The 144,179-nt window shown below is 42.8% G+C and overlaps 2 protein-coding genes, 1 non-coding gene and 1 pseudogene across 3 annotated transcripts; 3 read left to right on the plus strand and 1 right to left on the minus strand.

Moving 5' to 3' along the window:
• Positions 1-18,467: 18,467 nt before the first annotated feature.
• ASL (argininosuccinate lyase) lies at positions 18,468-27,672 on the minus strand. Its single transcript, XM_049789523.1, has 16 exons — positions 27,650-27,672; positions 24,200-24,394; positions 23,774-23,857; positions 23,476-23,532; positions 23,257-23,354; positions 22,276-22,353; positions 22,128-22,205; positions 21,772-21,824; positions 21,469-21,531; positions 21,258-21,372; positions 21,057-21,141; positions 20,887-20,946; positions 20,565-20,648; positions 19,395-19,475; positions 18,775-18,881; positions 18,468-18,663 (listed from the first exon to the last, which is right to left on the minus strand). Exons 1-16 carry the CDS (start codon positions 27,659-27,661, stop codon positions 18,519-18,521), a joined length of 1,395 nt encoding a protein of 464 aa, XP_049645480.1. The 5' UTR covers positions 27,662-27,672; the 3' UTR covers positions 18,468-18,518.
• A 6,111-nt stretch (positions 27,673-33,783) lies between these two features.
• On the plus strand, positions 33,784-33,974 carry LOC126031483 (U2 spliceosomal RNA). Its single transcript, XR_007503342.1, has one exon. It is a non-coding gene; the product is annotated as a U2 spliceosomal RNA (small nuclear RNA).
• A 2,071-nt stretch (positions 33,975-36,045) lies between these two features.
• On the plus strand, positions 36,046-86,678 carry CRCP (CGRP receptor component). Its single transcript, XM_049789580.1, has 6 exons — positions 36,046-36,112; positions 55,832-55,868; positions 58,956-59,054; positions 62,210-62,304; positions 79,449-79,506; positions 86,485-86,678. Exons 1-6 carry the CDS (start codon positions 36,105-36,107, stop codon positions 86,614-86,616), a joined length of 429 nt encoding a protein of 142 aa, XP_049645537.1. The 5' UTR covers positions 36,046-36,104; the 3' UTR covers positions 86,617-86,678.
• Positions 86,679-119,187: 32,509 nt separating this feature from the next.
• Positions 119,188-121,713, plus strand: LOC126029917 (serine/threonine-protein phosphatase PP1-gamma catalytic subunit B-like; annotated as a pseudogene).
• Positions 121,714-144,179: the final 22,466 nt, after the last annotated feature.

Below are 144,179 nucleotides of genomic sequence, written 5' to 3' on the forward strand. Positions count from 1 at the left end.
AATATTAGGCATATCTAGCACCAATACTATCACTAGTGTCAACTTTTCCCCACCAGTGTTTCTATGCTCCCTCCCACACCCCTTGTCCAGCCTGCCACCTTGCAAGACATATTATAAAGTTCGATTGCTGCAGTTTGTATCTCTTGTATTTAGTGTTTTCGAGTTTGTAGTTTGATGATAGAGGTATACTGCTCATCCACATTACTGTATACCAGTGCTTCTCAATTATTTTCTATCACGCCCACCTAGGAAGAAGAAAACATTTTTCGCGCCCCCCACGTGACTGTAAATGTCTCTTTATTAAAAAAAAACTTTAACCTGCAAAACAAAAATATATCAAATAATTTGAGCTGATTTTTAAATCAGAGGTGATGTCTGGATGAATGGCTACAATAAGCACGTTTTGCAAATGCCTAGCTTTTCGAAGCGGGGTTTGAAGCAGGACACAGCATCTCTCAGCTCCAGAGACACACAGAGACATAAACACGGGGCTTAGCTTGTTATGACAGTGTTTGCCCCCCCTTTACGGAGCCTTGAGCCCTGGGGGGCGCGCCCCACTATTTGAGAAGCACTGCTGTATACCCACAGCTCAAAAAGCCCTATTCGCCATTACTTCCCTTTTTCATCTTCCTCCCCACTGGATTTTTTTTCCTTCTCTTTCTCCTACATATATTCTGGGATCAAGGGTAATCTAAGCACCCTCCTTAAAAACATTGCATCCCCTTGTGCAATCATTCTATATACCTCAGATCATTGAGACCATCCTGTGTTTGTAATTCTCTGACTGACTTTACTCAATATATTTTTAGTTCCATCCAGGTTGCAGAAAATTGCATATTTTCATCATTCCTTGCAGCTGCATAATATTCCAGTGTGTAGATATATTACTTATTCGTAAGCCATTTATCTGGCACTGTCACATAAGCCATTCACAGGACACCTAGGTTGATCTGTATCTTAGCAATTGTATTAAGTTCTGCAATGAAAGTGGTCTGCATATGTTCTGTTGAGTAAATGTTTTAGTGTCCTGGGTGTCATGGCCTGCTAGGTCCGGACACTAAGGGAATTGATGGAGTCCCTGAGGAAGGTTGGTGCAAGAGTCAGCGAATAGACAGATAGATCAGACACTCTGAAATGAAGTGGGATCTGAATCTGTTTATTGATTGTTACAGTGGATATTTAAACAGAATTTTTTGACGTGATTTTTGCGGTGTGTAACAGCTTACATCTGTTTTCCTGTAAGGTTAAAAGATTAGACTTTCTTGTTAGAAAAAACTTATCAGTACAGACTGTTTTATCTATAAATTTCTTCACAATAACAATTCACAGGCCTTTATTGTGGGTTATAAACCTTCTGGAAGATAAGCTCTGATTAAAGAAGACAAGAGTTCTCTGTTTGAGCCAGAGGCTTTCCTAGGATCAAAAGGCAATGAATTGGGGAGCACACCTGGCAGCGCTCAGGGATTACTCCTGGCTCTGCACTCAGAAATTACTCCTAGCAGGCTTGAGGGGATCATATGGGATGCTGGGGATTGAACTCCACTCAGTAGTGTGCAAGGCAAAAGCCCTATTGCTTCATCCTAAAGGGGAAAATGTTAACATCACAAAGTGTTTACTCCCAGGCCAGACTCTGGGTGTAAATACTGAAGTAAATTAGAAGATTAGCAAGTTACCAGGCATTCCTATTAGGATCCCTTTCATTTGAGGAGTAGGCAGTTTAAAGATAGAGAACATCCTTTCAATAACAAACTTCACTATGAGTATTACAAAGTTATTTTTATGTTTCTCTTGATGCTAAGTTTTCCAGTTAAAGAGCTATCTAATCAAGGCCTTATTTTCCTGTACTAATTCTTTTATCTGGAGGTAAATGCTCAGTGGTAGGGCATTTGCCTTGCATGCTGCCTACCTGGGAAGGACCTGGGTTCGATCCCTGGAATCCCATATGGTCCCCTGAGCTTGCTAGGAGCAATTTCTGAGCACAGAGCCAGGAGTAACCCCTGAGCTCAGCCAAATGTGCTTCACCCCCTCCCCCAAATCAAATGCTTAACAACAGCTGAAGGGAGATTTATATTTAGGCCAAATAAATCATGCAACTATGTTGAAATATGCTGTAGCCCTTTCTAAGAGAAGTGGGTCTGTATTTGAGACCTTGCCTCAGTTAGCCATGCCGCAACCATTGCCTCCATTTCTAAAGTTTATAAAGGGGTTGCCTTGAACCTTCTCCACAGCAGGCCTACTGGTTTAAAGCTTCTTCTAAACTGGGGCTGCAGCAGTGGGATATGATATGCAAAAATGGAATTTCTAGGTTATATAGCAACTTAGTTTTGTTTACTAAGAGTTTTTCATACTGTTTTCCATGGGGATTGAACCAGACAATATCCACATTAGTAGTGGATGAGAGTTCTTTTTACACTACATTCCCACCATAACAGTTTTTGATATGTGCCATTCTCACTGGTATCCCATAATATCTCATTGTTGATTTGGATTTCCCTATGATAGGTAATAATTAGCATTTGTTCATGTTCCTATCGGCCTTCTGCCTACCTTCCTCCAAGAAGTATCTGTTCATTTCCTCTCCCCATTTTTTTTTTGTTTTGTTTTTGTTTTTTGGGTCACACCCGGCAGTGCTCAGGGGTTACTCCTGGCTCCACGCTCAGAAATTGCTCCTGGCAGGCACAGGGGACCATATGGGATGCCGGGATTCGAACCAATGACCTTCTGCATGAAAGGCAAACGCCTTACCTCCATGCTATCTCTCCGGCCCCCTCTCCCCATTTTTTAATAGGGTTTTTTGGGGGAGGTTAGTGGATCTTTCTGAACTTTATATATTCTGGGTTTTATTGTTTTGATTTTTATTTTTGTTTTGGGGGGCCACATTTGGAGGTGCTCAGGGGTTATTCTTGAGCTCTGCACTCAGAAATTGCTCCTGGCAGGTTTGGGGAATGATTGGAATGCCAGAGATCGAACTTCGGTCAGTCAAGCGTTGCCATCATGCAAGGCGTATGCCCTACAGCTGTGCTATCACTCTGGCCCCTGAACTTTAGATAGACCGGATATAAATCTGTATCCGGTATGTTAAATGCAAAATTTTTTTATCACACCCAGCAGCTCTCAGGGGTTACTCCTGGCTCTCCACTCAGAAGTCGCTCCTGGCAGGCTTGGGGACCATATGAGATGCCAGGATTGGAACCACCAACCTTCTGCATTCAAGGCAAACGCCTTACCTCCATGCTATTTCTCCAGCCCCAAATGCAAATATTTTTTAACATTATGTTTGTCTTAAAGCTGTCTTTTAGTTTTAGCCTGTGTTTTAATTTGTTTGTTTTTGTCTTTTATTGGGGGAGCACACTGAGCAGCAGTCAGGGGTTATGCCTGGCCCTAGACTCAGAAATTGTCAGGCTCAAGGGTGGCATATGGGATGCTGGGGCTCCAACCAGATCTGCTGTGTGCAAGGCAAACACCCTTCCTGCTCTGCTATTGCTTCACCCCTAAGCTTGTGATTCTTATGCCACGGAGAAACTCTTTAATTTGATTAGTCCCGTTTGTTTATTTTTATTCTGTTGCTGTTGCTATTGGTATCAGATCATTGATGACTCCTTTGAGGTCCAAATCTAGGAGAGTTCTCTGCCTATATTTTCTCAATGTGCTTTAAAGCTTCTGGTCTAATCTCAAGGTCTTTAACGCACTTTTAATTGGCTTTTGTGTAAGTGTGAGATATGGATCCACATTTAATTTTTTAACACATTCCCAGAACCATTTGTTGAAGAGGCTATCTTTATTCTATTTAATGTTCTCAGCTACCTTCTTGAAAATTAGCTATTCATAATATGGGGTTTTGCCTTTGGATATTTGATTTCGATCCACTGATCAAAGAGCCTGTCTTTATTCTGGTACCATGCAGTTTTGATCACTATAACTTTATAATACAGTTCCATATTAGGTAATGGGGGCTGGAGAGAGTACAATGTGTAATGCACATGTCTTGCAAATGGCCAACCCGGGTTAAATCCCAGGTATCCCGTATGGTTCCGCTGAATCCACTAGGAGTAATTCCTTAGTACAGAGCCAGGAGTAACCCCTGTAACCACGGTAGCCCAACAAACCAAAATCAACCTTCTCCCAAAAATAAAAAGCAACACAAACAGATTAGGAAATAATACACTTCTGAGTATCTTTTTTTTAGTATCGCTTCAGCTATTTGGGGTCTCTTCTGTCCTATCCAAACTTTATTACTGATTTTTCAAGGTCCTTGAAGAATGTCATTTGAATAAGTAAGACAGTCCTTTTATTTTTTTATTTTTATTTTTTTAATAAATTTTTATTGTGACCAAAGTGCATTACAAATCTTTCACAGTAATATTTATGGTATATAGTGACAATGAATGAGGGGCATTCCCACCACCAGTGTTGTCCTCCCTCCACCCCTGTTCCCAGCATGCATCCCATATCTCCCTCCTTTACCCCCCAGAATGCTAGTGTAACTGGTCTCCACTTTACAGCTTGTTGTAGATTGGGTATCTATTCTGTTGTCATTGACTTTGGGTTTGGTGTTCAAGTCTGATCATTTTTTATTTCCACTACATGTTCGTATGACTGGTTCTGGTATCATCCTTTTCCCCCCTCAATTTATGAGACAGAATGATTCAAGTTATCAAGTGATTCTGTTGGAGATAAAAAGGATAAGAAAAGGAGAAGAAAAAATTTGGTCGCAACTACAAAAAAAATGCACCCAGCAAAAAAAAGTCACCAAATAATAACCACAAGAGTTAAAAAGGGGGGCCGGAGAGATAGCATGGAGGTAAGGCGTTTGCCTTTCATGCAGAAGGTCATTGGTTCAAATCCCACCATCCCATATGGTCCTCCGAGCCTGCCAGGAGAGATTTCTGAGCGTGGAGCCAGGAGTAACCCCTGAACACTGCCAGGTGTGACCCTAAAAACAAAAACCAAAACAAAACAAGAAAAAGAGGGAGTGCTGGATGGCAGGGTTTGGTGTTCCCCCACCTTTTTTTTTTTTCCACAGGCACAGTAAGTATTGGGGAAGAAAGGGAATTCTTTCTTTGGTAGCCTATGAGATTCAGGGTTTCTCCACCCTTGAAGCATACCATCATGGGAACAACCACTGGCTCCATACATACTCATTTCCACAACCCAAGGGCTATTTTGTGGTGCCAGGAAACTTGCCTCTCAGTTGTGGATGAGAAAATCAGGCCACTGTATCTAGAGATCTTGGTATTTGCACAGGTCATAGGACAAGGTCTAGGATAGAGTCTTTACGGTTCTAGACGTTCTGTTCCATCATTGTTGTGTTCAGTCTTCTGTAACAAGTGCTCCCTGTTTTTGTTCAGTTCCTAAGCCAAAGCCTAGGATATTATGATTCCAAAGGTTCTGCTCAGTCTCTGTTGTCAAAGTTGGGCCTCTGTAATAAGAAATTTTGATTTTTGCAAGAGTTCTAGGCTACAGTCTAGGGTAGGGTTTTCCTTATTGGTCCCAAGGTAAGTTCTGCCCAGTTACAGTTGTCAAAGTCAGTTTTCTGTAGTTAGTGCTCTTGGTTTTTACACAGATCAAAGGACAATACATCTTCTGATTTCCACTTACTGTTAGGTGATGTGATAGGACAGCTTGGTCTTTGTTCAAGTTGTCATTTCCTCGTTGTCCTATCAGAATTGGCACAAGTTGGTGCCAGAGCGAGTTAGAAATCTCCCAACAGAGCTTAGTTCCTGGTGTTGTTGCAGGGAGCTGTATCAGTTCTACATCTGGGATCTGGGGTTTGGGATTGGACTAACACTGTCCAATTTCATGGAGACTGAGTTGTATCCACATGACACATGTTCAGGATGGGAGGCACCCTTGTGTTATAAAAAGTGTGAGTTCCTATCCCTGGAAGATAAGATCTTGTTTCTGTGTCTATGGTTTCCCCTTTTTTACTGTGCCTATACAAAAGTGTATGGTGTCATATTGTATTGCTGGTGCTATTCTGGGTAAGGATGACAGGCTACACAGTCTCTGTGGTCTGGTTTTGATCTGAGCTTTTATCACAGGCAAGACGTATTCTTAGTTTTTGTACCAAGCAGCACCAAAACTGGTGAGGATAAAGATAATGTGTGTGTGTATATATATATATATATATATATATATATATATATATATATATATTAGAATAAATCAATAAAACTGAGTTAAAAAAGGTATTTTAAAAAAACTCGTGATGATAGAGGTTACCTGTATATTTAGGAATACACATCCTAAGATGCATTATTACAATGGTATTAAACTTACAAAGGTAATATAGGACTCCCAATTAGGTCTTTTGAGATATTCTTGTGGGGAGTGATAGCCAAGGCACTTTTTTGTATCACAGACCTTAGTCTTGAGTTTGAGACATGATTTGCAGCATTACGGAATCATGTAGTCCTTGAGTTGGAAGTTTTGCTGAAGCTGATTCTGGTATCATGCAACAGTCTACGATTTGATGGGGGTGAGAGGGGCCACATAGGCCAGCAGGCATGTTGGCTGTAGTTTCTTGCCAAGGCACGAGATGGGGGACTGAGTGGGTGTCTTCCATTGAGGAGCGGGGTGGACAGTGGTTCGAATACCAGCATCCCATATGGTCCTCTGTGCCTGCCAGGGGTGATTTCTGAGCACAGAGCCAGGAGTAACCCCTGAGCACTGCTGGGTGTGACCCAAAAACAAAAACAAAAACAAAAACAAAAAAAAAAAAGAACTAACGGTAAAGAGGGTTTAATAAGGGAAGATAACGATCCGGTTTGGGGAAGAGGGAGTAGAAGGGACTCTGGGGTGGGGAGGGGCAATATATAAGATGGGCGATATACATTATATAGTTGAATTGTTTATGGTCTCTCTGCTTTGCAGTCAGAGAGAAGACCACCGTATAGAAAACCACGCCCACATATGGACTGACTTTTGAGAGAGATCTATTTGAGTGTTATCCTCCAAATCTTGGGCATTCTGTTTCCTTTCCTAGGAACAGACTAAAGTTAAGAACATTGTTGGTTGGGGCCAGAGAGATAGCATGGAGGTAAGGCATTTACCTTTCATGCAGAAGGATGGTGGTTCGAATCCCGGCATCCCATATGGTCCCCCGTACCTGCCAGGGGCGATTTCTGAGTGTAGAGCCAGGAGTAACCCCTGAATGCTGCCGGGTGTAAACCCCCCGCCCAAAAAAAAAAAAAAAGAACATTGTTGGATATTGGTTAAAAATTATATTTGAAAATGAGTACTTTTGAAAATGAGTACTAGTAAGAAAAGACACCCCTGCAGGGGATCCAGTATGCATAGTGGAGGACTTTCTCTTCCACCCCCTATCCTCCCAGGGCCCCAGTTACCAGGCCTGACCTTGAAGGCCTGTCTAGAGTGGAGGGGGGTCCTTAGTTCCCTGCACTAGTGGTCAGCGCAGGGGGTCCTTTGGCCAGCAGGACAGTCCTTTTTTGGGGGGGTCACACCCGGCAGTGCTCAGGCGTTACTCCTGGCTCTATGCTCAGAAATCGCTTCTGGCAGGCTCAGGGGACCATATGGGATGTCAGGATTCGAACTGCCATCTTTCTGCATGCAAGGCAAACACCTTACCTCCATGCTATCTTCCCCCCCCCCCTTTTTAGGACAGTCCTTTTAACTCCATATGCTTCCTTAAGCCTCAAGGATACAGAGCCAAGAGTAAGCCCTGAGCACAATTGGACGTGGCCCAAAAACCAATATATATAAACATATACCCATTTATATTTCCAGTTCATGAACATGAAATACTTTTCCATTTTCTTTTTTTTTTTTTTTTTGGTTTTTCGGGCCACACCATTTGATGCTCAGGGGTTACTCCTGGCTAAGCACTCAGAAATTGCCCCTGGCTTGGGGGGACCATATGGGACGCCGGGGGATTGAACCGAACCGTGGTCCTGATCCTTGGCTACCGCTTGCAAGGCAGACACCTTACCTCTAGCGCCACCTCACCGGCCCCACTTTTCCATTTTCTAAGGTCTTCTATCTTTTTCTTTTTTTTTCTTTTTTTTTTTTTTGGTTTTTGGTTTTGGGGCCACACCCGTTTGATGCTCAGGGGTTACTCCTGGCTATGCGCTCAGAAATTGCCCCTGGCTTGGGGTGACCATATGGGATGCCAGAGGATCGAACTGCTGTCCGTCCTACGCTAGCGCTTGCAAGGCAGACACCTTACCTCTAGCACCACCTTCCAGGCCCCTATCTTTTTCTTGATTTGGATAGAGCTCTCACATCTTTATTGAGTTGATTCCAAGATATCTGATGATTTTGGACACCATTTTAAATGGGTAGACACCTTGATCACTTTCTCCTCTGATTCATTCTTTATTTTTTTATTTTTATTTTTTTTTGGTTTTTGGGCCACACCCGTTTGACGCTCAGGGGTTACTCCTGGCTATGCACTCAGAAATCGCCCCTGGCTTGGGGGGACCATATGGGACACTGGGGGATCGAACCGCGGTCCGTCCTACGCTAGCGCTTTGATTTATTCTTTATATATAAAAATGCAACTGAGTTTTGTGTATTGACTTTATAGTTTGCTACTTTGCTGCATTGACCTATTGTGTCAAGGAGCTTTTTTGGTGAAATCACTAGGGTCTTCTATGTATATTCATGTCATCTGCAAAGAGTGAAGTGTTGACTTCTTTTCCAATTTGTATTCCCTTAATTTGTTTTTGTTGCCTGATGCCAATGCTATATTGAATGAAAGTGTAGTCAGTGGACATGCTTGCCCTCATCTCACAAAGAATGGTTTTAGTTTTTCACCATTAATAATGATAGCGGCTGTAAGTTTGTTAGACATGGTCATTGCTATTTAGATAAAGGTTCTTTCTACCCCTATTTTGTTGAGAGTTATTTGTTTGCTTGTTTTTTTTTGCCATGAATGAATAGTGAATCTTGTCAAAGCTTCCTCAATTTGATTGACACGCCATTTGATTTTTATCCCTTCCACTACAAATGTGTATATTGTATTAATCAAAATGCATATGTGCATACTAATCAATTTGTATATAATTGATGCATTTTTACATCCCTAGAATAAATCCCACTTGATCAGGGTGTATGATTTGGGGGGGGGGTTTGGGCCACACGCGGCAGTGCTCAGGGGTTACTCCTGGCTGTCTGCTCAGAAATAGCTCCTGGCAGGCACGGGGGACCATATGGGACACCGGGGTTTGAACCAACCACCTTTGGTCCTGGATCGGCTGCTTGCAAGGCAAACGCTGCTGTGCTATCTCTTCGGGCCCATGATTTTTTTCAATATTTTGTTGGATTTGATTTTCTAAGATTTTGTTAAAGATTTTTTTTTTTTTTTTTTTGGTTTTTGGGTCTCACCCGGCAGTGCTCAGGAGTTACTCCTGGCTCCATGCTCAGAAGTCGCTCCTGGCGAGCACGGGGGACCATATGGGACGCCGGGATTCGAACCGATGACCTTTTGCATGAGAGGCAAACGCCTTACCTCCATGCTATCTCTCCGGCCCCTTGTTAAAGATTTTTTTACACTCTCCCTCTCTCCAACCTCTTCCTACTCCTTTTCACACCCCTCTTCCTATACCTCTCCTCCTCTCTCTTCTCTTCTTTCACTTTTCTCACTACTCTCCTCTCCTTTTCCCTCTCCCCTCTCCTCTCCATTAAAAAGAAAAAAAATACTTTTTACATCAATGTTTATCAGGGAGATTGTTTGAATTCTCTTTTCTGGAAGTGTCTCTGTCAGCTTTGGGTAACTGTAACATTAGCTTCAATGAGTGTTAAAAAGGATTCCTGTGTATTATATATTTTTGTTTATTTTGTTTTTGGGTCACACTCAGCAGCGCTTAGGGGTTCCTCCTGGCTCTACACTCAGAAATCGCTCCTGGCAGGCTCGAGGGACCATAAGGTGTTAAAGTTGACCAAAGCTGGCCTGGACCCGGGTTGGGGTCTGGGGTTGAAGATGGCCAAGCCCAAGGAAGCCAGATCAGGGATGCCCAAGGTTCGAGGAAAGCCCACCGTTCAATTGAGGAGACACAAACCTTGGAGGATGCAATAACATGTAAGTTTCTTCTTTTTCCAGGATCCTGGGGTGTCACCACAAGTTGGAAATTTGGTCTGCAGTGCGACCCCGAGAATCCAAATTCACAAACATTTAAGGGAATTCATATAATAATGAGCATGATAATGAGCATACAGGTCAAAGCATTTTATGGATTTATACAGTTTGAATCATCCAATAATTTTTTACAGAAAAGGCACAATTTTCTGTCTGTTCAGCCCCTTCATGACATCATTTACCCCCAACTCTTAGGCTGATGGCATGCAGAGATATAGGTTGAACCTTTCAGGTGGTCGCCTAATCTACAGGGTGGAGAACCCATTCTCTTGACAGTGTAGTGACCGGAGTGATTAGGGGAAGAGAGCCTTGTTTATTATATCAAGCAAGCCAGGGACAGAAGCGAGAATAACATTAAACTAGATTTTACCCTTATTCTATACCTATGTGTTATTCTATCTATAACTATGTGTTACTCCTTTTTAGTGACAGTATGCAATTATTCCTCCCTAATCTTCAAGGGTCATCTGTCCCTGTGGGGATCTTCTCGAGGGCCGAGGTGTTCCCCTGTTGGAATGTAAGATGATTAGTTGGTTTCCCCTCCCTTCAAGGTGTCTGGTGGAAAATAAGATGTCCTTGCATTCCGTGGAATGTCCTTTGTGATTTACAGCCTTGTCTCAGGAATCAGCTGTCTCCTTGGGCCTAGTCTCAAAAGTTACACACTGAAATCCAAAGTTAAAAGGCTAGACCCCAAAATCAAAAGTCACCTCTTTTACAGACTCAACAAAGGGATGCTGAAATTCGAACCACTGCTCTTCTGCATGCAAGGCAAATGCCTTACCTCCATGCTATCTCTCCAGTTCCGCATTCGATATTTTTGAAAAACATAATAAATAAAGGAAGGGGCCAGAGAGATAGCATGGAGGTAAGGTGTTTGTCTTTCATACAGAAGCTCATCAGTTCGAATCCCGGCATCCCATATGGTCTCCCGAGCCTGCCAGGAGCGATTTCTGACAGGAGTAACACCTTAGCGCTGCCGGGTGTGACCCAAAAACCAAAAAAAGAAAAGAAAAGAAATAAAGAAAGTTGGGGCCAGAGAGATAGCATGGAGGTAAGGCGTTAGCCTTGCATGCAAAAGGATGGTAGTTCTAATCCCAGCATTCCATATGATCCCAAGCCTGCCAGGAGCTATTTCTGAGCATAGAGCCAGGAGGAATTCCTGAGCACTGCAGGTTGACCAAAAACAAAAAACAAAAAAAAAGAAAAGAAATAAAGGAAGTAAATCTTATTTGAAGATCTGATAAAATTCAATGGTGAACCTGGGGCCAGAGCAGTGGCACAAACAGTAGAGCATTTGCCTTGCACGTGCTAACCTAGGATGGACCAAGGTTCGATCCCCCGGTGTCCCATATGGTCCCCAATCCAGGAATGATTTCTGAGCACATAGCCAGGAATAACCCCTGAACATTATCAGATGTGGTCCAACCCACCCCCCCAAAAAAAACCTTACTAGTGAACCCATCTGGATCACAACTTTTGTATTTGGGGGAGACTTTGGTTTTTTTTTTTTTTTTTTTTGCTTGTTTGTTTTGTTTTTGTTTTTGGGTCACACCCAGCGCTGCTCAGCGGTTACTCCTGGCTGTCTGCTCAGAAATAGCTCCTGGCAGGCACAGGGAACCATATGGGACTCCGGGATTCGAACCAACTACCTTTGGTCCTGGATCGGCTGCTTGCAAGGCAAACGCTGCTGTGCTATCTCTCCGGGCCCTTGGGGGAGACTTTGGGGGTTATTTTAATTACTGTATTAATTTCCTTGTGATTGTCCTGTTTAGTCTACTACTTCCTATTTGAGTTATGCCTTAATGTGATCTATCCTGGAGAGTATACCGTGTGGACTAGAGAAGAATATTTATTCGGCTTTTGGGGGATGGAGAGCCTGTGTGTGCTTAACAAGCCCAGTTCTTCTAGATCCTTGTTTGGACGTCTTATCTTTTTAGTGAGATTCCATCTGGTTGATCGGTCTAGTGGTGAAAATGAAGTGTTAGAGTCACTCACTATTGTGTTTCCACTAATGTGTTTCTTTAGATTTGTTTTGGAGCTTTATGAACTTTGCTGACACTTCATATGGTACACAAATATTGATCACATTTAGTTGACGGAATGTAACACAGTCCTAAATCACAGACAACATTATACATTTATAAATCTCAGATAACTAAATGAAGTGACTAGCTGAAGTGTAGACAACTGAACATCAGATCAGATTTTAAGTTATCGGAAATCTAAACTTGCGCCATTAACACACATGGAACTTGAGAAAAATGAGGAAACAAAGAAACTAAACTTCTGTGTCAGACAGAGACAGAGAACCAAGCAAATCCTCAAGCCCATTAAAACATTTGACCCTGGCTGTTGAGGACCTGAATTGAACAATCACTGTATTGTCAACAGAAATTAAGCAAGCACTGGTCAGTGAAATTAAGCAAACAATAGAAGGGAAGTTGGTAGAACTGATTCAGAGGATGACGGATTTCATACAAATTCAATCAAGAGAACTAAAGAACACAAGCACAAGCCACAGTAGCAGACTTGCATGTAGTAAACAGGTTGCACATATAGACAAATTTGAAGACAAAATACAAGCCAACACTGACAAGAAAATAGAAAAATAAGAGAAGCAAAAGAATAGAAGAAAAAGCAAGGTACTTAAAGGATAACAGCAAGAAGAAGAAGCTCCAAATTATAGTCAGAGAAAGAAAAAAATACAAGAGAAAACAAAGGAAAAGGGGATAAACAAGTGTTAGAAGAGATAATAACTGAGAACTTCCCCACTCTCTGGATGGAGGCTGCTAATAGATTCAAGATGCCCAAGCAAGATAGACTCAAACAGAAAAATGTCAACCACATAGTAATCAAAAAAGCAAAATCTCAAGAGAGACTTCTTGAAGCATCAAGACAGAAGAGAAACTTTAAATAGAAGGGAAATAATGTAAAATTCACAACAGCTATCTTATATGAAATAGAACAGGAAAAAAGTGGAATTATATATTCAAATTAGTCACTGAAGCAAACTTTCTTTTTTGGGGGGGGAGAGGCATACCCGGCAGCGCTCAGGGATTACTCCTGGATCTGCACTATAGCTCCTGGCAGGCTCAGGAGACCATATGTGATGCCGGGAATCAAGCCCAGGTCCATCCTGGGTTCATTCTGGGTCCATCCTGGATCAGCTGCATGCAAAGCAAATGCCCTACCACTGTGTGATCTCTCGGGACCCTGAAAAAAAACTTTCAACCTAGAATTTACTACCCTACAAAGCTCTCATTTAGATGGGAGTGAGGAATAATAATATTCTCAAACAAGAGCTGACAACACATTCTGTAACTAAACAGGCATGAAATAAGAGACTTAAAAGACTACTTATGGGCCCGGAGAGATAGCACAGTGGCGCTTGCCTTGCAAGCAGCCAATCCAGGACCAACGGTGGTTGGTTCGAATCCCAGTGTCTCATATGGTCCCCCGTGCCTGCCAGGAGTTATTTCTGAGCAGACAGCCAGGAGTAACCCCTGAGCACCGGGTGTGCCCCCCCCCAAAAAAAAGACTACTTATATAAACCAGATAGCCAATTGTAGAAGCAACAACCCCACAGTAAAGTGATCACACAGCCCTTCATGTTAATAATTTTCCTGAACATCAATCCCATCAAAAGACATAGAGTGTTGGAATGAATCAGGAAACAAAATCCATGTTGATGGTATCATGGTGAGCATAAGTGCCTCTGGGAAACAAAAGCCATCCATTTGCTTCTAACAGGAAACATATCTAAAATTACAGGTTAGATAAAGTGAAAGGATAAAAAGGATGCTGTTTATCCAAGTATAAACAACATAAAAACAGCCATATTTATATCAGGCCAAATAGCATTAAACTAAAGAAAGTAATTATAGATGGAGATGAACACTATTTATTGGTTAAGGGAACAATAGATCAAATACTAATTCCAAATAACACATATGCACCAAATGTAGGATAAGAAAACACACAACTAGGGCCAGAGAGATAGGAGAGCGGTAAGACATTTGCCTTTCATGCAGCCGATCTAGGACAGACGGTAGTTCAAATCCCAGCATCCCATGTGGTCCCCGTGCCTGCCAGGAGCGATTTCTGAGCACAGAGCCAGGAGTAACCCCTGAGCGCTGCCGGGTGTGACCCAAAAGCCAAAAACAAAAACAAAAAAGAAAAGAAAAGAAATAAACAACTAAAGAAACAGGAACTCTCATCCACTGCTAGTGGGGATGTTGTTTGGTTCAACCTTTATGGAAAACAGTATGGAGAAATCTCTCTGAATTAAGAATTGAGCTTTTGGGCCCGGAGAGATAGCACAGCGGTGTTTGCCTTGCAAGCAGCCGATCCAGGACCAAAGGTGGTTGGTTCGAATCCCGGTATCCTATATGGTCCCCCGTGCCTGCCAGGAGCTATTTCTGAGCAGACAGCCAGGAGTAAACCCTGAGCATCGTCGGGTGTGGCCCAAAAAAAATAAAAGAAAGAAAAGAAAAAGAAAATGAACTCCAGGATAGTCTTAGAAATTTAATCCTTTTGTGGCTGTAAAACTTGTCAGTGCCATCTTGAGCTTTAATAGAAGTGCAGTAATCTTTTCTGGATAAACAACAGCCAACCTTGATTATATTCCCAGCACTACATATGATCCCTCAAAAACAACCAGGATTGACCCTTGACCATTGCCAGGTGAAACCCGCAAGGCAAAAATAAACCAAAAAAAAAAAAAAAAAAAGCCATGTCTAATCTAATTAGGTATTTGGTGAGACTCTAGGTATCATGGGACAAAATTCCTCTCTATGAAGCTGTGAAACTTTCTGGATAGAACTCACGTTCTTCTAAACAACAGCCATTATCTCACTCCCTTCTGCCTTTAGTATAAACTGACTTTGTTCAGAAGACCACAGGCTAAGTGAAGCAAACTCTATCCAATGTCCAAGTAATGATTCAAGTTTAATACAAGAACCGATAAGACAATTTTATTAATGTTGGCCAGGCACATACTTTCTCAGCACCCATGGCAGCTCACTGTATCAAATATAAGGAGTAAATTTAGCTTCTGTGTTAAATAAAACAAAGTCAGGACCTGGGGGGCAGAGCCAGTAAGCCCCAGTACCTCCAAGTATATGACCCTAGTCATCCAGTAATTCAGAGGTAGCTGGAGGATGTCCTGCTGCTCAGGTCCTGTTGCATCGGGACCACCTAGACCACCCATCTGGTACTCTGGAATCTCTAGGGATACACTTGACAGTGCTTGGGAGGCCTCCAGGATGACACCTGGTGATACTCAGGGATCCACATAATATTAGGGGCTAAACTGGGGTCAGATGCATGCAAAGACCTAAATCCCTATGCTATCTGTCCAGTTGGCTTAGTATGCTTCTTTCTCATCAGTCATGAGTTCCACCCAGAAAGTTCCACAGCTTCATAGAGAGGATTTTTTTCCCATGATACCTAGAGTCTCACCAATATCTAATTAGATTAGACATGGATTATTTTTTGTTTTATTTTTGCTTTGCGGGTTTCACCTAGCAATGCTCAGGGATCAATCCTGGTTGTTTTTTTGAGATCATACGTAGTGCTGGGAATATAATCAAAGTTGACCACATGCAAGACAAGTGCTTTCTGCCCTGTATAATCTCTCTGGCTCAGATATGGGAGTTTTGAGTGATGAGTATTAGATAAAATTTGGATCTGAGTTGATCATATCTGGTTGAATAACTTTGAGGGATGAAATGAGCGATTCTGCAAGTGAGTTTGAATAAGAATCTTTTTGGAGGCAGGTAACTGGATCATTTCACAAAGACATTACCAGAGTTGTGGTAGCAATAGAGAACCTTGAATATTGCTTACTGAATTCCAGTGGTACTGCTGCTGTGATCTTAGTTAAATTGATCCCCAGATATTGTGTTATAGCAAAGGAAATACCCAGAATTTATTAATATGGCACCTAGTAAGGAACTTTAAAAATTAGAGACTGTGGAGCTAGAGAGATAGCATGGAGGTAAGGCGTTTGCCTTTCATGCAGGTCAGTGGTTCGAATCCCAGCATCTTATATGGTCCCCCGAGCCTGCCAGGAGCGATTTCTGAGCGTAGAGCCAGGAGGAACCCCTGAGAGCTGCCGGGTGTGACTCCAAAACCAAAAAAGAAAAAAAAAAGAAAATTAGAGATTGTGAAATGTAGAGTTTTGGTTCCAATGTAAGCCCATGGTCCTAATAAGTGGAGGGAGAATAATCAACCAGAGACACAACAACTGGGACGAATGAAAAATGCATTAGTACAGTGGCTGGCAAGGTGGCGCTAGAGGTAAGGTGTCTGCCTTGCAAGCGCTAGCCAAGGAAGGACCGAGGTTCGATCCCCCAGCGTCCCATATGGTCCCCCCCAAGTCAGGGGCAATTTCTGAGCACTTAGCCAGGAGTAACCCCTGAGCATCAAACAGGTGTGACCCCCCCCCCCCCAAAATGCATTAGTACTTGGACATGCTACATTTCTGATCTCAAAGGTGAAGGCCTGATGCCAAAGAATCAATGTGGCCTGGAGAAACCGGAAAAGGAGAGGAGAAGTTTCCCTTCTCAGGCCTCTGAAACAAGCTGGGGACAGCTAGTACTTGGTATTTTCCAGTAAAAACTATTTCACACTCTGACTTCAAAACTTTAAGATGGTGTGTTTTAAGCCTCTAACTTTGTAGAAAATACTGTGTTTTCGGGCGTATAAGATGACTTTTGAAACAAAAAAAAAAGTCAACCGAAAATCAGGGTCGTCTTATACGCCAAGTAACCCCGAAAAATGTTTCAAAATGCCGCTAAACAAAAATTGTCTGAATATTGCCACAAAACGAATTCTCCAACTCGATCCTGCACCAATCACTGCAAGGCTGCTCGGAACGCCTCTCTAACTCAGCCAATCCAAGCAGGCTTTTTATGCATGCGAAGTATACAATGTCTGGACCCGAATCTACACTGTCAAAAGCCTGCTCAGATTGGCCAAAGTCAGAGAGGAAGTCTATGACAGTATAACCTTTGAACCTTTGCTTGTTGTGATTGGCTCACTGTGGTATATACAGTGAGTTGCAGCACAGGAACGTTCTGTCTGATACAGTGAATATAGGCCTAAACCTATATTTTAACTGCAAAGTTAGAGGGTCGTCTTATATGCCAGCAAATACAGTAGTTATATTGGTAATAGGAAACCAATACAAGGTCACAGTGAACTTTGGTATAAACAGAGAGACTAAATACAAAAAATATAGACGAGACAGAGGGGACTGGAGAGATAAGGAAAAGGGTAAAGCCCGTGCCTTCCACTGATGGAGCTGGGTTTGATCTCTAGCACTGCATATGATCCCCCAAGCAATACTAGGAGTGATCGTAGAGCACAGAGCCAGGAAGAAAAAGATCAAGCCAGTAGGTGGCAGAATAGAGGCAGAAATAAGGAGGACTGGAGGAAAGTTCCACAAGTTCTTGGGCTCTTGAGTTAGAGGCTTCTTCTGTCTGGTCCTGTAAAACCACACAAAGGCCTGACTCACAGGTGGGAGGCTGATTTGAGTTCAGTTAAAGAGGGGCTTTTATTTTATTTTCATTTTTATTTTTTGTGTTTTTGGGGGGCCACCTGGGGGGGAGGGAGGGAGAGAGAGAGAAGGAGAGAGGGAGAGAGAGAGAGAGAGAGAGAGAGAGAGAGAGAGAGAGAGAGAGAGAGAGAGAGAGAGAGAGAGAGAGAGAGAGAGAGAGAGAGAGAGAGAGAGAGAGAGAGAAGACCTGCTTTTATCTGCTAGGAATGACTCCTGAACACAGAGCAAGGACAGGCTGAGCCTAGGCACCACCAGGTGTGGTCCAAAATACCTCCTCCCTACCAGTCACCTTCAAATGTGACTTCCAGGCTGCTCTGACTCTGGGCACTCAGTACTCTTTGCCAGCTGTGTATAGACTCGTGTGCCCCCTGAAGCAGGTGCTCTGTGGCACATTATTCCTTGAGATGAAGGCGTCTGGGACCACCTATATATGAAGCCTACCTGATGCTTGGCATCATGGTTAACTTAGCCACCAAATACCCCACTCCCCTCATGAGGGCACATTGTACTGGAAAAAGGTGCTCATTCAGCCTTTTGCCCAAGGATAGTGCCCTGGTCCAGGAAAGAGAAGGAGGGAATGATTAGCTACATGCATCATATTGCACCAGGGCTCCATGGAACCTGTCCTGCCAAGACCAAGAAGCATGTACATGTACCAGAGGCTTAGATGAGACACAACCCACTCCCTCCCTCCTCTCAGCTCTTGCCATCTTTACAAACATTTCTAATTTCTTCATGTTTCTTACTGCTAAGAGAACTCTAACTGCCCTCCCCCACTGAAGAACTAGACAGGCCAGGCAGAAAATAGGTAATGGCCTCTTCTTGGGCCCACTTTATTTGGGACTGGGCAGAGGGAGAGGTCTAGGCCTGCTGTGCCTGCAGCAGTGCTCGCACCTGGCTGATCTGCCAGTCGACACTGGAGCGCGCTGTGCCACCTAAGGCGGTGTACTGCTCCACGCTGTGCCCATAGTCCCACACATGGCTCACATCATCTGCAAACAGGGGGCTGAGAGAAAGGAAGATACAGATCAGACACTCAGGCCATCCCTGCCTCCTGCTGCCCAGGGCTCTCCCCTGGAAGGCAGTAAAGGCTGCAGAAGAAGGGGAGCATCTGTACCTGATGGTCTTTAGTTCCTGCAGTGACAGCTGGTTAAGGGCAACCTTCTTGGTCTCAGCCATGAACACAGCTTTCCCAGAGGCCTCATGGGCCTGACGGAATGGCATCTGGGTACCCACATAGAGAACAATGATTAGGTTATACCTTATACCTTATACCCAAAACAAAGATCATTCCTGGCTTCTTTGTATCTATTTGTTTACAACTTGATTTTACTCCAAAACAGAAATTGCCTTACATGTAAACCTGGGTGGGACTGCCTCAGGATAGTCTGTGATATCTGTCCTTACTCCCCCACATGGTCTCTGTACTCAATAAAAACGACCGTTCTGGCAGGCAACTAGCTCTTCACACTAGGTAGAAAATTGCCAGACTACAAGTTTTTCACCCTCAGCTTGGTTTGGATTCTTTCATGTGTTACCCTGCTTCAGATCATTTACCTGGGGTTGGAAACATGGCTTGTGGGGTGATCTTACAAACAATACTGACACCAGCCTCTTTGACTTCCATGGCAGCCTCCATGCTCAGCCCCTGCCCTCCATGACCCTCCATGACCTCCTAATCTCCACCTAGGGGGACTTCTCATTCCCTTGCCCTCCATCTGGCAAACTCACACTTACCCCTTTGCGGACAAGATAGTAGGCAAGGTCAGTAGCCAGCATGTCAGGACTCAGGGCTTTCGCCATGTTCTCCCGGTGAATCTGAAGAATGTAGCCAGATCAGCCATGAGTTGCGGGACCCTTGGATCCATAGTCCAACTCCTCAGTTAGTGTCCCCTCTTCTGCCAGACCTACTCTTCTTCACCCTATCTGCTCTAAGCTTGAACCAGGTTTTCATTATTATTGGTTGTTTGGGGTGTGTTACTGAGGTAGACACATCTTTAGAGTCAGCATTTACTATAAATCCTATAAATTTTGGGGCTCTACTCTCCCAAAATTCCACTTCAGTGAGTCTGCAAAGGGACCTAGAATTGCATTTCATTTGTTTTTTTTTTTTTTTTTGCCGGAGGTGGGGGGGAAGCCACACCCAGCTGTCCTCAGGTCTTACTATGCTCTATGCTCAGGTATCCATATGGGGTGCTGGGGATTGAAGCTAGGTTAGTTATATGCAAGGTAAGAGCCCTACCTGTTGTCCTATCATTGTTCTAGTCAAAAGTAAAAAAAAAGGGGGCTGGAGAGATAGCATGGAGGTAAGGCGTTTGCCTTTCATGCAAGAGGTCATCGGTTCGAATCCCAGCGTCCCATATGGTCCCCCGTGCCTGCCAGGAGCAATTTCTGAGCATGGAGCCAGGAGTAACCCCTGAGCACTGCCGGGAGTGACCCAAAAACCACAAAAAAAAAAAAAAAAAAAGTAAAAAAAAAGAAAAAAAAACACAAAAACTATCTGGTGTTGGACAGAACTCAAAGGAAACATGTTCTATATGCAGGAGGCCAAGTTTGGTCCCCAGCATTGCAGGGTCCTCTCCCAGAGTTAGCAGTAGGCCCTGTGCACCACTAGGTTTGCTCCTCCCAACAAATCAGAACAAAACGAGAGATAACAGGTAGAGAGGAAACAAAGCAAAATAGAGATGAGTTGGTTATTTACTGAAACTGGCACTGGTACCTAACTTTATGTACTGACATTTCCTATCATCATGATCAAAGACAGGGCTGTTGACAGGACCGCAAAGTCTAATCCATCTCCTTCTGATTGCTGCAGCTTAAGTTGCTCTGCTCAGAGACAGACAGGGCAAGCACAGATACCCTCACCCCCGCATCCTAGGAAGACCAGAAAGGAGCAGCGCATCTTGCCTGCAGTGTAGAGATGACACCCGTGGCCACCTGGAGGACGGCGCTCATGGTGTCTGACACTTCAAACACGGCTTCCTTGTCCTCCTGCAGGTGGGAGTAGGGGTGAGAGCCCAGCAGTCCCCTCACCAGGGCATCCCCACCAACTGCTCTCAGAGCATCTCATGAGGAGAGAAGGCAATTCTCAGAGCAGTCATGGCTGCAGCCACAGAATGGCAGGGGGCAATTCTGGGAAGCCATTTCTTAGACACATCAGTGCTCTAAAGATTGGTCTGAGGGCTACGTGCATGTGGGGTCCTCACCTAGCACCCTCAGCGCCTCATACCTGTAAGTCCTTGTTGTAAGTGCTCGGAAGTCCCTTGAGTGTCATCAGGAGCCCCGCACACTGAGAAAAGAGTGGGGGTCAGGGCTGGGTCTTGAGGCCCTTGAGGCCATCCAGGCAGTTCCCCTGGGCCCTTGGCTCAGCCCAAAAGCCCTGATCACAGCCCAACTTACCCGTCCAAACATGCGCCCAGCCTTGCTCCGGATCAGCTCCAGGCTATCAGGATTTTTCTTCTGGGGCATCAAGCTACTTCCAGTGCTGGAGACAGAGAAGGGGGTCCCCTGCCTTGGCCTGGTCTGCCTGGAGGTGTGCTCAGAGGACAGAGGTCATGGCTGGTGTATATGGAGGGAGATGCAACCTGACCCTGACCTTACCTGTAGGCATCTGATAGCTGCACAAAGCTAAACTCCTTGGTGCCATAGATGATGAGGTCCTCAGCAACCCTACTGAGGTGAGTTCCGCATAGAGATGCCCAGAACAGGAACTCAGCTGTGGGAGAAGAGGCGAGGCTTATCCAGCCTCATAAAGGGGAGACACCTGGGCTAGTGGCAAATGAGGCATCATGCAGAAGCCCCCAGCACTCACCCACGAAGTCTCGCTCACTGGTGGCATCCATACTGTTGAGAGTGATAGCCCCGAAGTCCAATTCTGAAAAAAGGCAACTGTGTTAGGGTGGGGGCCAAAGTGGAGGCCTGCCCAGCTGTCTGCAAGGGGTCCCCTATTCAGGAAGGAGACCAAGGGGGTGCTGGGGTCCCCCATTCTGGGGCCAGATTCCTGGTGATCTGAAGTCCATCTCCAGAGGCAAGAAATGGAGGAACCCCCCCCCAATATGAATGTGCGAGACCCAACAGGGACTGAGGGGGGCCCCTTAGAGGAGGGGAGCCTTACCTGCCCGGAGCAGATTCCGATCCACTCCTAGAGGATTGCCTGCAATGGCCCCACTGTGGAGACATGAAGCTCAGTGCCCAGAGTGCCAGCAAGCAGACCTAGTGCAGAGCATCCCAGCCTGGGCCCTGGGTGCCAGAACTCCTATCTTCATGTGGAGGATGTGGGGAAGGTGGAACTCCTTGGTTGCCCCCATCTTTGGGGTCCACATAGGGCCTGCCTCTCATGCCCAGGTAGGAAGAATACTGGCCAGGGGTACCAGTAATCCCTTCTGTCCCTTCCAGCCCTTCTTCTGTGCACCTCAGGACCCATGCCAACTCTAGCCCTGCCAAGCCTTTGAGGAACTGGGCCCTGCTTACCTCCCCAGGGGCAGCACATTAACACGCCGCCGCAACTGCAGCAGCCTCTCCAAGTCTCTGGTCAGTGCCACGGCATGGCTGTGGGAAGTGGGGGCCGGGTCAGGTGGCCTGGCCTGCCTTCCACACAGCCCCCAGGCGCTTGCCTTACCTCAGGATCCAGTGGCTCCAGCGGATGGGCTGTGCCCTCTGTAGGTGAGTGTAGCCTGGGAAGAGGACATCCCGTTCCCTGCAGGGGAGACAGGACAAGTGAGGTGCTCAGGCCATGGGGGCCTCTCCAGGATCTGGCTGTGAGGGCACAGAGCTGGAGAACTCAGGGACAAACACATGGGAAGGAAAGAGACAAGGAGGAGGGGAGCCTGATCCAAGAAATGGCCAGGGCTGGGGTGCCCTCAAGGATTGCAGCCGGACTAGGACTGAGGAGGGGGTCACAGCATTTTGGGGCCACTACAACTTGCCAGCAGATGTGGATAAGAGGGTGGGGTCGGGAAAAAAATTCCCGAAGACCCCCTAATAAAGGAAGGCATGTTAAGCAGAGGGACACAGGCAGTATGATGGGAATGATGGGTCCTTTTGGGGAGCCTTACCTAGCAGTGCTGGGGGGCTGAAGTTAGGCAGTATCAAGGATCTTGGAATTTCAATTGATAAATTCACTAAGTCCCCCACTGACAATGTGCAAGTAATGTCCAACCATCTCAGTCAAAGAATTTTATCCCCCACGAAAAAACTCCCCATCTGCAGTCACCTCCTGTGCCTCTGAGCCCTTTCCCCGGCCTCCAGCCTTTAGTTCTGTGTCTTTGCTTCCCACATGTCTGAAGAGTAGGGCTCAAGGAAGAGGGGAACCCTCTCCTGGCAGCTTATAGAAACTTCCCTTCCCGGCTGAGGCCAGCAGGGGACAGAGGTACTAGAGAGGAAGTGGAGGATTCCATCTGCCCTGCACTCACCTTCCCTTGGCTCCTGGAGAACTGCCTATGGGATGGGGGGTGTGGGGGGGCCGTGGCAGAAACATTCCCCTGCTCTGTTGCGCTCTGAGACTCCTGAGGTGCCCCGACACCCAGAGACTGCTCCCCCGCCTTTTAGCCCTGTTTATAGTCCTAGAACCCAGGTTGCCACTGATGTTCCAGGTACTTACGCCTCTGCCCGGTCCACCATGCTTTTGATGAGTTCCCGGAGGAGGCCTGAGAGCTTGGAGCAGTCCTGCCGCATCCATAGCCGGAGGTCTGTGACCACCTATGGGGAGGAGGCAGCATCGAGGGAGCAGATGGGGTTCAGGATCAATGCTAAGCCCCAACCCTGCCACCTAGGCTCCACAATTTAGGAAACAGGGGGCGAGTTGCAGGGTTGGCAGCACCTGGTCGTTCCTGCTCCGTCCCGTGTGCAGCTTCCCTGCAGTTTCCCCAATGAGCTCCTAGAGTGGGAAAAAAAGGCAAGAGGTCAGGGTCTGCTGGCTCCAGGCCCTACAGGCTAACCCAGGCAAGGCGGATTGGTTCCCAGCTCCATCAACCACCCTGTTTCTCTGAGGACCCTGGTCAGCCATTCTTGCTGGAGGCCACTCCTGCCCTCTGTCAGTGATGAAGACAAGAACTCTGGAGTTGGGCACAGGGCAGACAGAGTTCCCTTGACTCTGGGTGGGCAAGCAGGGGCTTTACCTTCAGACGCCGCTCGTTGGCAGTATGGATGTCCTCATCGTTGGGGTTGAGTTTGAAGGTGCCCTTGGCCCACTCCTCGGCCACCTGGAGTGGAGGGACAGTCATGGAATTGAGAAGACAACAGCTGCCAGGAGAGCCCTGCCCAACCACTAGCTGTCTTTGCATAGTCCTGCATCCTGAGCGCTTCTCCAGGGAAATGTGTGCACCTCACTCCCTGAGGGAGAAACCCCAGACTGGCCCCCAGAGCACTAACAGATAAAGAAAATTGGCAGCAGCTACAGGGTTCAAATGCAACTCTTTAGGGAGTCTGTGTGCTCCAATGGGATATGACAGGCTTAGGGCGATGCTGCAACCTGTGCTCAGGGATCCGGCAGGTTCAGGGCCACAGTGGGGGTGCCCAGGGGAGTGTTGGGGCCTGGGTAGTACCTTGTCTAAGCCTTGGTGAATACGGTCCAGCTCGGCCTTGGTGAGCAGCCCAGCCTTCTCCAGGCCCCGGCTGTAGGCCTTGCTGCCCTGCACATCCACCTCCCACAGGTTTCGGTCGTAGGCAATGGATGAGTTGAATCTCTCCATGATGGGGTCCACTGCACCCACAAACCGGCCGCCCCATAGCTTCCCACTCTGGTGAGGAGAACAAGGGTAATTAGTATCACCTGCTCCTCCCAAGAAGGGTGCCTTTGCAAGACCTGCAGGAGAACTTTCAAGGGGGACAGCATAAGAGGCAAAGAAAGAGGTTCAGAGAGGTTCAGGTACTTGCCCAAACTCGATCAGTGAGTCAGGCACTAAATGGGCTCCCTAATGGGGTGAGGCACTAAAGTTGGGGTTCTTTCCCAGCATGCTCCAGGGAGATGGAGGCAACCTACAAGGCCCACAGCTGATATCTAGGACCTTTGCATTCACAGTATTACATATACAGTCTAGGACCTAGGCTGTAGGATACCTAGGCCCTAGGTATCCAATCTTCACCTTTTTAAAATTTTATTTTATTTTTGGAGAAGGGGAGAGGGCTGGGTCATCCTCCGGGTGCTCTGATTTTGTGCTCAAAAGTGACCCCTAGTGGGGACAATATGTAGTGTCAGCCATCGACTAAGTGTTTTCTTTTTTTTGTTTTTGGTTTTGGTTTTTTGGGGCCACACCTAGTGACGCTCAGGGGTTACTCCTGGCTATGCGCTCAGATTGATCCTGGCTTGGGGGACAATATGGGACGCCAGGAGATCAAACTGTACTCTGTGTCACTGCTCTGGTCCCGTATCGCTCTGGCCCAATTTTTCCTTGGGAGAGGTTGGTTATTCCCCTAACACACCTATTGTCTCAAGCCTTCTAGGAGTTTACTATGTGACCCTTCCTCTCACACCCCATAGGGGAGGGGCAGAAAAATGTTTATTTGTTTTTGTGGGGGTTTTTTTTGTGTGTGTGTGGGAGGGCACATATGGTGATGCTCAGGTCTTACTCATAGCTCTGTAGTCAGGAGTCACCCTGTTGAGGCCTGGGGGACCATATGAAGCCCTGAGTCAACGTATGTAAAGCAAGCACCCTGTTGGGGCCGAAACAATAGTGGTAGAGCGTATGCCTTGCACGCAGCTGACCCAGGATTGAACGTGGTTCGATCCCTGGCATCTCATATGGTCCCTTAAGCCAGGAGCGATTTCTGAACAGAGAGCCAGGAGTAACCCCTGAGCATCACTGGGTGTGGCCCCAAAACAAAAAAGAAACAAACAAAAAAAGCACCCTGTCCACAATACTATTGACCTAGTCCCTGTTTGGGGGTTTATTCTTGTATTGGGGAGGGTTGGTTAACACTCAGGCCTTACTCCTGGCTCTGCTCAGGGTTCACTCTTGGCAGTGCTTGAAGGACAACATGAGGTACCAGGGATAGAACTAGAACTGATTTCATAGAAGGCAATATATATAATGTATATATAATATATAATATAACCTCAATACTGTCTCTCTGGCTCCTTTTCTTCTCTTTTTTAAAATACAAATAATATGGGTTATACCTGGGAGTAATCCCAGGTTTACTCTCAGGAGGTTGGGAGAATGGGAATCAAATAGTATCTCTGTTTTGAAAGAGGGAATAGGCCAAAGCCCAAGACAGGTTAGGGAAAGGTGTGGAAAAGCTAAGAAAACAGTCCAAGGACCAGAGTGCTCAGGGCTGGGAGGAGAGTCTGCAGGATGGAGGCAGACATGATATTTCACTGGTATTTAGGATATCTATCTCTTTTCCATTTCTTGCAGTGTCCTAGGCCTCTGTTACACATCTTCTGTGGGCATTTTATTATCTCTAAACCTCGGGGTTACCCTGCTATTACAAGGATAAAATAACACCTATTTGACAAGAGCTGTGCGAGCAGTCAGTCCAGGCCCTCAGTAAATCCTAATTATTTCTTGGAGAGGGTTTGGGCTTCTAGTGGTGCCTTGCTTCCACACCCTTATTTACAGCAGCTGGATGTAAACTGTTACCCAACTGCTGCCCTGCCAAGCCTCACTCTCCAGCAAGGTACCCTGTGGACTCCTGTTCCTGACCACTGGGACCAGAAAACAAGGACTAGCCAGTCATTGGAGCTCAGCCAGGGCAGGGCATCGCCTCCAGCAGGCTTCTATCCAATAGGATACCTTGGTTGTTAGTAATAACAGCTAGTTAATAAGCACCAAACCAAGTAGTGCCAAACCACAGGACAACCTGGTCACACAGTGGTCAACAGTGGCCTCATGCTCCTACTCCACTGCAGATCTAAGAGGAACCCCCACTCAGGTAGATGTCATATGAGGGGGCACAGAGGGGAAGGGGAGGCCCTGTGTGGGGGAGGGCACTGCTCCAAGTCGGGGCACAATTGGGAGTTTGATGACCCTTTTGGCATGGATATGATCTAGGAATGATTTTTAGAGCACAGACACGGGGAGAGGCTAGGCTGAGTTTGATAACGCGTGAGGCCAGTGCTAACGCTGCTCCGGTCAGTCTCAAACTGTCACCATTTCCTGAGCACCAGCATTGCTTTGATGCCACAGGCAGTCACACCCTCCTCTGAGGTGGGCACTGCTGTCTTTAGTTTCCAGGAAAAAGGTCCGGGCAAGTCATGGGGCTGCTTCAGAAATCAAGTCTATTTGACTCCAAAGTCCAGACCCTACTCCCATGCCCTCCACCTAAGCCAGACTACTAGATGAGGCAAAAAAGGAGTGACTTGCCAGCTAATGAGGACAGAAGGGACTTGAACCAAACGTCCTGTTTCCCAGGCCCAGGGCTGCTGTCATTGAAACCAAGTAAAAAGGTTCAAAGCAGAGAGCTCATAACACAGCACTTTACAGAGAGGAAGAGCTATTATTATCTCATTTACCAAAACAACCAACTGAGGCTTAAGGAAAGGGTTAGGGGCCCCTCTTCACACCGAGTTCAGGAGGAGAGTCCAGAAGTGCAAGGGCTGGAAACGAGCACTGGGCACCAGGGGCCACAGGGCTCTGACCTCCTCAATCTCCTCCCAAGCAACTCATCCCCCCCCCCCCCCATACAGTCGTGTGCACGCTGTCAGACAGAGACAAGAAGCAGGGAAAGGTGCTGACATAGGAGGGCGGCAGGGAAGGATGAAATGGGAAGGGAGCAGAGGCAGTGATCGGAACCTTTCCCACCGGGGGCCACACCCAGCTGTGTGCGTGGGTGGCTGTGCCCTGGGCTCACCCCAAAAGCAGACAGCAGGGAGGGTGGAAGCAGACAGACAGACAGACAGCACGTGTCGCGGGTGCCCGACTCCTGGAGCCGATGAAGATAATAAACAAGCGGCAGATCTGACACGCAGGGCACCCCCTGCGACCTCCGCTGGTCATCGGGGCACGGTCCCCGCTCTGCAGACCAGGGGACCCGCGCCCCCAGCCGGGTCTTACCTCCGATGCCATCTTTTGGGCGGTTCCTCGCGTGGGTCCTCCGGGTCTAGAAGACTAGAAGGACTCGGACGACCCCCGCTTCTGCTTAGGCCCTGCACCGCGGCGTCCGGGTCCGCGGCTCCGGAGATGTCCAGCAGCTCAGCCGTCGGTCCGCACGCGCCCAGCGGGGCTTTTCTGGCCCCGATGACGTTTGCAGCGCCCCGCCCCGGTCCCGCCTCCTGTCGCCACAGAACCAATCCCAGACGGGCCTGCCATGTGGGCGTTGCCCCCGCCGTCCAATCCGGGCCGTGGGCGGGGCCTCTCCGCTTTTGGCCCCGCAGCTGGATGAGGGCACTGGGGGCAGCACCCCGGGGCCCTGCCCCGGGGCCCTAGCTCGAGCTCCCACCCCCAGGCTAAGCGAAGAGTTGCGAGGACACCCGCCCCCAGGCTGGCTGGCACAACAAGTTGTGGTCAGCCATTCAACAAACACAGACCTGTGTGCTGAGTCCAGAGTTAGACAGGATGAAAAGTGGCCTGCTGGAGCTGAGCACATGTTTGGCGTATGAGAGGTCTGGGTTTGGTCCCCCTGATCACGGGGGTGGAGGGGCCGTGGGGGAAGTCACCCAAGAGCAGAGGCGGGAGTGACATCCCCCCATCACCACACCAGTACTTCACCAGGGTGAAGCCTAAAACAAGCAAAATTAATAATAATAATAATATTAATAATAATAATAATAATAATAAAGGAAAAGAAGGCCGCAAAAGGAATTATGCCTGCTTCAACAAAGCCTGACTGAGGTGTGAGGGAAGCAGAGGGCATCACAGAGAATTTCTCCCTCTTGGGAGGTTTCCTTGATGTGATTATTTCACACACACACACACACACACACACACACACACACATACACACACAGACTCAGGATGGATGCACAGCCCCTGAACTTCCTTGATGTGATTATTTCACACACACACACACACACACACACACACACACACACACACACACACACACACACACACACACTCAGGATGGATGCACAGCCCCTAGGAACTTAACCTAGGAAGGGCACCTGGTGAAGCTCAGTGAGGGAGAGATGGGATCTTCTCTGAGTGGGTCCTGAAAGATCCAGCTCATGAGAGAGAGCCAGTTTATGAGACCAGGGAAGTTGAACGTTCTGGGCACAGGAAGAGCCCGGCCAAAGGCCACTCTGTGGAAAACAGGAAACCAGCACAGCGGTTTGGATTGCGGGAGACTCAGGGGCCTCTGGGTTGGGGTGGAGAGGTAGTTTGGGGCGGGACAGTGAAGGACTTTGAGTGTGCGGGAAGCAAGCTTGGTTTTAGGTCCTGTAGGTCAGTGTTTTTTAACCTTTTTGTGCAAGGGCACACTTTTTTCATAAAAAAAAGAATCATGAGGCACAACACCATTAGAGAATGTTAAAAATTTTTTTACTCTGTGTCTATATTGACTATATATAAAGTAATTCTCTTGAATAGGAATCAAATAAACACAAAGAAATTATTTTATAACTACTTTATTATTTCTGTTTACTTACTCAGTGTGAAACCTGGGCCTGTTTGGCTGAACACAAAACTGATATTCTTTCTGGCAGGAATTGAAGAAAAACACACACGTAGCTCTTCATCAACAGTTCTTGGTCTCTCTCTGTCTTTATAGTTTTGTTTTTTGTTGTTTGTTTGTTTTGGTTTTGGGGTCACACCTGTCGGCGCTCAGGAGTTACTCCTGGCTCTACTGTCAGAAATCCCTCCTGGCAGGCTCAGGGGATCATATGGGATGCTGGGATTCGAACCACTGACCTGGGGCCCGGAGAGATAGCACAGCGGCGTTTGCCTTGCAAGCAGCCGATCCAGGACCAAAGGTGGTTGGTTCGAATCCCGGTGTCCCATATGGTCCCCTGTACCTGCCAGGAGCTATTTCTGAGCAGACAGCCAGGAGTAACCCCTGAGCACCGCCGGGTGTGGCCCAAAAATCAAAAAAAAAAAAAAGATAGAACCACTGACCTTCTGCATGCAAGGCAAATGCTTTATCTCCGTGCTATCTCTGTGGCCCCTGTCTTTATAGTTTTTATAGTCCATAATATGCGCTGCGGCTCACAAATAGACCAATTATCCGAAACAGCATGTTACAGATTGTTAAAGCTGACCAAAACTGGCCTGGACCCGGGTTGGGGTCCGGGATTGGAGATGCCCGAGCCCGGGGAGGCCAGGGATCGGGGGATGCCCAAAGTCTGAGGAAAGCTCACCGCTCAATTGAGGAGACACAAACCTTAAAGGATGCAATCACACATAAGTTTATTCCCTTTCCAGGATCATGGGGTGTCACCGCAGCCGGAAATTCTGTCTGCATTGAGACCCCAAATATCCAAATTTACATATAAGGAATTCCTATGATAATGAGCATACAGGTCAAAGCATTTCTTTTTTTTTTTTTTTTTTTTTGGTTTTTGGGCCACACCCGTTTGATGCTCAGGGGTTACTCCTGGCTATTCGCTCAGAAATCGCCCCTGGCTTGGGGGGACCATATGGGACACCGGGGGATCGAACCGTGGTCCGTCCTACGCTAGCGCTTGCAAGGTAGACACCTTACCTCTAGCGTCACCTTCCCCGCCCCAGGTCAAAGCATTTCATAGGTTTATATAGTTTAAATCATCCAATGATTTTTTACAGAAAAGGTGCAATTTTATGTCTGTTCAGTCCCTTCATGACATCATTTACCCCCAACTCCTAGACTGATGACATGCAGATATAGGTTGAACCCTTCAGGTGGTCGCCTAATCTACAGGGTGGAAAACATGTCTGCTCAGCCCCTTCATGATATCATTTTACCCCAATTCCCAGACTGATGATATGCAGAGATACATGTTAAACTCTTTAGGTGGTCCCCTAATCCACAGGGTGGGGAACCCATTCTCTTGACAGCTTAGTGACCAGAGTGATTAGGGGAAGGGAGCCTTGTTCATTATATCAAGCAAACAAGGGACAGAAGTGATAATAACATTAAACTAGATTTCACCCTATTCTATACCTATTAATTCCGTATATGTGTTATTCTTTTTTTTTTTTTTTTTTTTTAGTGACTGTATGCAATTATTCCTCCCTAATCCTCAAGTGTTATCTGTCCTCTGTAGGGATCTCCTCTGTGGGGATCAAGGTGTCTGATAGAGAACAAGATGTCCTTGCGGGCCCGGAGAGATAGCACAGCAAGGCAAGTACCCTACTCACTGTGCTATCACTCTGGCCTAGATTGTTCACGTTGGTACAGTGAGATCTGATACAAAGATCACAAACAGGGTTCGGTGAACTGGAGAGATAGAATGGAAGTAAGGCGTTTGCCTTGCATGCAGAAGGATGGTGGTTCAAATCTCAGCATCCCATATGGTCCCCCAAGTCTGCCAGGAGTGATTTCTGAGAGTAGAGCCAGGAGTAACCCCTAAGTGCTGCCGGGTGTGACCTAAAGACCACAAACAGCAGCAGAGCTGTTGACATTACATTCAGGCATGTGGGGTGGTGTTCTGAGTAAGACTTCAGGCCTTAACTGGCCTCAAGCCTGGGGATTCAACTGGCTTTTGCCACCTGGGCCCCAATGTTCACATTTTTAATGCTGTGTGTTTTTGTAACTTATCTTAATTATTTGTACCTCTGGTGTAATTTATAAACTAGTGCTTAATAGTTGCTATTGAGGCAAATATTTTTTATTTACTTAGATAGTATTAGGTAAACCAAAGAGGTGATTAAATGTTTATGCGCACTGACTGTTGAATTTATTTCTGTGCTATTTTTTGTAAATACAATTAATTTACATAACCCCTAAACTTTTCCCATGAAAATTATAAAATATTACTGAGGGGATGGTTATTGTTTGTTCTTTTTTTTTCTTTTTTGGTTTTTGGCTCATACCCGGCAACCCTCAGGGGTTACTCCTGGCTCTGCACTTAGAAATTGCTCCTGGGGGGCCGGGTGGTGGCGCTGGAGGTAAGGTGCCTACCTTGCCTGCGCTAGCCTAGGACGGACCTCGGTTCGATCCCCCGGCGTCCCATATGGTCCCCCAAGAAGCCAGGAGCAACTTCTGAGCGCATAGCCAGGAGTAACCCCTGAGCGTCACAGGGTGTGGCCCAAAAACCAAAAAAAAAAAAAAAAAAAGAAGAAAAAAAAAAAAAAGAAATTGCTCCTGGTAGGCTTGGGGACCATATGTGATGCAGAGAATAGAACCCAGGTCTGTCCTGGGTTGGCTACAAGCAAGACAAAATTAAAGCCAAGATTAAGTCCAGAATATTATTAGGGGTGGCACCTGCACCAAGAAATGAACAAAACAATTCAACAATACAAGAAAAATATAATACGCCATGATCAAGTAGGATTTATCCAGGGCATGAGAGCATAGTTTAATTAATCCCACCATAGCGATTCAGTCAATATACTATACCAATACAAGGATAAGAGGAGCCCGAGCAGTGACGAAGAGCGGTAAGGCATTTGCCTTGCCGGCGCTAGCCTAGGATGAACATAGAATGATCCCCCAGCATCCCATCTGGTCCCCCAAGCCAGGAGCGATTTCTGAGCCCATAGCCAAGAGTAATCCCTGAGTGTCACCAGGTGTGGCCCAACCCCCCCACCCAAATACAAGGATAAGTAAAAATCGTATTACCATATGTACACAGCAAGGCTCAGTCCCCAGCATCCCATATTGTCTCCTGAGCTCAACAGGAATAATTCCTGACAGCAGAGCCAGGAGTTAAACAGAGGGAGCATTTGATATGATCCAACACACATTAGTGATAAAAAGTCTCAATAAAATAGGGATTAACTTCCAGGGGTCTCAAACTCAATTTATCTGGGGGCCGCAGGAGGCAAAGTCAGGGTGATCCTTGAGTGCAAAGTCAGTAATAAGCCTTGAACATTGAGGGGTGTGACCCAAACAACTAAAACAAAACAAAACAAAACAAAAAAAGATTCCTCTAGGGCAGGGCCACAAAATGTTGTTTGCGGCCCACGACCCACGGGCCACCTCGAGTTTGATCATTAAAGGAACTTTCCTCAACATTGTTTGTTTGTTTTTGAGCCATACCCGGCGCTCGTGGATTACTCCTGGCTCTATGCTCAGAAATAGCTCCTGGCAGGCATGGGTGACCATATGGGATGCTAGGATTCTAACTACCTTCTGTCCTGGATTGGTTACTTGTAAGGCAAACGTCCTACCACTGTGCTATCTCTCCAGTCCCATCCTCAACATCAACTGTCACTGACACAGTAAGACATATATCAAAATACACCTCAGACCAGCTTCATCTGCTTGCTTGGGAGCTAATCCCTATCACCTAACCTTTGAGGCAGAGGTAGACTTTCAGGAAGAGGCAAGTTTATGCTTGTGCAGAGAATGGAAAAAAGTCATTTTTGAATTCCATCTGAATTCTACCTCATTGCCTCAAAGAAAGAAAGTTCAGAGGAAGATGAATGGTGAAATTAATAAAAAAAAATATATCTAGGGCCTGGAGCAATAGCACAGCGATAGGGTGTTTACCTTGCAAGGAGGCCAACCCGGGACAAACTCCAGTTCAATTTCCAGCATCCCATATGGTCCCCTAAGCCTGCCAGGAGGGAATTCTGAGCACAGAGCCAGGAGTAATCCCTAAGCACCGCCAGATATGACCCCAAAACCAAAAGTTTTTTTTTTTATTTAATAAATGTTAGAGGCAAGAGAGAGACATAAAAATAGGGCCCGGAGAGATAGCACAGCGGTGTTTGCCTTGCAAGCAGCCGATCCAGGACCAAAGGTGGTTGGTTCGAATCCCGGTGTCCCATATGGTCCCCCGTGCCTGCCAGGAGCTATTTCTGAGCAGACAGCCAGGAGTAGCCCCTGAGCACCGCCGGGTGTGGCCCCCCCCAAAAAAACCAAAAAATAAAAAAATAAAAAAAAATAAAGAGGCGCAGGGCCAGAAAGATAGCATGGAGGTAAGGCGTTTACCTTGTATGTAGAAGGTCAGTGGTTCGAATCCTGGCATCCTATTTGCCAGGAGCGATTTCTGAGCATAGAGTCAGGAGTAACCCCTGAGTGCTGCTGGATGTGACCCCCCAAAAAACTAAAAAAAAATAAATAAAAATAAAGAAGCATGAGCCAGAGATATCAGAAATTTGGATTTATCGCTTCTCGGCCTTTTGGCTAAGATCAAGTGTAGTATCTGTTTTTATCAGTTTAATATCTGATACGTCGTCTATCCGATGACAATACATTAAATGGATTTTTGGCACTAAGAACTGGAATAGGAGCTTGCTCCATCCATTCCACACATCGACCTGGTATTGCAGTACCTCCAGGAACGGTGCACCAAAAAAAAAAAAAAAGAAAAAGAAAAGAAATTTGGATTAAAGGACAGAATGAATCCCCAAGTACTGTAGATATGGGGTGTGGCAAAAAAGGCAAAAGAAATTAACAAATAATAGAATGGGGGGAGGAAAAGAATATTATGAAATGGACCGCTTTGTTCTAACAAAAAGATTTATGCAGAGGCAAGGACTTTGATGTGTACCAGGCATGTACTTAGGCATGGTGTCTCATCCTATAGCAAGCTGACTCTGTGGGTGGGGGGAATGGAAAGTCTGCTCCTAGGTCTTGGGTTTTTACTATTTGCTATAGGATTTGAAAATACCGAACCAATCCAGTAGTTTCCTTGTCTGTCACCAGGCATGTCACACTTCACTCTAGAAATGAGTGTGCAATAGTGAGTGTGGAAATAAGTGTGCTTTGCATGTGCCTTGGGCACTCAAGGCCTCTGCTCAGCATATACCTTATTTAAGAATATTTTACATTTTCTTCCAAGTTCCTTTACTAGTCCCTCTTCTTTTATGATGCTAACTTGTGTTTTGTCCTTAACAGCCCTGTAGTCTTTAATATGTTGCAACAGTTTTTTCTTTTTTTTTTTTTTTTTTTTTTTGTGGTTTTTGGGTCACACCCGGCAGTGCTCAGGGGTTATTCCTGGCTCCATGCTCAGAAATTGCTCCTGGCAGGCACAGGGGACCATATGGGACGCTGGGATTCGAACTGATGACCTCTTGCATGAAAGGCAAACACCTTACCTCCATGCTATCTCTCCAGCCCCCGCAACAGTTTTTTCTTTTAAGTTGACTTTCTTTTTCAGAGCTTCCATCACATCTTCTATTATATTAAAGAGTAGCTCTGATGGGCCAGAGTGATAGCACAGAGATAGGGCGTTTGCCTTGCAAGCAGCTGACCTAGGATAGATTTGGGTTTGATCCCCGGGGTCCCCAAAGCCAGGAATGATTTCTGAGCACATAGCCAGGAGTAACTCCTGAACATCACCAGGTGTGGCCAAAAAAAAGAAAAAAAAAAAAGGCTTGAAGATACCCCTAGAATTCTACCTCTTGTGCCGGAGAAGTTAATTTCCTTATACACTTCATTGTTTGGTCACATGGGTGGTAACTTTGGACCTGGAAAAGAGAATATATGCTGCTAGATTTTGCAGCCTGAGCTGGGATGGAGAACCTAGAGGCAAGATATCCTCTAGCATGAAAGACCAGACAGATGGGTCTGAGCGTCTCTGGACTACTTCAAACATATTGACAAATATGTGGGTCAAGTCAGACAAGGGTACAGCTACTGTAGGGGGCTGTACAGGAGAAATTAAAATGTGTCTCACAATTTTTTTTGTTGTTGTTTTTGTTTTTGTTTTTGGGCCACACCCGGCGGTGCTCAGGGGTTACTCCTGGCTGTCTGCTCAGAAATAGCTCCTGGCAGGCACGGGGGACCATATGGGACACCGGGATTCAAACCAACCACCTTTGGTCCTGGATCGGCTGCTTGCAAGGCAAACGCCGCTGTGCTATCTCTCCGGGCCCGACAATCTTTGTTTTGGGTGAAACCAAGTTGTAAACAAACAGATACAAAGAAACCAGGGATAAACCTTGTTTTAGGTAAAATAAGGTGTAACCCAACACTCAGTGACAGATTTTTTTTGAAATGGCCACTCTTTGTTATATGCTTGGGCAAGGGGTGTGTGTGTGTGTGTGTGTGTGTGTGTGTGTGTGTGTGTGTGTGTGTGTGTGTGTGTGTGTGTGTGTGTGTGTGTGTGTGTGTGTGTGTGATGGTGTCATTCCCAGGCACAGAGACCTTGCAGTGCCAAGGGGCTCCAGCAGGTCATGCACATGTTCCAGCCTAAGCGTCATGTCCAGGGACGTGCAGGACAATATACTTTCCAGGGGGGTTCCTCTGAGTCTAGCCCCTTCTCAGGGCAGCCTCTAACCTGCCTACATCCGACCCTTAATTTATCAATATTCTGCTGGAACCAGCCAACCAAAGAAAGCATGAGCCACGCCCCCGGCCGAACCACGCCCCATCATAACCACGCCCCCAGGCACCGCCATCTTCCCAGCGTGCCTCGCGGCGGAGCACCACTGCGGCGACGCGGAGATTCAGGCCTGCGTGACAGTCAGTGGCGTGGCCGGCATGGAAGTGTGAGTTCGGGGGGTGCGTCCCGGTGTGGGCGGGAATTGGTGGGGTTCCGGGTCCGAGAGCCCCCGGTTTGTGACCTGGTCGAGTAGGAAGAAGCCCCGGTTGCAGAGGGATGCGGTGGTTGGGTAGTTCTGGAAATTTGATTGTTGGGTTTGGGGGCCCCATAGGCTGTGCTAGGGCGCACTCCCGGCCTTGCACGCAAGGATCAATTCTGATGGTGCTCCTAGCAGGGGGTACCCCAAAGGGTGGCAGGGATCCAACCCAGGCCTGCTGTGTGCAAGACTTGGCTGTACAGTCACTCTCTTCTCTGGTTCTGGGAGTTCTTAAAAAGGCTTAAATGAAAAAGCATTGTAGAATTACCCTAAGTTGGGGTGCAGGTGGTTTTGGGGTGGAAGAGTACCTAAGATGAATCTTTCTTTCCATTTTTATTAAGGAATTGTGATTGACAAAGTGATTGATAGTTGAGTTTTAGATGTATAGTCTTATAGCGGCCAATCCCATCACCAGTGTCAGTTGTCTTTTGCAGTTTTCCCAGGTTCCCTTTCACCCCCCACTCCAGCCTAATACCTTGACAGGTACATTTTTTTCAGGTTTGGTTGTTGTAGTTTGGATCTAATGTTTTCCAAAGTTGTTGACTCTGAAAGGATATCTAGCCAGACCAATCTACACCACCATGTACCTAACCTTTGTTCGTCATAACTACCCCCATTGCTTCTTGTCTGCCTCCTCCTCCTTCTCCCCTTTCTCCTACCCCTACCCACCCCACCCACCCCCACTGGAGGTGCTCAGAAGTTACGCCTGGCTTTGCGCTCAGAAATCACTCCTGACAGGCTCTGGGGACCATGTGGGATGCCCAGGATCAAACCCAGATTGGCCAAGTGCAAGGCAAACGCTCTACCTGCTGTGTTATTGTTTTGCCCCCTTTCCCCCCCCCTGCCCCCCCCGCCTCTTCTAAACTACCTCACTAGATTTCTTTCCTTCTATATCCTTTCTTTTATTCTGGGGTCATGCATGGTCTAGAAATGCCACTTTTATTGTATTGCATTCTCTCATGCTGTTAGCCTATATACCATAGAAAAAATGGGTTGACTGTGTTTACCTTTTCATCTGAGAGGTAGCTCTGGAGGTAGTTGCAGAGATGAAGGATGAAGGGATTTGTATTATGTGTGAGGTGACAGAATCTGCCCCGCAGATCCATCATTTTTCCAGGAAGAGGGTTCCATAGCATACTTATTTTGGAATGGCCTCTGGAAGAAGAGGGCTCAGTCACATCTTCTAGCTCCCTTCTGTTCTTCTGTACTTCTTGGTGACTAACTAGAAATGGTCCATAGCCTTCTTGGCCACATCTTTTTTTTTTTTGGTTTTTGGGCCACACTCAGCCGTGCTCAGGGGTCACTCCTGGCTGTCTGCTCAGAAATAGCTCCTGGCAGGCACGGGGGGGCCATATGGAACCAACCACCTTTGGTCCTGGATGGGCTGCTTGCAAGGCAAACGCCACTGTGTTATCTCTCCGGGCCCATTGGCCACATCTTTGTGTTTGAAGTAAGATACCCAGAGAAAAGTGGTGCCATCAAAGATGCAGGCATTTGATGGTAACAACAACCTTGATGGAATAATTCTGATATGTGCCTGGCGGTTCATGGTGGTTTGCATCTAGTAAAGAGCTAGGTGCAAAGAAACAGTGCTGTCTGCTCCTGGAAGAAGAGAGTAATTGATGGTGGAGAAAGAGTTTGGAGAGTGGTTGGAGGTGGATGAAGGGGCTTCTGGGACTCTATATTGTCCAAACTATGTAGAAACACTCTGCAGTATTTTATCAGGCCTTCTCTCTTCTTTCCCCAGTACAATGTTTTTGGTTTTTTTTTTTTTTGGTAACAAGTGAAAGTTCACTGAAACAATATTTCCCTATATTGTATGCTGTACAGTTATATTTGTTTCTTTTCTCGTTAAAAATGAATGTTGGTTTAACTAAATTGGCACAATCCACTAATGAGTTTTAATCTGAAGCCTGTTATACATTTTACTCTAAACCAATCTATTAGGATTCCCTCCATTCTTTAATAGAAAGTTTCCTGGCAGCATACAAACTAACTTATCTTAAAACACATAAAACAAAAACTCAGGTGCCAGAGCGACAGCACAGCGGTGGGGCATGCCTGTCTTATAGGCCCAGGATGGGCCAGGTTTGATTCCCGGCATCCCATATGGTCCCCAGAACCAGCCAAGAGTGATTTCTGAGAAAATAGCCAGTGGTAACCCCCTGAGCACTGCTGGGTGAGCAGCATTTGCCTTGCAAGCAGCCGACCCAGGACCTAAGGTGGTTGGTTAGGACCTAAGGTGGTTGGTTCGAATCCCAACGTCCCATATGGTTCCCCCGTGCCTGCCAGGGGCTATTTCTGAGCAGATAACCAAGAGTTACCCCTGAGCACCTTCAAGTGTGGCCCAAAAGCCAAAAAAAAAAAAAAAAAAAAAAAAATCCAAACCAAAAACAACTCAGAAGAACGAAAAGATCATTAGTTAATGGACTAGAGCTCCTTGCTTTGCTGGAAGGAGATTTGAGTTTAATCTCTAGCACTGCCTGGTCTGAATGTCACCTGGAGTTACCCTCCCTGCACAGAGCTGCTGGTGTGTGCAAAAACAAAAAAGAAGAAAGTCTGTTGTACCAATATTTAGGTCCACCAGTTTTATTTCTGCATTCTCTTACAGAAAGGAGTTTTGTGAAAACACCTGAACTCTAGATTTAGTTAAATGTACAGATTGATTTTTTTGACTTCAAGTCTCTTGTCTTTCACCTACATTTGGTACATAAACTCTTGAAGCTTGAAACTATTGAATATTATCTGGGTTTCTAAGTACTTTAAGACATGTCTGTCTCCTTATATTCCTTGCTTGTCTTCTAAGTATTAACATTGTTTTATTTGTTTTTTTTTTGTTTTTTTTGGTTTTTGGGCCACACCCTGTGACGCTCAGGGGTTACTCCTGGCTATGCGCTCAGAAGTCGCTCCTGGCTTGGGGGACCATATGGGACGCCGGGGGATCGAACCTCGGTCCGTCTCCTAGGCTAGCGCAGGTAAGGCAGGCACCTTACCTCGAGCGCCACCGCCCGGCCCCGTTTTATTTGTTTTTGTTTTTGTTTTTTTTGGGCCACACCCGTTTGACGCTCAGGGGTTATTCCTGGCTATGCGCTCAGAAATCGCCCGGGCTTGGGGAGACCATATGGGATGGCGGGGGATCGAACTGCTGTCCGTTCTACGCTAGCGCTTGCAAGGCAGACACCTTACCTCTAGCACCACCTTCCCAGCCCCAAGTATTAACATTGTTGACCTAAAGAACGAAACAGCTATTGAGCCCGAATGATAGCACAGTGGATAGGGCATTTGCCTTGCATGAAGCTGATCTGGTTTTGATCCCTGGCCTCCCATAGAGTCCCCCAGGACTGCCAGGAATGATCCTGGAGTGCAGAGTCAGGAAGGAGTAACGAAGCACTGCCAGGTCTGCCCCTCCCCCCCTCAAAAAAAAAAAAAAACCAAGCAAACAAATCAAAAAGAAGGAAACAAGCCAGTTTTACTATTAAAATGGGTTTATTAAAAATAAACAACAGAAAAAGGAACAGGAAAAGAAAACAAAAATTAAAAAACCCAATATATGAGTGGAACATTATAAAGAAAAGGAAAATTTTGTTCTGATAGTGATGGTTTTTTTTTTTTTTTGGGGGGGGGGTTTGGGTCACACCCAGCATTGCTCAGGGGTTACTCCTGGCTCTATGCTCAGAAATCACCCGTGGCAGGCACGGGGGACCATATGGGATACCGGGATTCGAACCACCATCCTTCTGCATGAAAGGCAAACGCCTTACCTCCATGCTATCTCTCCGGCCCCAATAGTGATGGTTTTGAATGAAAGTTGATTGAAAATCAAGTGTTCAGTCAGGGGTCTTTAAACTACAGCCCGTGGGCCACATATTGTATTTGTTCCTGTTTTGTTTCTTCACTTCAAAATAAGATATATGCAGTGTGCATGGGAATTTGTTCATAGTTTTTATTTTCACTATAGTCCGGTCCTTCAACGGTCTGAGGGACAGTGAACTGGCCCCCTGTTTAAAAATTTTGAGGACCACTGGTTCAGGTTGATCTCTCCTGAGATGCTGGGAGGAGGAGTATAGCATCGACTTCCTATTTTCTTCTTTTTGGGACCTATAATCTGTTTTATTTTTCTGTGCCTATCTAGTTGATGAGGCTTTCTTTTGATGTCTAACATTGAATGATTGGGTCAGAGATATAATATAGGGTTTAAAGGTGCCTGTTTTGCTGATCCTGGTTCAGTCCCCAGCACCACATTTAGTCTTGCAGGTATATTGTCAGTGATCATTACTTCTTATTGAACCATGAGTAGCCCCTAGCATTCCTGGGTATATCTCTTCAAAACAAAAACAAAAACAAAAGGCAACGATATTGAATGGTAATGTGTAATGTTGAATGGCAATGCTTCCCTTCTTGTCCTTCCTCTCCATTTTACATTGTTTTTATTTCTTGCTAGGTTTACTTCTGGCTCTGTACTGAAGGGTCATTTCTTTTTTTTTTTTTTTTTTTTTTTTTTTTTGGTTTTTGGGCCACACCTGGAGGTGCTCAGGGGTTACTCCTGGCTGTCTGCTCAGAAATTGCTCCTGGCAGGCACAGGGGACCATATGGGACACGGGGACGAACCAACCACCTTAGGTCCTGGGTCAGCTGCTTGCAAGGCAAACGCCGCTGTGCTATCTCTCCGGCCCCTTAAGGGTCATTTCTAGTGCTTTGGGGTAGCATGCAGTGCTAGGGATTGAACCCAGGACTCCAGGCTACGTTTTTCTAAACTTTACTTCTGGAATCTGAAATGTGAAGGCAAAGATAGAGAACTTCCAGGGCTCTGTTTTTGTTTTTGTTTTTGGACTATATCCAGCTATCCTCTGTTCTCAGGGACCACTTCTGGCCCAGGCAGTACTTGGGGATCATATGGAATGCTCGGGGTCCAACCTGGGTGAACCACGTGCAAGGCAAGCACGTTAACTGCCGTACAATTTCTCAGATCCTAAGTTTCCAGTTAAGATCTATTCTTTAATCATTGAAGTTTATTTTACTGAGTAGACACTAAGTGAATAACATATAGACAAGTAATTTTTAGGTTCTTTGTTTTTTGTTTTGGTTTGGGGGCCACATGAAACAGAGTTTGGGATCTACTTCTGTTCTGTGATTAGGAGTTTCTTCCAAAGGTGCTGAGGTGCCTACCATGTGCCACACAGAGCAAGTGTTTAACCCACTGAATGATTTTGTTTGCTTGGTTGGTTGGCTTTGGGCCACACTTGGTAGTACTCAGGGGTTACTCATGCCTCTGCTATCAGGAGTCATTCCTGGTAGTGCTCAGGGGAACATATGGGATGCTGTGGATGGAACCAGCTGTCCATTTGCAAGGCAAATGCCCTACCCACTGTGCTATTGCTTTGGCCCCTGTTAAACAATCCCTTTGACACTGACATTCAACAATTTTGTTTTGTTGTTGATTTTGTTTTTGTTTTTGGTCACACCTGGTGGCGCTTGGGTTACTCCTGGCTCTGCGCTCAGAAATCACTCCTGGCAGGCTCGGGGGACCATAGGGATGCCAAGATTCAAACCACCGTCCTTTTGCATGCAAGGCAAACGTCCTACCTCCATGCTATCTTTTCGGCCCTTAGCATTGGTTTTTGCTTCACATGCTTGCATGGGTTCCTACTCTAATTCAGATGATACACCAAGTTATGGTTGTGCTTGCTGTGAGTTGCAGGGGTGCTGCTCTCTCCTTCCCTTTACAGTGCTCCCTGAAGGTCACGTTCTTTTTTTTGTTTGTTTATATTTTGTTTGTTTCATTTTTGTGTTTGTGTCACCCCAGCAGCACTCAGGGGTTACTCCTGGCTCTACACTCAGAAATCGCTCCTGGCAGGCTCAGGGGACCATATAGGATGCAGGGATCCAAACCACCAACCTTCTGTGTCTGAGGCAAATGCCCTACTGCTGTGCTATCTCTCCAGCCCTGTGCTATCTCTCCAGGCTCAAAGGTCACATTTCTTTGTGGTGCTCACACACACCCAGTTGAGCACAGCTGATGATTGAAGACATGATTGAAGACAGTAGAGCTGCCAGGCTAAAACAGCAGAACTGTCAGAATAGCGCTCAGTACATAGGGTGATCCCAGGGATTTGACTTTCTAGGCATCACTCTTATTTTCATAGTTCTTTTGATTCTGTGTGTGCGTGTTTTTTTTTTTTTTTTTTTTTTTTTTTGGGCCACACTCATTTGATGCTCAGGGGTTACTCCTGGCTAAGCACTCAGAAATTGCCCCTGGCTTGTGGGGACCATATGGGATGCCGGGGGATTGGGGATCGAACCGTAGTCGCTATCTTTCCTTGGCTAGCGCTTGCAAGGCAGACACCTTACCTCTAGCGCCACCTCGCCTGCGGCCCCAGTTCTTTTGATTCTTTTTTATTTGTTTGTTTGTTTGTTTTGTTTTGTTTTGGGTCACACCGGCAGCGCTCAGGGGTTACTCCTGGCTCTACGCTCAGAAATCGCTCCTGACAGACTCAGGGGACCACGTGGGATGCTGGGATTTGAACCAGCGACCTTCTGCATGCAAGGCAAACGCCTTACCTCCATGCTATCTATCTGGCCCCAGTTCTTTTAATTCTTTTAAAGTATTACATGGGGAGATAGCACAAAGGACTAGAGTACATGTTTTGTGTGCTGGAACCTTGAGTTTGATCCCTAGTGTTGCCTGGTCCCCTGACTACCATCAGAGATGGCCCAAAACGAGAAACTAATATACATAGTTAAAAACAACTTCTGTGGAAAAAAAAAATTCTGCACTATTGTTTTTTAGGAAGTATTAGAATTTTCTTTATTTTGCAGCAGGAATATTGTGATTTAGAGAAGTTAACTCATTCTTAGTTAGGTCCTATAACAAGTAGCAGCACTCGAAAGGATATGCCTGCAGCTCCCAAAGGAATATTATAGTTAAATTGCTGATTGACTTTGCAGGTTGCCCGTTTTTCTTGTGTCAGAGTTGATTCTTTCAGAGCATGACTTCAGTTGATAACTAGATTGAACAACAGTGAAGGATTTGTGCAATCTCCATTCGTCATTGCATTCGTAAGAGGAGAGTTGTGTGGCAATTAATAGGCACTGCTTGCATGGGCTTTTTCAGTGATGTTTGTATGTGTGTGCTTTTAAAGAAAGTCCATCATTTTGTTCTGTTTATTCAGAATTCGGTTTTCCAAATTAGTTGTTTACATTTATTAAACCAACTCAGCACGTTAAGCAAATTTTACAGGTTAAATTTCAAATAACAAACAAGTTAACTTTAGCGGGACTTGCCTTCGGGGGTTACTCTTGGCTCTGCACTCAGAGATCGCTCCTGGCAGGCACGGGGGACCACATGGGATTCCGGGATTCTAACCGCCAGCTGTCCTGAATTGGCTGTGTGTAAGGCAAATGCCCTACTGCTGTGCTATCTCTCCAGCCCAACTTTAGTCATTTAATTCATGAATAAAATTAAGTGACTGCCTCTAGGTATAGATGCAGATCGTCTTTAACAATATTCACTTGAAATATTGTTCTTAAACACATGTAAGTAAAATCACTACTATTTTCGTCCTGTAGGGAAATATATCTGGGCATTTGTGACAGTACTATGTAATTCTGATGCGCTTATTTACATAATAGCAACATTCTTGCTTTGTAGGGATCAACAGTTTGCAAATATGTAATTGAAGTGGATTCTGGTAGCCCTAAAATATAATGGAGGGAACACTTTTTATGGTCTAATTTTCTTTTTTAGTGTTTAGCAGCACTGAGGGGTTACTCCTGGCTCTGTTCTCAGAAATCCCTCCTGGCGGGCTTGGGGAACCATATGGGATACCAGGGATCAAACCAGGGTCAGTTCTAGGTTGGCCACGTGCAAGGCAAACACCCTTCTGCTGAACTTTCTTTGGCTCAGGCCCCTAGTCTCAATGTTTCGTTTCGTTTCATTTTTGAACCACACCTGAAGTAGCTTGGGGTACTTCTGATTTATTACTTATGGATCACCACTGGTGGTCTTGGAGGACCAGGTGGTGCTAGGTTTTAAACCCAGGCCTCCTTTATAAAGGATGAACTCCAGTCCTTTGAGCTCTTTTTAATTGCTCAGTTCTTAATTTTTATTTATAATTAATGTATTTTTAACTTACAGAATTCTTTAGTTGTACATTTCCATTTTTCTCAATTTGAAAAATTTCCAAGCACATCACAGATCTACATTTATACCCTTTACCAAATTTATTAGCAATTTGATATACTTTGTACATTTTGTGCACACATTACAAGTTTGCTGAGCTATTTGAAGATCACAAAAATATCTTTTGGGGGCTGTCTGGTGATGTTGGGGGCTACTCCTCAGTTTTTAGAGGTGTCTAGAGGTTGCTCCCTGTAATATTCAGAGGGCCAGTAGTGTGTTAGATAAAACTCAGGATTCCTATTTGCTTAGCACACACTGGCTAATTGAGCTATCTCTCCTCAATCCTGTTATATCATTTTAAGCAGTTTCAAAAGGCATTCTTTTGGAATTGGGGAAATAGTTCAAAGGACCGGAACATATGCCTTCTTTGCATGCTTGAGACCTTAACTTTGATTCTTGGCAACATATGACTTCTCAGCACTACCAGGAATGACCCCTGGACTCCGGAGCACTGTTGGGGAGTCCTTTCCACTCTCAAAAATATTTTTTCTCTTTAATACCATCCAGAGATAGAAATACAGGGCCTGGAGAGATAGCACAGTGGCGTTTGCCTTGCAAGCAGCCGATCCAGAACGAAAGATGGTTGATTCGAATCCCGGTGTCCCATATGGTCCCCCGTGCCTGCCAGGAGCTATTTCTGAGCAGACAGCCAGGAGTAACCCCTGATCACCGCCGGGTGTGGCCCCCCCCAAAAATACAGATATTAAAATAGCATTTGTGGGGTCAGAGAGGTGGCGCTAGAGGTAAGGTGTCTGCCTTGCAAACACTAGCCAAGGAAGGACCCCGGTTCGATCCCTCGGTGTCCCATATGATTCCCCCAAGCAGGGGTGATTTCTGAGCGTTTTGCCAGGAGTAACCTCTGAGCATCAAACGGGTGTGGCCCATAAAAACAAACCAAAACAAAATAGCACCTGTATTTGGGACTGAGGATATATTTTGGTAGCAGAACAGTTGCCTTGTTTGTGTGAAGTTCTCAGCACAACAACAAAATAGATAAAACCTATATTCAAATTCTTCATTAAATGTGTGTGTATCTGTGTGTGTGTTTATATGAGTTGAAAGTGGAAAGAAAAATAAGGTTGCAATATCTATTGTTCCCTTGCTCCAAAACACAGGTTATTAAAATACACATCAAAGAGTTCCCCTTCTTTGTATTTGGTTCAAGAAAAACCAGATGATGTTCTTTGAATTCTTGCATTAACAATATTGACTTTTACCATGGAGCAATGAGTTGGAAGAACGAAGGTCAAATTTCCCAGAGTATGAAATACTCTTCATGATAGAATAGGGCCTATTACTTGGAAATGAAATGGTTAACAGTCGGATGTTAAATGTACAAAATAACATTTGTACTTTTTTTCTTAGTCTGTTCTGGAGTTGAATTTCTTAATTACAGTGTATTTTTTTTTTTTGGTTTTTGGGCCACACCCTGTGACGCTCAGGGGTTACTCCTGGCTATGCGCTCAGAAGTCGCTCCTGGCTTGGGGGACCGTATGGGACGCCGGGGGATCGAACCGCGGTCCGTCCTAGGCTAGCGCAGGCAAGGCAGGCACCTTACCTCCAGCGCCACCGCCCGGCCCCAATTACAGTGTATTTTAGGTACACGGGGAGTTGTAACTTAATTTCAAGCAAAAATAGGATGATTTGTGAGCTGATTTTCTGATTAAGTAGACAGAGATGACATGTGGTTTCATTTGTCATTTAAAAATTTTGGTTGACCATGTCACATACACTAATTACACATTATTTTTCCTGTGTTATATTCTTTCTAATGTGATATTCTTTGTGACTAAGTGTATTTGGATAAAACTTCACCTTGTGAAACCTCTGCTGTTGTTGCATTGATAAACAGCATATTCATTTGATTATAGTGCTGACATCATAGTACTGTTGACCTAAGGCTTTTAGGTTGAATTTTTACGTAAACCATTACAAGTTTTGTTTAATTTATTAATTTATAAATTTTCCATCTAATTAGTCTGTGTTTAAAATAATTTGTCAGGACCGGAGTGATAGCACAGCGGTAGGATGTTTGCCTTACATGCAGACGACCCTGGACAGACCTGGGTTCAATTCCCGGCATCCCTTATGGTCTCTTGAGTGCCAGGAGCGATTTCTGAGCACAGAGCCAGAAGTAACTCCTGAGCACCGCTGAGTGAGTCTCCAAAACAAAACAAAAAAACTCACAAAAAAGGATTTGTCACATATAAAAATATATAATATATTTACATAAATATATAAATAATAAATATAACATTTATAATCTATAATTTTATTTATATAAATATATTTAATATTATATATTGATAGTATGCATAATATTGTATATAATATAATATATTAAAACTCCTGTTTTAAGCCTATGTAATAGGGGCCAAGGAGACAGCTCAAAGGACTGGAATGCATCAGAAGGTGAGGCTGGGGGCCGGGCGGTGGCGCTAAAGGTAAGGTGCCTGCCTTGCCTGCGCTAACCTTGGACGGACCGCGGTTCGATCCCCCGGTGTCCCATATGGTCCCCCAAGCCAGGAGCAACTTCTGAGCACATAGCCAGGAGTAACCCCTGAGCGTTACTGGGTGTGGCCCAAAAACCAAAAAAAAAAAAAAAAAAGAAGGTGAGGCTGTCAGTACAACGCTCAATGCTACATTTTGTCCTGAGCACCACACAGAGTAAATCTCAGCATTGCCTGGAATGCTCCAGAATACCTCCAGAATAAAAAGAGAACATAAATAACCTTTAATGTATAGTCATATGTCAAGGCCAAACTCTTTCTGAATTTTTTGAGTTCTGCATTACTATTGGGGCCAGCGAGGTGGCGCTGGAGATAAGGTGTCTGCCTTGCAAGCGCTAGCCAAGGAAGGACCGAGGTTCGATTCCCCCGACATCCCATATGGTCCCCCCAAGCCAGGGACAATTTCTGAGCGCTTAGCCAGGAGTAACCCCTGAGCATCAAACGGGTGTGGCCCAAAAAACCAAAAAAAAAATGCATTACCTATTAACTTTTTTTTTTTTTTTTTGGTTTTTGGGCCACACCCTGTGACGCTCAGGGGTTACTCCTGGCTATGCGCTCAGAAGTTGCTCCTGGCTTCTTGGGGGACCATATGGGACGCCGGGGAATCGAACCGCCGTCCGTCCTAGGCTAGCGCAGGCAAGGCAGGCACCTTACCTCCAGCGCCACCGCCCGGCCCCCCTATTAACTTTTTTTAAAAAAATTACTGTATTTAAACACAATGGTATACAAAGCTATTCATAAGATAGTTGTTTCTGGCATCCAGTGTTCTAACATCAGTTCCACCACCAGTGTAATATTCCCTCCACTATTGATCCCAGTTCCCCATCCACTCCCAAGCCTGCACCTTGGCAGGCGCAAAATAATCTATATTGCTTGTTACACAAAATAGTAATGGAATTGTTTCTTTTTATTTATTTAAAGAAATGTATCACATAATTGACATAATGATCTTAATACATTTGTTTCCAGATAAGTGAAAGCAAAGTTACTGAAAAGGTAGAAAGAATAATGGAAAAAAAAAAAGAAAAAGTACAGTAGCAAGCACATTTGTGAAGATTATTGTATCACTAATGAAGTCATTAATATAGTCAGAAGGTTTAGTAAACTGTAGTTAGCTGTTCATTCTATTAAATTGGGGTGTTACTTTCCGGATGACAGCATCAAATGAAGTTCAGAAATTCAAAGCACTATTACTGATATTATGACTTATAGGAGCATGAACTCAGCTGCCAGGCCTCTTGCAAAAAGGAAGATACTGGAGGAGGGTGCCCGCATTCGATCCAAAAGCCCACGTGATAATCAGCCCCCAAACCGGGCTTACCTGTAGTATGGTCAGATTGGTGCTCTGAAGGGAATCCTAGAGGGTCAGTGATGAGGTACAAGCATCAGGGAAAGTGATTCCGGGTGATGGAGGCAGCAAGCATGGCTTTGGCAGAGTGGGGACTTGGTCCACCCTCTCCTCCTGAGATGGCCAGCTTTCTGCTATATGGACTGGTGTAGCCTAATCTTTCATGGCTCACTTTACATCTCATTTGAGAAAAGAATGAGTCTATGGAGCTGACCTGGTTCAAACATGGTGACTGCCATGGTTTTTTTTTGCCAATTATTTTAAACTTCTTTTTCTCCCTCCTTCCTCCCTCTCTTTTTCTGGCTCTCACCCAATTGTGCTTAAGACTTACTCCTAGCACTGCTCTTCTCTCAGGAATCACTCCTGGCAAGATGGGGTAGGAGGGAAAGTATATGGGATGATGGGGATTGAATCCAAGTTGGCTGTGTGTAAGGGAAGTGTCCTATTCTCCTGTACTCAGGAGAGACTCAGGCCCCTGCCTTTTTATTTATTTATTTATTTAGATTTCGGGCCACACCCGGTGGCGCTCAGGGGTTACTCCTGGCACTGTGCTCAAAAATTGCTCCTGCAGGGGCCAGGGAGGTGGAGCAGCGGTAGGGCATTTGCCCTTCATGCGGCTTGACCTAGGACAGGCCATGGTTCAATCCCCCAGCATCCTATATGGGCCCAGAAGCCAGGAGCGATTTCTGAGCGCATAGCCAGCAGTAACCTCTGAGTGTCATTGGGTGTGGCCCCAATCCCCTCCCCCCAAAATCGCTCCTACAGCCTCGGGGGACCATATGTGATGCCAGGGATTGAATCCAGGCCTTTCTTGGGTTGGCTGCATGGAAGGCAAACACCCTACTGCTGTGCTATCACTCCTTTTAATTCTTTTTTTGTTTTGTTTTGTTTTGTTTTTGGGTCACACCTGGCGGTACTCAGGGGTTACTCCTGGCTGTCTGCTCAGAAATAGCTCCTGGCAGGCATGGGGGACCATATGGGACACTGGGATTCGAACCAACCACCTTTGGTCCTGGATCGGTTGCTTGCAAGGCAAACGCCGCTGTGCTATCTTTCCGGGCCTTCTTTTAATTCTTTAATATAAAGAATTTAATTTTTTTAATTCTTTAAAATCATTGTGTGGTAGTATCACAGGCAGTAGTGATAATAAATGACCATTTTGAGCAGTCCTGTTTTCAAGGTACTTTACTTATTTCAAGCTATCCCTGTTATAAGGTGTATAAGCTTGGTACTAAAGTTACCATTTTATATAAAGAAATTTAAACAAAGGTAGTATAGCAATTCACATAGCAATTAATTATGTGGCAGACCTAGGTTTAGAATCCGTTAACACTTTCAAGCATCCCCATTTTTTGTTTTAGTTGAAAACATGGGTGGCTCTGAAAAACAGAGTGGTGGTGCAAGTGGTAAGGCATCTGCCTTGCCCACACTAGCCTAGGATAGACCGCAGTTTGACACCCCCCCCCCCCCAGCGTCCCGTATGGTCACCTGAGCCAGGAGTAATTTCAGAGCTCATAGCCAGGAGTAAACCTTGAGTGTCACTGGGTGTGGCCCAAAAACCAAAAAAAAGAGGAAAAAGAAAACATAACAAAATTTAACATGAGATGCTTCCTGCATTTCATCTCGGAACTCACTGATTTTCTTTCCACAGCTTCTGAGGCCTTTTTGTTTGTTTCTCCTACCAGATTCCAGTTCTATTACTTATTTCTTTTTTTTTTTTTTTTTGGTTTTTGGGCCACACGCTGTGAGGCTCAGGGGTTACTCCTGGCTATGCGCTCAGAAGTTGCTCCTGGCTTCTTGGGGGACCATATGGGACGCCGGGGGATCGAACCGCTGTCCGTCCTAGGCTAGCGCAGGCAAGGCAGGCACCTTACCTCCAGCGCCAACGCCCGGCCCCCCTGTTACTTATTTCTTTCTTTTTTTTTTTTTTTTTTTAATTCTCAGAAGTCCCCTTGCTGATATCTTAACTTTGAAATTTCAGCCAAAGAACATTAAGATAAATAAGACAGGGCCGGGCGGTGGCGCTGGAGGTAAGGTGCCTGCCTTACCTGCGCTAGCCTAGGAGACGGACCGCGGTTCGATCCCCCGGCGTCCCATATGGTCCCCCAAGCCAGGAGCGACTTCTGAGCGCATAGCCAGGAGTAACCCCTGAGCGTTACCGGGTGTGGCCCAAAAACCAAAAAAAAAAAAAAAAAAAAAAAAAAGATAAATAAGACAGAATCCATGTACAATTACTTTGTCCCTCAATTCCCCAGATTGTAACACATTATAATATTTCTTTTTTTTTTTTTTGGTTTTTGGGCCACACCCGTTTGACGCTCAGGGGTTACTCCTGGCTATGTGCTCAGAAATCGCCCCTGGCTTGGGGGACCATATGGGACGCCGGGGGATCGAACCGCGGTCCTTCCTTGGCTAGCGCTTGCAAGGCAGACACCTTACCTCCAGCGCCACCTACCCGGCCCCACATTATAATATTTCTTAACAGTACACAAGGCAATCTAAAGCCATAAAACTTAAGTAACTCCTTAAACATTACAGGCATAGTATTTTCTTACATTTCCATATACATGCATATTAGCTTAAGTTAACCTCAAATTTTAAGTGAGTTCTTTTTAAGGATTAGAGTCAAAGAGCACAGTAAAGATGGTGTTAGAGTGGCAATTGTTGTTTGCATAGGCCCACCAAAATATGAGGGACATGGAAAGAAATAACCTTGGCCTAAGTACAAAGAGACCAGACCCCTGAAGTTTCCTGGCACAAGACCAAGTCTAGGCTCCAGGCAAGCTAGATCGTCCAATCCAATACATTGTCTGTAGTGCCAACACACTTTTATTTTTCACACAGTCTCTGTTGTTGGTATCATGTTTCTGTATTAAAGATCCTGGAATCTGCATATCTTACATTGAAGTCAGGATGTGGAGCATCCTCTCCTTTCACCTCACAATCAAAGGGCAATGCAGGGAGCCCTGTCCTGTAAGCAGGTCGTTGTTGTTAAGTCTTCTCAGTGTTAAGGGAAGTCTCTTTTGAGCAGGTCGAAGTCTGAGCAGTGTAGGTCTTCCGTGGTAGAGGATTGCTTCCAGGTGATGTTATAGACCAGCCTGGATGTTTCGTGGATGGCTTTCCTGGTTCAGGGGAGAATGGAATATGCCCTTTCTTCTGAGGTCTGTGCCAGGTCGTTATGTCAATGTTCAGGGTGTAAGGTCCCTTTGCACTACAAGATTTGTGTGTTCCAATCTCTATTAGATAGGATCTTATTTGTATTTATACTATTTTCCCATTTTAATGTGCCTATGCAAATAAGAAGCAATGCCACATGGTGTTATTGGCGCATATGGGGGCCATAAGAACAATTACAATGATTCCCATGACATGGTTCAATCATAAGCATTAAACTGGGGGACTCTTCCACCAAAATTCCTTGTTAAACAGCTCAAAAAGAGAAGATAAAAAGTGGTTAGAATCATCACTGTATAAGACAACATTTAGTAAGAATTATAGCTGTCAGAGAAAAAACACAAAATATTCTAAAGAAATACGTGTCCATTTTATGTATCTTGAAACAGTTTGGGGTTGTCACACACAATGCACAGCTTTGGACTGTGATTACGATTGTACACTACTGAAGTTAAAAAGAGTAAACTAGGTTAGTGATATTTGAGAGGGGGTTAGAGAGTTAAGGAGTAAAAAAGAGCTTTGTAGGGGTGTGGGAAAGGGGAGAATACAAAATAAACATTCTGTATACGGAAAACATAACATAAGAATAAGGAATATTCTGAATACATGAAATACATGAAGTACGCGCGGGGGCGTGAGCCCCCCCCCACCCCCCACCCCCCGCGCGCGGTTCTGTAGTTTTTGAATGCCTAGGGAGGAATTTCTCACACCCTCCCCCCAGGGCCCGATTAACCAGGCGTGGCCCTGAAGACCAGCCTGGTGTGGGGGGAATCTTGTTCCCCTAGACTAAGTGGTCAGCCCAGGGGTTCTATGGCTAGCTGTCCTGCCCAGAGCCCCCAACATACCAGGCAAACACACCAAAAAATCCTGGCATTCAGAGTGTTCTGAGCCCAGCCGAGCCTCTGTAGTTTTTTTTCCTGTTACTTATTTCTAATGGAAGTTTTTTCTCTTGTTTTCATGATTTAGTGATTTAGTGACAACCTGTACCATTATTTCTCTGAAGTCATTAAACATCCTTATTGTGGTGTCTCTACGGTCACTTTCTGTGAAGCTTTTGGTTGGTACTGGTAGAATCTTCAGTGCTATTATATTGGTCATGGTGGGATTCTGCTAATGTGTCTGTTTTGTCCTGCAGGCAAATCTATGTGGTAGATTGTTTTTGTTTGTTTGTTTGTTTGTTTGTTTTTTGGGTCACACTCGGCAGCGCTCAGGGATCATTCCTGGCTCTACGCTCAGAAATCACTCCTGGCAGGCTCAGGGGACCATATTGGATGCTGGAATTTGAACCACCTGCAAGGCGAACTGCCCTACCTCCATGCTATCTCTCCGGCTTCAGTAGATTAAGTTTTGAGTAGCTATGTAACTTAAGTAACATAATTTAAGTAATTAAGTAATTTTTTGCTATTTCTAGTTTATGAGTTTTGAGGTTCAGTGTGAGTTGTGGGGCTTCTTTCAATGCCTCTGTGGTCCTGACTGTCGTTTGCTGTGATTAAAACTCAGTGATTTCTCAGGTTCAGAAAGTCGTACAGCTGTTGGATACTTGCCTTGCTGACCCAGGTTTGATCCCGAGCACCACATGTGACACAGCTAGGTGTGGTTCTCCTATAAAAAAGAAGCAACCCTGCCTCAAACTACATTGCCTTTATGAGAGATCCCAAGCTTTTTAATGGTCTAGTGGGAATGGAGTTAGGAATAATGATAACACGAAGTTCTTGGCAACAACCAGAACTACTCCCAAGCCCATGGGATCATTGCAGATAGGATAAGTGTGTCTATGTAGTGGTGAGATAAGATGAGTTAAGATGTCTTGCATGTGGCCATGTGGTTTGGGGTACAAGTGGCTGTGAATGGAATTATGGGTGTTGTGGTATGGATGTGAGCCTTTAGAGATGGCAGAGGGCAGGTGTGGAGGCTGCTGAGACCGAGTTGGGAGGAAAGGATTGTGATAATTTCTGGTGATATTGTAGAATGGGCCAATTATATTGTAAGATATTATTTATGTTATTTAAGCAATGACATTTAGCCTTCATTGTTGCACAGAAGTAAATACAAGAGGGTTGACAACTACTTGATATAAGAACTTTATTGAGTTAGTATAGAATGTGAAAACTTTTGCAGTTTATGGATATCTGGCAAGATTCCTGACATTGTGAGAATTACCAATGGTGATGTTAGTGATAAAAATTACATTTCTGGGGCCCGGAGAGATAGTACAGCGGTGTTTGCCTTGCAAGCAGCCGATCCAGGACCAAAGGTGGTTGGTTCGAATCCCGGTGTCCCATATGGTCCCCCATGCCTGCCAGGAGCTATTTCTGAGCAGACAGCCAGGAGTAAGCCCTGAGCACCGCCGGGTGTGGCCCAAAAACCAAAAAAAAAAAAAAAAAATTACATTTCTGGGGCTGGAGCAATAGCGCAGTGGTAGGGTGTTTGCCTTGCACGTGGCTGATCCAAGACTGACTTCAGTTCGATCCCCAGCATCCCATATGGTCCCTCAAGCCAGGAGTATTTTCTGAGTGCATAGCCAGGATTAACCCCTGAGCATCACCAGGTGTGGCCCAAAAACCAAAAAAAAAGAAAAATAATTACATTTCTGATTGGGGGAGGACTAGGATACCTCAATATCAATAGCAACTGTATAGGGAAGAGACATGGCTGTGGGATGAAACAGTGTTTTTGTTGATGTTGTTGTTGTTGTTGTTGTTGTTGGTTTTTGGGTCACACCCAGCGGTACTCAGGAGTTACTCCTGACTCTGAGCTCAGAAGTCGCTCCTGGCAGGTCGGGATTTGAACTAGGATCTGTCCTGTGTTGGCCATGTGCAAGGTAAATAGCTTACTGCTGTGCTATTGCTCCAACCCTGTTTTGGTTTTTGTGTGTGTGTTGTTTTGTTTTGTTTTTGGGGGGTTTGTTTTTGTGGGGGATCCTCATCTGGAGGTGGAGGTACTCAGGGCTTTCTCTTAGCTCTGTGCTTAGGGTTCACTTCTGGCTATGCTCAGGGAACAGTTAATAGATGGTGTTGAAGATTGAGTCTGGGTCAGCCGCGCTTTACCTACTGTACTATCTCTGATTTTAATTGCGTCCTTACTGTGTTTATTAACATACAACTCCCATTTGATAACTAACTCTTCTCCCTGATGTCTGACTTCTCTTAATTTCTTCTTGCATTGATTAGGAATATGAATGATATTTACAAAACTTATCCAGCTATATATGTATGGCTAGAAAAAGAGGTTGGAGAGATAGTACAGGAGTTAATGTTCTGCCTTGCATGCATTTGATCCCAGTTTGATCCCTGGAACCACATATGGTTTCCCAGAATTGCCAGCTATAATCCCTTAGCACAGAACCACATGTAAGCTCTGAACACGGCTAGATGTTCATTCCACCATCACCTAACCCTGTAGTAAATTTCTTATTTGGACTGCTTGAATTATTATTATTATTATTATTATTATTATTATTATTATTATTATTATTATTATTTTGTGTGTGTGTGGCTTTTGGGCCACACCCAGGGATGCTCAGGGGTTGCTCCTGGCTATGAGCTCAGAAGTCGCTCCTGGCTTGGGTGACCATATGGGACGCTGGGGGATTGAACCTCAGTCCGTCCTAGGCTAACGCAGGCAAGGCAGACACCTTACCTCTAGCGCCACCACGCCGGCCCCGAATTATTATTTCTTTTAACTTTCTTTAAGCACTGTGGTTTACAAAATTGTTCACCATAAGTTGTTTCAAACATTCAGTGTTCCAAGATCATTTCCTCCACTAGTGACCTTTCCGCCATTATTATCCTCAGTTTCCCCCCCCATTCCCAAAGCCTGCCCCCTTGGCAGCCACAAATTGATTTTTGTTGCTTGTTACAACAAAATAGTAAATAGAATTATTAAAACAAGTATCAAAGTTTGTGAAAATTATTTAACTCACAGTGGTGTTATTAAAGCCATTGAGGATTTACTGAGCTGTTTATTGTTAGTTGAGCCTTCTGTATTACACTGTTTTTGCTTATTGTGCTTAGTTGGCTCAGAGTTTTCAGCCTGAAAACCAGAGTACCTGTGAGTGTTGTTGGCTTTGGGTCTCTGCAGAGATTAGTTTTGAGGCAGTGAAGGTGGGCCATTTGTATGGCAAAGACTGCAGGATGAATGCAACTAGGTGTCTTGGCTTCAGAAGGGCAGGAACTTGACCCTCTTCTCTCTTGAGGCTGCCCCCTAGTTTTTAGCCTGAAAAATGGTGTTGTACCTGTGAGTTGCATCAGCTTTGACATATCATCTCTCCCAAGAGAAGCTGTGAATCTAGGCCATTTACATGGCATTGACTTGGGATGTGGGTCTGGAATGCTGAATCTTGACTGGAATTATTTACAGAGATTTAATTCCCACAGAGGTATGTGAATCCAAATAGTTAATTTCCTTTTCTTTTGCAGGAAGGATGCCAATTCTGCGCTGCTCAGTAACTATGAGGTAAGTAGCTTCAAAGGAGACATTTCTCTCTCTGATATTTGCCCTTTGCTTCTAAAGATTTTGAATTAGATTTAGTTAGAAATAACTGAATTTATTAATGATTTTCCTCTCTAAAACAGGGCAGATGGCAGACCTTGGAATGTTTAATTTTGGCAAATTACATAGTAATTAGGGAAGCCAGGAAAACTTTAATTTATCATTGGCAACCTTCTCAAGATCTCAGAGATTTTGTTGGTGTTATTGGGGGTAGGTTTTGGGACCACTGGCAACAGTGCTTAAGGGACAATATATGCATCAAGGAATTGAACTGGATTAGGCTGCCTGCAGGACAAGCACCTTAATTCCTGTACTATCTCCTTAGCCCTCTAAAATTCCAAAGATCTAGATGCCAGTATTTCTGATGTCTTCATGGGTGAAACATCTATTTTGGAACTATTTCCATGTGCGAATATCATCTATTAAAATACTTGTGACTTTTAAAATTATGCTATTTACCTATAAATGCTTTTAATATATTTTGATTCTTATGATAGTTTCATAGATATTTAAAAAAGTGAAAGCTTGGGGCCGGCGAGGTGGCGCTAGAGGTAAGGTGTCTGCCTTGCAAGCGCTAGCCAAGGAAGGACCGCTGTTCGATCCCCCAACGTTCCATATGGTCCCCCCAAGCCAGGGGCAATTTCTGAGCGCTTAGCCAGGAGTAACCCCTGAGCATCAAAAGGATGTGGCCCGAAAAAACAAACAAACAAAAAAAAAGTGAAAGCTTGACTCATTATGAATAATTTAGTAGGGGCTAGCAGATTTTGATTTTGGGGTCTTCAGGCTGGCAGGTTATTGTGGCAAGAGTGAAAGGAGATTGGTTATAGGGTCACTGTAACATTTTTGTTTAATTTCTATTTTATCTTGTTCCTTTTTTGGTACTAGCTAAATGTATGTTAGGTTGATTTCAGATGTAGAAATACCATTCAGCTATACAGTCACTTCTACTTTTTTTTCCTTCCTTCCTTCCTTTCTTCCTTCCTCTTTCTTTCTTTCTTTCTTTCTTTCTTTCTTTCTTTCTTTCTTTCTTTCTTTCTTTCTTTCTTTCTTTCTTTCTTTCTTTCTTTCTTTCTTTCTTTCTTTCTTTCTTTCTTTCTTTCTTTCTTTCTTCCTTCCTTTCTTTCTCCTTTCTTCCCTTCCTTCCTTCCTTCCTTCCTTCCTTCCTTCCTTCCTTCCTTCCTTCCTTCCTTCCTTCCTTCCTTCCTTCCTTCCTTTCTTCCTTCCTTCCTTCCTTTCTTCCTTCCTTTCTTTCTCCTTTCTTCCCTTCCTTCCTTCCTTCCTTCCTTTCTTTCTCCTTTCTTCCCTTCCTTCCTTCCTTCCTTCCTTCCTTCCTTCCTTCCTTCCTTCCTTCCTTCCTTCCTTCCTTCCTTCCTTCCTTCCTCCTCCCTCCCTCCCTCCCTCCCTCCCTCCCTCCCTCCCTCCCTCCTTCCCTCCCTCCCTCCCTCCCTCCCTCCCTCCCTCCTTCCCTCCCTCCCTCCCTCCCTCCCTCCCTCCCTCCCTCCCTCCTTCCCTCCCTCCCTCCCTCCCTCCCTCCCTCCCTCCCTCCCTCCCTCCCTCCTCCCTCCTCCCTCCCTCCCTCCCTCCCTCCCTTCCTCCCTCCTTCCCTCCCTCCCTCCCTCCCTCCCTCCCTCCCTCCCTCCCTCCCTCCTTCCTTCCTTCCTTCCTTCCTTCCTTCCTTCCTTCCTTCCTTCCTTCCTTCCTTCCTTCGTTCCTTCCTTCCTTCCTTCCTTCCTTGGTCATATCCAGTGGCTCTCAGGGTTACTCCTAGCTCTGCACTCAGAAATCGCCCCTTGCTCAGGGGCCTATATGGCCGGGGTGGCAAACAAGTTCGACACAAAAAGCCAAAATTTTAAACTGTTGGGAGTCAGAGAGCCACACCACGCAATGACCTGCCAAAAAAGACACACAAAAGCATATAATTTTAACAATAATATATTAAACACATACTGCATTTTGCCATTTTTAGTGAGAGTAAAAATCCTATTCGCCACCCCTGCTATATGGGATGCCGTGGATTGAACCCATGTTCATCCTGGGTCAACCGTGTGTAAGGCAAATGCATTGTGCTACCACTCCGGCCCCCAACTTCTACTTTTTCTTGAGTTTAAGGTCAACATTTAAACTTATTAATATTTAAAGATTCGCCTTCAATGTACAGCATGTATATATATATATATATATATATATATATATATATATATATATATATATACATGTTGAGTTATCTTTTCTCTATTCACGTTTACCTAAAATTAATCCTAAATTTCTGCTCATACCAGAAGGAAATGTTTGTTGATCAGCTTTCAGAAACATTCTTTTTCTGTTTGTTTTTGGGCCACACCTGGTGACGCTCAGGTTACTATGGCTCAGAAATCGCTCACGGCTCAGGAGACCATATGGGATACCAGGGATCGAACCCAGGTTAGTCCTGGGTCATCCGCTTGCAAGGCAAATGCCCTACCCCTGTGCTATTGCTCTGGGCTCTCATAAACATTCTTATCCTTTTTGGATTCTGCTAGTATTTGGAATAAAATATTGCACTGGATGGAGATTATGTCACTATTTCTTAATAAATAACAGGAATTTTTGAATTGCTTCTAATAAGGATCTGTGAGTCTAATCATACCTTAATTATCTGGTATTTTTCAGAGAAAAGGTTAGACTATTACAAATATTTTCCCTTGTGGAGAATTTGTTCTAGAGTTCTTTAGTATTAGTTATTGTTTTTTTTTTTTTTTGTTGTTGTTGTTTTATTCCTTTTTCATAATGTTTTGCATAAATTCTATTATAATTTTAAAATAGATGAAACCAGTGATATGTTGTATATTGATATTGATAAATTGTTCTTAAATTTTTAAGTACATTGATGCATCTGATTATTGGATTTAAATTATTGTCAGGTTTTTGGATGCAAATGTATTCTAATGCAAAGGAGAAAAGTAAGAGAAGAAAAGAATTAGCATTGTGTTAATCCTTCAAAGTAATTGACCCTGGAATAGATTACACTTCTTGGGATTCATTTATAAAAGGGTTTTGCATCTCTCTTCCTAGGTATTCCAGTTACTCACTGATCTGAAAGAGCAACGTAAAGAAAGTGGGAAGAACAAACACAGTGCTGGGCAACAGAACCTGAATACTATCACCTATGAAGTAAGCCTCGGCTTCTACTCAAACTGCTATTGGTGGTGGTGGTGGTGGAGCAGTGTGTGTGTTCTGCTGATTATTGACAATCTCTTTTATCTAACTTGAAGTTTTACTATGATCTTTTTATTTTTTTATATAAATCTTTATTTAAGCACCATGATTACAAGCATGTTTGTAATTGGGCTTCCGTCATAAGCAGAATCCCCCTTTCACCAGTGCAACATTCCCACCAACAGTGCTGCTCCTTTTCCTACCCCTACCTGTATTCACAGCAGGCATTCTACTTCTCTCATTCCTTAACATTGTCATGCTAGTTGTTAGTGTAGTTATTTCCCTAACAGCATTCACCACTCTTTGTGGTGAGCTTCATATTGTGAGCTGGTTCTTCTGGCCCTTCCAGCCTTAACTCTATTGTCTCTGGGCCTTAATATAGTAGTGTCTTTAATTTTTCTTAAAACCCATAGATGAGTGAGACTATTCTGTGTCTAGATTCTTTTATGTTTTTAATCTATTTACCATGAAATGACAGCTATTCATTATTAGATTTCAAGAATGCAGTGTTTTAGCACCAATCCCTTTATCATATCCACTTCCTACATCAATTGTCCCCACTTTTGTCTCCTACCTCACCCCACCAGTCTGCCTCTGTGAGATGTGATTTTTGGTAAATCCTTGCATTGTTGTTTCATCCATACTATTTTACAGTGTTACTTCCTTTTCCCTATTGAAAGCTTCCCTCAACCATAGACTGTACCCCTCTCTCCATCTCCCTGATCCCAGTCCTCAAGTGGCATATATATCTTGCAGATATAAAGCGATAAATGAGAGAGATCATTTTTTTGTGTTAGTCTCTCTCTGATTAACTTTACTCAGCATGACTCTTCCAGGTAGCAGCAAATTGCTTGATTTTATTTTTTCTTATGGCCACTTAATATTCCATTGTATATCTGTGAGTTAACTCTTTTTTTGGGGGGGGAGGGGGCCACACCCATTTGATGCTCAGGGGTTATTCCTGGCTAAGTGCTCAGAAATTGCCCTTGGCTTGGGGGACCATATGGGACGCCAGGGGATCTAACCGCGATCATGATCTTTCCTTGGCTAGCGCTTGCAAGGCAGACACCTTACCTCTAGCACCACCTCACCAGCCCCATCCATTGTATAACTGTATCAGAATTTTTTTTGCCCGCTTGGGTCACACCCAGCAGCGCCCAGGGGTTACTCCTGGCTCTATGCTCAGAAATCTCTTTTTTTTTTTTTTTTTTTTGGTTTTTGGGCCACACCCAGTAACTCTCAGGGGTTACTCCTGGCTATGTGCTCAGAAGTTGCTCCTGGCTTGGGGGACCATATGGGACACCGGGGGATCGAACCTCGGTCCGTCCAAGGCTAGCGCAGGCAAGGCAGGCACCTTACCTTTAGCGCCACCGCCCGGCCCCCAACTCAGAAATCTCTTCTGGCAGACTCAGACCATATGGGATGCCAGGATTCGAACCACCGTCCTTCTGCATGAAAGGCAAATGCCCTACCTCCATGCCATCTCTCCGGCTCTTGTACCAGAATTTTTTTTATCCTGTCATCTATTCTTAGCGACTTAGATTATTTCTAGATTTTGGCTATGGATAGCACTGTGAGGAACATAGGTATGCAAATATTTTCTCCATTTTGTTTTGGTCTCCTTGGGGTACATTCTAAGAAGTGAAATTGCTGGATCAAATGGAAGTTTAATCTCTAATTTTTTTACTGTTGTTTTCCAGAAAAGCTGATCAGCTATGACCCTTTTTTAAAACTATAGTTGTCATACACTGTGGAGCTGGTATGTCTAGGGCCAGGGCCACTTCTGTGATGCTTAGTTTAGTGATGACGGCTTGATGAATTTGGGGCCCCAGGGCTATCTTAGCATTGAGCATTGCTTGAGGGGGCTATGTTGTGCAGAGGACTAAACTAAGGACCCTACATGTGCTATATAGTAGGCCCTATTATCACTTAGTTTTTAATGTTTATAAAACTGGAAGGAGTTTGCTTTGTTAGGGTTAGCCAGCGAGAAAGTCAGAGGAATCATCAAAAGAAATTCTCCTTTCTAACATCAATTATATATCAGGATGCTTGAGACCATCCACAGGTTAAAAAACTCCCTGAAATATATTAATATTCACTACTTAGACTGGGAGATAATACGAAGTTAAGGCCAGCAACCAACTCCTGAGCATTGCTGGGTTATACCCCAGAGGTCCATGTTGAGATCACTTGAGTAATTCCCAGCTCTGGCATTGAACTTCTTTTCCCTGAACTTTGCTGTTTTGTTTGTTCTGTTAGGATAAGAGTCCATGGTTTGGACTGGAGAGATAGATGCTGTGTATGTGGGAAGACTGGATTTGATCTCCAGTTCTGTAAGATTCCCTAACTGCCACTGGGATATGAACTATGAGTACTATACCAAGAGTAGTACCCCTCACACCCCCCACTTACACACCACTATTACCAGGTGTAACCTCTCACAAATGAAAAACACTAAAAACATTAGGGATTACCTCCCAGGAAATAATTGTAAAATCCCCACATTTTCTTAGGATCAAACCAAGTTCTTCATATTTTAAAATAGTAAATTCTCTGCTTTTGAATTTTGGGCCACACAGTAAGCCCAGGACTTATTTCTGGCTCTGTGTTCAGAGATCACATCTAGTGGTGCTTAAAGGACTCTGCAGTATTGGGGATTGAACTGGGGCTTGCTATGTGCCAGGCAATCATCTTAATCCCTGTACTAAATCTTCTGCCCCAAACTATTAAGTATTCTTTTTTTTTTTTTTTTTTGCTTTGTTTTGGGGTCACAACTGATGGTGTGTTATGCTCAGGGATCACTCTTGGCACTGCTTGGGAGATCATATGTGGTGCCACAGATAAAGCTAGGGTTGACTTCTTACAAGACAAAGTACTTGCAAGCCCTGTACTATCTTTGGCCCTTAAATACACTTAACTATATAATCAGTGTATTTCACTGCCATTTTTTTAAGTTCTTGATTTAAATTCATGGTGCTTTAAAAGAGTTGTCATATTTTGAGACTCTTCAGATTTCACAATATATTTCTAGTGTTCATAGAGGCAGTGAGCCTCTCTACTTGCTCAGGATTCTTTAACTTATGCATACTCTATCCTTTTTTTTTTTTAAGACTTTAAAATACATATCAAAAACACCATGCAGGCACCAGAGTCCTGAGATTGTCAGAGAATTTCTTACAGCAATGAAAAACCACAAGTTGACCAAGTAAGTAAAAATTAAATATCAGTTTAATCAATATCAAGAAGAGAATGACTCATGATGAAAATGATAACTTGCAAAAGCCATCCTTAGTTGGTATATTTAGTTGGGTTTTGGCATTGTAATTAGCATGTAGTATTCTTTTATCTTTTGGATGGGATGTTTGGACCATACCTGGTATATTAAGGGGACTCTCAGTGCTGGGGACTGAACCTCAACTTCCACATACTATGCATAAACTTCAGCCTTCTCTGCTATCTCTCCAGTCTTTCTGTATCTTTTAAATTTTTATTTTTTTGAGGGGTCTCTCAGGCTCAATCTGTGGGCTTCTCAACTGAGGGGCCAATTCTAGGCCAACAAGGCTGGTGTTTCAATACAAGGGTCTGAAGATGTGATGCTACTTGGATTCTGTAATGCTGGGATTACCAGGCCCACCTTAGCCATGCTGAAGGACTCAAGGACTCCATTTAGCAATGCTTCAGAGATTATGTCATGCCAGGGATTGAACCTGGGTTGGCTTCCTGCAAAGCATCTTCTTTAATTTCAACTCTTTGGCACTTTTATTTTTATAGGTGTCGATAACTGATGGTGCTCAGTAGAAGGATCAGGGAGACAAAACTACTCTTTTTTTTTTTTTTTTGGGTTTTTGGGCCACACCCAGCATTGCTCAGGGGTTACTCCTGGCTGTCTGCTCAGAAATAGCTCCTGGCAGGCATGGGGGACCATATGGGACACCGGGATTCGAACCAACCAGCTTAGGTCCTGGATCGGCTGCTTGCAAGGCAAACACCGCTGTGCTATCTCTCCGGGCCCGACAAAACTACTCTTAACGATGTTTATTGGGATGTTGTTTAGGATCTACTAGGGCTATACCCTGCAGTGCTAAGGATAGTACTTGGGACCTTACATCTTCAAGCCATTCATTCTTCAGTTCCCTAGCCCCCAAATCTTACATTTTCTTCTTTTTTCGAGTACCATTTTTCATAGTTTGCTTCATCAACCCCTTCTAGCATTTAGACCAAATTAATTGAAAAGTGGAATTTACAAATTAATATCACTTGGGGCAAAGATGCATCAACAGTATCCTCTTTGATCTCCTAGTTCCTTGATCACTTGGTGACTTTAAAAAAATTAAGCTTGGGGCCAGAGATAGCACAGTGGTAGGGCATTTGCCTTACATGCAGATGACCTGGGACAGACATGCAAGGTGCAATTTCTGAGCATAGAGCCAGGAGTAACCCCTGAGTGCTGCCAGGTATGACCCCAACCCCCCACCCCCCCAAAAAAAAAGCTAGGCTTTTTAAAATTTTTTGTGGAATTTATAATTCTTTGGAATAATAAATTTGTAATTTTAAACATCATTAGCTATTGATTATGTAATAAATTATACCAGAAGAAAACTTTGACCTAGCTTTTCAGAATTAATATCAGAGCTGATAAATTCTACAAAATTCTTGTCATTTTATTCAGGATTATCCAAAAGAAGAATCAAAAGTGTTATTTTGGTTAGAGAAACTATTCAGTTTTATTTTAGGCACACAGCTTATAGACTATTAGTAAGCTCAGTTTACTTCTCTCTTGTCTCTCTTACTTTTCTAAATAAATTCCATATATGTGTTTTGTTTAATTCTCAGTTTCAGTGAAATATTTCTAGTATAAAGTTTGCCACCTACGTGAACTCAAAGACAAATATCATTTGCAATTTGTTGTTGTTGTTCTTGTTGGCTTTAGGACAATGCCTGGTCTATGCTCCTAGTATTCTCTGGCTCTACACTCAGGGATTACTCCTGGTAGACTTGGGATACCACATGGGATGACAATTGGATATGTCCCAGGGAAGCACCTCACTTGCTATACTGTCTTTCCAGCCTTCATAAGAAAAATACCTTTTAGGAGAGGGGGAGACTACTAAGACTACTATCAAAATTGCTTTCTTCGTTCTTTTTTTTTGTTTGTTTTTGTTTTGGGGCGTCACTGGGTGATTGATGCTCAGGGTTTACTCTGGACTTTGGACTCAGAAATCACTCCTGGTGGAAATTGGAGACCATCTGTGGTGTGGGGGATTGAACTGAGGTTGAACATTTGCAAGACAGGCTCTCTGCTATATACTTGTCACCCCAGCCATTCCCCCTCCCCATCTTACCCATTTTAAAGTATATCTTCATTAGTGTTAAATCTATGTATCTTGTTTGTAACCAATATCCAGAACTTTTTTTTTTTTTTTGGTTTTTGGTTTTTGGTTTTTGGGCCACACCCGGCGGTGCTCAGGAGTTACTCCTGGCTATCTGCTCAGAAATAGCTCCTGACAGGCACGGGAGACCATATGGGACACCAGGATTCAAACCAATCACCTTTGGTCCTGGATCGGCTCTACCTCTCTGGGCCCAGAACTTTTTTTTTTTTTAAATCGAAACTGTTCTATTTAACAATTTTCAATTTACTCTATCATAGTTTCTGACAGTAACCATTTTTTCTGTTGCTTCTATGGATTTAGCTATTCTAAATAATTCATGTAAATGGACTCGAAGCATTTGTCAAATATATTTGAGTATTATTTGACTTAAAATTTTTACTTTTGGGGCTGGGCGGTGGCGCTGGAGGTAAGGTGCCTGCCTTGCCTGCGCTAGCCTAGGAGACGGACCGCGGTTCGATCCCCCGGCGTCCCATATGGTCCCCCAAGAAGCCAGGAGCAACTTCTGAGCGCATAGCCAGGAGTAACCCCTGAGCGTCACAGGGTGTGGCCCAAAAACCAAAAAAAAAAAAAAAAAAAATTTTTACTTTTGTGGGCTGGAATAGCACAATGGTAGGACTTTTGCCTCACATATGGCTGACCCAGAATAGACCTAGGTTTGATCCCTGGCATCCCATATGGTCCCCGAGCCAGGAGCGATTTCTGAGCTCAGAGCCAGGAGTAACCCCTGAGCATCACTGGCTGTGGCCCAAAAACAAACAAACAAAAAATTACTTTTGGGGCCAGAGCAATATAGCACAGTGGGTAAGGAGTTTGCCTTGCATGCAGCTGACCTGGGCTTGATCCCCAGCATTCCATATGGTCACCAGAGCCTGCCAGGAGTGATATTTTAAATTTTATTTTATTGAAATCATTGTGATTTATAAAGTTGTTTATAGTTGGGTAGACATACAATGAATCAGGGCCAGTCCTACTACCAGTGTCCATCTCCCTCCACCAGTGTTCCCCAAGTGCATCCCATACCAAACCCCTGCCCCACAGCCTGCCAGTATAACAGACCCATTTTATGTTTAGATTATTAGAAGTTTGGGTTTCTAGATTCCATTGTTGTTTCCTTTGGCTTAGCTATTTAGCTCTGTACCTTTTTAACACCACCAATGCACCTGAAATCTCTTGCCCCCAATTCTTTCATATATTTTTTTCTCCTCCTCCACTCAATATCTTTCTTCCTTCTTGCTGTATTCTGCGGCCAAGTGTATTTGAGACAACTCCCATTTAAATAGCTTTTTTTTATACAGTTATTCTAAATACCACATATAAATGATATCATTCTATATCCACAAACAGCAGAACTGCCAGATACAAGTAGTAGCTATCGGGACCTTGATTCACTTATGTGGCCACTGAGAATCAAACTCATAGCCTTATGCTTGCAAGGTAGACACTTTAGTTATCTAGCCCCAATGCTGTGTAGTAATAGTAATACTATTTTTTTGGAAACTACACCTGGCTGTATTTAGGGCTTACTTATGGCTTGTGCTTGAGAAACCATATGCAGTTGTAGGGGTGACTGGGGTGGAGGCAGCGTGTGAGGATGTGGAGAGTAAAATCTTCATGAGCTGGGAACCAGCCCATTCTTTGTGTTGGCTTCCCAGTGTTGGCCTTTCTTCTTCCCAACTGGAGGTGGACTTGCTCATATAGAACCTAGCTGATGTCAGCTAAATTGGTAGTAAATTGGTATTGGTATTCACTGTGTTGACAATGAAGGAAGCCTGACTCAATTGGCAGGTTCAGCTCTATTCTACTTTGATAGTCAGAGAAAGTGATGAATCAGAAATTGGAGATTAGCTCCAAGGATAGACTCATTTCTTTTTTTTGTTTGTTTTTGTTTTTGGACCATACCTGGTGACGCTCAGAGGTTACTCCTGAGCCATGCACTCAAAAATAGTCCTGGCTTGGGGGACCATATAGGACACCAGGAGATTGAACCTTGGTTTGTCCTAGGCTAGCGCCGACAAGACAAAAGCCTTACCACTTGCGCTACCACTCCGGCCTCATCACTTCTGACGGAAATGTTTCTAAGATTATGAAAGACAGGAAAGGTGAGAAGAGAGCATGTAAGTTTAGGATATTAAGGTTTCTAATTGTGTTCAGAAAGCCGTGGCAGCTTCACCAATGGCATGTTGACCAACTGGGGTCAGGTAAGGTTATGATGCTGGACCTTGAATCTCAGGGATTATATGAGTCACACCAGCAGCGCTGAGGGCCCTCAGCTGTGTTGAGACATGTTGTGTCAGGAATCAAACCATAGTCAGGTGTTTACTAGACTTGTGTTCTAACTACTGTATTATTTCCAGGCCCCTAGCATGCCCAGGTTTTTACCTAGTGTGTATGTCCTTGATCATTAGAAGCAAAAGCTGCAGGCTGTATTGTTATACAACCAGTAGAGGGGGCTGATGATCTTGCCCTTCGATTGAGATCTGGCTGCTCTAGTGTCTTATACAGACTGGCCAGTGCAGTTTACGACAAGGGTTCCATATATACTGTAGTTTGAATTGCTGAATTGCTCTTCAATATCTTTGAATGTCTCTTGATAGATTCTTTCCTACCATTTTCTCAGGGATAGGAGATTCAAAATAGTAGTCTTAACTATTTCAAATAGTGAAAATTGGGAGCTCCATTAATTTGCCAGACTCTAACTTCATACTGGTGTTTTTGAGGGTTTGGTAGGAATTATTTTTACCTTGTTTGGTGACTGTACCGAGTAGTACTCAGTACTCCTGGTTCTGTGCTTGGGGGGTCACTCGAGCCTAGCTGCAAACCCAGGCCTCCTATACGTACTTAGCCATTTAAGTATCACACTAGCCCCTGATGAAAAATTTCAGATCCATGATTGGTTACTGCTTACTACCAGAGTATCCTGATGTAGCCAATCTCAAGCACTTTAAATTGATGTGCAGTGATTTATAATACTGTTTTCTGATATTTCATTCCTGCACCATGCCCACATTATATCTACCACCATTACCAGGCTACCTGTTCCACTCCAGCAATGTGACAGAGGCCTCTCCCTTCCAATCCCCTTTGCACATCCAGTAAACTCAGTTCTGTGGACCAGCTCTCTGGTTCTGTTGCCTTTGGCCATTTGCTACTCCCTTAGGAGAGAGATCATTCTGTATCTGTCTTCCCTCTGACTGACTTCACTGTTTACGCCCATGTACTGACAAATTGCATGGTTGTCCTTTCTTCTTCTTCTTCTTTTTTTTTTTTTTTTTTTTTGGTTTTTGGTTTTTGGGTTACACCCGGCAGTGCTCAGGGGTTACTCCTGGCTCTATGCTCAGAAATCGCTCCTGCAGGCTCAGGGACCATATGGGATGCCGGGATTCGAACTAGTGACCTTCAGCATTGAAAGGCAAACGCCTTACCACCATGCTATCTCTCTGGCCCCTTTTCTTAAAGCTACATAATATTCTGTTTTATCTTGTGCAGGTATTCACACACAGACATCGCAACTTTTTGATCCATTCATCTATAGTTGGACATATAGGTTATTTCCATATCTTGGCTATTGTACTAAGTACCACAATGAACTTAATTAGGCTTAGGTTTGTACATATTCTTTTGAATTAATGTGTTTGTCTTTTGGAGGTAGATGCTAGGAAGTGGTTTCACTGGTTTTATGGGAGTTCTTTTCTTATTTTTTGAGAATTTTTCCTGTTGCTTTCCACAGAGGTTGAGCCAGATGACATTCCCACCAAAGAGGCTTCCTTTTTCACCATACCCTCACCTATACTGGTTATTCCAGGTTTTTTTTTTGTTTTGTTTTGTTTTTTTTGTTTTTTTGTGGTTTTTGGGTCACACCCGGCAGTGCTCAGAGATTATTCCTGGCTCCAGTCTCAGAAATTGTTCCTGGCAGGCACGGGGGACCATATGGGACGCTGGGATTCGAACCGATGACCTCCTGCATGAAAGGCAAACGCCTTACCTCCATGCTATCTCTCCGGCCCCTATTCCAGGTTTTTTATATGTTATTTTTACTGTTGTGAAAATTGTTACATTGTTGTATTATTTTAATTTGGATTTCCTTAGTGAGCTTATTTGGTTGTTTTGTTTGTTTTTGAATCATGCCCAGCGTCACTCAGGGGTTACTCCTGGCAGGCTTGGAGGACCATATGGGATCTTGAGGATTGAATCTGGGTTGGCCACATGCAAGTCAAACACCCTACCCGATGTTTATCACTCGGGCCTCCTTAATGAGCTTATAATTTTTTTTTATTTATCTTTTAGTGTTTTGTTTTTAGAACACACCTAGCCCTACTCAGGGGTATTCCTGGCTCTGCACTCAGGAATAACTCCTGGCAGGCTTGGGGAACCATATGGGTTGCTGGGGCTTGAACTTGGGTCTGCTGCATACAAGGCAAGCTCCCTATTTGCTATACTATGGCTCTGTCCCCAACGTGTTCTTTTTCATATACCTATTAGCCATCCTTATGTCTTCTTGAGGAAGTGTATGTTATCTCCTCTTCCCATTGTGAATGAGATTGTTAGAATTTTTTGTTGTTGAGATTTGTGAGTACTTTATATAAATCTTGGAAATTAGCCCTTTAATTGATGTATTATGTACAAATATTTTCTCACATTCAGTAAGGTGTCTTTTTATTTATCTGTTGTTTTTTTTTTTGGTATGGGTTGGGTTTTTCTTTTGCCATACAAAATTAATTTAATGTATTCCTATTTGCTTATTTCTGTTTTTGATGTCTTTGCCTCTCTGGTTAGCTTATTGGAGACACCTTTGATATATTTAATTGTATAGACTGGTTTAATCTCAAAGTCTAACCCACTTTGATTTAACTTTTATGGGGGGAGGGCACACCTGATGGTGCTTCTCAGGAGTACTTCTGGTTCTCTACTTTGAAATTACTCTTGGCAGGCTCAGGGGACCCTCTGGGATGCTGGGGATTAAACCCAGGTTGGTCATGTGCAAAGCAAACACCCTATTCACTGCTATCACTCCAGCCTCCTTGAATTAACTTTGGTGAATGTGTGAGATACAGTTTCAGTTTTATTTTTTCACATGTGGCTATCCAGTTTTCCAAGCATCATTTATAGAAGACTTGCCTTGCTCTACTTCATGCACTTAACTGCCCATTAATCTGAGGGTGTATCCCACTACTCTCAGTTCTGTTCCATTGGCCTGCAAATTTGTCTTTATTCTAGTATTATGCAGTTATGGTTATTTTAGCTTTGTCATACAGTTCAGAGTTGAAAATGCAATACCCACCATCTTCATTTATTTATTTATTTATTTATTCCCTTAGAATTGCTTTGGCTTGCAAGGTGTTTTGTGGTTTCATACAAATTTTAGTAGGTTATTTGAAGTCCTTGAAAAACTATTGAAAATTTAATGGAGCTTGCCTTGAATCTATCTATATAATGTATTACATCAGAAGTTTATTTTGACAACATTGATTCTTCCAATCCATGAACAGGAAATATTTTTCTATTTCCTGGTGTCATCTTCTATTTTTTTCAGTGTTGGTTTTTAGGTTTTACTGTTTAAGTTGATTCTTAGGTGCTTCATGTTTTATGACATTATTTTTGGGCTTTGGCTTTAACACCCAGGATGTTCAGGGCTTGTGCCTTTCTCTGTGCTCAGGGATCATTCTTGGTGAGGGGACCATATGGGACCCTGGGGATTGAACCCATATTGACCACATGCAAGACATATGTCCTACCCACTGTACTCCAGCCCTCTTATCACACTATTTTGAAGAGGGCTGTCATTTCTTCTTCTTCTAATATAGTATTTGCATACAAAAATGCCACAGATTTTTGTGTGTACTGGTTTATTGTTTATAAGAGGTTTTTATTTTTTTTGAACCATCAGGGTTTAAATATATATTACCATGTTGTCATGTCACCTGCAGACAGTGACAGTTTAACCTATTTTCCAATATGCATCTTTTTGATATCTATTTTCTTGTCTGCTGTTTCAAAGATTTCCAGTATTATGTTGAATAAAAGAGCTGAAAGTAGACATCCCAGCATTGTGCCTAATTTTTAATTTTTCACTGTTATTGATGAAAAAAAATTTTTTTTTTGGTTTTTGGGTCACACTTGGCAGTGCTCAGGGGTTACTCCTGGCTCTATGCTCAGAAATCGCTCCTAGCAAGCTCGGGGGACCATATGGGATGCCAGGATTCGAACCACTGTCTTTCTGTGTGAAAGGCAAATGCCTTACCTCCATGCTATCTCTCTGGTCCCTTGTTTTTTGTTTTTATCTTTTTTTTTTTTTTTGGTTTTTGGGCCACACTCGGCGGTGCTCAGGGGCTACTCCTGGCTGTCTGCTCAGAAATAGCTCCTGGCAGGTACGGGGGACCATATGGGACACCGGGATTCGAACCAACCACCTTAGGTCCTGGATTGGCTGCTTGCAAGGCAAACACCACTGTGCTATCTCTTCGGGCCCTGTTTTTATCTTTTTTATGGCATATCACATGAATTGATTTGCATATATCAAACCATCCTTGTATCCCTGGGATAAAAATCATAATAATCATGGTATATATAAAATCATAATTGGGCCTGGAGAGATAGCATGGAGGTAGGGTGTTTGCCTTGCCAGAAGTAATCCCTGAGCACTACTGGGTGTGACCCAAAAACCAAAAACCAAAAAAAAATCATAATAATAATTAAAAAATCATAATAATCATGGTATATGGGCCGGGAAGGTGGCGCTAGAGATAAGGTGTCTGCCTTGTAAGCGCTACCAAGGAACGGACCGCGGTTCGATCCCCCGGCGTCCCATATGGTCCCCCCAAGCCAGGGGCGATTTCTGAGCACATAGCCAGGAGTAACCCCTGAGCGTCAAACGGGTGTGGCCCAAAAACAAAAAAACAAACAAACAAACAAACAAAAATAATCATGGTATATATGATTCTTTTGATACATTGTTGGATTTGGTTCACTAAGATTGAGTTAAGGATCACTTCATGAATAATATTGGTATGTACTTTTGTCTTTTACTTATATTTCTGTCTCTTTTGATGTTGTGGTAAAAGTTGCTTCATAAAAGCTGTTAGCATATTGCTGTTTCTTTGAAATTTTGAAGAGCTTAAGGAGTATGGGCACTAATTCTTTTATTTTATTTTATTTTATTTTGGTTTTTGGGCCACATCCGTTTGACGCTCAGGGATTACTCCTGGCTATGCGCTCAGAAATCGCCCCTGGCTTGGGGGGACCATATGGGACACGGGGGGATCGAACCGCGGTCCGTCCTATGCTAGCGCTTGCAAGGCAGATACCTTACCTTTAGCACCACCTTCCCGGCCCCCTTTTATTTTATTTTATTTTAAATAAATTTGTTTATAATACAGTTGTTTCTTGTATTCAATGTTCCAGTACTATCACCAGTGTAACATTTCCTCCACCATTGTCCCCAGTTTCCCACCTATCCCTGGCCTACTCCTGTTACCCTTCTCCAAGGCCAAATGCTAAACTTACCTGGATGGTGAAACCTTCCCACAGCTGGGAGGAGTTTGTGGTTGGTAATTAAGAGTTGCCTGTGAGGAGGGAAGTGAGAGGTATGCTGCAAGAGGGTGCTGGGCAGCTGATGGAGGCTGCTGAACAATGCTTAGCTTAGAAGCTACGCATGGTGATTAGGGCCTTGTAATAAAGCTGATGTCTCCTGAAACTTCATTTGACTCTTATGGATCATTTCTTTTCTTTCTTTCTTTTTTTTTTTTTTTGCTTTTTGGGCCACACCCAGTGACACTCCGGTTACTCCTGGCTATGCACTCAGAAATCACTCCTAGCTTGGGGGACCATATGGGACACCAGGGGATCAAACCTTGATCCATCCTAGGCTTAGTGCGTGCAAGGCAAATGCTTTACTGCTTTGCACCACTGCTCTGGCCCCCAACTGCTGTGGATCATTTCTTCACCGTCACACTGCACCAACTGACCCTCAGGCTGAAGGAGCTGCAGGTGCCGGGCTGGGCCAAGAAAGGCCTCACCATCCATCCATCCATTCATTACTATGACTTTTTAATTAATATTTAATACAACATACTCCCTTGGCAGGTACAAAATAATTTATTTTATTATTATTGCTGTTACAATGAAATGGCTAATGGAATTATTGAAAAATACTCAAGTAAAAGAAAATTAGAGAAAATTGTTCTTTCTCACAATGGGTCATGAACTCATTGTCTGAAATTATTCTAAGATGTTTGCTGCTAATTGAGCATCTTGTGCTTGTGTATTCGAGGTGTTGTACTTTATGATTCTGATTTATTTAGGTTTTCTTTATTTTTTTTCTTTGAGTCTAGCTAAGGATTTCAGGCTTATTTGTTCTTTCAAAGAACAATTTCCCGGTGTCATTGACCCTTTGTCCTTTTTTTTTTAAATTCTGTTCTAATTGTTTTTTTTTTTTTTTTTTTTTGGTTTTTGGGCCACACCCGGTAACGCTCAGGGGTTACTCCTGGCTATGCGCTCAGAAGTCGCTCCTGGCTTGGGGGACCATATGGGACGCCGGGGGATCGAACCGCGGTCCGTCTCCTAGGCTAGCGCAGGTAAGGCAGGCACCTTACCTCCAGCGCCACCGCCCGGCCCCCTCTAATTGTTATTATTTCCTGCCTTCTACTTTGTTTGGGATTTGTAATTTATTATGCTGTGAGGTTAGAATGTTGTTTTGAGCTTTTTCAAAATTCTCCTTGGGCCCGGAGAGATAGCATAGCGGCGTTTGCCTTGCAAGCAGCCGATCCAGGACCAAAGGTGGTTGGTTCGAATCCCTGTGTCCCATATGGTCCCCCGTGCCTGCCAGGAGCTATTTCTGAGCAGACAGCCAGGAGTGACTCTTGAGCACCGCCGGGTGTGACCCAAAAATAAAATAAAATAAATAAATAAATAAATAAAAAATAAATAAAATTTTCCTTGTATGAACCTAAATAGCTGCGAACTTCCTCCCTAGTACTGCTTTTGCTGATAGGTTCTGTCTGATAGTTTGTGGTCTCCATTAACATTTGTTTTGAGGACTCTTCTATTTCTTTGTTTTCCTCTTTGGAAGAAATTGTTATTTAGCAGTATGCTATTTTATTCAGTTTCCAAATATTGGACTTTTCTCCAACATTTTATTTATGATTTTTTGGGATCACACCCGGTGGTGCTTAGGGGTTACTTCTGGCTCTGCACTCAGAAATCAGTCTTGGCAGGCTCGGGAGACCATATGGGATGCCAGGGATCATACCCAGGTCAGCAGTGTGCAAGACAAATGCCCGACCCCCTACAGTTGATTTCTATTTTTGTTGCTTTGTCATCTGAGATAGTATGACTTCTTTTGATTTTATGAGTGATTGAGTTGTGTCCCAGTATGTGAAATCACTGGAGAATTCCATGTGTACTGGGGAAGAATTTTGGGGGGGGTGAAGGTTTCTGAATATCTTTATTATGTTTACTATCTTCTACTCTCTCATTATTGTTCTTGCTTCTCTGTTGATGTCTTGTTTGGTTGATCTCTCCAATGATGCGAAATCTTTTTCAATGGGGTGTCGGAAGTTTCTTACTCTGATTGTACTGCCATGAATGTCCTCTTAGGTCTATTAGCAGCTGCTTTATAAGCGTTGCTGCCCTTTCATTTGGTGCATGTGTGTTGGAGAGAGTTAAGTCCTCTTGATGTAGTTATTCCTTAACCTGTATGTAATGCTCATTTTATCTTTTACTATTGTCCTTAGTTTAGGGGCTGGAGAGATAGCATGGAGGTAAGGCATTTGCCTTGCATGCAGAAGGATGGTGGTTTGAATCCCAGCATCCCCTATGGTCCCCTGAGCCTGCCAGGAGGGATTTCTGAGTGTAGAGCCAGGAGTAACCCCTGAGTGCTGCCAGGTGGGACCCAAAAACAAAAACAAAAACAAAAACTATTGTCTTTAGTTTAAATGCTATTTGGTCTGAAACCAGTCTAGCCAATCCTGCTCTTTGAGTCTGTCATTAGCCTGCGTGATTGTCTTCCACTGTTTTGCCCTAAGCCGTGTTTTGAGAGTCTTTTTTTTTGTTTTGTTTTTTTTTGGGGGGCCACACCCATTTGACGCTCAGGGGTTACTCCTGGCTATGCGCTCAGAAATCGCTCCTGGCTTGGGGGGACCATATGGGACACCGGGGGATCGAACCATGGTCCGTCCTACGCTAGCGCTAGCGCTTGCAAGGCAGACACCTTACCTCTAGCGCCACCTTTGTGTCTCTTGTGAGAAACAGGTTGGACACTGTCCTACTACTCTGTTGTTGTTTTTTTTCTTGGTGGTGGTGGGGTGGTGGTGGGTGATGGTGGTGGTGGTGGTGTGGTCATGTGGTAGTGGTGGTGGTGGGGACTACTCTGTTGTTTTATGGGGGAGAAATGATATTGAGAATAATTTGTTGTCATGTCTGTATAAAGAGATCAGCAGCTTATATTGTTTGATATCCCGACCCCCAAACCCCTAGCTGTGCTAAGGGTTTATCCATAACTCTGTGCTCAGTATTTTTTTTTACCTGTTTTATGCTTGGGAGTCAAAAAGGGACAAAATTATTTACGAAACATATTTTTTCGTGTGTTGACTATATGTAAGGGGATGTAGGAGAGAGGAAAATAGAGACAAATGTAAGGGAACAAAGGAGATTTTGCTTTGTTTAAACTGTTTTCTCTTCTGTGCTCAGTATTACTCCTAACAGTGCTCAGGGCACCAGAAGTGGTGCTGGGATCAAACTTAGGCTGACCATGTGCAAGGCAACATTTTGTATTATCTCTCTGGCCCACTGTTTCCTTTTTATATGTGAGCTTTCAATGCCATTACCAGAGCTGTATTAGATTCCATATATATTTTCAGCTGCTGTTTGATAATGTCTCTATCCTTCCTTCCCCTCTGAGTGACAACCTTGTTTGGTAAAGGTTGTTTTTATTTGTATGTTACCTTTTTTTTTTTTTAACTTTATGTAGTTTCATTGGAGAAATATGTGAATTTAATGTTATTTTCCTTTCTATGTGGTGGCTCTTAAGAGTCTGAATTAGGGGGGCCGGGCGGTGGCGCTACAGGTAAGGTGTCTGCCTTGCCAGCGCTAGCCTAGGACGGACCGAGGTTCGATCCCCGGTGTCCCATATGGTCCCCCAAGCCAGGAGCGACTTCTGAGCGCATAGCCAGGAGTAACCCCTGAGCGTCAAACGGGTGTGGCCCAAAAACCAAAAAAAAAAAAAAAAAAAAAAGAGTCTGAATTAGGGGCCGGGTAGGTGGCGCTGGAGGTAAGGTGTCTGCCTTGCAAGCGCTAGCCAAGGAAGGACCTCGGAAGGACCTCGGTTGAAGGACCTCGGTTCGATCCACCTGCGTCCCATATGGTCTCCCCCAAGCCAGGGGCGATTTCTGAGCACATAGCCAGGAGTAACCCCTGAGCGTCAAAGGGGTGTGGCCCAAAAACCAAAAAAAAAAAAAAAAGAGTCTGAATTAAAATCTGTGAATCCAATATTGTTTTCTCTTTCTGTGAGGTGGCTGTTAAGAGTCTGTGCCTGTGGCTCTCTTTGGACCTCTTAAGGTGCTCCTGTCTCCCTCTTCAGTTTCGGAGAATTTGTATCAGTTATTGTCTTTCTTCTCCTGCAAATTTTATAGTTCTGAGATTGTTCCTCTTCATATTGATATATTCTACTTAATGTTCTCATTCTGTTTTCTGTTTCTTCTCTTTTTTTTTTGTTTTTGGGCTACACTCGGTGTCGCTCAGGGGTTACTCCTGGCTATCTGCTCAGAAATAGCTCCTGGAGGGGCCGGAGAGATAGCACAGCGGCGTTTGCCTTGCAAGCAGCCGATCCAGGACCAAAGGTGGTTGGTTCGAATCCCGGTGTCCCATATGGTCCCCCGTGCCTGCCAGGAGCTATTTCTGAGCAGACAGCCAGGAGTAACCCTTGAGCACTGCCGGGTGTGGCCCAAAAACCAAAAAAAAAAAAAAAAAAAAAAAGAAAGCAATAGCTCCTGGCAGACACAGGGGACCATATGGGACGCTGGTATTCGAACCAACCACCTTAGGTTCTGGATCGGCTACTTGCAAGGCAAACACTGCTGTGCTATCTCTCCGGTCCCTCTGTTTCTTCTTTCTTCTTCTTTTTTTTTTTTCTTCTTTTTTTTTTGGTTTTTGGGCCACACCTAGTAACGCTCAGGGGTTACTCCTGGCTATGTGCTCAGAAGTTGCTCCTGGCTTGGGGGACCATATGGGACACCGGGGGATCGAACCGCGGTCCGTCCAAGGCTAGCGCAGGCAAGGCAGGCACCTTACCTTTAGCGCCACCGCCCGGCCCCTGTTTCTTCTTTATTCTTGCTGGAAATATTTTACTATGTCTTTGAGTGTACCAATTCACTTTTCTTTTTTTTTTTTTTTTTTGGTTTTTGGTTTTTGGGTCACACCCGGCAGTGCTCAGGGGTTACTCCTGGCTGTCTGCTCAGAAATAGCTCCTGGCAGGCACAGGGGACCATATGGGACACCGGGATTCGAACCAACCACCTTTGGTCCTGGATTGGCTGCTTGCGAGGCAAACGCCACTGTGCTATCTCTCCGGGCCCCCAATTTACTTTTCATCTTCATCTGTATTACATCTCAAACTTAATTACTGTATTCTTAAATTCCTTTACTTTTATTGAATACTTTCTTTCCATTTTTCCATCAGTCTCTTTAAAAGATAATTGATATTTTGGTTCAACTGTAATTTTCTTTTTTATAGTTTTTGGGCCACACCCAGCAGCACTCGGGTTGCTCCTGGCTCTGCGCTCAGAAATCATTCCTGGCTGGCTCAGGGGACGATATGGGATGCTGGGGATCAAATTTTGGTTTGTCCCAGGTTGGCTGCATGCAAGACAAACACCCTACCACTGTGTAATTGCTCTGGCCCCTCGTGCAATTTTTAAATTGATTATTGATATGAAAATTGTCTGATATGATACAATATTGATACGGTATTCTTTATTTTTGTGACTTACAGACTTTTTCAGGCAGATTACAAAAGTCTAAAGTTGTTAGGGATTAGGAGCCGGCGTGGTGGCACTAGAGGTAAGGTGTCTGCCTTGCCAGCGCTAGCCTAGGATGGACCACGGTTGGATCCCCCTGTGTCCCATATGGTCCCCCAAGCCAGGAGTGACTTCTGAGCGCATAGCCTAGGAGTAACCCCTGAGCATTACTGGGTATGGCCCAAAAACCAAAAAAAAAAAAAAGTTGTTGGGGATTCACCTGGACTTTTGTTGCCCTCTATAGAAATCTCTGAATTCTTTTGTTTTCCCATTGATGTTCTGGTGGTATGTTAAATGCTTGGACTACGCCAGTATCTGTCCATACAGGATCATAGCCTGAATCTGTAGTGAGCCCTGTGAATTTCCAGCAGGACTTTGAGTGTGTGAGATGGGTTGAGTGCTGTAGGGTGCTTAATTTGGGATTTGGGGTATATGGGTTGACCAGGGAGTCTGGCCTAGTGCAGGTGGGTGGACTGAAAGTTTGTTTTGCTCCTCATGGGAGTTCCAGAGGAAAATCCAGTTAGTGGAGCCATTTACTAGCTTTCCCTAAATTTCTTAAACTGGGTTAATAAATCTCATGTTTGAGTCATTATAAGAAATAACCAACTGGGGCCGGCGAGGTGGTGCTAGAGGTAAAGTGTCTGCCTTGCAAGCCCAAGCTAAGGAAGGACAGCGGTTCGATCCCCTGGCATCTCATATGGCCCCCAAGCTAGGGGCAATTTCTGAGCGCTTAGCCAGGAATAACCCCTGAGTATCAAACGGGTGTGGCCCCAAAAAAAACAAAAAAAGAAAGAAAGAAAGAACCAACTAAGATGGTTTTGCTAATCTTTATTTTCTATAATTTGATTTAAGAAAACAGTATTTTATTTTACTTTTTTGGTTTTTGGGTCACACCTGTCAGTGCTCAGGGGTTATTCCTGGCTCTCTGATCAGAAATTGCTCCTGGCAGGCTCAGGGATGCCAGGATTCAAACTACCGTCCTTCTGCATGCAAGACAAATGCCCTACTCCATGCTATCTCTCCGGCCCCCAAAACAGTGTTTTTTATTTAATAAAATATTAATAATTTAATAGTATATAACATCTAATAATCCACACCTCTATACCCCTTAGTATTTTTTCCTGCTTTAAAAGTGACTGATACAGGGGCTGGTGCAGTGACACAGCAGTAGGGCATTTGCTTTGCACGCAGCTGACTCAGGACCGACTGCAGTTCTATACCTCAGTGTCCGATATGGTCCTCCAAGCCAAGAGTGATTTCTTTTTTTTTTTTTTTTTCCTTTTTTAGGCCACACCCGGTGATGCTCAGGGGTTACTCCTGGCTATATGCTCAGAAATCACTCCTGGCTTGGGGGACTATATGGGACTCCAGGGGATGGAACTGAGATTTGTATTCAAAGCAAATGCCCTACAACTTGTGCCATGGCTTGGTCCCCTGGAGCGATTTCTGAGCACATAGCCAGGGGTAACCCGAGTGTCAGTGGGTGTGGCCCAACTCCCCCCCCCCCCAAAAAAAAAAGTGACTGACACAGAATTCTAATTTATATTTTCTTTTGTTGTTGTTGTGTTTTGTTTCTCTTTGCTGAGAATTGAACCCAAGGCATTCTCTCATTTTATAGTGGAAGATAGCCAAGGGCTGACTGTGTGCCAAATGGTTTTGTCATTTGTTATCTGACAGGGTTCTGTTCTTTTATCTGCTGTTTTGGTCAGGACTTGACATCATTAGAAAAACAAGAGGTTTTATGGGGTGTGGTGGCCACACTCAGTGTTACTCAGCCTTACTCCTAGTTTTGCTCAAGGATGAGGCTCAGGGAACCTGGTAGGGTGCAAGGGGTTGAACCTGGGTCGACCACTCGTCATGCAAATGCCCTACTCACTATACTATTGCTCCAGCCCAAAGAGTGTTGTTTTATTTTTTAAATACTTGTTTTTGTTTTTGTTTTTTCACAGAGCTGAAAAACTTCAGCTGCTCAATCACAGGCCTATGACTGCTGTGGAAATCCAACTGGTGAGTGAAGGAGGCCTGAACTTGAGGAACTAGTTGATGAACAGTTGAAAGGATGATAAAGATGGAGAAACGATAAGCCAGAGCTGCTATTCCCGGGAGAATGTTCAGCACCCCATTTCAATAGTGAGAGGAAACTTCACCAATTTGGCCTAATTAGCATAGACTGAGGGAAGGTATAAAATGGGAGAAAATTTAACTTAACTCTTTCTGCAACAGAATACTTGACTTGCATATGTAAAGTCTTGAGTTTAATCCCCAGAAAACCAAAAATAAGTAAGTGTTCCATCCATCATGTTTGAGCAGATGATCTGCAGCTCTTTCCCTGATGCCCTTCATTATTCTGACCATTGCCTTCCTGCTGGGCTTATTACTAGCCAGATGTTTCATAAAAACATTAGCCATTAGTCAGTATGACTGGTGGAATTTCTCTCTCTTCTCCCTCCTTTGCCCTGACTGATGTTTCTTTTCTCTGTTAGCAGACCTATGTGAACTTTCCCATTTGCATTCTCTGTCTCCCTCTCCTGGCTCAGTTCTCCAAGTTTGAAAGTTATTTTCTTCCTTCTCTCTCATATTCACTTAGTTCCCACAGTCTGTTAGCTTTTTTTCTCTCCTATTCTTTCCCTGCTGGACTACATTAAGTTCTGTCATCATCCTTCAGCTCACACTGGCAGCCTCTTTGCCATTCTCCAAGCCTTGGTTCTCACACCCTTAGTTCGTCTTCTTTGCCACTATTGTTTCCCTACATAAAAGTACTTGGTGGCACCTACAAAGTCTTGATTGCACAGTGCTTTAGTATATAGAAGGCAGGTGTATTAGAAGACTAAAATGGGATAAGGAGGATGTGAAGTTGCAGATCAGTGACACAAACTGAGCAGTTTCTATATTGGTGTGCTATTTATTTATGGCAGTTTCAAACTATCTTTTGTATATTCAAGATGTTTACTGACAGTAAACGCAACCAAACAGAGCTTTCCAAAGTCAGTTTTAGCAATATTTAGCTCTTGGTCAATTTCTTCTAAAAAGATATACAGAAAAATACCTAGAGAGCATCTTTCAAAAAAATTCTGTTTAAATGCTTTTTTAAAGGGTTCTGGGATGTTTTAATGTTTGACTTTTTTTTTTTTTTGGTTTTTGGGCCACACCCGGCGGTGCTCAGGGGTTACTCCTGGCTGTCTGCTCAGAAATAGCTCCTGGCAGGCACGGGGGACCATATGGGACATCGGGATTTGAACCAACCACCTTAGGTCCTGGATCGGCTGCTTGCAAGGCAAACACCACTGTGCTATCTCTCCGGGCCCTTGACTAACTTTTTTTTTTATTGCTGAGGGTTAATTCTTCTCTTCAAAATCATCCAAAATTAAGTTAGAAAATTCATTTCATAAAGGGTACCTTCTGGAAAAAAAATTTAAAAAATCTTAAAAGGCTAATGAAGCGATTTTTTTTTTTGAGAAGTGGATGGGGGTACGTGCTATCCTCCATATTCTTATACTTTTGACTATGTTAGAGATTTAACTTATAAAAGAAGAAAAAGAAAAAAACTGAACAAAAAGAATTTAATCCCTGTCCCTCTGGGTTAAAGATCATATGGCACTTCTCTTCCAACTTTAATCAGTACCATATGTTGCTCATGGCTTCCTGACAGATGGAGAGCTGAGATGAGGATTAGTGTGACCTCATCTCAGAGCCTGTTGGAGCTCTGTCAATACTATTAAGATTAGCCACTATTAAGAATGCCTCCTAGGTGCCAGGCAAGTGTCAGGGGCTTTGTAGATGCCTCCTTTAACACCTTCTCTGAGAGCTTGGTTAAAGTCTGTCAGATTCTGACTTTATTTAATCTGTTCCTTTGGAGACACGTACATTTTGTATGAGGAGAAGAGAGAGGTGTGTGGCTTCCCCTCAGGCTATTTGTTTCTCCTTTCCAGGAGATCTTAATAAAAACTTTATGTTGGAGCTGGAGATCTGGTTTGTGTGTTGTATGGAGATCTTGAATTTGGTCCCTGGCCCTTCACACTCCCCCAAGCACTGTCAATGTGACCCTCCTTGCCCCACACAGTGTTGGGTCTGAGAGCACCACATTGCCAAACTAAGCACTAAGATCTCAGGCCCACACAGCTGCAATGGGAATAGCCCTGTGCCCTTGACACCTACTGGGTCAACAATACTATAAAATTCCTCGAATGGTAGAGCCAGAATTTTCTTCCCAGCCAGACTTTATTTCTCAGATTTTACTAGATTAGAGGAAATAGCAAATTATTAACTGACTGTAGCAGTATTTATTCCTGCAAGAGAGGGATAGAATAGAAAATGAGGTTTTCCAATAAAGCCATGAAATTTGCTTATACATGGATGGATATGGAGAGTATTATGCTGAGTGAAATGAGTCAGAGGGAGAGGGATAGACATAGAATGGTCACACTCCTTTATGGAATATTTAATAAAAAAAAAAGGTGGTATGTTATTAATATCCAGAAACCTCAGTCCATGGTAGGAAGCTTGCCACAAAGAGCAGGGAAGTGAAGATAGGGCAGAGAAGGGACCACTACGGCAATAATAGTTGGAAATGATCACTCTGGACAAGAAGTGGGTGCTGAAAGGAGATAAAGTGATAAGTGTGATACACCTTCAGTAATAATATTGCAAACCACAGTGCCTAAAGGAAAAGTGAGGAGGGAAGGGAGGCAGGGGTAGGGGTTGGAAGGAAGAGAAAGAAAGACAGAAAAGTGGAGGGAAGGGAAAAGGAGAGAAGAGAAGAGAAATGCCATCGAGACAGGTGGGCAAGAGGGCAACTGGGGACATTGACGGTGGGAAATGCACTGGTGACTGGTAAACTTAATTATAAACAATTTTGTAACTGGTGATTCAATTAAAGAGTTTATTTACTAAAAAAAAGGAAGAAGAAAATGAGTTTTTCCAGGTAGAGTGGAAAATGCAAAGAACTTGGTAATTTCCTTGTGATGTTAACCTTGCAGCTGTTTATTTACTCTCCCTTGTTTCAGAAGTAGTTTCAGGGCCGGGTAGGTGGCGCTGGAGGTAAGGTGTCTGCCTTGCAAGCGCTAGCCAAGGAAGGACCGCGGTTCGATCCCCCGGCGTCCCATATGGTCCCCCCAAGCCAGGGGCGATTTCTGAGCACATAGCCAGGAGTAACCCCTGAGCGTCAAACGGGTGTGGCCCAAAAACCAAAAAAAAAAAAAAAAAAAACAAAAACAGAAGTAGTTTCAGCATTTTATTAGTACTCAGTTTTGGAAACTGAAGGTTTGCTTTTTTTAGTTGTATACCTCAGTCATAGTTTGTTGCAATCCTTATTTCAACAGGTGGCTAAGGTCTGTGAAGAAATCATGCATATTTTGTGACTTGAACTTGTTACATACTCATTGGAACAGTTTGTGAAACTACTGACCTAAATTCAGGACAGTGAACCTTGTGACTTCATAGGCCTCTGTCCTGAACAATACTGCCATCTGGGCCTACTAGAATTTAGTGATTATAAAAAAAAAAATCTAGAATTTGTGGCTTACAAACTACTGTTCAGTACTTAATTGGTCTTTCAGCACTCTTAATTTTGCATTAGTGAACATTGAAATTTATAAAAAAAAATTTATAAGGGAACTATTCTAGTTCAGATAGAAGTACCTATTGTTCCTTCGACTTTGAGTTGTGAAAGGAAAGTAAATCATATCTGGCGAGTAGATTAAGAAAAACCTAAGTCTGGGATGGCTTAGCACAATGCAGATGTGATCTTAACAAATGTGAGGCTCCAAGATCACTCCTTGGCTCTAGCATGTTCCCAGTAACTCTTCTGGATGGGAGGCCCTTTCTCTCTAAGGGTGTGATCTCCACTGCACCACAGCCAGTATGTGCTCACACTTCACCATCACAAACGTGTGTGAATATTATGGCCTGGTGTATAATACTTGGTGAACTTTGCAGCACAAATGTATAGGTACTACAGTCAACACATTCATCACAAGGGTAAAGTAATTTTTATTTATTTTATTTTTTTATTTTTTATTTTTTTGGATTTTGGGTCACACCCGGTGGTGCTCAGGGGTTACTCCTGGCTGTCTGCTCAGAAATAGCTCCTGGCAGGCACGTGGGACCATATGGGACACCAGGATTCGAACCAACCACCTTTGGTCCTGGATCGGCTGCTTGCAAGGCAAACGCCGCTGTGCTATCTCTCCGGGCCCGGGTAAAGTAATTTTTAAAAAATATGCAAAGTAAACATTTTTAGAGTACAAAGACCAATTGGAAAATTCTTGGAAATTAAAATTATCGATGAAAAGGATATTATTTATGTTGACACACCTTATAAATACTTTGAATCTAAAAGTTTACTTGCTGTTTTAATCTAATAGAGTTGAAGTCTTTGTTTGGATTCTGAGATTTTAGGTAGTGCTTTTACACTTTATTGGAGCTCTCAGTTTTTGGTTGGTTTGTTTGTTGTTGTTTTTGGATCAAAAGATGAAGAGCAGTAATATTAAAATTTACTCTAGTGGTCCAAGAGAGTTTAATGAGTTTTCATTTTCTGAAATCTCTCTTCACGTGTATGTTTTATTTGCTTACTGCATTTTAGTTTTGTTTTCTTCCTATGACTTGGGAGTTTGGGATTTAAAAGTTCCTCTTAAATGTAATTATCCCTGAGAGTTGTGAGCTGGTAACTTCTGTTCTTGGCGATTTTGGCAAAACTAGAAGGATTTCTGTTACCAAAAAGTAGACATCTTTCTTACTTGACACATAATCTTACTGTTGACATCTGCTAACCCAGAGATTGGGATGCAAGAAAGCGGCTAGTTGATGTCCTGTCTGGTTTCTAAAAGGGCTGACCCTGAGAGGTCAGAAACAACCTCTTTGAAAGCTAGTGTGCTCTGCTCTGGGAGAGGAAATGATAGAAACTACTGCATCGTATCATGCTTTCCAAAGAGATGGAGTTTCAAGTTAAAAACTCCCTATTGCTCATTTTGAGCTTCAGGCTAGGTTTTTCCTTATAACCTTGAGCTTCCTCTTTTCATATGTAAAATCTAATTTCATATACAGCTTTGTTGAGAAACTTGGATGGCTGATTCTAACATAACGTATTTGAGCATTGCACAAATACTCTTAGTTACCTCACTTACAAAGTAGTCTAAAGCTCTTTTACGGCTCTTCCCCTGAAGAATTGGCAATGCATATGCCAATATTTTTCTTTTTGTTTTTGGTTTTTGGTTTTGGGCCATACCCGGCAGTGCTCAGGGGTTAGTTACTCTTGGGCTGTCTGCTCAGAAAATAGCTCCTGGCAGGCACAGGGGGGACCATATGGGACACTAGGATTCGAACCAACCACCTTTGGTTCTGGATCGTCTGCTTGCAAGGCAAAACGCCACTCTGGCTATCTCTCCGGGCCCCATGTGCCAATATTTCTTAAACTTCATTCCTCAGATGGAAGGAGCTTTTCTCAGGATTAAATAATAATAAAATTAGATATATTCTTCTTTTCCCACCTCCCCCAATGTTAGATTATTGCCCTTAACAGAGTCTTATTATGCATGTCTAATTTAAAAATGTAATTTTGAAAATTATTTTTTTTCTCCTTAGTAAAACATCCTTTCAACCAAGCATATGATTCTTTCTAAAGGTCATTATATTTCTCAGCATGATAGGAAATAATGTTAGTTCACTCAAGTACTTTTCTACTTGAGAAAACCCAAGATTATTATGTAGTATGCAAGTGATATTTTGTACTGAAATGAACTAAAGACAACTTAGTGATTTGTCAGGAGTGTGTGGGTATGAGCACCAACTTCTTTAGCTTCAATTCTGTCTGTGAAGTGAAGCAATGAGATTGAGAGTCTTTTCAGGATTCATTTCAGGATGTAAGCCTGCCATCTTGTTTTACTTTAATCTTCTAAGATTTCTTTATTTTGGCCTCAGTTGTCAGATATCAGTGATTGCTGTGAGATTGCTAAACACCTTTGACTGAGAAAGCCATTTTGTGACACATGATTTAATGACAGTAGTAAAACATGGATTAAGTTTGCCTGGCTGATGGTGTACTGAGTTTTAAAAAGTACTGATTAGAACTCTTCATAATAGTATTTTAAATGTTTTTAAATATTTGTTTGTTTTTTTCAAGGAGAGGGGGCACACCCTGGTGATGCTCAGGGGTTACTCCTGCAATGCACTCAGAAATTGTTCCTGGCTTGGGGGACCATATGGGACGCCGGGGGGATTGAACCATGGTCCGTCCTAGATTAGCGTATGCAAGGCAAACACCCTAAGCCACTTGCACCACCACTGCCTGCCCCTCTTCATATTTATTAATGTAGTGAGGCTAAAAGCTGTGGGCCTGTAGGATAGTACTAGGGTTTCAGGAATTTGCAATGCACCTGACCCTGTATTTACCCCCAGTACTACCTTGTGTTTCCCCAAGGAAGTCCTTGAGCACATAGCCAAGAAAAGGGCTGTTGACCCCAACCGCTATTTTCCCCAGCTTATATAATTTCTGCTTAGATTTCCAGACCCTCTCAGAAACTAGGTTTATAGTGAAGCTTTGCTGGGAAAGTGTATGAGGGTTCCATAGCTGTTCCACTCAATAGTCTCCTGGTTTTCAAGAGATGATCAAGGGCCACATGCTGTAAGCAGTAATTTTGGTAGGTCTGGCTTTGCATTGCTTTTACATGTACAGTATATTTTCATGTTAATAACACTGGGTATAGAGCTGTCAGGGCTTTCTTTAAACTGTAACTCAGCTTTTTCCCACTGATCTATTTTGAACAGTCACATGGACTGACTTAGCCCAGAGTCTGAACTGACTTCTCTATCTTATGGGACAAGGTAAAGAAGGTCTAGAAATCTGAGTTGGCCCAGGAGCCAGGCCATTACCTCTGTGCCAAGAGGCTGTGCCAGCACTAATGAGCAACACGCTCAGAGGAGGGCTGGGGTGGGTCTGGACTATGAGCCTTATTATGTATAATCCTAGTGGATTTTTTTTTCCTTCTGCAGATGGTAGAAGAGAGTGAAGAAAGGCTCACAGAGGAGCAAATTGAAGCTCTTCTTCACACTGTCACAAGCATTCTACCTGCAGGACCAGAGGATGAGCAGAAAACGACCAACAGTGATGTTACAATGGATTGAAGAGGACCCAGTGTAGGAAGAGCCATTAATCCTACCTACCTCATGAATAAAAGGCCCAGCAGCTATTTTGCAGATACAAAAAATTGAATTTTTTCCCCTCAAGCATATAGCACTGATTTCATCATTAGTTGGTGGTAAATCATGAAAGTAAGGTCTTCTCAGAAATAATGCTGGAAAGAAATACTTGTTGCCCTCAGGAGAAGAAATGTGGCAAAGACAGACTGACATCATTGGGGTAATGAGTCGAAGATAATAATTATGGAACACTTGGGTGATTAAAAAGAAAATGTCTTCTAGAGTCTTTGCCAACAATATGGGCAGGTCCCTGTGCACAACTTGGTCAAAATACTTATTCCTTAGGCACATCCAAAGCAAAGATTCAGAGCTCTCATCAAGTTGAGATCAGAGTTAGAAGAATTTGCTTGCATTCCTAACTTGGCGTGAGCAGCAGATTATTGTGTTAGGTTAAAACACACTACTACTGGCAATTATTGCAACCTTAAAGGAATTTCTTTTTTCTCAAGAACAGCAGATGTTGAAAACATAGGTCTGACTATTCCTTTGACTAAGAATGACTCTTATGGTTTGAATGCCTTCTCTTCCTCTACGTGACATGGGATGTTTAGCAGCTCACTGTTTAATCCTAAGTGTTGCATTCAGTTGAAACAAGACACTGCCAGCATTGAATGATAGTGGCACAAAAATATGGCGTCTGCCTTTCTGACCACCTCTAGCGTTCTGACCTAGGTAGGGGTGGAGTTGGATGGGTATGTGGGGTGACTCCCTGCTGACATTTGGGTGAATTTCATTTGCACAAGGGGACAATAGGTTTTTATAGCTTTAAAAGGAATGCAGTTACTTTTTGTTTAACAGACAAAGACTATGTAAAAATTAGAAGTAAAGTTAAATAAAAATGTAAATGATTGGTGGTTGTAAGTTTATGTCAGTTTATTTGGGGGGCCCACACCCAGTGATGCTCTGGGGTTAATCATGGCTATGCACTCAGAAATCACTCCTGGCTTGGGGAACCATATGGGACTCTGGGGGATCGAACCACAGTTTGTCCTGGGCTGGTGCTGGCAAGGCAGACGCCTTACCACTCTGCGCCACCGCTCTGGCCCCTATGTCAGGTTTTGAATTTAAAATCTTAGGATAATTACCATATGAAGATTTGTTAAGACTAGGTTTTGGAAAATTTAGTAGCACTAGACAATTAACCTTAGGTTCTGGGAAGATTGCTGAAAATATAATTTCTCAGTCACCGTGCCTCCATTATGGGGCAGAAAATGCCCACATATGTCCCCAACCAAGTTTGAAACTCGTGTTGCTAGAAAGGTACATGCCCTTAGTGTTGTTTCAGCCTCCCTACTCGAAGCCCCACCAGTTGCAATTTTTCCAGTCTCTTTAGCTAAGGATAAGTGAGCTCTGCTTACAGGAATCATTGACATTAACAGGATATTTATGTTAAGTCTCTTGAATATTGGGAGTTTTACCAAAAATTGCTGCTTTAGGTATAAATCATCAAGGTGTATCTGTGCCTTTGTTATTGCTTCACTTTAATCTGAGGATATTTGTATGTGTGTACATACACTTTCTACAAAGAAGTTTTATATATATATATATATATTTATATATATATATATATATATATATATATATTGCTTTTTGTTTTGTTTTGGGGTCACACCCGGCAGCGCTCAGGAGTTACTCCTGGCTCTACACTCAGAAATCGCTTCTGGCAGGCTCGGGGGACTTGGGATGCCGGAATTTGAACCACTGTCCTTCTGCATGCAAAGCAAATGCCCTACCTCCATGCTATCTCTCCAGCCCTTTTATTTATTTTTTTAAGTAAATACTGGTTTTAGTTGAAGGTACTAAGGTGAGTGAGAGGATAAGAAAGGGAGAGAGTAAAGCATTCAAGAGAGAGCTTGGGTTTCTCCAAAAGTGGAGAGAGCACTGGTACACAACCCAGCGTGAAAATGAGAAAGTCGGGGGTGGTGGCGGAAAAAAAAAAGACAAGAAAAGAAAAGAAGAAAGTCACATCACAAGTGGGGAGATGTGGCAACGTGCTTGTACCATATGTGGGCTAGCAACACATGCACATTAAATGCTTTTTTATAGTGTTAAGAATAGATCCAGATTACTGTAATTTGGAATTTTATTTTTATAACTCTTCAGAGTCCTCAAACTGTGACCCAAGGGCCACATGTGATACACTTGAGGACATTCATTTAACTGGCCCGCCATGTGTTTCTGCCACCGCAGTCTGTCCTCCTTAGTAGCTAACTCATTCTGGGCCCACAGTGCTCATGAGTGGGATGTGCAGTGCACTCTCCGTCTCCCCTCCTCTCTGTCTGATTCCTCCACTCAGTCTTCAGCAGGGGTCCTCAAATTATGACCCACCAAAAGCAGGCCCCTAGTTCTCATTGAAATACTGTTAAGTTTGTTGATTTACGGGGCTGGAGAGATAGCATGGAGGTAAGGCGTTTACCTTTCATGCAGAATGTCATCGGTTCGAATCCCGGTGTCCTATATATGGTCCCCCGTGCCTGCCAGGAGCAATTTCTGAGCATGGAGCCAGGAGTAACCCCTGAGCACTGCTGGGTGTGACCCAAAAACCACAAAAAAAAAAAAAAAAAAAGTTTGTTGATTTAACTTGACTTATTCTTTTTTTTTTTTTGGTTTTTGGGCCACACCCGGTGATGCTCAGGGGTTACTCCTGGCTATGCGCTCAGAAGTTGCTCCTGGCTTGGGGGACCATATGGGACACCGGGGGATCGAACCGGGGTCCGTCCAAGGCTAGCGCAGGCAAGGCAGGCGCACCTTACCTTTAGCGCCACCGCCCGGCCCCTTGACTTATTCTTTACTTTAAATAATCGTATTTGTTCTCATTTTGTTATTTTACTTCAAAATAAGATATGTATAGTATGCATAGGAATTTTTTTTGTTTTTATTTAAACCACTGGCCCTCCAGTGGTGTGAGGGAGTGAACTGCCCCTGTTTTTTTGTTTTGTTTGTTTTTGGGTCACACCCAGCAGAGCTCAGGGGTTACTTCTGGCTCTATGCTCAGAAATCGCTCCTGGCAGGCTCGGGGGACCATAGGTGATGCCAAGATTCGAACCACTGACCTTCTGCATGCAAGGCAAATGCCCTACCTCCATGCTATCTCTCCAACCCTATTTAAACATTTTTGATATTATCCAAAGTATGTTTTCCAGTCAATATCAGGAAAACTTGAAAATTCAGTTAGTAGAAAGTAAAGAACATTCTCTTAAAAAAATACAGTGTGTCAAAGAAGAAATTATAGGAACATTAAAAAATAATTTTATCTATATGAAAACAAAACCACAATATCCCAAAATGTATGTGATTGAGTGAAGACAATACTAAGAAAAAAATGGTTTTATTTTTTATGTATTTTTGTGGGACTTCGTTAGCATCTGGTGGTGCTCAAGAAATCCGATGCAGTGCCAGGGATTGAACCAGGGTTGGCTACGTGCAAGGCAAATGGCTTAACTTCTGTAATCTCTGGTCCCTAAGGAAAACATTTGGAGCTGTAAACCATTACATTAAAAGAGAGTATAGAATCAGAACAATAGTACAGCACTTGCCTTGCACGTGGTCAACTCAGATTTGATCCCCAGCATCTATATGGTTTCCCAAGCACTACCAGGAGTAATTTTGAATGCTGAGCTAGGAGTAACCCTTGAGCACTGCAGGGTGTTACCATATCATACCATATCCCCTGCCCCACACACATACAGATTGTATTGCAGGGTGTTACCATACCATACGACACACACACACACACACACACACACACACACACACACACACACACACACACAAATTAGGGCCAGAGTAAATCCTGAGCCTAGCTGGGTGTGGCCCCAAAACAAAAAAACTCAAATAATTGTACTTTATACCTTGAGAAACTAGAAAAATAAAACAGATAAAACTATTAGAAGGAAGGAAATAAAGTTTAATGCAATATTTGTGTCATGCACAAGAGTTATTTCTCACAGTTGGATTCTTGGGGGTCTGTGATCGAGGCACTGGAATATTTAAGCTTGATGGGGTCAACTTCCCTGTTACAAGACAATTCTCATTGTAGTCGCCCATGATTGATGAGGAGAAGGAAGCTCTATGGTCCCTTTTATAAAAAGTTCATGACAACTCCAGTCCCATGACATATCATGCTTTTCCCGTGTTCCCCCTTGTTGGCTCCATCTTCCCATTGGAGATTAGTATTTCAGCATGAATTTGGGGTGTTAGAGACAAACATTTCATATGTAGTAATTCCATAAGTGAAATAGAGAATAAAGAAAATAATACAATCAGTAAAAGTTGTACCTGAAAACATTAATTGAATTTCTAAAGCAAGATCAATTAAGAAAAAAAAGCTCGGGGGCCCAGAGAGATAGCACAGCGGTGTTTGCCTTGCAAGCAGCCAATCCAGGACCTAAGGTGGTTGGTTCGAATCCCAGTGTCCCATATGGTTCCCCGGGCCTGCCAGGAGCTATTTCTGAGCAGACAGCCGGGAGTAACCCCTGAGCACCGCAGGGTGTGGCCCAAAAACCAAAAGAAAAAAGAAAAAAGCTCAAGTTTCTAAAACCAGAAAAGATTTTTGTTGATCTTACAAAATTTAAAAAGTACCTGAGGGGCCAGAGTGATAGCACAGTGGTAAGGCGTTTGCCTTGCAGTACTATGACTAGTTGAATATCGATTAGATGACACAGAGGAAATGGACACACAACCTACCAAGTTTAATCATGATGAAAGGAAATTTGAATAGATTAAAACCTTTTTTTTTTTTTTTTTGGTTTTTGGGCCACACCCTGCAGTGCTCAGGGGTTACTCCTGGCTGTCTGCTCAGAAATAGCTCCTGGCAGGCACGGGGGACCATGTGGGACACCGGGATTCGAACCAATCACCTTTGGTCCTGGATCGGCTGCTTGCAAGGCAAACGCCGCTGTGCTATCTCTCTGGGCCCTAAAACCTTATTTTTTTTTAAAAAAAAAAAACTTTATTGATTCATTGATTATTTGGTTTCTGGGTCACACCCAGTGTCGATCAGGTTACTCCTGGCTCTGCACTCAGAAACCTTTCCTGGCAGGCTAGGGACCCTATGGGATGCTGGGAATCAAACCAGGTCCCTCTCCGGTTTGCCAGCTGCATGCAAGACAAACGCCCTACCACTGTGCTATCTCTCCAGCCCCAGATTACAACTTTAAAGACTGGATCAGTAACTAGAAGCTCTCATGAAAAAAAATCTGCATTTCTATGAACGAATAGTGGGGCTAGAGCAATGGCATAGCAGTAGGGCATTTGCCTCGCATGTAGCCAACTCAGGACGGACTCCCGGCTTTCTATATGGTCCCCAAGCCTGCCAGGAGCAACTTCTGAGCACAGAGCCAGGAGGAACCCCTGAGCACTGTTGAGTGTGACCCCTCCCCCCCCAAAAAAAAACCCCGAAATAGTCATTTAAAAAAAAGAATCCAATAAAAATTCCATGAAAGAAAAATCCCATTAAACATACCACTGCAAAGGTCCAATTCTACTAAGGCCCAAGGGCCAATTAAAAGGAAACAGTGAGGGGCCAGAGAGATAGCATGGAGGTATGGTGTTTGCCTTGCATGCAGAAGGTCGTTGGTTTGAATCCTGGCATCCCATATGGTCCCCCGAGCCTGCCAGGAGCAATTTCTGAGCATAGAGCCAAGAGTAATCCCTGAGTGCTGCTGGGTGTGACCCAAAACCAAAATAAATAAATAAATAAATAAATAAATAAATAAATAAATAAATAAATAAATAAATAAAATAAAAAATAAAAGGAGACAGTGACTAGCCCAGAAAGCTTTGCTGACAAGAAGCCAGCAGGTTTCAGGATGGTGGTTTCATGTCCTGAGAGCACTCATTTTTTGTTTAGTCACAGTGATTTTTTTTATAAATAAAAAAGAAGCAAGCATAATTTTAGAAATGCTAGATTTCAGACCAGAGGGAACTAGACCAAACAATTAAGTGCCCTCTTTGGTTGGTTCTCAGAGACATATTCCATCTTATTTGTAAATGTAAGTGAACAAAGGGGTTCGGTTTGGGTGAGGAAAGATGAGAACAGTCTTTGTGACCTACTGACAATTGAGCTCTTGGTTTCTTTTTAAAATTAAAAAAAAAATTAGGTAATAGAGGGGCTGGAGAGATGGCATGGAAGTAGGGCATTTGCCTTGCATGCAGAAGGACGGTAGTTCAAATCCCAACATTCCTGAGCCTGCCAGGAGTAATCCATGAGCGCTGCCGGGGGTGACCCAAAAAAAAATTTTTTTTTAGGTAACAGGTTGCAATAATGTTTAAGTTTATGGTGTTGACATATAAAGATACTACATATCAATGCCACTGTGGTGCCCATGACCCTCCACCACTGGTTCTGTCACCTCTGGTCTGACTTTCCTTCTCCCTTACCTGCACTGTGAGTTGACATAGTTTTGGTGCCTACTTTTCTGTTATTTTCAATCAACCTAATTGTTGTTCCTACCTCTACCCCCAGCCCTCCCACCCCCAGCAGGACACTCAAGTCTGTAATCCAGTGTTGAAGGTTTGTTACAAATAGATATTTTCCATGCCCTTGGTTTGTTTCTCTGCATCCTTCAGATATGGCAGGCTGACTGATAAACATTGTATGTCTTCAGTCTCTGGCTTATTTCACTCAGCCTGATGCCCTTTAATTTCATCCAAGTTTCTGTGAACTGCGTGACTATTTTTTTTGAGGCTGCATAATATCAACTTCTTCCCCCCCCCCATATCAACTTCTTTATTCATCTGTCTGTTGTACATTTGGGTTAAAAGCTACAATGGACATGGGCATAAGTATGCCTGTATCTTTTCTAATAATTTGGGTGGGTGTTGGTTGGTGGATAGCTAGTAGGATAGCTGAATCAAATGCTATATTTTATTTTATTTTTATTTTGGGGCCACACCCAGCAGCACTTAGTGGTTGCTTCTGATTCTGCGCTCAGAAATCATTCCTGGCAGGCTTGGGGGACCTTGCAGGATGCTGGGGATGGACCCTGGGTCTGTCCAGTCGGCAGCGTGCAAGGAAAACACCCTACTGCTGTGCTGTCACTCCGGCCCCAAATACTCATAAATTCTTTCAGGTCAGTTTAGATTACATTAGTATTTCTAACTTCTCCAAATTGAAGCTTTCAGCACTCTCCTGAAACCAAATACTATAAGAAAATTAAAGACCAATATCTGATTAATATTGATGTAAAATCCTTAACAAAAACTAACATTAAATGTTATAAAATATATTATAAAATTATTATATACCAGGATCAAATGAGCTTTATTCCCAGAATGCAAAATGGTTCAATGATGAATATCAGGGATTCCTGGACAAATTCCAAGCTTTGTGGAGCTTCCCCCACTCCAGATAACAGTTCTCAGACATCATCAGGGTGGGTGTCTAAGAATTCAGCTTAATTGGATCATGACTCAGAAATAGCAAAAGATTCAAGTTAAGAACTCAGTCTTCTGGGACCTGGAGAGATAGCACAGCGGCGTTTGCCTTGTAAGCAGCCGATCCAGGACCAAAGGTGGTTGGTTTGAATCCCGGTGTCCCATATGGTCCCCCGTTTCTGCCAGGAACTATTTCTGAGCAGACAGCCAGAAGTAAACCCTGAGCACCTCCGGGTGTGGCCCAAAAAAATAAAAAAACAAACAAAAAAAAAGAACTCAGTCTTCTAAGAACTCACTCTCCTTAAGATGTCAGTCACAGGGCCAAGTGATAGCACAGCGGTGGACGTTTGCCTTGTTGCTGCTGAGCCAGGACAGACCTCGGGTTTGATCCCTGGCATCCCATATTGTCCCATGACCCTGCCAGGAGTGATTCCTGAGCGCAGAACCAGGAGTAGCCCCTGAGCACCACTGGTGTGGCCCAAAAACCAACAACAACAAAAAATATAGTCACAAATGAGACTATTTTGCTCTGACCTACTGATTACTGATTGGAAACCACAGGCTCATCCTTCAACTTCAAATGCCAGTTTGGGACAGGAGAGATAGCACATCAGTAGGGCTATCTGCATGCATCCTTGCATACAGAAGGATGGTGGTTCAGATTCTGGCATCCCATATGGTCCCCAAGCCAGCCAGGGATGATTTCTGAGCTTAGAGCCAAGAGTAGCCCCTGAGGGCTGCTAGGTGTGACCCCCTCCCCCCCCAAAAAAAACACAAATGCCAGTTGCAAGTCAAGGTTAGCTGTGATTCTGACCAATTGATCATATAGGTCAGCAGTTACCATGATTCTTGTCTCAGGTACACAGAACTCAGGAAATCAGTTTATTCACCAAATCATGGATTTATTACAAAAGGATATTTATTATTCAGGACAGTCTTTTGGAAGAGATGAAGGGTGAAGTGTGAGCTCATTACCTTCTCCAGGCATGCCATTCTCACCATCCAGAAGGAATCCCTATTCCTCCTCTTAGATTTTCATGAAGATGAGAAGTAGATAAGACAACTCACTATCAATTGGTGATCAAACTCAACACTTAGGACATTCCAAACATTTGGGAGACCTATCAGCTTTGGAACTGTAGATGAAGATCAAATATACAATTCATTACAAATCACAATGTCATGGTAATATACAATATTAATTGGAGGGAAAAATCAGTCACTGTAATTGATTAAAAAAAAAGTGACAATTCAATGCACTTGACAACTAGGAATTAGTAAGAAATTTCCTCAGTATAGATGGCACATATGAAAAGTTCACTGTTAATGTTGAACAACTGAAGACTTTTCCTGTTTCTCCAGGAATGAAACTTTTGCCTGTTTTGCTGCTTCTATTTACACAATACTATGACACCACACACATACATAAAACAATTAGAACTAATAAATTTCTCTCTCTCTCTCTTTCTCTCTCTCTCTTTCCCTCCCTCTCCCTCTCCCCTCTCCCCTCTCCCCTCTCTCTGGAGGCCTCTGGCTGCCTAATTGATCGCTATGGGCTAGCATGCTTGACGACCTTCAAGCTGATGTTATTAGCCTGATCCTTCTATTTCTAACCTGTACCCCCTATTAAAAAAAAAATTGGGCCCGGAGAGATAGCACAGCGGTGTTTGCCTTGCAAACAGCCGACCCAGGACCAAAGGTGGTTGGTTCGAATCCCGGTATCCCATATGGTCCCCCGTGCCTGCCAGGAGCTATTTCTGAGCAGACAGCCAGGAGTCACCCCTGAGCAACGCCATGTGTGACCCAAAAAAAAAAAAAAAAAAAAAAAAAAAAAAAAAAGAACTAATAAATTTACATCTAGTAAGTGATGGTACAAGATCATAGAAATATCAGTCGTAGATGGTACGCCTCAATAATGAGAACACAGAAAACATTAAGAAAACTGTCATAGGTCCTTAACAAAATTACCGCCATTAAGACTTAGCATTAGGGGCCGGCGAGGTGGCGCTAGAGGTAAGGTGTCTGCCTTGCAAGCGCTAGCCAAGGAAGGACCACGGTTCGATCCCCCGGCGTCCCATATGGTCCCCCCAAGCCAGTAGCAGTTTCTGAGCGCTTAGCCAGGAGTAACCCCTTGCATCAAACGGGTGTGGCCCGAAAAACCAAAAAAAAAATAATAAATAAATAAATAAAAACTTAGCATTAGTTTCTCCATCTTAAGATATCAGCCATTTATTACACACTGGCTAACCTCTCAGTGACCCCTTACCATGTCCAGAGACCCTCCCCTCTCTGGACTGAGGCTTGGTGCTCACAGACAGGGTGAACTGACTTTGCTGTTACCTCCCAACCAAGTCTTGAACCTCCCAATCATGTCCTGAACAAAACGTTGATTCATCAAAAGCAGGAGGAAACTAGTTATCTGACAGTTCCCAAAAAAATATGAACAATGTACTCTCCAGGTAGAGCGAATCAATCACTGTAAAGGGCATAAGAAAATTGTAGGATTGCAGTTTTAGAGTATAAAAGGAAGTCCATAGCCAAGATTAGGGTTGCTCTCCTAAAGGGGACAGCCTGACCAGTGAGCTTCAGGCTCAATGCTTGTTACACTTGTGGTTTGTGCATAGTAAACTCTTTTAATACAAAGTTCATTGCGTCGTGTGCTCTTTTGGATACCAGACTGTAACAGCTATAGTGATAATGTTCTATTATACTTGTAATAGCAATGAAGTGATTAAAAGACGCATTTTACATGGATCCAGGCAAGGTGATGCTGATTGCTCTATTTATAATAATATTGAAAATAATAAATTACGGCCCGGAGAGATAGCACAGCGGCGTTTGCCTTGCAAGCAGCAGATCCAGGACCAAAGGTGGTTGGTTTGAATCCTGATGTCCCACATGGTCCCCCATGCCTGCCAGGAGCTATTTCTGAGCAGATAGCCAGGAGTAACCCCTGAGGACCGCCAGGTGTGACCCAAAAACCAAAAAAAAAAAAAAAGAAAAGAAAAAAGAAAAGAATAAATTTGTAATAAATTTTTACTCAGAGGAGAAAAATTTATTTTTATTTTGTGCAATAAAAAGCTATAAAATAGGGGCCGGTGAGGTGGCGCTTGAGGTAAGGTATCTGCCTTGCGAGCGCCAGCCCAGGAAAGATCGCGACCGTGGTTCGATCCCCCGGCGTCCCATATGGTCCCCCCAAGCCAGGGGCAATTTCTGAACCCTTAGCCAGGAGTAACACCTGAGCATCAGATGGTGTGGCCCGAAAAACCAAAAAAAAAAAAAAAAAAGCTATAAAATATTGGGGCAAAGAGATAGTATAGATAGGGTGCTTCTCTTGTCTCTTGTATATAGCATATTCAGGTTTAAGCCCTGACACTCCATAAGGTTTTTTTTTTTTTTTTTTTTTTTTTTTGGTTTTTGGGCCACACCCGTTTGACGCTCAGGGGTTACTCCTGGCTATGTGCTCAGAAATCGCCCCTGGCTTGGGGGACCATATGGGACGCCGGGGGATCGAACCGCGGTCCTGATCCTTGGCTAGCGCTTGAAAGGCAGACACCTTACCTCCAGCGCCACCTACCCGGCCCCTCCATAAGGTTTTTTCAAACGCTGCCTGAGTGATCCCTGAGCACAGAGCCAGGAGTAAGCCCTGAGCACTGCCAGGTGTGGGCTTTCTCCCCTTCAAAAAAAAAAAAAAAAAAAACCCTACAAAACACTTATGAAATAAGGCACACAAATGGAAAGGCACCACATGTTCATGCATTGGAAGATTTAATATTTATATTGTTAAATGATATTCTAAATAATCGGTAGGTTTTTGCAAATAACATTTATATATATGTATATATTTTGCATGTGTGTGTGTATGGTTTTTGGGTCATACCCGGCAGCGCTCAGGGGCTACTCCTGGCTCTACATTCAGAAATAGTCTCCGGCAGGCTCGGGGGACCATATGGGATGCCGGGATTCGAACCACCATCCTCTGCATGCAAGGCAAACGCTTTGCTATATCTCTGGCCCGCAAATAATATTTTTAGCAAAAATAGAAAACCTAATATTTTTAGCAAAACTGAAACATCTAATCTAAAATATGTGGAATCCTAAGGTCTTCACATAGAAGCAGCCTGAGGGGGCAGTGGTTGAAGTGCCTGTCTTGCAAATGTGAGGCTTGATCTCCATTGTCACCTCATGGATTGGGGTGGAAGAACTGGGGCTGGAATCTTTGGTGTCTGAGGCCCCTGGCAGCTCAATTTCTAGCCATACCACAGGCAGGTATATGTTAGCACTGCAACAAAAGGGTGAGTTCCAGTGATGATTACTACAAAAAAGAAATACAAGTACTACAAACTTCAGCTGTGTGATCATGGTGACCACCAGCAAGCATTACACCTAATCAGTAGTCCTGAGGAGCTCATACAAGAACTGCAGCCAAGCATGTGAATAATAACTCTGAGTAGGAACCACACCCAACTATGAGTGAGACCCTTGGTCATCGGAACATCAGCAGAGAAGATGTGAGGGGAAAGGAAACAACCTTGGAAAAGAAGAGGTCTCAGTGCCAATGTCAAGTATAGAATAGAATCAAGCTGGCCACAATAATCAATACACACAAAAGAATGAGGCAGGGTCGCAGGGGTCCTCAAACTTTTTAAACGGGGCCAGTTCACTGTCCCTCAGACCATTGGAGGATCTGACTATAGTAAAAACAAAACTTACGAATTCTTATACACACTGCCTATATCTTATTTTGCAATGAAGAAACAAAACAGATACAAATACAATACGTGGCCCGCGGGCCATAGTTTGAGGACCACTGGAGGGAAGATGCTTGCTACACATATCAACAACCCAGGTGCCTCAAGTGATCCCCTGAGCACCACCAGGGGTCACTCCTAGCCAGGAATCTAAATGCCTCTGTCAAATGCAGGGGGTGGAGGTAGGGTGGGGGTGAGCCTGGTGGAGAAAGGAAAAAGAATGAGGTAGGAGGGAGACTTGGGACATTGGTGACGGGAATGTTGCACTGGTGATGGGTGGTGTTCTTTATATAACTGAAACCCAAACACAAATATGTATGTAATCAAGGTGTTTAAATAAAAAATAAAATAAAAAACAACAACAAAAAAAAACTAATTCTTTTGTTTGGTCTTTGGACCACAGAGATGGAAGTCAGAGTTTACTCCTGACTCTGCTACTACTAGCAGAATTAGGGAATGGGGTGGTATATGGAGTGCTGGGGATCAAACCCAGTTGAGCAAGAGACTTACTATTGTTACAGCCCTACAGTAGTTCTCTTTATTAGATTTTTTTTTTTTTTTTTGGTTTCTTTTGGGGCCATATCTGGTGATGCTCAGGGCTTACTTTTTGCACTTGCACTTAAACCACTTAAACATGTTTTGTTTTGTTTTGGTTTTGGTTTTTGGGTCACACCTGGCCGTGCTCAGGGGTTACTCCTGGCTGTCTACTCAGAAATAGCTCCTGGCAGGCACGGGGGACCATATGGGACACTGGGATTCGAACCAACCACCTTTGGTCCTGGATCAGCTGCTTGCAAGGCAAACGCCACTGTGCTATTTCTCCGGGCCCTTAAACATGGTTTTAAACAATGTATTCTACACACATCTATTTCATCCCAATAAAATTGTTTAGAATCTGAGCAATCTTAGAATAGACTAGGGACAGTGTTCAGGTCCCACTCCTCTCTCCTGCAACCACAAAGGCAGTAAATTTACTTATCACCTCAAACCTCAAAAGGAAAGACTAAGCTATAAATCCTTGAGCAAATTTCCTCGTGAAAATGCAGAGGAAGGATGTTTCACTCAACAGAACAGCCAGAGTGAACCAACTTGTTCTAAGAGGGACTCTCTTATGGACACATTACTGAACTTGTTCTTATTTGTTGTTGTTGTTGTTGTTGTTATTGTTTGTTTGGAGGCCACACCTGGTAATGCTCAGGGGTTACTCCTTGCTCTGCACTCTGGAATCACTCCTGGTGGGCTTGGAGGAACCATATAGGATTCTGGGAATAGAACCCGGGTTGGCTGTGTGCAAGGCAAATGCTGTCCTATTGCTCTAGTCCTTTTATTCTCATTTTAAGATGAAAATCTCTACTATGGGTAAAGGCAGCATGCTGATAAGTCATGAAGAAATATGTTTTGCCCACTTAGCCTCTGCACTCAATTTCCTGTCTCCCCACCAAGATCTTTTCTCATCTCTACCTTTTTTTAAGCTTTCCCTGAATTTTGTGCTGTTTCCCCATGCTCTAGCTTACAAGCAGTAAATGTCTCCTGTTTCTCTTCTTAGCTTCATGTGCATTTATGTTACACTGAATACCAAAGAACGTTGGAGTCTGTAATCCTGAGACATGGAAGACAGAGTTGTAGATATGTCAATTAGAAACACTGGTATAGTTAAAATTGAGCACTGCTGAGATTCCTGGAACTGAAAGAAAGGACATCACAATGCCAAGAATATGTTGACTAGTTCCAATACTTTAATGGAAACTATTGGTCTGGAACACCCAAGCAATAGAACGAGTTTTCAGCAAACAGCTGAAATTCAGAATTGTATACATACATAGATCATTAGAGTGGAATGTTAAATGTTGAAGACATGTTTACAATAAAAGTTAGAGAGTGTGGCTTGGGGGTTAATAGGAAACAGCAAGAATGTTTATACAATATTTAATGTCTTCATTTTCTATACTATATAATAGTAATTTTTTTGGCTTTTGGGCCACACCCGGTTATGCTCAGGGGTTACTCCTGGCTATGCACTCAGAAATCGCTCCTGGCTTGGGGGACCATATGGGATGTCAAGGAATCGAACCATGGTCCATCCTAGGTTAGTGTGTGCAAGGCAAACGCCCTATTGCTTGCGCCACCGCACCAGCTCCTATATAATAGTAAGTTTTACATTGTATTCTATTCTAATCTTTAATTCATTTATTGTAAACATGTAAAGAACTTAAGAAAATGCAGGTGTCTAAAGAGCAGACCAAGGAGTAACTACCATTACAATACTATCAGATCTATTAAGTTTCAGTTTACCTCAAAACATGGTTACATTGCTGAGTATGTACTTTGAAAACCATTGAAAACTTACATTAAATAAAGCTAGTAAATCAGATATAATGGTTTTTTCCCCAGTGATTCTCAAAGCCTTTTTGGCCTTTGAATATGCTCTTTTACTTTCAGAAGTGGGCACATACCTTCTCAAATGAGTTCACATTAAGGCTGGTTGAAAGAGTCCTGATTTGCCAAATCACCACTTCCATTTCTTTTTTTTTTTTTTTTTTTGTGGTTTTTTTTTGGGTCACACCCGCAGTGCTCAGGGGTTATTCCTGGCTCCAGGCTCAGAAATTGCTCCTGGCAGGCACGGGGGACCATATGGGATGCTGGGATTTGAACCGATGACCTCCTGCATGAAAGGCAAACATCTTACCTCCATGCTATCTCTCCAGCCCCACCACTTCCATTTCTATTGGTCTCTTTTCAGTATCTTCCAAGGTCATTATTGAAGTGTGGATTTCTTGATTTGCTCCTCAGTGAGAGAAAACAGGACCTAGTTGGGAGCAGGAGCGAATTGACAGTAGCTCCCTTGCAGTTATGACAGCATCTTCAGCACAGTCCATATGAAATTTTTTTTAATATACTGAAGCTATGGCATTAAAATTGAGAATCATTTTATATATCACTCATTCTGAAAATGGTTTCAGGTCGATAAAATACAACAAAGGTAAGTTCGAGAATCTCTACTTTTAAAACAGACTGAGGTGGTTCAGCATCAGGTGGCTGAGAGGACCTGGAGTACTCTAGAAACACATCTGGGAGGGTGTGAGAGTAGGACATGCTTAGGAAAGGAAGTGGAAGTTTCAAAGAAATATCTGTAGAATAAATAAAACTGGGGCCAGCGCTGTGGAACAAGCAGTAGGGCGTTTGCCTTGCACGTGCTATCCTAGGACAGACCTCAATCCCCTGGTGTCCCATATGGTCCCCAAGTCAGGAGCGATTTCTGAGCAAATAGCCAGGAATAACCCCTGAGTATCACTGTGTGTGGCCCAAAAACAAAACAACAAAACAAAACAAAAAGAATAAATAAAACCTTGAGGCTGTCTTGAATATTGAGTGGGCAATAGCCATATTTTATGGGTTAAATTGTGTCTCTTTCCCAAAAAACACCCCCCCCAAAAAAAAACCCAAACCCCCCACCCCGCCAAAAAAAAAACCACACCAGGTTGGAGTTCTAAATGTCCAATGCTGTGCTTGGATATTGTTCTTGCAAGTGCTCAGGGGTTATATATGCTTGGGATAGAACCAAAATATGAAGGATGCACTTGCAGATATGCATTTGCAGATATATGCAAATTATGCAGGTTGATTGATCTCTTGATCCAATGTCTGTCTGTCTATCTGCCTGTATTGTAATACTGTGAAGTGAACCCAGGTAGGACCTCATACATGCAATGCAAGTTGCCTATTGATGAGCATTATCCCAGCTGGAACAGTTCACTACAGATTGAAGACTGTGACTAGTGTTAGGCAACAGAGTGTGATAAGTCAGCATATCAGCCAGACCGAATCAGAGAGAATCCAGGAAGGTTCTCTTAGAATGTAATGTGTAAATTTACGGATGAATAAACATTAACCAGTGAAAGAAAAAAAAAAAACTTGACCATGTTTTCCCATCTCTGTGTTTTGTGTTTACTAGGCCATCTGTCTGCAGTAATATGTCTGCATGTAGAAATATCCAAATTCTAACTCGAGATTTGATTGTGCCTTATTTTTTTCTAGAAAAGATCTTCCTGACCATCCCAGGGGAAATAGTCTCTCCTTGCCCTACATTGGAAATACTGATTGGATGGTTGGTTGGTTGGTTGGTTGGCTATTAACCTTGTCATGGTTTTGCAATTCTCATCTTGTCCTCTTATGTAAACCTTAGAAGTCACCTTTGACTCCAGTTTTCAACCAATCCATTATCAAGTCACTTCTGTTTTATTTCTATAAAGAATTTTTCTGGTAATGATTAGAGGACTTCATAAGATAATCTTTAAATATTTTTGTTGGGCTTGTTTAAACTTAATATTTTTATGCAAAATAAAGACAAAACAAAATCTGTGAATTATAGGGAAATGAATTATAAAGAGAACTATACTAATTATGAACTATACTAATTATAAAGAGAACTATACTAATGATTCATGACCATAATTATTAGGAGAGTGTCCTTATAACCACCTCTCAGGTTAAAAAATAGATCTCAGCAGATCACTTCAAAAATTCCTTTTGGGGGCACTAGAGGTAAGGTGTCTGCCTTGCAAGTGCTCGCCAAGGATCAGGACCACGGTTCAATCCCCCGACGTCCCATATGGTCCCCCCAAGCCAGGGGCAATTTCTGAGTGCTTAGCCAGGAGTAACCCCTGAGCATCAAATGGGTGTGGCCCAAAAAAACAAAAAAAAATTTTTTTCCTTTTGGGGGCCAGAGAGATAGGATGGAGGTAAGTTTGCCTTGCATGCAGAAGGACGGTGGTTCGAATCCTGGCATCCCATATGGTCCTCAGAGCCTGCCAGGAGCGATTTCTGAGCGTAGAGCCAGGAGTAACCCTTGAGAGCTGCTGGGTGTGACCCAAAAACAAACAAACAAAAAAAATTCTCTTGTCCTGTGCCAAATACAATTTCCAGGACTATGTGTGAAGGATATAGCTTAAAGGTTTGGCGCACATACTTTATATGCAGGAGACATGAATTCAGCTCCTCGCATTGCATGGTTCCCTGAGCAGCAATAAGAGAGACCTCCAAGTCCTGAGCCAGAGATAGCCCTGAGCATTGCCAGGTCTGACCTCTAAACCAAAACCAAAACAAAACCCTCTCATATACCCTCGGTATTCTACCTCCTTAAAATACATCCGATATGGTCCCCCAAGCCTGTCTGAAGCAATTTCTGAGCGTAGAGCCAGGAGTAACCCCTGTGTGCTGCCGAGTGTGACTCAAAAAAACCCAAACAAACAAACAAAAAGTCACTCTGAAAAAATAAATAAATAAATAAATAAATAAATAAATAAATAAATAAATAAATAAAGAATCACTCTGACCTCAGCATGTTTGCTAGACCCCCTCCTTGTTCCTTGAAGCCTCAGATTTCTTTTTTTTTTTTTTTTTTGGTTTTTGGTTTTTGGGCCACACCCGGCAGTGCTCAGGGGTTACTCCTGGCTGTCTGCTCAGAAATAGCTCCTGGCAGGCACGGGGGACCATATGGGACACCTGGATTCGAACCAACCACCTTTTGGTCCTGGATCGGCTGCTTGCAAGGCAAACACCGCTGTGCTATCTCTCCGGGCCCGAAGCCTCAGATTTCTAACACATTCTTTGTCTGTTTGTTTTGGGTCACACCGGAAGTGCTTAGGAATACTTCTTGTCTCTCTATTCAGGAATCACTAACTGATGGGCTTGGGGGACCACAGGGGATACCACAATTGAATTTGAGTTGGCCGTGTTGCAAGGCAAATCTCTTGCCCTCTGTACTATTCTTTCAGCCCCCTAACTCATTCTTTTATTTAAGATATCGCGCGCGCGCACACACACACACACACACACACACACACACACATTTTTGCCATGTTTACGTTAATGTAGATTCTCCATATTATGAAATTACTTGTTCTTTTCTCTTGCTAATACATCTTAAGTTATTTGACTATTCAATCAAAGCAGAATTCAAAGAGTGAAAATTCTCTCCTGCAGGCAATTCATCATTTTATTACCCAAGTGTACATTCCTCACCACAATAGCTTTCTCTTGCACTTTTGTTACTTTCTAATGTACTTTTTAAAATTCATTTTCTTCAACATTACCCTCCATTGCATTTTTTCTTTACCATTTCATAAAGATAGCATTATCTGACCCATAGTTTTCTACAGCTCTAGATTGTGCTGATGTCATACTTGGGGGCTGTTCAACTTACTCGTTTTTCTTATATTTTTCTTGCAATTCAGCAACTGAATTAAAGCTTGTTCAGATTTAGGCTTGAGCCCTTTGGCAAAGCTCTAAGTTTATTGTGTTCTTTTATCAAAAGACTTGTAGGACCAGAATTTTAGCTCAATAGGCTGAGCACATTCTTTGCATCTCAGAGGCTTGGCTTTAATTGTTGGCTTTTCATATGTTCCCCTGAGCACAGAGCCAGGAGGAGACCATCAGCCCCTACCCACACCACAAAGAGGCATATAATACTTATGTGTATATGTATATAACACCTATATATGTATATATAGGTATTAACTTTTAAAAAGATTAACTTTTTATTTATTTTTTATTGGTTTTTGGGCCACACCCGGTGACACTCAGGGGTTATTCCTGGCTATGAGCTCAGAAATCACTCCTGGCTTGGGGGACCACATGGGACGCTTGAGGATCGAACTGTGTTCAGCCCTAGGGTATCGAGGGCAAGGCAAAGTGCTGTGCCACCCTCCAGCCCCTAACTTTTATTTATTTATTTATTTATTTATTTATTTATTTATTTTTGTGGTTTTTGGGTCACACCCAGCAGCCCTCAGGGGGTACTCCTGGCTCTATGCTTAGAAATTGCTCCTGGTTCCCCCGAGCCTTCCAGGAACAATTTCTGAGCATAGAGTCAGAAGTAATCCCTAAGCACTGCCGAGTGTGAGCCAAAAACCAAAAAAAAAAAAAGAAAAAAAAGAAAGAAATTGCTCCTCGTAGGTCCAGGGGACCATATGGGATGCTGGGATTCAAACCACCATCCTTCTGCATGCAAGGCAAAGGCCCTACCTCTATGCTATCTCTCTGGCCCCTAACTTTTTATTTTTTTTATAAAATCTTTATTTAAGCACCATAATTACAAGCATCATTGTAGTCGGGCTTCAGTCATAAACAGAACACTCCACTCCCCTTCACCAGTGCCACATTCCACCACCAATGTCCCTCATCTCCCACCTCTTCCAACCCCTGCCTGTATTCAAGATAAGCAATCTACTTCTCTCACTCATTAACATTGTCATGCTAGTTGTTAGTGTAGTTATTTCTCTAACTGCACTCACCACTCAAAAAAGATTAACTTTTTAAAAGATATTAACTTGTGTTGATTTTTAGTGCTTAAACACATATGATCATTATAATTATGAAGGACCAATTAATTCTCAAACAATTGAGAAAGGTGATGGGAAGGAAAGGAGGCTTATTAAGCTGTTGAGTTGGAAGATGATGGATTCAGCTCCTAGGGAATCCTCTTGCCTGCATTGTCATAAGAAACACAGTGGTAGGGTATTTGCCTTATGGCAGACCAGGGGCAGACCCAGGTTTGATCCCCAGCATCCCATATGGCCCCCCAGCCTGCCAGGAGCGATTTCTGAGCATAGAGCCAGGAGTAACCCCTAAGTACAGCCAGGTGTGGCCCAAAAACAAACAAAAGAAGCACGTTATATAGGAAAGAATAGGAACTTATAAAAGAAAACAACCAGACATCATAGTTATACTACTTTTAAAATATATATTGACCTATAAAATTACTGCATGCCAAGTCCTTTGCCACCAGCTTTCTATATCACTGCCTGTCTGCCTTTTTATTACACCCCCACAAAACACACACACACACACACACACACATACTGTTCTATAACATGAGTTTTGTAATCCAAGGTCAAAGGTTTCTCATTGTTTGATACTGAAGGATGTATTTCTAGATAGGACATGTTGCAACTGGTGAGCACCAGGGTGGTTAATGGGGATTGTGGCCTGGTCCTCAGATGCATGCATAATTATATATATTTTTTCTTTTTCTTTTTTCTTTTTTATTTAAGTAACATGATTATAGTTGGGTTACAGTCACAAACAGAACACCCCCCTTCACTTTCCCCCCTCCCCATGCCCCCCTTCCCATCTCCTACCAGGCATTCTACTACAGTTATTTGTTTTTAAGTTTAGTAAATTGTTTTTTTTTTAAAGGATAAGGGTATAAGAAAAAATAGTAAAAGTGTGACAGTGGCAATCGCCGTTGTTTGCATAGGCCCAGAAAAATATGTGGAAACAGAAGAAAAAAAAATCCTTGGCCTGATTACAAGAAGGCCTCAACCCCGAGGTTTATTGGCATAAGACTGACTCTGGGTTCCAGGCATACCAGTCTGTCCAACCTGAGTCATTCTCCATGGTCCCGGTGAAACTTCTTCACACTTTTGCTGTTGTTGGTATCAGGTTCCTATATTTAAAGATTCTGGATTCTATGCATTTCTTTCATTGAAGTCAGGCTGATGTGGAGCATCCTCTAGTTTCAGCACACCATTAGATGCGGAGCCATCTGCCCTGCAAGCAGGCTGTTGCTGAGTCATCTGGATGTTGAGAGCTCTCTTCGGAGTAAGTCAATGCTAGAGCAGTGGTTGGTCTTCCCTGGTAGAGGTTGGGATCCTGGTAATGTTATAGACAATTGCATCATTAAATTTTAACTCCAAAGAGATATGTCTAAGAGATATGTCTACCTATGTGTTGGATTTTCAGGGAAGACAAGGGGAAAAGACATTTTTTTTGTTTGTTTTGTTTTGTTTTGTTTTTTGGGCCACATCTGGCAGTGCTCAGGGGTTACTCCTGGCTGTCTGCTCAGAAATAGCTCCTGGCAGGCACGGGGAACCATATGGGATTCGAACCAACCACCTTTGGTCCTGGATCGGCTGCTTGCAAGGCAAACGAGGCTGTGCTATCTCTCCGGGCCCGAAAAGACATTCTTTACCATATCAACATCTCATGCCCAGAAGTGTTTACTGGTTGCAATTTTGAGCACAGCATTTAGCTCCTTTCGGTATGATTACATAATTTCTTCTTTATTTTATTAGATGAAAAAAAATTTAATAAACTATGTACGTCTCCTGATCTTTTTTTTTTTTTTTTTTTTTTGGTTTTTGGGCCACACCCGGTAATGCTCAGGGGTTCCTCCTGGCTATGCACTCAGAAGTTGCTCCTGGCTTGGGGGACCATATGGGAGGCTGGGGAATCGAACCTCGGTCCGTCCTAGGCTAGCGCTGGCAAGGCAGACACCTTACCTCTAGCGCCACCATGCCAGCCCCCTCCTGATCTATTTTATCCCTGATGGGAAAATATAATTAAAGCTCAGTTTTCCTACAATACGGAAATGTCTCCCCAGAAAGTAGACAAAAGAAAAAAACATTAAACCAAGCTACAGCAGATATTTTAGCAATCTACTAAGTACACAAAGTAGTGTACAAAAATTTTTACTCTTTATATAGTAAGGTAAACATACTCAACACATACATCTTTGCCTTTATTATAAGAGAAAAATTAAGTTTGTCCTATATTCTGACAGGAGGTTGTCACATCCTGAATATAAGCACCTAGTCTTTTTTTTTTTAACTTTATTTATTGACTAATTGTTGTTGGGCCACACCCAGCGGTGCTCAGGGGATACTCCTGGCTCTGCACTTAGAAATCACTCCTGGCATGGGGCCGGAGCTGTAGTGCAAGCAGTAAGGTATCTGCCTTGCACGTGCTAGCCTAGGACAGACCACAGTTCGATCCCCCAGCGTTCCACATGGTCCCCCAAGCCAGGAGCAATTTCTGAGCTCATAGACAGGAGTAACCCCTGAGCATCACCGGGTGTGATCCACAAACCAAAAAAAAAAAAAAAAAATTACCCCTGCAAGACTGGGGCACCATATAGGATGCTGGGAATCGAATGGGTCCCTCCGATGTCGACCGAATGCAAGTCAAATGCCCTACTGCTGAAGCACCTAGTCTTTACATCTGCAGCGACAGCGCAGGCTGGCGCACAGGCTGGTGTCAATGAAGGGCACATTTTTTGAAAATGTTAATAATTATTTTATTTAAGCACTTACAAAATTAAGTGCTTACAAAATTGTTCACAATTGAGTTTCAGTTATACAATGCATGTCACCTTCACCAGTGCACCGATGTTTCCCACCACCAATGTTTCCAGTTTCCATCCCACCCTCCTTGCCCGCCTCTGGGCAGATGTTTTTCTTCTCCTTTCTGTCTCTCTCTCCCTTTATCACACTTTGGTTTGCATTATTGTTAATAAAAGTATACCATGCATTAATTTTTATCCCTTTTCAGCACCCCATTTTTGTCCAGAGTGATCAGCTTCAACTATCAGTACCATAATGGATCTCTCTCTACCCTAACTTCACTCCCTATTCTTTGTGGCAAGCTTTCTATCATGGACTAGTCCTTCTGACCCTCATCTCTATTGTTTCTAAATATTATTACTATACTATCTTCTATTATTCTTATATTCCACAAATGACTGAGATTATTCTATGCTTATCTCTCTCCCTCTGACTCATTTCGCTCAGCATACTAGTCGCCATATCCATCCATGTAAAGGCATATTTCATGACTTCATTTTTCCTGAGAGTTAGTTGCATAGCATTCCATTGTGTTACACCCCACTCAGGAAGGGCACACACATCAAAGTGTTGCACTCCTGAAAAAGAATTATTTGCCAAAAAGGCCCGCTTAGAGCAGTCAAATCAGTTGACCCTTTGCGTGGAGTGTTTGGCCATAATTCTAAAACGTGGTTGTAACTATCTCTCTCTTTATTTTTGACCATTATTAGAAATCAGGCCTTAGTAATTCTTTCTAACAAAGGAGGACAGTACAAATCCCGCCAAAAGTCTCCCACTGACCAGCTCTCTGATCTCTGCTACCTTGGCGCCAAGATCATGTTTTTTCCCCAAAACTTAGCTCATAGTAAAGCAATTTTCAGTTTTCCCCTAAACTCTAAAACATTTCTCTCTCTTCCCACTTCCCTGAAAATTACCTGTTTTCTCCTTACCCAAAACAAAGCAAACCCATAACAGAAACTGCCCTTTCAACTTCAGTATCGGTTCTTTAATATGCAGATTTTTGCAATGGTCTTTCATTCTGTTTCCCTAACCATCTCCCACTTTCTTTGATGTCAAAAATTACACCCTGCATTCCAAAGCTCAACCCTTAAAAGCTACCCAGCTCAAAAAATAAATTTGTCTTCATCTTTCTAGACGCAAGTCCCCATGCATTCTGTGTGGTCTCATTCATTTCATATTTCATAATTCATATTTCATATTCGCCTCTTCGTGCTCCCGCTTGGCTCTCAGTGGGAAAATGAACTCACTAAGGTTATGCTTAGGAACTTTTTATCTCATCAGGATAAAACAGTCCACAGCACCATTGTGTAAATGTTCCATAGTTTCTTTATTCGTTCATCTGGTCTTTCTTTGTTTCTTTCTTTGTTTCTTTGTTTCTTTGTTTCTTTCTTTCTTTTCTTTGTTTCTTTGTTTCTTTGTTTCTTTCTTTTCTTTCTTTCTTTCTTTCTTTCTTTCTTTCTTTCTTTCTTTCTTTCTTTCTTTCTTTTCCTTTCTTTCTTTCTTTGTTTCTTTCTTTTTTTGTTTCTTTCTTTCTTTCTTCTTTCTTTCTTCTTTCTTTCTTCTTTCTTTCTTTCTTTCTTTCTTTTTCTTTGTTTCTTTCTTTGTTTCTTTCTTTTTTCTTTCTTTGTTTCTTTTTTCTCGTTCTTTCTCTTTCTTTCATTTTTCTTTCTTTCTTTTTTCTTTCTTTCTTTCTTTCTTTCTTTCTTTCTTCCTTCCTTCCTTCCTTCCTTCCTTCCTTCCTTCCTTCCTTCCTTCCTTCCTTCCTTCCTTCCTTCCTTCCTTCCTTCCTTCCTTTCTTCTTTTCTTTCTTTTTCTTTCTGTTTTTGGCCCACACCTCGAAGTGCTCAGGGGTTACTTCTGGCTCTGCATTCAGAAATTGCTCTTGGCAGGCTTGGGGACCATGCAGAATGCTGAGAATTTAACCTTGGTCCAGACGGATCAGCTGTATGCAAGGCAAGTGCCCTACCACTGTGCTATCACTCCAGTCCCCATTCATCTGTTCTTGGGCACTTGGGTTGTTTCTAGATTCTGGCTATTGTAAATAGTACTATGACAAACAGAAAGGGCACATTTTAAAGAAAGGGCTATTAAGCTTTTCTTTGTTTTGTTTTTGGGTTACATTGGCAGCGCTCAGGGGTTACTCCTGGCTCTATGCTCAGAAATCGCCCCTGACAGGCTGGGGGACTATATGGGATGCCAGGATTCAAACCACCGTCCTTCTGCATGAAAGGCAAATGCCTTACCTCCATGCTATCTCTCCGGCCCCAGCTATTAAGCTTTTAAGAAAGACATTTCTAGCATGAAAAAATTGGCAATACGTCTATTTAACTTAAAAAAAATTACATATATCTCAAGAATCAGAAGAAAGTATTTAGATTTCATCCTTCCTTCCTTCCCACTGTAATATCACTCTGGCCTCAAATTACTTTTTGTGTATGTAGTTTAGATACTTTTTCCTTAAAATCTGGAATATTTTGCTCTTTATATGAGTTTTTTTTTTACTTTATTTATTAATTGATTGGTTGGTTGTTGGGGCACACCCAGCAGTGCTCAGGAATTACTCCTGGCTCTGCACTCAGAAATCGCTCCTGGCAGACTAGGGGACCATATGGGATGCCTGGGTTGGCCACATGCAAGGCAAACACCTTACCACTATGCTATCTCTCTGGCCCTCGTATAATGAATTTATACATTTTTTGGTGTCAAGAAGTAAATAGATTTTGAATACTTTTTCTTTTTGCTGCTAAGAGAATTGAACCCAGGGTCCCACCCATGCAAGGCAAGCACTCTGTCACTAAGTTGCATCACTGGTTTACTATATATACTTTCTTGATTTTAAAATAAAATTTTAAATTCCATTTAGTAGAAAAACTTGTTTTAAAAAAAGGGCCCCTTATAGAAGCATACATATTCCAAGAAATGGAACAAATGGAAGCTCAATTTCTAGATTTTTAAGAAATGTCCATATTGGGAGAGCATGAAAATCGGCAAGACTTTGCAAAAGCCGGCTCCCTGTGTGTGACACCAGGCGGGGAAAATCCACGAAAGTACACTGGCCCAATGGGGCCCAACTGTGAAAAACTGTGAGTGTGACCTGTATATGTCTGTCTACTGTCCTCTTGCATGAAACTCTTGCGAGTGGGGCAAAAAGAGGCTCCAGCGGAGCACGGCCGCTCTGCGGCCGTGCACTCTTTCTAAGGAAAGAACACCATTGCAACAAGAAGGAAAAATTACACTAAGAACGGTGCTATATCACAAAAGCAAACATTTCTCTCCAGACTGCCTTCTCTGTTGCATGCTCGGGCCTAAGATTTGACCCAGTGTGAGGCTTCATCCATGGAGGACTCCCCTCCCTTAGAGGCAAGTCAGTCCATCCAAAAAGGGAGGAGCCAGAGGAGTGTGCTGCCTGCATCATATAGACAATGAATACCACCACAACACGTAGAAAAACCCACAATACAAGTGTGACAATGGGGAAACAACGCAGGCCAGCATCAGACATAGAGAATGAAGATGACAATTCTGAGGACCAGATAATGACCAACCAACTAATCAACCTCTCAGATACGGACTTTAGACTAGCAATATGGAAGATGCTCAAAGACCTCCAAGAAACCATGAATCGAGTTGAACAGAACACTAATAAGAACCAAGAAAATATGAAGACAGAAATCACAAAACTCCAAACTGAAATAACATGTCAACTAACAGGACTGAAAAAGTCAGTAAACGAAGTGAATGACAAAATGGATAAGCTCTGGGATAGGGTATCAGAAGCTGAGAATAGACTTGGTGCTGTGGAAGATGAGATACATAACAATTCCATACAGCAGGAGAGATTGGACAAAAAACTTAAAGCAAATGAGCAGACAATGGAAAAATTAGTCAAAGAATGGGAACAGATGAAAATAGAAGTCTATGATAAGATCAACAGAAACAACTTAAGAATCATTGGAGTCCCAGAGACCCAGGAAGAAAATTTCCAGGAAGAATCAATGGTCAAGAACATCATTAAAGAGAAACTTCCAGAGCTAAAGAATATATGCGATCAAATCCTGCATGCCCGAAGAGTACCAACCAAAAGAGACCCCAGAAAAACCACCCCAAGCCACATCCTAGTCACAATGACAAATCCCACAGATAGAGACAGAATTCTGAAAACAGCAAGATCAAAAGGGGAAATCACGTTCAAGCAAGCTTCCCTGAGATTTACAGCAGACCTGTCACCAGAAACACTCAATGCCAGAAAGCAGTGGTGGGATATTGTGACAAGACTGAATGAAATGAATGCTTCACCCAGAATACTATACCCAGCAAAACTCACTTTCCGGTTTGACGGAAGAATACATGGTTTCACAGACAAAAAACAGCTCAGAAACTTCACAGACACAAAACCAGTCTTAAGAGAAAAACTGAAAGACCTAATCTAAGACTAGACTACCCAAAAGACACACCAAATTTTGAAATAAAGATGGCATTAAATCCCAGGACAATTCTTTCTCTCAACGTCAATGGACTAAATGCACCAGTTAAGAGACACAGAGTGGCTAAATGGATCAAAAAACTCAATCCAACCTTCTGCTGCCTACAAGAAACGCACCTGAATAGTCAGAACAAACATAGACTCAAAATAAAAGGCTGGAGAAAAATTATCCAAGCAAACAACACCCATAAAAAAGCTGGAGTGGCCATACTAATATCAGATAATGCAAACTTTATACTCAGGAAGGTTGTAAGGGACAAAGATGGACATTTTATATTAATCAAGAGGTACATAGAGCAGGAAGAATTCACTCTCCTAAACATATATGCACCGAATGAGGGGCCAGCAAAATATTTAATACAACTGTTGACAAATCTGAAAAATAATATCAACAACAACACAATAATTGTGGGGGTCCTTAACACAGCTTTGTCAACACTGGATAGGTCAACCAGACTGAAACCCAACAAGAATATACTAGACCTGAGGAGAGAAATGGAAGAAAGAGGCCTAGTGGATATATATAGGACACTCCATCCCCAGAAACCTGGATACACATTCTTCTCCAATGTACATGGGACATTCTCCAGGATAGACTACATGCTGGCACATAAATCATACCTCCATAAGATCAAGAGGATAGAAATTTTGCAGACTACCTTTGCTTACCACAAGGCTCTAAAATTATTTGTGAACTCCAAAGGGACTCAGAAGAAACACTTTAACACCTGGAAGTTAAACAGCCTCATGCTCAATAACCAGTGGGTCCGAGATGAAATCAAGGAGGAAATCAAAAAGGTTCCTGGAAACAAATGACAATAAAGACACAAACTCTCAGAACTTATGGGACACAGCAAAAGCAGAAGTTGAGAGGAAAATTTATAGCTTTGCAAGCACACATCAGGAAGGAAGAAGGAGCTTATCTGAGTAGCTTAATGACACAGCTAATAGAACTAGAAAATGCTCAACAAAAGGACCCAAGAATAGGAAGACAGAAGGAAATAACAAAGCTGAGAGCAGAAATCAACGAAGTGGAAACCCAAAAAACAATCCGAAAGATCAACGAAAGCAGAAGTTGGTTCTTTGAAAAAATAAAAAGATTGATAGACCACTGGCAAACCTAACAAAGAAAGAGAGAGAGAGAAACTTGATAACTCGTATCAGGAATGAAAAAGGAGAGATCACTACTGATATGACAGAGATTCAAAGGGTAATCAGAAACTACTTTGAAAAACTCTACGCCACTAAAAATGAGAACCTGGAAGAAATGGATAAATTCTTGGACTCTTATAATCTTCCACGGTTGAAGGAAGAGGATGTAGCATATCTAAACACCCCCATCACCATTGATTAAATTAAAACAGTAATCAAATGTCTGCCGAAAAACAAAAGCCCAGGTCCAGATGGATTCACTAATGAATTCTATCAAACTTTCCAAGAGGAACTACTGCCAATCTTGGCAAGACTCTTTCATGAAATTGAACAAACAGAAACACTTCCAAATAGCTTTTATGAAGCCAACATCACCTTGATACCTAAACCAAACAGAGACGCTACAAAAAAAGAAAATTACAGACCAATATCGCTGATGAATGCAGATGCAAAGATCCTCAACAAAATCCTGGCAAATAGGATTCAATGCCTCGTTAAGAAGATCATCCGGGGCCGGGCGGTGGCGCTAAAGGTAAGGTGCCTGCCTTGCCTGTGCTAGCCTAGGACGGACCGCGGTTCGATTCCCCGGCGTCCCATATGGTCCCCCAAGCCAGGAGCGACTTCTGAGCGCATAGCCAAGAGTAACCCCTGAGCGTCACCGGGTGTGGCCCAAAAACCAAAAAAAAAAAAAAAAAAAAGAAGATCATCCACTACGATCAAGTAGGTTTCATCCCAGGAATGCAAGGCTGGTTTAACATCCATAAATCTATCAACATAATACACAACATCAATAACAAGAAAAATAAAAACCACATGATTATATCAATAGATGCAGAGAAAGCATTTGATAAGGTCCAACACCCATTCTTGATCAAAACTCTCAGCAAGATGGGAATGGAGGGAACCTTTCTCAATATAGTGAAGGCCATCTACCACAAGCCAGTGGCAAATATTATCCTCAATGGAGAAAAACTAAAAGCCTTCCCTCTAAATTCTGGCACAAGACAAGGTTGTCCTCTCTCACCACTCCTATTCAACATAGCACTGGAAGTACTTGCTATAGCGATTAGGCAAGAAAAGGATATCAAGGGAATCCAGATAGGAAAGGAAGAAGTCAAGCTCTCACTGTTTGCAGATGACATGATACTCTACTTAGAAAACCCTAAAGACTCTATCAAAAAGCTTCTAGAAACAATAGACTCATATAGCAAGGTAGCAGGCTACAAAATTAACACACAAAAATCGATGGCCTTTCTATACACCAATAGTAATAAGGATGAAATGGACATTAAGAAAACAACCCCATTCACAATAGTGCCACACAAACTCAAATATCTTGGAATCAACTTGACTAAATATGTGAAGGACCTATACAAGGAAAACTATAAAACTCTGCTCCAAGAAATAAGAGAGGACACACGGAAATGGAAACACATACCCTGTTCATGGATTGGCAGGATTAACATCATCAAAATGGCAATACTCCCCAAGGCATTATACAGATTTAATGCCATCCCTCTAAAGATACCCATGACATTCTTCAAAGAAGTGGATCAGACACTTTTGAAATTCATTTGGAACAATAAACACCCTCAAATAGCTAAAGCAATCATTGGGAAAAAGAATATGGGAGGAATTACTTTCCCCAACTTTAAACTGTACTACAAAGCAATAGTTATCAAAACAGCATGGTATTGGAATAAGGACAGGTCCTCAGATCAGTGGAATAGGCTTGAATACTCAGAAAATGTTCCCCAGACATACAACCACCTAATTTTTGATAAAGGAGCAGGAAATCCTAAATGGAGCAGGGAAAGCCTCTTCAACAAGTGGTGTTGGCACAATTGGATAGCCACTTGCAAAAAATTGAACTTAGACCCCCAGCTAACATCATGTACGAAGGTAAAATCCAAATGGATTTTACCATAAGATAAAACCATAAGATATATAGAACAGCACATAGGCAAAACACTCCAGGGACATTACCGGATCTTAAGGAGGCAAACTTGCACTCTCCAAGCAAGTGAAAGCAGAGATTAACAGATGGGAATATATTAAGCTGAGAAGCTTCTGCACCTCAAAGGAAATAGTGCCCAGGATACAAGAGCCACCCACTGAGTGGGAGAAACTATTTACCCAATACCCCATCAGATAAGGGGCTTATCTCCAAAATACTACAAGGCACTGACAGAAACATTACAAGAAAAAACATCTAACCCCATCAAAAAATGGGGAGAAGAAATGAACAGACACTTTTGACAAAGAAGAAATACACATGGCCAAAAGACACATGAAAAAATGTTCCACATCACTAATCATCAGGAGATGCAAATCAAAACAACGATGAGATACCACCTACACCCCCCAGAGAATGGCACACATCACAAAGAATGAGACTAAACAGTGTTGGCGGGGATGTGGAGAGAAAGGAACTCTTATCCACTGCTGGTGGGAATGCCGTCTAGTTCAACCCTTTATGGAAAGCGATATGGAGATTCCTCCAAAAACTGGAAATCGAGCTCCCATACGATCCAGCTATACCACTCCTAGGAATATACCACTAGGAACACAAAAATACAATACCAAAAAACCCCTTCCTACACTATATTCAATTGCAGCACTATTTACCATAGCAAGACTCTGGAAACAACCAAGATGCCCTTCAACAGACGAATGGCTAATGAAACTGGTACATATACACAATGGAATATTATGCAGCTGTCAGGAGAGATGAAGTCATGAAATTTTTTCTATACATGGATGTACACGGAATCTATTATGCTGAGTGAAATAAGTCAGAGAGAGAGAGAGAGAGAGAGAGAGAGAGAACGCAGAATGGTCTCACTCATCTAAGGGTGTTAAGAAAAATGAAAGACACCCTTGTAATAATAATTTTAGACACAAAAGAGAAAGTGCTGGAAGTTCCAGCTCACCTCAGGAAGCTCACCACAAAAGAGTGATGAGTTTAGTTAGGGAAATAACTACATTTGAACTGTCCTATAACGAGAATGTATGAGGAAAATGGAGAGCTGTCTAGAGTACAGGGCGGGGGTTGGGTGGGGAGGAGGGAGACTTGGGACATTGGTGATGGGAATGTTGCACTGGTGATGGGTGGTGTTCTTTACATGACTGAAACCCAAACACAATCATGTATGTAAATTAAGGTGTTTAAATAAATTAAAAAAAAGAAAAAGAAATGTCCATATTGTTTTCCAGAAGGGCTGGACCAATAGATATTTCCACCAATTTTGTTTGTTTGTTTGTTTGCCACACCAGCTGTGCTCAGGGCTTCTTCTAGTCTCTGCCTTTAGAGATCACCCACAGCAGAGCTTGGGCTACCATATATGGTGCCAGGATTGGAACAGGGTTGACTAAATTCAGGTAAGTGCCTTACTCTCTGTCCCTATCTCTCTTCTCCTTTTCTACCTTTCAGGACTACTCCTGACTCTGCCACTCAGAATCGTTCCTGGCTTGGGGGCAATATGGGACAACTGGGGGATCAAACTGCAGTCAGTCCTCAGCGCATGCAAAGCAAATGCCCTACTGCTTGTGCCACAGCTCTGGCCCCACCTATTCTACTTTCTATATTAAAGATTTGCCTATATCATATAAGTGAAACAATACAATATCATACTTTAGCTGACTTATTTTACTATGAGAAAAGTTAATATTATTTTCTTTCTTTCTTTCTTTCTTTCTTTCTTTCTTTCTTTCTTTCTTTCTTTCTTTCTTTCTTTCTTTCTTTCTTTCTTTCTTTCTTTCTTTCTTTTCTTTCTTTTCTTTCTTTCTTTCTTTCTTTCTTTCTTTCTTTCTTTCTTTCTTTCTTTCTTTCTTTCTTTCTTTCTTTCTTTCTTTCTTTCTTTCTTTCTTTCTTTCTTTTTTCTTTCTTTCTTTCTTTCTTTCTTTCTTTCTTTTCTTTCTTTCTTTCTTTCTTTCTTTCTTTTTTTTGGTTTTTCGGTCCACACCCGTTTGATGCTCAGGGGTTACTCCTGGCTAAGCACTCAGAAATTGCCCCTGGCTTGGGGGGGACCATATGAGATGCAGGGGATCGAACCGTGGTCCTTCCTTGGCTAGCGCTTGTAAGGCAGACACCTTACCTCTAGTGCCACCTCGCCGGCCCCTATTATTTTCATGTATTACAAAAATTATCAAAATCATAAAAACTAATTATTTAAAATTAAACTCAATTAAAATACAAATTATCAAAAATTATTATAATTTTCTCTTTACCACTCTATTTCATCACGTGGACATATCACATTTTGTTGGGGCATTCACATATTGACTGATAGAGATTATTTCCATTTTTGACTGTTTTTAATAATTATACTATGATTATTAGTGTACAAGCTTCTATTTTGAGTCCTAGATTTAAAAAAGTTTGGTGTCACACATAGATCTACCCTACAACTGTTGTCATACCAATGACTTAGCTTCACTGCTTTTCCACTACTCTCTGTAAAGATTCCTAACTGCCAAAAACTACAGGTTTTCTGGTTTCATCACTGACATCTCCAGGGACTCTTTGGAATCAGAGCGGGCCACCTTCCCCTGCACCTCTGTATTTTCCAGAAGTCCCAGAAACCACGACCATGATTCAGAGCCTTTCACTATGACTGTCCATCAGGTTGGCACCATAAACACATCTAACTCAAAAGAGAGGCAAAACTAGTAGCCTAGTTTTGCTAATACTGACTCACAGCTTATTGTACTGGGTCCCCTAGGAGCGGGCAGGGATAAGCCCCCCACAATCCCTGGCAGCTGCACATACAGATCTGCTGCCCCCTCCCCCCCAAGCTGCTGCCCCAGCTTCACCACTTTTCCACTAATCTCTGCAGAGACTCTGAACTGCCCCAAACACCAACTTTGTTGGTTTTGTGGCTGACATCTCCAGGGATTCTGAGGCTAGAGTAGGCTGCACCCCTCACATCTCTATACTTCCTAGAAGTCCCTGAAGTTATGCCCATGAACCACCACTGTCACATATTAGCTCATTGGCCCAGCTCCACAGATCTTCTTTTTTTTTTTTTAATAATATTTTTATTTAAACATCTTGATCACAGATCTTCTAAGTCATGCATCATATGGTCACTATGCGGCCGCATGACTCCACCTTAATTTTAATATTGTCTTCCCAGTAGGAATACCCCAAACTTAATGTGAAATTATCATGACATGCATAAGCCCAACAAACAAAACCTACAGTGGAATGTTCAAATAACAAGAAATAGCTTAGTACCCCTTCAGACAATGACATAATGATCCCATTGCAAGATAAGACAATTTTCACCAAAAAAAAATTGTTTTGGTTTTTGGGCCACTCCTGGTGACACTCAGGGGTTACTCCTGGCTATGAGCTCAAAAATTGCTCCTGGCTTGGGGGGCCATATGGGGTGCCAGGGGATCAAACAAAATTACAAGAACATTTTTTGCAGAAAATACAGTTTGAGGGGCTGGAGAGATAGCTTGGAGATAGGGTGTTTGCCTTGCATGCAGAAGGATGGTGGTTCGAATCCCAGCATCCCATATGGTCTCCCGAGCCTGCCAGGAGCGATTTCTGAGTGTAGAGCCAGGTGTAACCCCTGAGTGTTGCCAGGTGTGACCCAAAAACCAAAACAAAAAACATCAAAAAAAAAAAAAAGAAAAAGAAAGAAAATACAGTTTGAAACGGAATGTTAAATAAAGGTACACAATAAAACACCACAGCAATTGGGAAATATTCATTAGGAAAAACTATAAAACATATTTTAACCAGCAACACAATGACCCATGCAAGTAGGTTTAATAGATAAGCCTGAAAAATAAAAGAGAGAGAGAGAGAGAGAGATAAATCTGAAACAAAGTTAAGATGCAGGAGGTCCTTAAAAGCAGTTTTTCCTGAGTTGAGCTTAGCTAGGCTACTGTTCTTTCTCTCCTTTTTCTTCTTTTTCTTTATCACCATTGTGTCCAGACCTGTAAGCTGTGACCATCTCCCCAGGGTGTGCAGGCTGCCCATGTGGCTTTGGTAACAGGGGAGGGAATGTTATACTAGTATATACTGGTTATACTGGTAGTGGATTGGTGTTGGAACATTGAATGCCAAAAATAACTATTGGGCAACTTTGTAAACCATGGTGTTTAAAATAAATGAATTAAAAATTATATATAAAATAAAAATACTTCATGGCCCATTACTCAAAGAAAAAATTATTAGCAATTCCAACCAACTCAATGGATAGACTACAAATTGTTTTTTTTATACACAAGCTGAGCATAAATTATTTCATAAGTATAACACTGTCTATGGCATTTTAAAGGAGACTTATTGAAATTGAAATGTGAAAACTTTTTGGTGTGTATCTAGCTATGGAATTATAATGTTATTTTATTTTTACATTTTTGAGGAATTGCCATAATGTTTTCACATTTCCTACTTCCGTAGTGCCTTAACCATTTTATTGATGATTTCCCTCCAGAGAGCAACTACCTGTTCCTTGGGGACTACTGGGGGAAGCAGTCTCTGGAGACCATCTGCCTCTTACTGGCTTATAAAACCAAGTACCCTGAGAATTTCTTCCTCCTCAGAGGAAAACATGAATGTGCCAGCATCAATAGGATTTATGGATCTTATCATGAATGCAAAAGAAGATACAACATTAAACTCTGGAAATTTTTCATAGACTGCTTTAACTATTTACTGAGAGCAGCCATCGTGGACGAGAAAATATTTTGCCGTCATGGAGGTTTAGCGCCAGATCTTCAATCTGGCAGATGAGACAAGTCATGAGACCAACTGATGTACCAGATCAAGGTCTTCTTTGTGATCTTTTGTGGTCTGACTCTGATAAAGATATCTTGGGTTGGGGTGAAAATGACAGAGGCATGTCTGTCCTTCACATTTGGTACAGAAGTGTTTGCTAAATTTCTCCATAAGCATGATTTGGATCAACCATTAGGTGGTTGAAGAAAAATATTTTTGCAAAGAGCACTCTGTTTTCTGCACCCAATTATTTCGGAGAGTTTGACAGTGCTGGCGCCATGATGAGTGTGGATGAGACACTCATTAACTTGTTTTAGATAATGAAGCCTGCAGAGAAGAAGAAGCCAAATGCCACAAGACCCACAACACCTCTAAGGGGTCTCATCACAAAGCAAGACAAGAAATAGATGCCATTTGACACTGTAACACAGAGTGTATGACCTTCATTTTTTTAAGACTGTAATGTGTATTGGTCAGCTTGCTCAGTGTTTGTGAATTGTGGCTCCCTTCTATCTCCCCTTTTCCATTTTTGTTCTAATGAATGCCATTTGCTGGTTTAACATCAAATGAAATATTACAATCCTATGAAGTGTTTCGTTCTAGATTTTTGCTTTTTGGGTTTTGTTGTTGTTGTTGTTGTTTGTTTTATTTTGGTTTTTGGGTCACACCCGGCAGCGCTCAGGGGTTACTCCTGGCTCTAGGCTCAGAAATCACTGCTGGCAGGCTTGGGGGACCATATGGGATGCCGGGATTCAAACCACCATCCTTCTGCATGTAAGGCAAATGCCCTACCTCCATGCTATCTCTCCAGCCCTGCTTTTTGTTTTTTAATTTTAATGTTATATTTCTTTTGCAAACAATTTTAATCATGGTGTTAAGGCTGTATACCCCTGAACAGTTTATCCTTCCCAAGGGCTAGTTGTACAGTTGATCCCCCCTTTTTTATGTTTTTTTCAATTCAGGAAAAGAATAATTTAAATGTTCATTTTCATTAAGACATAAAGAGAGCATTGGGGTGCTCCATCTGTACACATTATGTCATATACTGCATATCTGTTGATAGAAACCATTGTGAACACTTTTTTAAAATGTTATTTCAAAGGAATTGCTTTTTCTTCTCTTATTTTGTTAGGTAAAAACTAGATTTTATAGCTATCAACTTTAGGAGTAACTTTTCAACTTTGTCAACATCCCTGGTGGTGTGCATATTTAATTAAAGCACAATTTCCTCTACTATATACTTAATATGACAGAGCCATTATTTGAAATGTTTATGACTCTTTTCTAAAGCCAACGTTTCTGTTGGAAAACATTGAAAACAGCCAGATGTAGCAGGTGGCATGTTATACATAGCTGTCACCTTGGGCGTTCAGAAACAGCGATTAGTAATGTAGTGCTAGTTAAATGATGAATGATTGCTGTTAATAATGTTTTTTTTACAATTTCCATGTAGTTTATTCACTAAGTCATCTTTTTACAGTTACATCAGGCCTGAATATGTCTATTCAGAAAGCTTCAAATTATAGAAACAATACTGTTCTATACGAGTGACTGATTATATTTGATTTGGCCTACAGTCTTTATTCTGTGGTAAAGTTGAGGCTTATATATCAAAACAAAGGAACTTACTTTCTACCTGTTTATACAGAACTCACAGTATCTATGACTTTTTTTTTAAACTAAGATCTGTTAAAAAGAAATCTGTTTCATGGGAGCCAGAGAGATAGCATGGAGATAATGTATTTGCCTTGCATGCAGAAGGATGGTGGTTCGAATCCCGGCATCCCATATGGTCCCCCAAGCCTGCCAGGACCGATTTCTGAGTGTAGAGCCAGGAGGAACCCCTGAATGCTACCGGGTGTGTCTCTTACCCCCCAAAAAAATCTGTTTCAACAGATGATCATGTACAATACCATGTAATGGAAGTGAATATCAGATTCATTAAATGATGAACTTGGTAAACCCTCTTGTGTCTCTTTATCAATTCACTACACACAAGAGACTGTTAGTGGTATATTGGATAGATTTTAATGAATAAATTGCTCTGGAAACCAAATTTTTTTAAATCTTAATTTCTTGAGTTACTATATTTACAATATTATTAATGATGGCTGCATGTGTACATAATTCCACCTGCACCCACACCAGTGTACCCAAAGATTCCAACAATCCTATCTAATCCTCATAGATTCAGTTTCATGAGTTAATTCTCCCATTGTGTTGTCTTTTCTTTGTTGTTGGTTATGTTTGTTTGTTTGTTTGGGGGCCACACCCAGTGACACTCAGGAATCACTCCTGGCTATGCACTCAGAAATCGCTCCTGGCTCGAGGGACTATATGGGACGCTGGGGATCAAACGCCAGGGTCAACTGTGTGCAAAGCAAATGCCCTACTGCTGCACTATCACTCCGGCCCCCATTGTGTTGTCTTCGATCCTTGCTAGTTTACTGTGTATCTCTAAGTCCCACACTTGAGAGTGATCATTCTGTTCTCTCTTTCCTTCAGACTAATCTCACTCTCATAATATCGTTAATTTCCATCTATGTTGTGGAAATTCTTTTTTTTGGTTTTTGGTTTTTGGGTCACACCTGGCAGTGCTCAGGGGTTACTCCTGGCTTTATGCTCAGAAATCACCCCTGGCAGGCTCCATGGACCATATGGGATGCCAGAATTCCAACCACTGTCCTTCTTCATGCAAGGCAAAAGCCTTGCCTCCATGCTATCTCTCTGGCCCAGAAATTCATGATCTTTTCCCTTTCTCATAGCTTCACAATATTCCACTGTAAATATACCACAGCTTCTTGATATATTACCTGAGTTGGACATTTGGGTTCTTTACATATCTTTGTTATTATACTTAGTGATGCAATAAACATAGAAGCGCATATGTCCTTTAGAAATAATGTTTTTGTGTTTTGGGATAGATTCCTAGTAGGGATATGAAAGTTCAATTACTATTTTTCAAGACATTCATATTGCTTTCTAGCGAGGTTGGATAAGATGACTTTCCCACTAATAGTGGCTGTATTTTCTCAACACAGCCTATACTAGCTGTTCACAGACATTTTTATATAAGCCATTCTCACTAGCAAGAAATAAATATCTGAAAGTTGCTTTGATGTGCATTTCCTTAATCATGAGTGATGATGAGCATTCTGACAAAAGCCTGTTGGCCATCTGCATGTCTTCTTTGAGGAAGTGTCTGTTATCTCCTGTTCCATTTTTGGTTGACATTGTTGAATTTTCAGTTGAGTTTAATGAGTGATTTATAGATCTTGGATAATAGCCCTTTATTTGATGTACTGTGATCAAATACTATTCAGTATAGTGTCTTTTTATTATGGTTTGCACTTAAAAACTTTTTATTACTTTAAACACTGTGGTTTATAAAGTTGCTCCATAATACAGTTGTTTCTAGCATCCCATGTTCCAATACCAATCCCACCTCCAGTGTAACATTCCCTCTACCATTGTCACTGATTTCCCATCACCTCCAAACCTGCCCCCTTGGCAGGCAGAATATAATTTACTTTATATTTCTTGTTTACAATTAAGACAAACAAACAAAAAAACAAAACAAAACAAAAAAGGAGCCAGAGCAGTGGTGCTAGAGGTAAGGCATCTGCCTTGCAAGCACTAGCCTAGGACGGACCATTGTTCCATCCCCTGGCGTCCCATATAGTCCCCCCAAACCAGAAGCGATTTCTGAGCACATAGCCAGGAGTAACCCCTGAGCATCAACAGGTGTGGCCCAAAATCAAAAACAAAAAAAACAACTAAGTGATAATACAATTATCAAAAAAAATTTGTCAAAAGAAAATTTGTGAAAATTGTTATTTCTCACTATGGGGCTATTAAGCCATGTCTGAAGGTTTACAAAACTGTTGTTAGTTGGGGGCCGGAGAGATAGCATGGAGATAAGGCATTTGCCTTTCATGCAGGAGGTCATCAGTTCGAATCTCGGCGCCCCATATGGTCCCCCGTGCCTGCCAGGAGCAATTTCTGAGCCTGGAGCCAGGAATAACCCCTGAGCACTGCCGGGTATGACTCAAAAACCACACACACACACACACACAAAAAAAAAACTGTTGTTAGTTGATCATGTTGCATTATTGGTTTATTTGTTGATCTTCTATGTTACTTGGACATCTAATTTGGTGCATTCCTAATGGGGTGTCAATACTTAAAAACTTGGAGGTATCATGTATCTACATATGCAACTGTGTACTCCAGCAATTCTAGGTTCTTTGGCTGTGACTGTGGGATATGTCTATGTTTCCAGGGCTTCTGGAAGTATGGAATGATATGGAGGGAGGCTGCATGCATTCACTCCAAAAAGACCCAGAATTATCAGCCCAAATACTGGCATGACTGGAGTCTTGGTCAGTTAGGTGGGCATTGGCATGACAGCAATTATAGGTTGTGGGTGCAACTGCCAAGACTATGGTAGGGCGGAGATCTGGCCTTTGCCTGCAACCATAAGCACCCCAGTTTTCAGCTGCGAGACTGGTGTTCCCATAATTTTTCCTGGCTTGGTTTACATCTCTTTCAAGAATAAAATGAATCTATGAAGCTGGCCCATGAACTGGCATGGCGGTGGCTGTAGGACATATCTATCCTTTTATTTTGCTATGTAGAAGCTTTTTCATTTGATGTAACCCTATTTGTTTACCATATTTTCCGGCGTATAAGACGACTTTTGAAACCAAAAAAAAAAGTCAACCGAAAATCGGGGGTTGTCTTATACGCCGAGTATATCCCGAAAAAGGTTTCAATATGCTGCTAAACAAACAAACAAACAAAATCAGGCCATAGAGTTTCCAAATCTCTTTCTTGGGGGCCCCCAAACAGTACTCAGGAGATCTGGGGGCCACTTCTGGCAAAACCCAGCTAACCATGTTGGTGGTTCAGTGCTAGGGTCCGAGGATGGGGTGTTGTTTGGTTCATGTAGTGGGGGAGATTAATTGACGCCACCAGGGAATTGCCAGAAAAGGTGCCTATGATAAGGGACCAATCACTGCAAGGCTGCTCAGACCGCCTCTCCGACTCAGCCAATCCAAGCAGGCTTTTGATGCATGCAAATTAGACAATGTTCTGGACCCGAATCTACACTGTCAAAAGCCTGCTCAGATTGGCCAGAGTCAGAGAGGAAGTCTATGACAGTATAACCTTTGAACCTTTGCTTGTTGTGATTGGCTCACTGTGGTACATACAGTTGAGCACAGGAACATTCTGTCTGATACTGCGAATATAGGCCTAAACCTATGTTTAAATTGCAAAATTAGGGGGTCGCCTTATATGCCCAGTTGTCTTCTATGCCGAAAAATACGGTAATTTTGGTTTTGTTATCTTTGCCTCTGTGGTCATCTCATTAAAGGCATGTCTGCCCTTTGACCACTTCTTTGTGTGTGTGTGTGTGTGTGTGTGTGTGTGTGTGTGTGTGTGTGTGTGTGTGTGTGTGTGTGGTTTTTGGGTCACACCCGGCAGTGCTCAGGGGTTATTTCTGGCTCCAGGCTCAGAAATTGCTCCTGGCAGGCACAGGGGACCATATGGGGTGCCGGAATTCGAACCGATGACCTCCTGCATGAAAGGCAAACGCCTTACCTCCATGCTATCTCTCCGACCCCATGACCACTTCTTAATTTGTTTTGTTATTGAGTTGCAGTTCAGTTTTTAAATATATTCTAATATTAAACCTTCATCAAGTTAGAATATGTAAAGATTACCTCCATTTTTGGGTAACTTTTCATTTCTTGATAGTGTCCTTTGATTATTTTCCCTTTTAAAACTACTAAGTAATCTATGGAGATATGCTTTAAGATGGTGTAAATATCTTTTTTTCAGTAGTTCTCGTATATGTTGATTGCCGCAGACAGCTCAGCTGTCGGAGGGCAGCACTCAGGTCCTCCTCAGAAGACAGGTGGACAAGGGGTTGACGTAACAAAAGTCTTGAAGTCTTGGGTGCTGGAAAGTGGCTAAGAGCTTTGGCTTGAGCCTCCACTACAGAGCAATTGCATTTATTTCTCCAGGTTATTTATACATCGAACAGCAGGATATTGGCAATAATCAAAATACATCAATTTACAGGTTCCTCATCCCAACACATTATTAACAATTTTCTAAGCATGCTAACCTCATCAAGAATCAGATTTAGGGACCAGATATATAGCATGGAGATAAGGCATTTGCCTTTCATGCAGAAGATCATCAGTTCGAATCCCGGCATCCCACATGGTCCCCCGAGCCTGCCAGGAACGATTTCTGAGTGTGAAACCAGGAGTAACCCCTGAGCACTGCCGGGTGTGACCCAAAAACCAGAACCTCCCTCCCACAAAAAAAAAAAAAAAAAAAAAAAAGAATCAGATTTAATCTATATGACCTAAGATTAATATTTAATGTGGTTAAGATTAATATTTAATGTGGTTAATCTTTACTTGATTTTAGAAACCTGCTCAGCCTGAGTTGTGAGCAGGATTTTTATTATATTTATTATGTTATAAATTCACTATTTTAAATCTTTGTCTGGGGGTCCAGGTTTAGGTCTTCAATCATGTACTGCTTTGGTCCAAGCCTTCCACAGCCTTCTTTATTTGCCTTTTTAATAAATCCTTTTGTTCCTGTGTAAGATAAAATTAAAGAGACATTGCTCTTAATAATATTTCTAAAAAGGACAATTTATAATAAGACACTCTTTTTCCTTCATGTACCACTCCTCTGTTATCAGACTCATCATAAACTCCTATATAAGGTGAGGGATCAGGTGTAGTTAATCCTTAGTATAAAGTGGGCCATTGTCTAGTTCAGTGGTCAGCAACCATTTTTTTCAACTGAGCCAAATCTCACCAAAACCACAATTGAAATTTATTTTGAGAGCCACACAGGGCACGCACTGACAGAGGCTAGGTAGTCTTGACTCCTGGAGTGGCCGCACTGCACACAGAAGAGCAAAATTAAAAGTGTAAAGAGCCACATGTGGCTCGTGAGCCGCAGGTTGCTGATCACTGGTCTAGTCCTATATATAGGTGATTCCCATCTTTTGCCCTGTTTTAGATATAATTATTGTGTGCCTTTCTTTTTCTTAGGAACATAAGAAATCCTGTTGCCTTTACCTGATCTATTTCAGCCTTAGAAGGGACACTCATATGAATCAGTCACAGTCCTTCAAGTATCTCCAGCTGTCAGGTTTTATGCTCTGGGCTTTTTCCTAGATTCTTCTAGCAGAGACTTTTCTACTTATAACTGATTCAAAGTTGTGGCTAAATGATTCTTACTAATAGTATTCTTAAGAAACTAGTGATAGCTTGAGGGGGCCAGAGAGATAACATGGAGGTAAGGCATTTGCCTTGCATACAGAAGGTTGATGGTTCGAATCCTGGCATCCCATATGGTCCCCCATGCCTGCCAGGGCCGATTTCTGAGCATAGAGCCAGGAGTAACCCATGAGCACTGCCGGGTGTGACCCAAAACCCCCCCCCCAAAAAAAAAGAATATTAGTGATAGCTTTTAAGCAAAATTCCTTTCTAAAAATTCATTCTCGGAAGTTTCTGTGTGATTCGTAAAATCATTAACGTGTTCTCAAATAATTATGTTGTGGGTTTTCTATAGAACTCAGTGTTCTCAGGTTACTGTAGCATAGAGAAAGAAAAACAATCATCATTGTTCCCAGAAGCAGTACATGACGTGGGGGATATTTTCTTTTGCTCTGGGATCACCTGCGACTGCTCCAGGAGACTAACTTTCACGAAGCTTTTGCTTTTGCCTCAGGTCGGAGAACAAGGCTTTCACTATGTCATGGACTCCACTGGAGCTGCGGTGGCAGTTGATGATTCTTGAATCAATGGTTAAATTTTTGACCACCACAATAAAACATGTCTATCTGCTGTGATAGTTGCTTACCATGCCCTTTGTCACAGATGAGAAACTGAAGTTGAAGAGGTGAGACCTAATTTAATACCCATTGCTAGCAAGCACTAGAAATTGAATAGACTCTTTTCTGTTTCCTCCAAGCTAAAATCTCATGTGCTGAAGCTTGAAAAAACAATTGTTAACCGAAAACAGGACTTCAAGTCTAGTGAGCAAGAGCAAGCCTGTTTCTGATGTTCCTTTGTTGTTCTTCTCAAGTATCTCTTGACCTAGAAAGGGGCTGGGGCAGACATATGTTCATATTGAAACATATTGAGTTTGCTCTGCAGTTGGAAACCAGTGGCCTATTGTGCTGTTACTCAGCACAATAAAAGGATGACTGCCTTCAATTTTCTTGGTTATGAACCATGGTTGGGCTCACAGAATCGGATACCAAGTTCTTTGTATGCCAGGGAGAGTAGGCGTATGTTAATCTGGAAAAGTCAACACTCCCCTACCCCCCACCCCCAATTCTTTTCTCTCATCTCTCTTGGAGCTTGTGTGAGGACCAGGATTTAGGCAGGGTGGAGTCGTAAGGCAGGAAGCCAGGACCCTGAGTCATAAGGATACCAAGGAGTCAGGTCCAGTGCAAGAATTTAGAACTAGAAATTCTGAATGTTTCTAGTCATGAGCTGAATTTAGGAAGTACAAGTAAACTTAGGGAGTGCAAGTGAGGTCATGGTGAAGGATCCCGGCCAGGCTTGGAGCCAAGAACAAACTCCAGTTGGTCAGTATCACAAGGAGATTTTGAACTTGAGCATGGAGATTGCTAGTGCAAGCATTGCTTTTCAGTGCTTTCTATGGTTTGAGTCCAGTAGACTGGGCCAGCCTGGGAGGCTCAAGAACAGGAGATCACTAATATGGGTATTGTCTGGGCACAGATAAACACTACTGCTCCAGCTAAACTGGATATCTCCAATAGGTTCCTCAGGTCCACATTCATTGGTGGTTAAGATTTTGCCTCCTGGGACCAGAGAGATAACATGGAGGAAAGGCATTTGCCTTGCATGCAGAAGGTTGGTGGTTCGAATTCCGGCATCCCATATGATCCCCTGAACCTGCCAGGAGCGATTTTTGAGCATAGAGCCAGGAGTAACCCCTGAGTGCTGCTGGGTGTAACCCAAAAACCAAAAAAAAAAAAAATGATTTTGCCTCCTATCCACTGGGCTCACCTCAACAGCTATTCATCTGCTATCTGCTGAGGGCCTATTTCTCTTTTTTGTACTAAAACTGCATTTTTAAAGAAGCTTATTCTCAGAGACTTTCTACATATTTTTTTCTAATTTTAAATACTGTAATTTACAACCCTTTCATAAAACAGGTTTTTGGGGCATTCAGTGTTCTAACACCAATCCTATCACCAGTGTGATCTTCCTTCTACCATTTCTCCCAATTTCCTGCCAACCTCCCAACCCTGACAACTTATCAAGCACGGGGCTGGAGAGATAGCATGGAGGTAAAGCATTTGCCTTGCATGCAGAAGGACGGTGGTTCGAATTCCAGCATCCCATATGGTCCCCAGAGCCTGCCAGGAGTAATCCCTGAGCACTGCTGGGTGTGACCCCCTCCCCAAAAAAAAAGCAAAAAACAACTTATCAAGCACAAAATACTTTTTTTTTTTTTTTTGGTTTTTGTTTTTTGGGCCACACCCAGCATTGCTCAGGGGTTACTCCTGGCTGTCTGCTCAAAAATAGCTTCTGGCAGGCACGGGGGACCATATGGGACACCGGGATTTGAACCAACCACCTTAGGTTCTGGATCGGCTGCTTGCAAGGCAAACACTGCTGTGCTATCTCTCCGGGCCCTATTTTATATTGTTTGTTAAAACCAAATGGTAAATGGAATTATAAGAAAATAGTTCAGTTAAAGAAAATTTGTGAAAATTTATTATATCTCACAATGGTATTAATAAAGTCATTGTATGAGGAATTACTGAGCTGTTTGTTGCTAGCTGGTCCACATAAAGTTTATTTTTTTATGAAATGAAAATCAGTATATTAGATATTTACTAGTCAGAGATAGTCTATTTCCAAATTTATTACTTTGGCTCTCAAATTAATATGTTTGAAATACACATTCCAAATAATTATTTACAGTATATAGTATTAAAAGTTTGCTATTGGGCTGCATCCATCACACATAATCCATCACCCATAATTGCCACTTTGCCTAAAGCCCTGCTTCACCACTCCTCTATGATTCTCTGCAGGGACACCAGTCTGATGAAACTTTGGGTATGCCAGTATTTGGGTTGATATCACCATGGTTTTGTTTTGAGCGTGTGTAGCACCCTCCTCCCATTTTCTGGGAGGCCAGGCAGCTGTAATCTTGCCTACAATTGTAGTTGCCATATTGACAACAGGCCAGCTCTGTAGACTCACGCTTTTCTCGAAATAGATGTAAAGCAAGCTGTGAAAAAATGGGGTACATCAGCCAGCTGGCAATCTTGGAAGAGAGAGTGGGCCAAGCTTGTGCCAGAACCACGCCTACTGCATCCATCAAAAGCTACATTTTTAACTAAACAGAAACAATTTCAAATTTTCATAATGTTGCATAAAAGTACAGTATGCAAACACACAGTTTCTTCTCTAAATTATCATATACTGTATCAGATGCAAAATAGTTTTTTAACCCTAAATACTGTCATTAATTTTTTTTTTATCCTTGGAAAGCCATTTAATGTGCTTTCCTGGTTGCTCCTTCAGCATTTACTGATGAGGCTCGTACTATTCAGTCTTTACAGTGATGCTAAGCAGATAGTGACTTTCTACCTGCAGAACTTCCTCCACAATTTCCATTCTGTCCTCAGCATGTCCTATAAAGAAAACTTCCTATTCCTCCCTATTTATGTATCTAAAACTTGGTATAATTCAGGAGTTCCTATTTTTTCAGTGTTTTTTAATTTATCACTTTATTTTATTATTATTATTATTATTATTATTATTATTATTATTATTATTTTGGTTTTTGGGTCACATCCGGCAGTGCTCTGGGGTTATTTCTGGCTCCAGGCTCAGAAATTGCTCCTGGCAGGCACAGGGGACCATATGGGGCGCCGGGATTCGAACCGATGACATCCTGCATGAAAGGCAAACGCCTTACCTCCATGCTATCTCTCCGGCCCCCACTTTATTATTTTTGATATTCAAATTGTCCCAGATTTTCCAGGGGGAAACCTGTTCTTGTTCCTGTTACACAACCTTTTTTTGGGCGGGGGGATTTGGGTCACACCTGGCAGCGCTCAGGGGTTACTCCTGGTTTTATGCTCAGAAATTGCTCCTGGCAGGCTTGGGGGACCATATGGGATGCTGGGATTTGAACCACCGTCCTTCTTACCGTTGTGCTATCTCTCAGGCCCCTACACAACCTTATTTATTATTTGTTTTGGCTTTGGTTTTGGATCACACTTGGCAGTGTTTGGAGGATAGTCCAAGCTTTGTTCTCACAAATTGCTCTCAGCAGTGCTCAGGTGACCATGTGGTTCTGGAGATGGGAACTAGGTCTCATGCCTGTAGGACATGTGCTCAGTTTGCATAGCTAAATTCTTCTGCTTACATTATCTCATTTTAAAGAATTACTTACTTATATTCAGAGATTAAAAGATTTTAATATATTGAGTATCCACTCCAGATTCAGTAATTTCTCTCTCTCTCTCTCTCTCTCTCTCTCTCTCTCTCTCTCTCTCTCTCTCTTTCTCTCTCTTTGGTTTTTGGGCCATACACAGCAGCACTCAAGGGTTACTCCTGGCTCTGAGCTCAGAAATTGCTCCTACAGGCTTGGGGGACCATATACCGGGAATCGAACCCAGGTCCATCCAGAGTTGGCTTCATGCAAGGCAAATACCCTATTGCTATGCTATCATTCCAGCCTCCAGATTCAGTAATTTCTTTGAATATAATTATGATTCTTTTTAGTGGATAAGATATTAGAAATTAAGATTGAAGTGTTTGATGTTTTCATAGTTTTTGTAGAATCTTTACTTCTGGACTCTTTCAAAAGAGTTGAAAATAGAGTGGAAATACAGATGGATATATGAACATATATTCCTTTCTCTATCCTCTAACTTTGTCGTTTATTTATTCATTCATTCATTCATTTTTTAAAATTTGTTCTATTAAATTACCATGATACAAAGTTAAAATGTTGAGTTTCAGTCATAAAATGTTCTAATACCCATTCCTTCACAAATGTTCACTTTCGCCACCAATTTCTCTAACTTCATTCCCGTCCATGCCACCCCTAACCTCAGCCTGCCTCTATGGCAGACACATTCCGCCCCCCCCCCATACCATAAGTTTTTGTTTGTTTGTTTGGTTTGGTTTTTGAGTCACACCCGGCAGCGCTCAGGGGTTACTCCTGGCTCTATGCTCAGAAATTGCTCCTGGCAGGCTCGAGGGATCATAGGGGATTTAAAATTTAACAAGTTGAGAGAAATCTTTCTAAGTTTCTCCCTTTCCCTCTGACTTATTTCACTCAATATGATATTCTCCACTTCTGTCTAAATATGAGCAAATTTCATGACTTCATTTTTTCCTCATAGCTGCATAGTATTCCATTGTGTAGATGTACCATTGTTTCTTTATCCATGTGCCAGTTCTTGGGCAGTGGTGTTTTCCCATATTCTATTTATTGTGAAAATTGCTGCAATGAACATAGGAGTGCAAATGTATTTTCTGCATTGTGTCTTTGGGCTCCAAGGCTATATTCCCAGGAAAGGTATTGCTGGTTCAAATGGAAACTCAATTTCTATTTTTTTGCTTTGTTTTGTTTTTAGAAAAATCCATATTATTATCCAAAAAACTGGAGTAACCAGTTTTTACTGGTTTGTTTGTGTTTGCCTCTTGTGGACTAGAAGTATCTCTGGATTGGTCCCCTACCCCTACCTGTTCTTCACCCATGGGGGTGGTCCTACTCTTCCCAATAAAGACTTCCAGTCAGAGAGATTGCTTGCGCTTTCAGTTCCACAGCTAGACCATCTGCCTGCTGGTATCCTTTGCTTGCTTCCAGATAGCTTGTGGTGGAAGTTCCTAAACTTGTTGTATCTCTCTAACCTTGTGTGAATTATTTCTTGTATCAGCATTGCTTCCAGACCCCGGCATTCCACAATCCCTCCGGGACTGGGGCATGAGACTTTCACTATACCTGGTATATGTGTTTCTATTTTCTTGTGTCTTCTTTTATTTCTCGAAGTAGTGTTTTGTTGGTATTTTTTTTTTTTTTTTGTATAGGTCTTTCACCTCTTTAAGTTGATTCTTAGTACTTGATTTTCTGAGGCACAATTGTAGATAGGATTGTTTTTTAATTTAATCTTTAATTATTTGTATAAAAGAAATCCATGGACTTTTGCATGTTAACCCTGTAGCATCTCACTTTACTGTAAAAACTACTGTTTCTACTGTTTTTTTGTAGAGTCTGTAGGTTTTCTTAAATATTGTATCATGTCATTTGCAAATAAGCTCGTAATGTCTTATTAATGCCTAATTTCTATGACAAGCACTTTCAATAATATATGTATAAAAATGGTGAGAGTGTCAGTCACTGTCAATCCTACTACCAGTAAGGACTCAGGGGAGCTATATATGGGCAGGAGATTAGCTGCAGCCTCATAAGTGGACATCCTCTTGAAAGCGTATGCCCTAAGGAGTGGCCTTTGACCTGTGTGGGTGGGCCACTGTCTGTTCATTTGGAAAGATCAGGTTGTTCCACCTACATAATACAGGCTCTTTCCTCTGACCTCTGAACCTCTTACTCACTCACTTGCATGAGAATTTGCACCCAAGGTTATGACCTCTGATTTGTATGGGTCATTCCTTTGGGTAGATCAGGTAACTCTACTAAGGACTGCAGGCTTTTCCCTTAGGCCTCCTGCTTCCTTGTATGAGAATCTGTTCCCTGGAAGATGACCTAAATTGATCATTATCCTCTCTTGTGTCTGCAGCCTCTCCCTGTGAGGGTTCAGCCTCTATAGTTGTCTCATTTTCTTTCAGGGTCTGCATATCACTTTGTGGATCACTGAGTTGAAAATATGGGGAATAGGAGAGTGTAGAGTTGCTATTCATCTTTCATCTCTCCAGGATCTTGTTTCTAATCTTAATGAAATAAAGTAAACCATGATTTTGAACATGATTTTCTTGAAATATAGGTCCATTTGTTTATATATTATTTGTCTGCTTTCACAGTAAATAACAGAGTTGAGGAGATTGTATGGCCTCTAATTTCTAAGCTATTTACTATTTGGCTTTTTACAAGATTAAACCTCACTCAGGATCTACCAAAAGTTACTCAAAATATTAACATCTGTTTTTCTGCCACTTTTATTTTTTTCTGTTTTATTCTGTAAGTAATTTTTCTTTCTTTTCTTTTGTGTGTGTGTGTGTGTGTGTGTGTTTTCTACACCTGGGTATATTCAGGGATTAATATTGATTCTGTACTCAAGGATCAGTCCTGATGAGCTCAGGGGACCATATAGAGTGTTGGATCTACTGCATGTAAAGCAAATATCCTACCAGCTATAATATCATGACACCTTCATAAGGAAGTTTTCTAAACAACTTCAAAGTATGCATGGAGGAGTCAGAGCATGCCACCAACTCAAGTTCTATTTTGGCACACTAAGATACAAGAGAACTCTCCAGGAGTGATCCTGAGATCAGAGCCAGAAGTAGGTCCTGAGCATTATTGGGTGTGTCCAAAACAAAAGCAAAAAGGTGAGTGAGAGAGAGAGAGAGAGAGAGAGAGAGAGAGAGAGAGAGAGAAGAGAGAGAAAGAAAGAAAGAAAGAAAGAAAGAAAGGAAGGAAGGAAGGAAGGAAGGAAGGAAGGAAGGAAGGAAGGAAGGAAGGAAGGAAGGAAGGAAGGAAGGAAGGAAGGAAGGAAGGAAGGAAGAAAGGAAGAAAGGAAGAAAGGAAGGAAGGAAGGAAGGAAGAAGAAAGAAAAAAGAAAGAAAGAAGAAAGAAAGAAAAAAGAAAAAGAAAGAAAGAAAGAAGAAAGAAAGAGAAAGAAAGAAAGAAAGAAAGAAAGAAAGAAAGAAAGAAAGAAAGAAAGAAAGAAAGAAAGAAAGAAAGAAAGAAAGAAAGAAAGAAAGAAAGAGAAAGAAAATAAGAAAGGAAGGAAGGAAGGAAGGAAGAAGAAAGAAAGAAGAAAGAAAGAAAAAAGAAAAAGAAAGAAGAAAGAAAGAGAAAGGAAGAAAGAAAAAGAAAGAAAGAAAGAAAGAAAGAAAGAAAGAAAGAAAGAAGAAAGAAAGAAAGAAAGAAAGAAAGAAAGAAAGAAAGAAAGAAAGAAAAGAAAGAAAAGAAAGAAAGAAAGAAAGAAAGAAAGAAAGAAAGAAAGAAAGAAAGAAAGAAAGAAAGAAAGAAAGAAAGAAAGAAAGAAAGAAAGAAAGAAAGAAAGAAAGAAAGAAAGAAAGAGAAAAAGAAAAAAGAAAAGAAAGCAAGCACTGACCTGGGTTGAGCCCTGGCATCCCGTGTGGTCACCTGTAAAATAAAAATATCCATGTTGTGAGACCTCCCCAGGCACCATATGTCTAACCCCTTAGGTGGAAGGATCTAATGAAGCAGGGTAGAGGTAGAGAAATAGTATCAAGCAGTCAGAAAAAATATTCATTGGAGTCAGCCTGCTTTTTGCTTCATGGTTTCTCTCTGCCATGTGCTCACTCTGCACCCCACCAAAAGCTTGACTGTGCTCTCTCTTTATTATCCAGAACAAATCCACCAGGATTGGGGAAGGTCTTGTAATCCAGGTGGTTTTTTACATACCAAAAGAAGAGATTAGAGAAAAGGAAATTGGGGGAACACCTTTGTTTAGGACTGTTAGTCTCATCTCACAGTTTCCCAAACCTGCCAGGAGTGATTTCTAAGCTCAAAACCAGGATTAACCCCTGAGTATTGTCGAGTGTGGCCTAAAATCCCCTCAAAAAAAGAAAGAAAGGAAGGAAGGAAAGAAGGAAGGAAGGAAAAAAATGTTCTAGTCTTTCTGTATTTATGAAAAATAATCAGCTAGGTTCACTTTCTTAATTTGACAAATTGGAGGTAAGGTAAATATAAAACATTAATTTTTTGTGGAGATCAGATTCTACAGAGCAGTTACACTGAAGCAGAAATTAAGAACATGGCCCCTGAGTAAATTATTTCAGGAACTGAAGAGGTATGAATGGGAATGCGTTATTAATCATGACTAGAATATTTGGTTCCTCAATTGAGAAGTCAACTGAACTGGCCTTGTTAGTTTACATTCTGCTTTTGCCCGGAGCAAAAGCATTTGTTCCCCAACTTCCTCTTCCTTTTCACTGAACCCCTTTACTTGTAAAATGCCACTTGGATCTCACCAGACCTTCCCTTTCGGGGTTGATTTGTACTGATAGAATAAAGAGAGGTTTGGTTTTGGCTGGTTCAGAGAGATCACAAGGTAATAAAACACCCAGCTCCATAGTTCTCTCCTGACTGGCTTGGTTTATTAACTCGCGCCTGACCCTGCTTCAGCCAGCTCACTGGGGAGGGAAATACAGCCTGGGGATTTATTTTGCATAGCACCTTGTGCCACTAAAGTAAAGGAAGATCAAGACTGTGGAGATCCATCAACATGCAGACTTTGTGCCATTCCTTTTTGGGAATAGTCCTGGGGGAAGGTGGATTAACATTGCCCCAATCCTGCTCCTATAGTTCAGACTCACTGAAAAGTATAGATAAATAAGCTAAGTCCTGGACCTCTAGAGATGGCCAGACACCCTTGGGATTGTTCCCAGAGATTCTTTATTGAAGTCCCTTTAATGTCATTTATGGAAGTCCCATTAGTGCCAAAAATGTTTCATGGAAAACTGATAATTCTTGGGGCAAGACATTAGCACTCAGATGAAAACTCTAGGCAAGTATTTCTCAAACACACAAAATTGTACAGAAATGGTCCCCAATAGACCCAGGGTTATAGACATATAATTTTCAACCAGGAGGTTGTCTGAGTTAAAGACTAGAAGAAGAAAATTCTCTATCTCATTGGAAGGAACAATAATACCCCATGGTTCTTGTCACCCCAACTGCTCTTAACATTCTGGATTCATTACACCTAGTGGAAGGTGTCAGCAAACCCAGGTGACATATTTAACTTCCAGTTGACACGACAACCTTGCTCTAGCCATATACAGGAGTCAGGTCAGTCAATATAGACTTATTCTCTGTCATGTTACGAACAGGGGTGTGCTTCAAAATTAATGTTAGTGTTGTTCTAAGTGCTATTGTGGATATAACAGTCTACAGCAGGGGTCTCAAACTCAATTTATCTGGGGGCCACAGGAGGCAAAGTCCCGGTGAGGCAGGGCTGCATAAGGGATTTCACACACACACACACACACACACACACACACAAAGTCCTCAAATGTCATTATTAACAGTTTTAATTATTTCTTCTGAACACGAATAGAACATTGAGTGAAGATCATGAACAGTTCTTCTGAACATGGCATCTTTTGCCTATTCCTTGCTGCCAGAGACTTGACAATGCTTCTTCTCACAAATCTGAACCACATTTGGCTTTAGAGAGGAAGCAGTTGAGACCCTCAGTATGGCTTGAAGATGATCATCATTAAGGCTAGACCTGTACTTTGACTTATTGAAGTTCAATGTGGAGGATAACTTTTCACACTAATATGTGCTCCCAAAAAGGCACATGGTGCGCTTGAACATTTGGGAAAGCTCAGGGAAGCTGGGGGGCAATTCTCTCAAAAATTGCCCATGCATGTCTGCTTTTCCACTAATCTCCCTGAACTTGGCTTTGAGATCAGAGTTGCATTGCAGGCCAATGAGCTCTATTTGAAGTACAGGAGGGGCACCTTGCACATCCTCTAAAAAAGCACGGAACCTCCTGTGCTTTAAGCCCCTGGATCTGATTTGGTTGATGCATTTCACAACAACAGACATCACATTGTCACACAGCAGACATTTACTGCAAAAGGCCTGCTGATGGATAATGCAGTGAAGAGCAATGGCCTTCTCTCCACCCTCCTCTTCAAGTTTTTTTTGAACAAGGGCCACCAGTCCATTTTTTCTCCCTGTCATCGATGATGCTCCATCGGTTATTATTCCAACAAACCTCTTCCATGGCAAATTTGCATTCTCAATGGCATCACAAAGATGCTGAAATATTTCATTAACGGTGGTCTGGCCATGCATTAGAATTATTGTGAGCAGCTCCTCTGTCAATTCAAAATTGCAATCAACACCACGGACATAAATTGTGAGCTGCGCAGTGTCTGTTATATCTGTGTCCTCGTCTAGAGCAACTGAGTATGCATCAAAACATTTGGCTTGGGCCCGGAGAGATAGCACAGAGGCGTTTGCCTTGCAAGCAGCCAATCCAGGACCAAAGGTGGTTGGTTCGAATCCCGGTGTCCCATATGGTCCCCTGTGCCTGCCAGGAGCTATTTCTGAGCAGACAGCCAGAAGTAACCCCTGAGCACTGCCGGGTGTGGCCCAAAAAAAAAAAACAAAAAAACAAACAAACAAAAAAAAAACATTTGGCTTTCTCACACAGTTGATAAATGTCACTTGACATGTCAGAAATGCAGTCTGCCACAGTGTTGGCAGAAAGGTTGATTTTGCTAAACTGACCTTTCTTTTCCGGACAGATAATACTTGCAGCCTGTAACATGCATTTTTTTTTTTAACAAACTCTCCTTCTGTGAATGGTTTCCCTGTCTTAGCAATCATCTCACTAACCATGTAACTAGCTTCGACTGATGCAACATTCTCTTTGGTTGCTTTCTTAAAGAAATCTTGTTGCCTCATTAGACATGCTTTAAGACTGGCAACCCGCTTGGCTCTCTCATTTCCTTGATATTTTGCACATTCCTCAGCATGTTTAGTTGAATAATGGCATTTCAAGCTGTATTCCTTGTGCACTGCAACTTTCTCTGAGCAAATAAGACATGTTGGGATGCCCCTGTGCTCAACAAAAAAATACTGCATCTCCCACTTTTCCTGAAATTGTCTGTGCTCGTCATCAATCTTTCTCTTCACTGCAGGCTTTGATGAAGTCATGATGAAGGTATGGCAAAATCTAATTCTGTAATAAACTTCTCTCCCTTCTCTCCCTTAGGCCTCCGATAATGCAAGGGACAGCGGGCAGGAGCAGCGGAAATGACGTCTGTGCTAGGGTGCAAAGTATTTGCAATTATTCGCTTACTGAATATTCGCAATAAAAATCGCATTAGTAAGAAAAAAATCGCAAAAAATCGCATTAAACATTTGCATACCCCGAACAAAACTGCTATTTTTATTTTTATTTATTTATTTTTTAATTATCTTTATTTAAACACCTTGAATACAAATATGATTGTAGTTGTATGATAACAGTTATATAAAGAACACCCCCCTTCACCAGTGCAAGATTCCCACCACCAATTTCACAGATCTCCCTCTTCCCCACCCCACCCACACCTGTACTCAAGACAGGCTTTCTATTTCCCTCATTCATTTACATTGTTATGATAGTTTTCAGTGTAGTTATTTCTCTAACTGCACTCATCACTCTATGTGTTGAGCTTCATGTCATGAGCTGTACCTACATGGGAAGATGGGGGAAATAAGGGTTGGGACTGAGGCAGTAAAAGATTAGATATGAGCTTTGTTGGGCAGTATCAAGGTCACAATACAAGTTGGATATTATGCATATATAAACTATATGCATACAATACTGTCAATAGGAGACCAAGGAGAAAAAAATTCCAGTGACTGTCCCAATATGCATACAATACTGTCAATAGGAGACCAAGGAGAAAAAAATTCCAGTGACTGTGCCAATATAAACCAGTGCTAGAACGACCCGCCTTCCTCCCAAAGCGCATTTCCATTACTGTAAGGAGAGGTAGGGGGAAAGCCTGATGACCCCTATAGAGCCCACCTGGACCAGTGCCCAGGGAAGGCCTGGAGTCCAGGGGGAAAAGAGAGGGATGGATGGGGGCCTGCCAAGCATCCCAGCACTCCCTGGGCTTGGGAGAAGGCCTCCAGCATGGGGACTCCCCAAACCCCATACCTGCGAAGAGCTGGCCTCCAGAATCAAAGGGGAAACCAGAAGCCAGATATTTGCCCACCCTCTTCCTCATACACCTCCTCACTGGAGTATGGAAGGAGGAGGGAAGCCTGAGGACCCCTAAGAATCCACCTGAACCCACTTTTGCTCATCTGAGCCGGCACCCAGGGAGGGCCTGGAGTCCAGAGAAAAAAGAGGGGGATGGCTGGGGGTCTGCCAAGCCTCCCAGCACTCCCCAGGTTAGGGAGAAGGCCTCCGGCATGGGGCCTCCCCAAACCCCATACCTGGCACGAGCTGGCCTCTAGAATCAAAGAGGAAACTGGAAGCCAGATATCTGGCCACCTTCCTCCCCATGCAGCTCTCCTCTGGAGTATGGAGGGAGGGGGGAAGCCTGAGGACCCCTAAAAGTCCACCTGAACCCACTTCTGGCCATCTGAGCTGGCACTCAGGGAAGGCCTGGAATCAGGGGAAAAAGAGGGGAATGGCTGGGGGCCTGCCAAGCCTCCCAGCACTCACCAGGCTAGGGAGAGGGCCTTTGGTTTGGGGCCTCCCCAAACTCCATACCTGGCAAGAGCTGGTCTCCAGAATCAAAGAGGAAAACGGAAGCCAGATATCTGCCCAACCTTCTCCCCATGCACCTCCCCCCTGGAGTACGAAGGGAAGGGGGAAGCCTGAGGACCCCAAAGAGTCCACCTGAACCCACTTCTGGCCATCTGAGCTGGCACCCAGGGAAGGCCTTAATGCGATTTTTATTGTGATTATTCGGTAAGTGAATAATCGCAAATACTGCGATATTTGAAGGCCGGCCACAGGCCACAAAATGTGGTATGGAGGGCCGCAAATGGCCCGTAGGCCGTGAGTTCAAGACCCCTGGTCTACAATGTTGATCTCAAAGTTCCCAATAAGCATTGTGGATATTTTTTGAATAGCTTGGAGGCCGAACTTTCTACATGAGGGAGGTCCCAGGGAAACCAAAGCCTAAAATTTGTTGAACATAATTACAAATTTTCCCTGTGTCCTATTCTATTATGTGTCCTATCCTATTATTTTGGGTCACACATCCTATTATGCATGCCAGTGAAATATTTGCTTTTCTCTCTCCATTAGGCCTTTTGTATTTGGAGGGGGGGTGAGGTTGGGTCACAACTGGCAGCGCTCAAGGTTTACTCCTGGCTCTATGCTCAAAAATTGCGCCTGGCAGGCTCGGGAACCATATGGGATGCCGGAATTTGAACCACTGTCCTTCTGCATGCAAGGCAAATGCCTTACTTCCATGCTAATTCTCTGGCCCCCCTTTTGTATTTTTTAATGACAATATCCTATTTGCATAGACACAGGAAGATAATGCTTTACCTTTGTAATGGTTATACTAGTGTTGTTGGTGGATCCTGGTAAAACCCCTGGATATTTATATTAATTGAACAAGCTTTAATCGCCCTGAGACTGGCTTAATTTTGACACTTCAAATGTGGATACCTGGATGGAACTGGAACCCAAGCATCATGTCATCTTGGCTTTGACATGGGAGAGTTTAAGTAATATAGCTATAGTTCCAAGAGCACAGTCATGAAACAGGCTTTGACTCTAAGGAAAATTAAACAGTTAACAAAGGACCTTATGAAGTTGGGAAAAGCTAAATAACAGAGTGTTGGACCAGGATCTTTAAGAACACTGGGATAATGAGAACCACCTTGGGGATATTGTCCATTTTAGGTGGGTTGGAGAATATTTTCCTCCAGTCCTTAAACCAGACATAAACTCCTGGTTGCCTGCAACCTGGGGAAGCTGTTGGGGACTATTCCTGTATAGGGTGGATTTGGGCAATAACTATTTTCATCTGAATCCAGAGACCTGTAGTTCAGGGAGTTATAACAAGATGTGCTCAGGAAAAGCCACCCTGCTCTAATTTTTCACTTTTTTTTTTGGGGGGGGGGGTCACACCCAGCAGCGCTCAGGGGTTACTCCTGGCTCTATACTCAGAACTTGCTCCTGGCAGGCTTGGGGGACCATATGGGATGCCGGGATTTGAACCTCTGTCCTTCTGCATACAAGGCAAAGGCCTTATCTCCATGCTATCTCTCGGCCCCTAACCTTTCACTTTTAAGCCCAGAGAAACCCTTTAGGCTCAATTTAAAGTTATACGTAGAGGAATCTGTATTTTCTTACTTGCTTATACAAAATGACTGCAAATGTTTACTTAACCCATTCTTGAAATTATTTAGTAAGCCACCAGTAAATGAGAGGAGAAAATTTTTTCAGTAACTTCCCCCTCTGTAAAAATTTATAACAAGTGTAATTGTAGCTGACTTGATTTATAGTAGCAGCCTAGTTCAGGAGTAAGAGTAGGAGGCAAATATGCAGATAGTGTCTGAGGAGAACACTTGGGCACATCTATATATTTGCTAACACTTTAGTTGCCCATCACTAGGAATATCCACTGCTGCTGATACTTATATTAGCCATGGTCTACTTGCTGCAAAACAAAAAAGTCTATATGGAAAAAACTGCTGTTGTCATGTTTGCATTTGGCCAGCTCCATAGATTCATTCTTTTCTCAAAAGAGATGTTACCAAGCCATGAAAAATCATGGTACACGGACCAGGCATCTAAAAACAGCAATCTTAGGAGGAAAGGGAAAGGCAAGTCCCTGCCTTACCAAAGTCCCTGCAACTGCCACTTCAGCTGCATCCACCACCCACAACTGCTGCTCTATCAATGGCCCTGCTAATCTATGACCACTCATCTATGACTCTTTGCAGACACCAATCTGACCAAAAATCCCGGTATACCAATATTTGGGCTGACATCACCAGAATATTTTTAGAGTGAGTGTGGGCACCCTCTCCTCCTCCTCCCTATCTTCTTATACTTCTAGAAGGCCTGCCAGCCAGAAACACATTTTACAATGTATCATTTTACTCAGTATCAGGGGTTGGAGAGATAGCAC

The sequence above is a fragment of the Suncus etruscus genome, chromosome 15 (assembly GCF_024139225.1).
Source record: "Suncus etruscus isolate mSunEtr1 chromosome 15, mSunEtr1.pri.cur, whole genome shotgun sequence".
Lineage (NCBI taxonomy): Eukaryota > Metazoa > Chordata > Mammalia > Eulipotyphla > Soricidae > Suncus > Suncus etruscus.

Excerpts from the sequence above, each read along its gene's own strand:
- ASL (XM_049789523.1), bottom strand. Across the intron at positions 23,533-23,773 it reads CCAACGAGCGGCGTCTGAAG|GAGCTCATTGGGGAAACTGC; the intron begins GTAAAGCCCCTG and ends TTCCCACTCTAG. Across the intron at positions 21,373-21,468 it reads CAGTGAGCGAGACTTCGTGG|CTGAGTTCCTGTTCTGGGCA; the intron begins GTGAGTGCTGGG and ends CTTCTCCCACAG.
- CRCP (XM_049789580.1), top strand. Across the intron at positions 55,869-58,955 it reads CGCTGCTCAGTAACTATGAG|GTATTCCAGTTACTCACTGA; the intron begins GTAAGTAGCTTC and ends CTCTCTTCCTAG. Across the intron at positions 79,507-86,484 it reads CTGCTGTGGAAATCCAACTG|ATGGTAGAAGAGAGTGAAGA; the intron begins GTGAGTGAAGGA and ends TTCCTTCTGCAG.